General features: G+C 62.5%; 5 protein-coding genes across 5 annotated transcripts; 2 read left to right on the top strand and 3 right to left on the bottom strand.

The window, feature by feature from the left end:
• Positions 1 to 289: 289 nt before the first annotated feature.
• COL20A1 (collagen type XX alpha 1 chain) lies at positions 290 to 28,375 on the bottom strand (the record flags this gene model as incomplete). The annotated part of the gene is made up of 36 exons (XM_079719124.1): positions 290 to 569; positions 774 to 945; positions 1,688 to 1,834; positions 2,021 to 2,087; positions 2,193 to 2,228; positions 2,636 to 2,707; positions 3,482 to 3,535; positions 3,832 to 3,885; positions 4,011 to 4,064; positions 6,384 to 6,437; positions 7,137 to 7,223; positions 7,760 to 7,837; positions 7,927 to 8,085; positions 8,529 to 8,638; positions 8,815 to 8,957; positions 10,164 to 10,302; positions 10,920 to 10,955; positions 11,989 to 12,118; positions 12,300 to 12,442; positions 12,757 to 12,889; positions 13,017 to 13,159; positions 13,354 to 13,483; positions 13,963 to 14,102; positions 14,263 to 14,386; positions 15,679 to 15,824; positions 16,530 to 16,659; positions 16,897 to 17,066; positions 17,248 to 17,412; positions 18,044 to 18,208; positions 18,780 to 18,899; positions 19,231 to 19,389; positions 20,759 to 20,902; positions 21,160 to 21,303; positions 25,972 to 26,088; positions 28,050 to 28,141; positions 28,257 to 28,375. 36 exons carry the CDS (start codon positions 28,373 to 28,375, stop codon positions 290 to 292), a joined length of 4,356 nt encoding a protein of 1,451 aa, XP_079575250.1.
• Positions 28,376 to 33,233: 4,858 nt separating this feature from the next.
• On the bottom strand, positions 33,234 to 42,116 carry ARFGAP1 (ARF GTPase activating protein 1; the record flags this gene model as incomplete). The annotated part of the gene is made up of 13 exons (XM_079719123.1): positions 33,234 to 33,826; positions 34,815 to 34,891; positions 35,446 to 35,505; positions 36,003 to 36,059; positions 36,761 to 36,790; positions 37,495 to 37,527; positions 38,633 to 38,689; positions 39,523 to 39,619; positions 40,092 to 40,178; positions 40,940 to 41,040; positions 41,439 to 41,610; positions 41,794 to 41,903; positions 42,057 to 42,116. 13 exons carry the CDS (start codon positions 42,114 to 42,116, stop codon positions 33,478 to 33,480), a joined length of 1,290 nt encoding a protein of 429 aa, XP_079575249.1. The 3' UTR covers positions 33,234 to 33,477.
• Positions 42,117 to 56,219: 14,103 nt separating this feature from the next.
• On the top strand, positions 56,220 to 70,283 carry NKAIN4 (sodium/potassium transporting ATPase interacting 4; the record flags this gene model as incomplete). The annotated part of the gene is made up of 7 exons (XM_079719122.1): positions 56,220 to 56,273; positions 61,249 to 61,386; positions 62,347 to 62,427; positions 63,497 to 63,691; positions 67,835 to 67,895; positions 68,985 to 69,069; positions 70,214 to 70,283. 7 exons carry the CDS (start codon positions 56,220 to 56,222, stop codon positions 70,281 to 70,283), a joined length of 684 nt encoding a protein of 227 aa, XP_079575248.1.
• Positions 70,284 to 71,231: 948 nt separating this feature from the next.
• Positions 71,232 to 75,613, bottom strand: BIRC7 (baculoviral IAP repeat containing 7; the record flags this gene model as incomplete). Its single annotated transcript, XM_079719121.1, has 7 exons — positions 71,232 to 71,361; positions 71,965 to 72,214; positions 72,377 to 72,448; positions 73,615 to 73,660; positions 73,768 to 73,849; positions 74,164 to 74,263; positions 75,112 to 75,613. The coding sequence occupies 6 exons, from the start codon at positions 75,611 to 75,613 to the stop codon at positions 71,970 to 71,972; spliced, it is 1,047 nt and encodes a 348-aa protein (XP_079575247.1). The 3' UTR covers positions 71,232 to 71,361; positions 71,965 to 71,969.
• Positions 75,614 to 84,622: 9,009 nt separating this feature from the next.
• Positions 84,623 to 97,637, top strand: YTHDF1 (YTH N6-methyladenosine RNA binding protein F1; the record flags this gene model as incomplete). Its single annotated transcript, XM_079720180.1, has 5 exons — positions 84,623 to 84,649; positions 84,911 to 84,935; positions 85,954 to 86,033; positions 93,083 to 94,603; positions 97,611 to 97,637. 5 exons carry the CDS (start codon positions 84,623 to 84,625, stop codon positions 97,635 to 97,637), a joined length of 1,680 nt encoding a protein of 559 aa, XP_079576306.1.
• Between the last annotated feature and the right edge of the window lie 24,259 nt (positions 97,638 to 121,896).

Raw genomic sequence — 121,896 nt, 5'->3', positions numbered from 1 at the left:
CTGCGGACTCAGAGTGCAGCCAAGGCTGAGACCCCCTGAGAGGGGCCTGAGCTCTGGAGGGGCCGGCCGGGGGCACTGGGGCACCGGGGCCTGGGGGCTGCAGTGGCCTCACAGGAAGTGGGGGCAAGCGCCAGGGTAACAGGGAGACCATGGTGGGGGGTCCTTGAGGCCGAGGATGGATGGCGGCTCCTCTCCGAGAGACGGGGGTGGGGAATCTGGGACTCCACCCGACGGGGCGGACGTGGGGCCCCGCCAATGAGCAGCACCTCCCTTGACAAGCACACGTGGTTTATGTGAACAGGAAGCGCACAGAGGAAAGGTTCCCAGGCCCGGCCTCTGCCTCCTCTCCTTCCACCTCCAGACCCTCTTCTCCAGCTGTGCTCGGTGTCCGGGATCCGGTGGGGGGACGTTCGGGCTCATTCGGGGCAGCAGGGGCACCGTCCTGGCAGGAGGACAGGGTGGGCGGGTCTGGGGGAGGCGGTGGACAGCTGACAGCCGTCAGGAAGCAACGCCCGGCCTGTGCGGCTGCGTCGGCCAGGCCCCCGGGTCCCGGCTGGACCGTGAGCCGTCTGCACAAACCCGTTCCTCAGGACGCTGCTCCCTGGGCCCATGCCCCAGTCAGCCAGGCTGGCCAGGTGTCCACTGTGGTGCTGACCCCCATCAGGGCCTCCCCACTGGGCCAGCCTTGGTCTCCCGCACCCACCTCAGTCCTGCCGGCTCCCCCGAGGCCCCCACATGCCCCACTACGCCCACTCCAGTTGCTTCTCTAGCACCTGCACGACTTTCCCCGCTGCTCCACCACCGCCCCCCCGCACCGCTCCTCCCTGCAGCCCAGGGCTGCCTGTCCGACTGAGGGCTCTAGGCTCAGCCAAGGGGAAGGAGGGATGTGCCGGACCAAGGGGTGCAGGTGGCAGTGCTTTCCTTTCTTGAGGGTCCTATGCTGACCTGGGGAAGGTGGGTCCTGGGGGCAGCGGGTCCAGCCTTCAGGTTGAGGCTGAAAGCTTAGGGTCGGGGGTCCCTGACCTCAAACAGGCACTGATCATTGTCTCAGAGGCCGGGGTTTAGTGTGCGGTGGGGACGCGGGAGGGGGCTGGGGTGGGCATCATGACAGCGCCTGCCAGCTTTGGACGGCAGGTACAAACGGGGGGCACTTACGGCAAAGACAACGTCTGGGGGACTGTGGTGGGTGCAGTCGGGGGAATCCCTTCCCCGCCCATCCCCGTCCCCACCCCGCCCTCGGTGCAGAACTGTCCTCCCAGCCGCCACATCCCACCCCCACCCATCTCCTTCCTCCCCATCGAGGCCACGAGCTCCATCTCCCCTCATCAACTTCTCCATCCATCTCAGCATCTAGCATCTGAGCCATGAACAGCGCCACAGCCCCAGTCAGATGGACGGACTCATTACAATAAGGTCACTGGACCAAGCCTCCCGCTGCAGCAGCCAAGGAGAGGGGGACGGATCAGGGACGGGAGCGAGGGGACCAGAGGGTGGGGAGGGGGCCCTAAGCTCAGGCTTGCTGGGAGGTTGGGGAAGAGGCTGTTTCGAGGGCCCCAGGCAGCCAGGCAGCCCCAGTTCTGTGTGCCTTCAGGGAGCCTGTCTCCCCACCCGTCACCTTGGGGAGGAGGGCCACACAGAGCCACCAGCCCCAGGACTGGGGGAGACCCTTCCCCACGGGGGCCAATACCTCTGTCCTCTGGGCGGGGGCCCCCGTGCCCCCCTTCTCCAGGGAGCCGGGCCTCTCTGCGCGTGCCGAAGGCCCTGGGGGCCTCCAAGATGGGCATGGGGGGCCGGGTGCGCTCGTGGGTGCAGGCGTGGAGCTTCAGCACGTGCGCTGCGGGGGAGGACGGTCAGAGGGGGCAGGGCAGGGAGACCTTCCCTTGCTCCCTGCCTTGCTCCGAGGCACGTGGCCCAGAACGGCCGCAAGGCTGGGTTCGCTAATGACCGGGCGCCGGGCGTCCCTTCCCTCCCGGGTGAAGACAGAGGCTCTGGGGTCCTCACAGGAGGCTGGGCCACTCACTCTGGATGGCAGACTCGCAGGCCTGGCCCACGAGCTGGTAGATGGTGGCCAAGGACTGTGGCTCACCCTGCAATGGAGGACGGGCCACGTGGCCAGCGGATTGAGCAGCCCGAGTCAGTGCCTCCCTGTGCTTCCCCAGGGACGGCCCAGACCCCAGACTCCCCACACTCACCTTCTCTCCTCGCTCCCCCTTGGGCCCCGGCAGCCCCTGAGTGGGAGGAAAAGGAGAAGCATCTGGACCCCGTGGCCGCCCACCCACTGCGCCCCCCAACCAAAGGCTTCGTGCGGGACTCATCCCAGGAGTCCCCAGAGGACAGAGGACCCACCTCTCCCGCTGCGAGAGGGACCTTCCCTGCCCCCCGGGCCCCCCCCAGCCTGCAGGCCCAGGTCTGCCCCTCCCCGGCCCCCAGAGCCCACGTCCCCTCACCTGCCCCCCACCTTGTCTGTGTTGGGCCGGGCAGGGGGCAGCCTGGGCTCTCTCCCCTGCGAGCTTTGTGCCAGCCTCGCTCTACAAACGTGCCGGTCGCAGGGCACCCCGAGCGGTCAGCGGGGACAAGTCTGCACACGTGACCCCTCTTGCTGTCGGGCGGGCGGGCTGGGTAGGGAGGGGCTTACCGTGGGCCCCACAGCCCCCGGGGGTCCTCGCTCCCCGCTGCTGCCTCTGGCCCCCGCTGTGCCCTGGAAGCCCTGCAAAGGCGGTGGTTCCGGTTTGGCTGCAGCTCCCGTGCGGTGGCCCCTCCCTCCGGTCCCGCCTGCCCTGGACCAAGAGCAAGCTAAGACAAGCTAAGGGAACCCTTTAGCTTGTCCCCAGCCCCCTGCAGGCTGTGCCTCCTGCCCACCCCGCGCCCAGGCAGCCTCCCACACGCCCCGCCCATTGTCGCTAATGCTGCACTAACACGTCCCAGCCCGCGTCCCAGTAGTCCAGGTGTGACCGCAGGACGGGCCCCCCGGGGGGGCCTCTTGCAGGAGGGACAGTTCGGCCTTCCAGGAACCCAGCGAGGCCGACCCCCGGGAGACCCTGGCCGGGTCTGGGCTGCCGGCCCCGGACCCCCCACTCAGAGCAGCTCCCAGCCCCTGAGCTCCGCTCTGACCTCCGGGAGCACCAGGCCGGGAGGGCAGGCGCTTCCGAGTGAGCCGCGGTGCCCCCAGCCCTCCAGCAGGGCCGCCGGGTGAGGGCTTCTGGAGGCGGAGAGGGAGAAGGGGGCCCGACCTCGTCCCGCGGCCAGGCCGCCCGGGAGCCCAGGCACCTTCCTGCCGTGTGGAATGGCGGCGTTTCCTACCAACCTGCCTGATGCGGGGAGCGGGGAGGAGGCGGGGGGCGTGGCTGCTGCACCACCGCCGACAAGGCCCCAGCCTGGGGCCCAGAGGCCTCCCCCGTCACCGTTCAGCTCAGGCCCAAGAAACCTGGGGACGGCCGGTGGGTGAGTGGTGGTGGGGGCTCACGGAGGAGGCGATACACACCCTAGGGCCAGGGGGTCCAGGCAGGCCAGCAGTCCCCTCCAGGCCTCTCATTCCCTGAGGGCAAAGGAAGGGGTGGGCGGGGCAGAGGCAGGTGCCCCTCCCACAGTGACCCCCAAAACCCACCGCTGTGGGGGTACGTGCTTGTGCCGGGCTGAGGCTGGTCCATCCCAGGGCCTGCCCCCGCCCCGGGCAGTGGCCACTCATGCCCCAGTCTGTGTGGGCTGATGCTCCCCTCCCACCGGCCAGGCCCCGGCGGGGGCAGGATAGGGGGGGAGGTGGGTGTGAGGCAGAGAAGGAAGCCCCACCACAGCCTCCATCTCCAGACCCTCCCGGCCAGGCTCCTCTCCCACCTTTGGTCCCTGGACGCCAACCTTCCCAGGGGTGCCCTGGAGGCCGGGGTGGCCCTGGAATAGAACAGAGGCAGCCAGCCAGGCTGGGCCGAGGTCCGACCCAGAGGGGGAGGCCCTGTCCCCAGACCCCCGTCCCGAGCACACAGCACTTGTGCTCCGAGTGTGGTCTGACCCACTACCTGCAAGCCGGGGCGTCCATGGTCCCCCTTCTCTCCTTTGACCCCTGGTGGACCCTGGAGGGGGAAAATGGATGGGAGGGAGGGCGAGGGGCGGGGGGAGGGGAGGGAGGGCGAGGGGAGGGGGGCGGGGTGAGGGGAGGGTGAGGGGAGGGGGGCGGGGGGAGGGGAGGGAGGGCGGGGGGGGGGCGGGGGGAGGGGAGGGTGAGGGGAGGGCGAGGGGAGGGGGGCGGGGGGAGGGGAGGGTGAGGGGAGGGGGGCGGGGGATGGGAGGGAGGGCGAGGGGAGGGGGTCGGGGGGAGGGGAGGGAGGGCGAGGGGAGGGGGGCGGGGGGAGGGGAGGGTGAGGGGAGGGGGGCGGGGGATGGGAGGGAGGGCGAGGGGAGGGGGGCGGGGGAGGGGAGGGAGGGCGAGGGGAGGGGGGCGGGGGGAGGGGAGGGAGGGCGAGGGGAGGGGGCGGGGCGATGGGAGGGCGGGCGAGGGGAGGGGGCGGGGCGATGGGAGGGCGGGCGAGGGGAGAGGGGCGGGGGGTGGGTGCTGGGGGGTAGGCAACACCTACCACGGGTCCCTGGATGGTTCGGCCCTGGGTGCCTGGTGACCCCTGCTGACCTCCAGGACCCTCGGGTCCCATCTGTCCGGGTGGCCCGGGCTCTCCCTGGAGACACGGGGGTGTGTGGTGGAGCTGAGAAGACATGTGGCCCGTCCTGCGGCCCCTCCTTCGATCCCACCCTCCTGCCGGCCCATGGTCTCCAGACCCAGGCCCGTCACAGGCATCTTCACCCTCGCAGACCACTCTGGGAGGGAGGGGTCCTGCTATGACCCACCGTATAGCCAGGAGCTGGGCCGACTCTGGACGGGCCAGCACAGAGCCCTGAACCCCAGACACCAGAACATTCTACCAAACCTCTAAGGGACAGATGACACTAACGCCATTTAAACTGCTTGATTTGCAGTTTAAAAACAAAAAGACTGCTTTCAAATAATCATGTGAGTCATGCGTATCAATGCACCAAACTCTAAAGAAAACCACAGGCATTCCCATTTGTGAATATCAATGCGACAATCCTAAATAAAACCTGAGCGCACAGAAGCCTGCAGCCCATTAAATGGGCAGCGAGTGCTCGGTGACCACGCCGGCTTTTAACGGGAGCAGGCGTAGTTCAGAATTTGGGAGAGATTAAATCATTCACCAAACTAATAGCTTCAAGAAGAAAAATGATTTGTTTGCGTCCACAGCAGCTGATGAGGCACTAAATCTTATTTAACGCCCATTCTTGGTTTTTAAAATCTCCTAATAAAATAAGGGTAGGATTTGACTATCACGTGGCAAAATGTATCTGTCTCAGCTCCCAGGCCAGCCCCACACTCAACCGGCAAACACCAGAAGCATTTCTGTGAAGTCAAGATGAGGACATCTTCTATCACCGCGGTTCTCTGACAAACTCTGGAGTGTCACCATACCAGACAAATAAACGAGAAAAATAAAAATAAAAATAAACGAGTGTAATAAAAATCGGAGTCAGTGAAGTGATTTTTCACAGGTGATGTAAATTTAAACCAGGAAATTCCAAGAAAACCATCTGAAAATTAAAAAACTATTGCAAATAAGATAATTGAATAATAAATGGGGCACAAAAGTCATACACAGAGAGGACAGAGGACTGGGGGACCTGAGTGTGGAGCTGGACACCAGGATCCGTGTCGGAGGCAGCCGTTTGGACTCTGGAGTCCGTGGAAACTCGTGATGTGATTAGGCTGCATTTGAAGTTGGCGGGGGCTGGCTACCCAACCCTGGGAGGACCGACGGGGCAGTGGTCTGGGGAGGGAGGAGGAAGCATGTTGTGTGTCGGAAGGTGCTAGAAGCACTAGAAGGGACCGTGAGCAGGTGGGCCCTCTCAAACTGAGGAAAGCCTTCAAACACGGTGCGAAAGTCAGGAGCCGTAGAGACAGACCCACGCAGTCCACTAGACAAAGGCGATTCTAAAATCTGCCTGGAGACACGTACAGTAGACCAGGTCAAAAGACAACAACAGGGTAAACTAGGCACAACTCAGGGCACAGGTGTTTCCGTTAAACCTAGAGCCCCACGAGTGAAGAAGAAGAGATAACTCATCGGAGCGGGGGCTGGAGGCCACGCGTCCAGCAAGAAAATACCAGCAACTTTCAAAGCCGCTGGAGCCACTGGGGAGAGAAACACACTTGAGGGCAGAAGACACACGTCCTGGCCAGACGCCCAAGACTGCCCGTCACGCGGTCCCTAGGCTGGGGCCCCGCAGGGAGGGCACCGTAGCCCGGCTGGGGGGCCCCGCTCCCGCCTGGGATTGGGCTGCGGGGGGCTCAGTCCTGCACCACCCCCCCAGGATGCCTCACAACTCACCCTGGGCCCTGGGAAGCCCTGCTCTCCTGGGCTTCCGTCCCTCCCGGGGTGGCCCTGCAGAGGCACAAGCAAGGCTGAGGCCGGGCTGCACGCTGGCCTCCCCAGCAGTGCCCTGGGCTCCAGTCCCCACCTTTAGGGGGAGAAGAAGAAGGGGCTCCGGGGGCGAGGGCGGCCTGGCCCACCCTGCCCCCCCACAGCCACCTGGTTACCGCGTTCATGGGCTCAGGCAGGTCTGGGTTCCAGCCCTGGCCCCTCCCTGGTGAGGTCTGTGGACCACCAGCTAGAACGGGTCCTGGAGCCTCAGGGCGGCCAGAGGGTCTGGACCTGCCCACAGCAGGGCCCAGGCCTGGAGCCGCCTCCTTGGAGGCCTGGGGAAAGGCCCCCCAGGGCTACCCTACAGCCCAGAGCGCCCAGGACAGAGGCTGCCTGCGTGGCTGCGACTTGTGGCCAGGGACCAGCGCAGTGCTGCAGACTGCTGGGCCCGGACCCCCACCCCAGCGGGGAAGTGTGGCTCCGACACCAGAGAGGGGCCTGCTCGGGAGAGGGCGGCCATCGGGAGGAAGGGGCTTGCAGGAGGCGACTCGTGGGCCGGGGGGTGGAAGAGGCGGGCAGGACACTCATGACGTCTATCTCATCTGGGTGGTGGGCCTAGGGACGGCTGCTGGGGCATGCGGGGGGCCACCCTCATCACCGCTGGCAGCAAGATGTTGCCAGGAGTCCCTGGCCACCCCAGGGAGGAGCTGCTGGACTCACAGGAGGTCCTTGGGGGCCCGGGGGCCCAGGGGTCTGCGAGGAACATGCACAGGCAGAAGGGAAGGCAGGGCAGGTCTCTCCACCCTTCTGGGAGAAAGGAGACCCCCACCGTTAAATGGACCCTTTCCTCAGTTCTTGTTCGACCCTAGAGCTCAGGGTATCCACGGACCAGGATCCAGGGAATCTCCAAACCCACCCCTGGGAGACTGGGGGGGAGGGGGGAGGACCTGGTCCTGGGTGCCCACCCCCACAGCTGCCTGGCACAAGCCCCCAACAGGACTCCCTCTCTCACTCCCTTGCAGGCCACCAGCATGGCCAAGCCCAGTGTGGGCACCCAGGGGAGTCGGTAAGGACCCCTGCCCACAACTGTGCCCACAGAAAAGGGCAGTGGCCCTGAGTGCATGGAAGCAGCCACTCCTGGGGCTGGGGGCTTCCAGGCCTGCTCCAGCCTGCCTTGCCTCAGGGCCTCCAGGACACACATCCAGCCGCCCTGAGCTCTGGCTCTAGCCCCGGGGGCCACCTCCTCCAGGAAGGCTGTCTGGATTTCTCCCAGAGCGGCAATGACCTGGATGGCCAGTCTACCCCCAGACTCTTTTGCCCTCAGTGGGCACTTGCCCGCCTACCGAAGCCGGGAGCTCGCAGCACCTGTCCTCCTCTGCCCAGGAGTCACTGCACACAATCTGTAGCATCTGGAGCTGGAACTGCAGGTGGCGGGGAGGGGCAGGGTCGGCCAGGCGCAGCTGGGTCGGGTGCGGGAGGGGGTCCGCCAGCCCTGGGTTCTCTGGCTCACCGAGGCTGAGCTGCTCCGGGGGCCCCGGGCCTTGGCCAGTCTCCCCAGCGAGACGAAGCCGGTGGTGGGCAGGCTGCCGGCCTCCCCAGTGGGCTTCTCAGCCACCTTCCGGCAGTCTACATAGAGCCTGACCTTGGAGCGGCCCACGGCTATGTGCACCTGGGGGACACCAGGAGGTCTCCCGCAGCCCCGGGCCAAGAAGGGCTCCCTTCCACGCCCACAGGCCAGGGCCAGAGCGGGGAGGGGCAGGTGACCATCCCCTGGGGCCTGGGGTCAGGATCCTGACTCCACCCCAAGTCTCGTGAGACCCCCCTCACGGGGCCTCAATTTCCCTTCTGTGAAATGGACCAAATGACATCCCGCACAGCCCCTCCCAGGGACTTGTGGGACGCAGGAAAAAGGGCTGGGTGCTCTTTGACCCAAATTAAGGTAAGGACGTCCAGGGTAGCGGGGACCACAGGAGCAGGGGGGAGCCGCGGTGACGGGGGGCGGGCAGCCTGTGTCCTGCAGAGCCCCGTGGGGGGCCTGTCCCAGAACTTGGGAGCCAGGAGGGTCTTAGGGAGGGAGGCACATGCTCTGGTCCTTCCAGGACCTTCCAGGACCTTGTGGAAGCTCCCAAAGAATATCCTCCTCACTTCGGGCAGGTCGAAGGTGACCTCCTGCAAGGTGGCCCTGGGGTCACGGTTGAAGTAGGTCAACGACTTTCTGCTGGCTGGGGGGCAGGGCAGGGAGCACGTGAGACCCGCAGGCGAAAGGCGGGAGGACGCACCCAGAGTGGAACAGCAGGGTGGGGGCCGTGATGGGTGTGCAAAGCCTCAGAGGCCGTGCTGCATCAGGGGCCCCTGCCTCTGAGGAGTGACCTGGGCCCACTGCTCCCCTCCAACTGACCGTCCAGCAGGACCCCCACGACGGGCTGGAAGTCTTCAGCCACCACCTGCCACAGCGCGAAGACCTCGCGAGGCGTCTCGGGGAGCAGGCGCAGGAGGAAGACGACTGTGTGTTCCGTGGGGAGGGTGGCCAGGTGGATGTCGCTGTGGGGACACAGCAGGGGCGACCGCAGGCCTGAGAGGAGGCCGGACCCCCGGGACTGCGGAGTGGTGTCCTCGGGGCCAGGCTGGGCCTCTCTGCCTCGGCTTCCCGTGAGTAACGTGGGGAGTGACGGGCAGGACTCCCGTCCTGGGTCTGTCAGGTTTCAACGGGAACATCTCCCCCAAGGCCCAGCAGGGACCACGGCCAGTGTCCATGATGATCATTCTTCAGGGTCTCTGCATGGGTGGGGAGGGTGCAGGTCGAGGGCTCCCAGCAAAGTCTCTGAGCCTGTCTCCTGGGCCAGGAGCCCACAAGCCCAGAGGCAGCTCTGCCTTTGGGAGCTGCTCAGACTGGGTGGGCAGCTGGGGTCTGTGCTGGTGCCATGCCCACCCTGGTGCTCAGTGGTGGGGAGGGGCAGGGAACAGGGTCTTGAGACACCCAGTAAAATTGCTAACGGTCTGCAGCCTCCCTATTTGCTCTTCCTTTGCTCTCGGGATAAGCAAGGGCCTGGAAGACACAGCCCAGCCTCATTGCTGCAATTCTTTAAGCAAACCAACCCCAGGGCCTTGGCACGTGCTGCTCCTTTTCCTGAGCGCCCTCCCCTCTCCTATTCTCTCCTACTCTCTGCCACCTCCCGGGGAGCCTTCCTGACCCAGGGAGGAGCCCCTTCCATTCTTAGCAGCCCCAGGGTTGCATTTTGTATTTCTCGAATTTCTATTATAAAGTACGTGATCTATCTTTACAATGTAAAACATTTTAACTTAAGAAAAATTATGCTGTGCATGTGGAATTTCCAGTGAGTGATTAAAGACACCTCCTTATATGAAGTGGGGTGACTGTTAGACCTCGGAGGTCATCACAAGCCTTGATCGTGGTGAGTCACAAAGCAGTGGTTTCTTACAGACCCCGGATATTTGCAGAATCAAATTAAAGCACAAAGGAGGCAGGAGTTCTCAGGGAGACAAATCTGGTGGCTGCCGCCCGGAAGTCTGCAGGTTCGGTCAATCCCTGGGCCACAGGGGGAGAAGGACCCCCTCCCACCGTGGCCTCATTGCGCCCACAAGAGATTTATTAATCTGTGGAACTCAGATTCCCGGAGCCCACGTCCCCCCGGGAGTCTCCCTGGCTGGCTCTGGGGTGGAGCCGCTGGGCCTGGGGGACTCCCCCTCCCACGACCCCTCCTGCTCCCAGGCCCACGCCGCCCCGACCTGGCCCGGCGGGTCAGCTGAGCATCCTTGAACAGCGTGAAGGTCCTGAAGGGACCAAAGGCCGAGGGCTCCACGGCCACGCCACGGATGGAGGCGGACTCCTTCTCCACCAGCCCGAAGGCTGCCATCAGGTCAAAGCCTGGGGAGGGGGGGCGCAAGGGACAATCAGAGACAGGAGGGGAGGTGGGGGCAGGAGGCAGAGAAGAAAGCCAGGTGTCAGGTGAGAGGAGGCGGCGGAGGCAGCGAGGGAGACGCAGGCCTCCCCCTGCCCTCCATCCTGACCTGGGGGAGGACACGCAAGCAGCACCGTCCTGCCCCTTCTGTTGCCCACAGCCCTCGCCTCCCTGCGACCCTCAGTGCCCGGACTCCCGCCCATCCCACCCCCATCCCCACTCGCCGGCCCTGCAGCTGGGGCTGAGCAGCTTGCTGGACATCCCGCGGGCCCCCAAGCTGGGCCCCCGCCTGCAGCCCGACCCCACTGCCCCGACCTGGCAGATCTCCCTGACCATGGGGGCCCACGTGTCAGCCTTCCCTCTGGCTGTCCCACAGCAGTAAAGATGCGACGCCAGGGACCCTGGCCCAGCCCCTCACCCGCCCAGTTCCTGGTTAGCAGAGGCTCATGGAGGCCATGCAGGACCCGAGCCTCCGGCACTGCCTGACCCCAGTCCCAGGCCACCCCCAAGACAAGGACCCAGAGGAGGAGGGGCGGCTAGGGGCTGTTGGGGAGCAGCCGCCACACAGGGTGGGGGGACCTACCTGGGAGGGAGCCATCCGGGTGGAGGGCCGGGCAGGCTGCTGAGAGGTGACAGAGGTCAGGGTCAATGGGGAGGGGCCCCTCGTGGCCGGACACCATGCCCTGTGGTCCCCACACCTCAGGGACAGGGATGGGACAGGGACAGTGTCCTGCTGCCTCAGGTTCCACCCCCAGGAAGACAGCATCCAGCTGCGTGCTGCCACTGGGGGCTGCACCCAAGGTGATGTGCCCCAGGTGGCAGGGCCAGGGAGATGCCTGGGTGTGAGGACGTGCCTGGGGCACTGCCATCCTGGGACCCAGCTGTGCAGGCCTGCCCCACTGCCAGGCTCTATGTGGGCGCTCAGGATCACTCACGGGCGAGTGCGTGCAGAAACTGGGACCCTCAGGGCGGGAAGCGGCTCCCCCCTCAAAAAATAGGAAGGGTGCTGAGCCTCAGGTAGTGAGGCCCTCGTCCCCAGAGGTATTCAAGCCAAAACCAGGCAACCCCATGGAGGGGACGCAGAGGGAAGCTGGGGCGGTCGGCTAACTGGCCTCTGAGGGCCTTCTACTCCAAGTGTCTGATTGTCCAAGAAAAGCAGCAAAACAAAAGACTCCTCTCAGCCGGGTCCTGGCCTGCAGGTGGTGGGGCCCCAGGGACAACTGATACCCCAATGGTGGGGCCAGCCCGGCATGGGCCCTGGGCTCAACTGCAGCCACCCCGTCTGTGGTCTGCGTCCGGCTTCCTGCTCCTACAGGCCAGATGTCTGCCCTGAGCCTCCCAGACGCAGATCCAGGAGAACACCGGCTGTTCCCCAGCCTTGGGCACCTGCAGTCCGGGCCACAGCCGCGATCCCCTCCGCGTCAGCCTGATGCGTTCAGCTGGACTGCAGTGGCCTTAACCCTTGGGGTAGCGGTTAGCATCCTACACCGAGGAAGGTCTTGTGTGAAGACCGGATCTCCTTCCGCTAAGGTCTGCAGTGCAGGGTGCCTCCAGGAGTGACAGGGCCCACACGTCCTGGCTCCCAGGGACCTGCCAGGGTCCTGGGTCCGGCTGGGGTCTGCTGGGGCCTGGGGGTCTTAGTGCCCACTCACCCGTCTGGCCCGTGGCAGACACTGCCACACTCTTCCCTGCTCCGTAGACGGCTGAGACCAGGACCCGGTACTTGGTGGCTGCCAGCAGGTCAGGGAGAGTCACATGGCTTCTGGGTCCTGGAACGGAGATCTGGCGGGGGAGGGGAGATGGTCACCTGAGCGTCTTTGCTCATTTGGGTGTCTCAGCTCCCTGTGGGTCCTGCCATGGAAGAGTGGCCCCCTTAACAGGCAGGGTGGGACGTGTCTCCCCCAAGGCCCAGGACCCAGGGGCCCACGAGGGGCGATGGCTTCCCGGCTCCAGGGAGACCCACCGACTTCACAGGTCCCGAGCCTGAGGCCAGTGCGTAGGAGAGCTGGTAGTGGAGAACATGGCCACTTGGGGGCGTCCAGCTGACCCGCAGGCTGTCGGGCGACTCCGAGGCCAGGGCCAGGTTGGAGGGTGGGCTCCGGCTGCCTGCGGGGGAGCAAGGTGCGGGGGGGCCTCAGATGGCAGCACGTCCCCCACTCTGCACCACATCCACCACCCTCCCACTCCACGGCCCCGCCACGCTGCCCAGTGGCCTCGGCCGAGACAGGGCCACCAGGCCAGCTCCAGGACCGTCTTGGGCACTGTGTCACACCAGGTGACTTGGACCCTCGGCCATCCCAGGGATGCCTGCCTGGATGGCTCAGGACCCGAGTGGTCCAGCTGCAGGGTCAGGGACTCGGGGGACTGCCTGTCGGGGGCCCACAGATCGAGGGGTCTGGGGCAGAGCAGGGGTCACCTACGGGGGGTGTAGCGGAGGGACACGGGGTCACTGCGGGCCCCGTCCCTGTAGTAGGCCAGGATGGTGATCTCATACTCCGAGTGCCTCCCCAGGCCGGGCAGGATGGCTGTGCCCAGGTTCCCCGGGACAGAGATCTGCGGAGAGGAGGGACCGGGTGTCCAGCCCGTGGAGTTGTGCCACATGCAGGCCGATGTCCCCAGGGTGCAGCACGGGGGTCTGAAGCCCGGGAGCTGGGCTGGGGCAGGTCTCCTCCCCCCACACCTCATGGGCCTTCCCCTCTCCCAGGGGCGTCCACGTGATCTGGTAGACAAGCACGCCGGACGCCACTGCGGCCGCCCACTCCAGCTGGACTTCGTCCCCAGGCAGCTCGGTCACCGACAGCTGGCTCGGGCTGGGGACTTTCCCTGGAAGAGGGAGACTGAGGCTGTGGTGGCAGAGGGGCCCCCAGTCTTCACGCACAGTGCTCGCAGGGCCCACTGTCACACCTGCCCAGGTACCCGCCGTCACCTGGCTTGGTGCTGCACAGAGCAGACACCGAGCAGCTGTGTTGATCTTAACTGTCCAGGGGCGCAGAGGGAAGCAGCCTGGGGACACTCACGTGTGGTCAGGCGGCCAGTCAGTGTGGAGGAGCTGCCCCCAGGGTGGAGGCAGGTGACGCGGACCGTGTAGGCGGTGGAGGACGAGAGGGGGCCCAGAGTGACCGAGGTGGCGCTCCCAGGAGCCTCCGTCTGCAGGCGGGTGGGGGTGGGGACACGGGCAGCTGCGGAGGGGGCAGCCCCCGCCAGAGGGAGACCCGGGCCTGCCCCGTGACCACCCCCAGACCGGGGAGATGGGGACGGGCTGCAGGATCCACGGCACCGGGGCGGGGTCTTGCCCACCAGCCTGCCCAACAAGCCGGCGTTTTCGCCTCTCGTGACGGCACGCGCCCCCAGCACAGCCCGTCACAGGTGTCACGCACGAGGGTTCTCGTGTATGATTCTTTGCTTCACGTCTGCCGCCCCCAGGGGTCCACAAGGGCCGGGGTGGTATCAGGTGCCCTCCACTCCCCCTGTACCGGCTGAGGCTGTGCCTGGGGAGACCCGGCCACACCCACCGACCCTGAATGCAGGGCGCCCAGTGGGGGAGGCGGAGGGCACTGGGTCCCCGTGGACAACTCATGCCCCTGGGCAGCCCAGGACATTGGGCCCCGGGCAGGGCCTGGCCTCACCTGTCCCGAGTGGCCGCCCTTGCTCGAGACGTAGCTGACCCTGAACAGGCGCACAGGCCTCGCGGTGCCCTCCCAGGACACTCGGGCCGAGTCATGGCTCACGTCCGAGAAGCTCAGGTGTCTGGGGGGTGCCAGGGCGGCTGCAGGGCACACCAAGGCCTCAGGGACCGCCCCACACGTACGGGGGAATGGTGGGCGATGGCCAGGGCTGGTGGGGCTACCAGATGGGGTCGGGGTCCCCCACCCGTGGAAGGTTGCGGGGAGCCAGAGTGGGCAGCAGCCTGCGGGCGGGGCACTCACGGGTCCTGGCGCGGATGCTCTGGGCCTCGCTGGTCTCTGCCCCTCGCAGGCTCCGCACCCACACCTCGTAGTCCTTGCCTGGGGCCAGCCCATCCAGCAGCGCCTCTGGCTGCCCCACCCGCACCTGTGGGAGGCTCACGCTGGCCCTGCCTGCGCTGCCCCCGCCCGTCTGCCAGCCCAGGCTGGCTCCTCCGCCTCCCCTCCCCCTCTGCCCCGCACCTCTCTCCCCTCCCCCTCTGCCCCGCACCTCTCTCCCCTCCGCCCTGCCCCCGCACCTCTCTCCCCTCCCCCCTGCCCCGCACCTCTCTCCCCTCCCCCTCTGCCCCGCACCTCTCTCCCCTCCCCCCTGCCCCGCACCTCTCTCCCCTCCCCCCTGCCCCGCACCTCTCTCCCCTCCCCCCTGCCCCCGCACCTCTCTCCCCTCCCCCTCTGCCCCGCACCTCTCTCCCCTCCGCCCTGCCCCCGCACCTCTCTCCCCTCCCCCCTGCCCCGCACCTCTCTGCCCTCCCCCCTGCCTCCGCACCTCTCTCCCCTCCCCCTCTACCCCGCACCTCTCTCCCCTCCGCCCTGCCCCCGCACCTCTCTCCCCTCCCCCTCTGCCCCGCACCTCTCTCCCCTCCCCCCTGCCCCGCACCTCTCTCCCCTCCCCCCTGCCCCCGCACCTCTCTCCCCTCCCCCTCTGCCCCGCACCTCTCTCCCCTCCCCCTCTGCCCCGCACCTCTCTCCCCTCCGCCCTGCCCCCGCACCTCTCTCCCCTCCCCCCTGCCCCGCACCTCTCTCCCCTCCCCCCTGCCTCCGCACCTCTCTCCCCTCCCCCTCTGCCCCGCACCTCTCTCCCCTCCCCCCTGCCCCCGCACCTCTCTCCCCTCCCCCTCTGCCCCGCACCTCTCTCCCCTCCCCCTCTGCCCCGCACCTCTCTCCCCTCCGCCCTGCCCCCGCACCTCTCTCCCCTCCCCCCTGCCCCGCACCTCTCTCCCCTCCCCCCTGCCCCGCACCTCTCTCCCCTCCCCCCTGCCCCCGCACCTCTCTCCCCTCCCCCCTGCCCCGCACCTCTCTCCCCTCCCCCTCTGCCCCGCACCTCTCTCCCCTCCCCCTCTGCCCCCGCACCTCTCTCCCCTCCGCCCTGCCCCCGCACCTCTCTCCCCTCCCCCCTGCCCCCGCACCTCTCTCCCCTCCCCCTCTGCCCCGCACCTCTCTCCCCTCCCCCTCTGCCCCGCACCTCTCTCCCCTCCCCCCTGCCCCGCACCTCTCTCCCCTCCCCCCCTGCCCCCGCACCTCTCTCCCCTCCCCCCCTGCCCCGCACCTCTCTCCCCTCCCCCTCTGCCCCCGCACCTCTCTCCCCTCCCCCCTGCCCCCGCACCTCTCTCCCCTCCCCCCTGCCCCCGCACCTCTCTCCCCTCCCCCCTGCCCCCGCACCTCTCTCCCCTCCTCCTTGCTCTTGGGGGAGGTGGGTGAGCACTGCACCAGGTACTGGGTGGCCCCTGCCGAGGGCTGCCAGGTGAGGTGGATGGCTCTGGGCATCACTGCGGCCAGGGTCAGCGCCTGGGGTGGGGGCAGGGGCGCTGGGGGAGACGGGGGCAGGCGTGGGGGGGCTTTAGAAACGCAGCTCAGGCAGAATTCAGACCCATAAACTAGCGGGACAAAGGGTCTCAGGCAGCTCAGGCCAGGCGTGTCTTGATGGAGACACAGAGGGGGGAAGACCAGCGCGGGGTGGGGGGGCACAGACAACTGAAGTCCCTGTCCCGACTTCGCCCTGGGCCACCCTGCCGGTTTCGCTTAAGGCCACATGCTGTGTGGTCCCATTTATATGGAGGGTCCAGGAATGGCAAACCCCAGAGCAGATTAGGGGTCCGCAGGGGCCGTGGGGAAGGGGAGGATTGGGGGTGACAGCTAAGGTGTGGGTGCGCGATGCTGGGACAAACGGAAACCACTGACTTGTACACTGTAAATGGGTGAGTCGTAGGGTGTATCTCAATAAAGCTGCTGGGGGGCGGCTCACGCAGGCCCTGGGGGCCTGCAGGCTGGACGGGGCGGGAGCCCCACCAAGAGTGCGAGCAGCAGCAGTACTGGGTCCCAGCCATGACTACCCCGTCATCACTGTGCTCAGAAGAGGACACTGAGGGTCGGAGAGGCCCAGTGACTTGTCTCGGTCACAAGCCGGGGGTGTGCCCCACCCGGGTTAGGACCGCTCCGGTGCCAGGCTCCGAGGGGAGGCTGCGGGCGGGGGCAGCCCTCACAACCCCGAGCCCAGGTGCCCGCTCGCCCACCTGTGGTCACCAGGCCCTGCAGGCCCTCCCCGACGCCGGCCTTGTAGACGGGGAGCACGGAGACCAGGTACTCCGTGCTGGAGGTCAGGTTGTGCAGCTCTGCCGACGAGGTGGGCGCCTCCACCACCACCTGGAACAGGAGCCGCGACAGAGTGGGCGGGGTGGGGGGCAGGGGCGTGGGCCGGGGAGGGCTGGGTTCGCCCTCGCTCCCTGCGCGGCCGCGTCCCTGGCCAGGTCTGGGCCATCTGCGGGGGAAGGGGCTGCGGTTTGGTAGCCCCCCGCCCCTGCCACTCTTCTTCCTCCACGTTGGCTTTGTGTCGTGTGGGCCCGAGTCTAGCCCTGCCTGCGTGAGGGGGGCGCCTCTCACCTCCCTGGGGGCGCCGCCCTTAGAAGGCCGCAACACGATCAGGTACTTGAGGGGTGGCCGTGGGGCTGGGGTCCAGGACAGGTGGATGCTGGAGGAGGTCACCCGGCTCAGGACCAGGCCGGTGGGAGTGGAAAGGGGGTCCAGGGCCGGAGCGGCTGCGGCCGGTGTAGCTGTGGGACGGGAGGGGGCGGCTGGCGACAGTGGCTCTGCCTGCGCCCCTGGGGGCCACTTCCGGGAAGGACAGCGCTCCCCCAGGTATCCTCAGAGCCCTGAGATCCGCGTGGGCGGGCCCTGGTGGGGCTGCGGCCAAGCACGGGCGACCCTGCCCTTGCGCCGCCCCCGCTCGCTCACCTGGGCCCCCACGCAGGCGCCCGCCCTGCACCTTCTGGCAGACGAGGCGGCTGAGCAGGCCGGCCAGCGTGCCAAGCTGGGGGAAGTCCTGCACGCTGTGGACGGTGATGTCCAGAGGCTGGGACGCCAGGAGCCTCAGCTCAGCATCATCGGCGTTCTTCACACCTGCCGCGAGGTGGGGGCGAGCTGTCCGTTGTGCAGCCAGGACCACTGGGCCCCTGCCAGGCATCCAGCCGGCAGAGGCTCCTTCCCAAGCCACAGACCCAAGACTCCACAGGCCTCAGAATGGGGTCACCCGGCCAGGCCCCCGCGAGAGATGGGCTGGTGTGAAGGTGGGGCTAGACACCCGAAGGTCCCTCTCAGGCTGTGCCATGCCTGCCTGGGTCTCTGTGGGGTTTGGGGCCAGGAGGGAGGCCAGTGTGCTTCCCTCGCTAGGGTCAGGCACCGGGGACGGTCTCTGCTCCCAGGAATCCCCGCCCCCAAGTCTGGAGTTTCCTTCCCAAGGAACAGAGTTAATGACTGGGCAGTTAAGGGAGCAGAACAAGGCGTCCGGGCCATGCACAGGGCCATGCAGACAGGAGGGGGCACGGAGCCGTCTACAGACACTTCATCAGAGAGCGGCCTTGCCGCCCACGCCGACGCACGCGGCTGCCTCGGAGCAGGGACTTGTCCTCCCCATTCGCAGACAGCGGGCTGGGGCTCAGAGGCCACAAGACCTGCAGCCCGGGGGGCGGTGGGGGGAGTGTGGGAGCCACCCGCTGTGAAAACTCCCCGTGAGAGCCCGGGGGCTGCTCACCCACGGCAAAGACGTCGACGCCCAGACCCTTGAGCGCGTGGCCAGCAGCGCGGGCGTCGTCCTGGGACTTGCCGTCCGTCACCAGAATCACCAGCTTGGCCGCCTCCGGACGGAGACCCGCCACGGGCTTCAGGTTCTGCTCCAGCACGTGCGTCAGGGCCAGGCCTTGGGTGCAGTGAGAATAAAGTGCTGGCAGCTCCAAGCACCCTCCCAGCCCGCTCGCGATGGCTCCGCCAGCCCTTGGCCCCCTGCTTTGCCCACCAGGCCAGTCCTGGCCCCTTCAGGCTGCGGGGGCCAGGAGGGCAGGGATGCCCCCTCTCCTTCCCTCAAAGGCACCCAGAGACTCAGGGACCGGCACCCCACACCCTGCTGCCTGCTCAAGAGCAGCGAGGCCCCAGGACGGGAAACAGGGAGGGGACTTGCGGTGGGGGGAGGGGTCTGCCGGGGGGAGACCCCCTGACGGGGGCTGCTGCTGGCAGGGCCCCCCCAGGCAACTGGTGGGGCCCTCCCAGGGGCCTCTACCGACCAGAGGAGTCTCCTGGTGTCAGCAGGACTGCCCAGCACACCATGTTCACCATGGATGAACGAGCTAGACTTGTCCTTTGCAAAGGCGTCAATACACAGTTCTCAGGCGGGGCTCAGAGCACACGTTTCCAAGTCTGGGAGGGTGTGAGGGCGGCGGACCTCGGGACAAGACCTGAATGGACCCCGAGGAGGGCGCCGGGGCCAGGCAGACCTGTGAACGTGTTTCCGCCTCTGTAGTGGAGGCCACGCACAGCGGCCAGCACCTCCTCCTTGGTGCCAAAGGCATTCAGGTCCCACTCGGTCTGGGGGTCCCCGCTGTACTGAGTCAGGCCTGGAAGGGGAGGGGTCCCCGCTGTACTGAGTCAGGCTGGGAGGGGTGGGCACACAGCAGGCGGGCAGGACACACACGGCCTCGCCCGGGTCACCAGGGAGGCACATTTGCAAAGCCTCGCTTTCCACACAACGTCCCCCCAGGAGCCAGCTGTCCTCCAGTGCAGGTGGGGACCCCACCCCTGCCTGGCCAGGTGGGAACTTAACCTTAGTTCCCAGAGGCTGCGTGTCTCCTTCCCCAATTCTCCCTCCCTTTTCCAAGCATCGCCTGTGCTGGGGGCTGGCAGGAATTGTGAGGACCACCCCGGGTGGGGCGCAGGGCTGGGACCCACCTACTTGGACTTTGTCTGGCCCGATTTCAAAGGGCTCAATGATGCTGGCCAGGAAGTCTTTGACCTGCTGGAAGTGACTGTGACCAATACTCCAGGACCCATCCACCAGGAAGATCATGTCCACGGGTGTGGGGGACGTGCAGCGGAACTGGGGTCCGGCTGGGGAAGGAGGGGAGGGAGGCGAGGTGCTGGGTGAGACCCGCTGCTGCTGCAGGACCCTGAACTGCCCCGGAGGCGGGCTGCAGCCCCAGCATCTCCTTCCCTGGGGCAGGTAGAGGGTGAGGAGCCACAGGACTCCAGCCTCAAGTGAGGTGGGCAGCTGGGTGTTGGGGGACAGGCACTAGGGTCTCCCCAGACTTAGAAAACCCCACTTGAACCTCAGCCCATCATCCCAGGCCCTCTGAGCTCCCCCAGAGAGGGTTCACAGGACATCCAGCCGCTCTGGCACCTCTGCCCTCCATCAGCCTTGGCGGTGCTGGTCACGGTGCGATTGTCTATGGCGGGGGAAGGGGGGTTCCACCTTCCTCGTCTGGCCAACACGACACCCGGGCCCAGCAGGTAGAGGCTGCCCCACGGGGTGCCAAGCGGGGTCGGGGGTCAGCACCACGGACAGCTCCCAGCAGCCACCCCTCCTGCCAGCTCTGGGCGGAGGCCTCACTGTTTGGTCCAAAGGACCCAAGAGCTCTTTGGAGACAAAGCCACACCCCTCAATCTGGGACTCCCCGAGTTCTGCACAGACAGTGCCTCCAGGCCAAGCCCCAGAGCCAGGGCCAGACCCCACCTGAGGCTCCCGGGCAGGGTTGGTGTGGTGAGACATCCCCCCCAATCGGGGAGGCAGGCCCTGGCCTCAAGGCCCTGCATTGTTGGGGAGACCATCTTGTGAGACCCCAAGTCCACTGGGAGACAGCAGGGGGCCCGGACCCCAGGACCCCACGTGAGGCTAAGGAAGGAGGTACTTTCTTCCATTCCAAGTCTGATGGCAGAAACAAAATCAGAGACATCTCAGGTCTGATGGGGGAGGCACAGCCCTGCCTGCAGGGCCTCGAGGGAAATGCGGCGCTGTGGTGCCATCCCGCTAGCCTGCAGAGGCTGGCACCCTGGCCGTCTTACCTGGCTTCTCTCTCCCTCCAGCCGAGGCCCTGGGGTGGTTCTGCCCTTCCAGGTCTGGGGTGCGCTGAGCAGGGGCCTCCCCATCGGGGCCCCTGGGTGGGGGCTGCTCCTCACCAGGTACTCCTGGGGGGGGGTCACAGCTGTGTCACCTCTCACCAGCCACACTCAGGCTGGGGGACTCCTGAGAGGGCTCAGGGTGGTGGGACCAGGCACTGGGGCCCCAAGGACACCCCCAGCAGATGACCTGGGGACCAGGCACACCCCCAGCAGATGACCTGCCCCAGTGGGTTTAGTGAACCCAGGAGCATGGCAGCCAAGCCTGAGTGAAGCTGGACAGTGTAAGGTCAGACGGAGGAGCCGCGGAAGCTCAAGACCGCTCCTCGTCCCAGGCACTTACCGTCCCCCGGCTCGGACCCACCAAGCGTGGGCAGGTCTTGGCTTGGGGCCAAGGCCACGGGGGGCTCAAGGTCTGGGCTCCCCACGTGGGAGGGAGTGGGATCCAGGGTTGCCCCCAGTGGCCTCCGGCTGCTTCTGCTCGCAGAGCTACTCTTCAAATCTTTGACTGCAGAGAGATGCGAGGGGCTGTCAGGACCACTAGGGAGGGAAGAGAGGCCTGGGGCTGCACACAAACCCTCCCCGCGAGGGTACGTCCGGGCTCCATGAGCCCCAGCCTCCTGGGAGGCAGGCAAGGGCATCAGGTACAAGCAAGGCTCCCGGGCGGCTGCCAGGACTGAAAGCCAGGCCTGGGGCTCCCAGTCGAGGGGCTGCGAGGGCTCAGCTCCAGCCCCCTCTGCACACATGCACCCCGGAGGGACTTACTCACAAACTCCCTCCGAGCCAGCAGGACGTTCCCTGAGCCCGTGAGCTCGAAGATCTGCAAGGTGTACCCTTTGGAGGGGCTCAGGCCCCCCACCGTGGCCTTGGGGGTCTTGGTAGTCAGCATCACCTCCTGCTCCAGGTCCCCTGGGGTGGGGGTGGGGAGAGCTGTCGAGCCCACCGAGGTGGATGATGTGTGCACGCGTGTGTGCACCTGTGCGTGCAGGTGTGCTGCGCCCACTGTGTCCTGCGTGTGCCTGCAGGTGTGTCATGGAGTGGTAAAATCCTCCAGGCGCCTCCTCTTCCCCCTCCCCCAGCTCCTCCCCTTGGGGCGGGGGAGGGAAAAAGGGGAGAGGTCTTTGTTGCTCTCTCCAGGACCTGATGGGAGGGGCCTGCACTCCTGGGTAACAAATGGAGAAAGAACGTATCTCTGCGGCAGCAAAATAATATGCCTTTACAAAGCTTCCCCAGAAGGACTTATCCTCCCCAGAGGGAGGACCCATAAACCCTCCAGATGCCCAGCACAACAGCCCTGTGGACAGCATGAAGGTGTGAAGACGGGGGCTGCACACAGAGAGAGGCCCCACCTGCCCGTGCACAGGGGGCTGGATGGCACACAACAGCGAACCTGCAAACATGTCCCACTGTGACTCTGTGAGTCTGACTAAAAAAAAGAAAATATTCCAAAGGGGACACTGCCAAGCTCTCAGGGCAGGCAGTCGTGGAACCGACTGGAGAGACTGCAGTCAGAGGTCAGGAAACACCTGGCGGTTCTTGGGTCTCAGGTGCTAGAAAGGGGATAAAGGAGGAAGGACCTGCACGCCCGCCCCATCGTCCATCGTCTTGCAGGGCGGACGGCCCTCAGTCTGGGTCCAGCCCCACGTGGGACAGGCCGGGAGGGCGAGGGTGTTGGTGCTTCATATGACTCAAGCTGCGTAATTTTCACAAAACCATCCCCCCGTTCTGTAGGTGGGAAAACCGAGTCACACAGTTACTCAATGGCAGAACCAGGATTTAAAGCCAGGTCTGTTGGGTTCCTGGGCCCGCCTGCACAGGGGAGGGAGGTACAGGCAGGCCCTTTGAGGAAGTGAGTCCTTGGCATGTGACCATGTGCCCCCCCACCAATCTTTGGGTTGAGACCCTGAAGAGCTCCACCCAGGAGCAAAAGGGTTAATGAGGACAGACTGGCTCTTGAAAGAGCTGAAGCCCAACTTCAAATAATCTTAACTTCTAAAATGGAGTGAAGATGACCCCAAACTGCTAGTTCACATCACTGTCTGTCAGAAACAAACATAAATTGTTTCTGAAGGAAAGCAACGTTATCAAAGGCCATAAATTATTTCTATAAGTTGTCACCATGTCTGGTGTGCAGTAAAAAATAACCGGATATGCGAAGGAGCAAGGCAATGTGATTGAATGTTAAGAGAAACATGAGACAACAGAAAGAGAGCCACAGATTTCCCAGATAATGGAGTCATGAGACTTTAAAATAACTATGCTAACTAGTTTGAAAATTTAAAAGACGAGCCTATGAATTCAGATATCAAACCATAAAAAAGTAAAAAAAAGGAATTCTTGAATGCAAAAACCAAACGGAAATTTCCAAATGGAAATTCTAGAATGTAAAAACACAGGGACTTCCCTGGTGGCACAGTGGTTAAGAATCCATCTGCCAACACAGAGGACACAGGTTCGAGCCCTGATCTGGGAAGATGCCACATGCCGCGGAGCAACTGAGCCTGTGTGCCACAACTACTGAGTCTGCACTCTAGAGCCCATGAGCCACAACTACTGAGCCCATGTGCCACAACTATTGAAGCCCATGCACCTAGAGCCCATGCTCTGCAACAAGAGAAGCCACCGCAATGAGAAGCCCACGCACCACAACGAAGAGTAGCCCCCACTGGCCGCAACTAGAGAAAGCCTGCACGCAACAACGAAGACTTAATACAGCCAAGAATAAGTAAATAAATAAATTTTATTTAAAAAAGAAAAAGAAAAGCACAAAACATGATGTTAGAAATTCAAAGAATGATCTAACAGCTTGTTACACACAAATGAAGAGATAAATGGTGAAAGATCAGTCAGAATAAAAAACACAAAGCATGGAGAGATAAAGGGATTGAAAATATAGAAGAAAGAGTAAAAGGCATAAGTACAGAGAGAGAATGGGGCACAAGCAATGTTTGAGAAGATACAGCTAAAGAACTTCCCCAAACTGTAAAACAGTAGACACCGATTTGAGAAGTCCTATGAATCTGAAGCAGGAGAAAAGAGACCCACACCCACAAACATCAGATTAAATGTGCTGAGAATCCAAACAGGAAAAAGTCTTAAAAGCAGCCAGGAAAAAGAAAAAGACATTACGGCAGCAACTGGGTTGATAACTGAATTCTCAAGAAAAACAACAGAAACCGAGAGACGTTCAAAGGAGTCTTCAAAGTGCTGAAGGAAAGTTCCAACTTGAAATTCTATACCCAGCAATAATATGCCTCAAGAATGAAGGCGGAATAAAGACATTTTCAGACAAATAAACAAACCCCCCCCACCAAACACAAGAATGTGTAACCAGCAGACCCTTACTAAAGGAAACATTTTCAGGCAGGACAAAAATACCCGCAGACATGCTGGAAGGAAAAGAGAACAAGGAAAGGGTAAACATGTGAGCTGGTCCAAATTCATGTTGAATTTATACACCATGCAAATGAATATGTTTTATGAGATTTAACATGGATATAGAATTAACATGCATGAAAAAGGGATAAATGTAGTAGTGCTGCTCCTGTGTGGGAAAAGGTAACGTAGCCATCATGGATGCTACACGTTGATAAGTTAAGGATGGCACGGTGGTCTCTGGGCGATCACTGCAGGAGTAAAGGGATACGTAACTACTGAGCAGAGGGGGACATGGGATGATAAACAGTGCTCAGTCGTCCCCCACCTACCCATCAATCCTAACTTCACACACAAAAAAGAGACACTAGACGCTGTGGGCCTCCAGCTGTGGTGCAGCAGGAGTGACACAGAACCACTTACAAAGGATTGTTGTCAACCAAAGATAATCAAGCCTGAATCTGACCAAACCTCTGGGACCTGTCAATCTTCAGGACAGACAGGGGTAGGGGAGCGATAAACGTGGCACCACGGGGATGCCATCAGCAGAACGAAGCACGTTGGAAGTTCTGGCGGACGAACGATCTTCTTTCTTCAACAAATAAGTGTCAAGGAAAAGGGGGAGAGAGGAAGCTGTTCTAGCTGGAACATGACCGGAGACACGGGAACAGCACAGTGTGAGGACTCTGTTGGGACCTCAGTGCAAAGAAGTCAACTGCAAAAGATGTTTATCAGGCAAGCTGGAAGATTTTTAACACAACAAATTATTTACTGATGGTTCTGAAATATTTTTTCTTTTTAGGCATGCCAATGGTACCAGAGTTATTTTTTTTGGTCCTTCCTTTTAGAGAAACATACTGAAATATTTACAGACAGAATTATATAGTGCCTGAGATTTGCTTTAAGATAATACACTATAAGGAAGGGGTTGGAGAGAGAGACGTGGAACAATAGTGGCCGTATGTTGATAATTGCTGAAGCTAAATTCTGGGAACATGAGGCTTCATTACATCACGCTCTCTTCTTTTGCATGTGTTTAAAATTTTCCACAAAAATTCAGTGCCACAAAAAGACAAGAAAGGAGAGGAAAAAATTATAGTGTAACAAAATGAAAAGTAGGAAGATAGTAGATTTAAACCCAAATATATCAGTAACTTCATTAAATGTAGGTGGAAAAATGTTTCAATTAGAAGACAAATATTGTAACATAAAAACAATACAAATTCTATGCTTCTTAAGAAGAAGATGCATCTAAAATGAAAGGCTAAAGAAGAATTGAGTAAATGAATGGGAAAAGGTTTTCAGTGCAAACGCTTCCTGGCGGACCAATACTGATCTCACAAAAAGGAGACTATAAGAAATGACTGCAACCACAGAGATAATGAGAATAGTTCATAATGAAAAAGGTTCAGTCTACTAGGAAGATATGATAATTCTGAATTTGTATGCACCTGATATCAGAGCCTCAATGTATAAAACAAAGATTCGTGAGAAACCACAGAAAGATGTATCTATAGTCATGATGGGGGATTTAAAACACTTCTCTCAGTAACTAATGGGATAAGTAGACGCACACAAAATCAGCAAAGATAAAAAAGATGTGAAAAATAAGGTAAATAAATTTGGCTTAGTTGAGATAGTAGAAAACCACAGCCAGGTCAACAAGGGGGTTCTGCTCGGGAGCAGACGGGGTGGAGACCGGGAGGGGCCTCTCCTCACCCTGGGAATGAGCTCCGGTTTGCCTTTGCATCGTGCGTGTACCAATCCTGCAATCACACACCCACGACTGTGGGCTCGTCTGCGTGTCAAACCTCAGCTTCTGAAAGGCTGTAACCCTCGCAGCCCTCATCCCGTCTGGAGGTTTGTGCCGGGTTGCCAGGCGCCTCTGCCGCCTGCCCTCCTGTGAGACGCGCTCGGATACCGTGAGTCTGCCCTGGCGCTGGGCACTGGCAGAGCCCCGAGAGCTCTAAGCTTGAGGAGGAGCCTTGTTTCTTCCAAGTGAGTGAGCGCCTTCTGCGTGCGCCAGGCGCGGGGATACGGCGGTGGGGACTTCAGGGGCCCCGCTCTCCTGCCACAGCTTCCCCGTGTTAGCGGGGCGGGGCGGGGGGAGGAGGGAGGCAGAGTCGCGAGGAGCCGGGCACGGCGACCGCCCTGCTGACCGCGGTCACCGTCAGTGCGCGCGGAGGGGAGGCGGGGCCCTACCTGCCCGGGGCTGCACCCGCACCAGGTAGCCGAGGCCGAGGCTGCTCCCCTCCGACTCCCTCCACGTCATCTGCAGCCGGTCCTCAGGCAGCACCGCCAGCCTCAGGCGGCCGCTTCCTGCGAAGGCAGGACGGGGGTCAGGGCTGCCCCCTGGCAACCGCCCCAACCAGCTGTGGGGGCCCCAAGGCAGCTGGGGCCCCATCAGGGGTCAGAGGGGGTCAGTCCCACCTGGGGGAACTCGAGAAGAGGCCCCACCCGGGGCTGAAGGAGGACCGGGCCCGCCTGGCAGCTCCTGGGAGGGCAGACTTCTGTCCAGGGAGGCCCCCGCCCCCATAGAGTGAGGCCAGCCTCCCAGAGTGGCCGTAACTGCCCCATCGGAGACTCAGGCACTGAGCCAGCACGGCAGCTGCCAGCCCGCCCGGATGTTCCCGCCAAGTCCCCACAGCGGGAGACGCAGCTGCGCAGCTGCAGACCCCAAGGTCACCACTAGGTTCACACAGCCCCTGAGAGTGGGGTGCCCCGGGGTGGGCCTAGCCATCCTGGGAGGAGGACGGGGTAGCGGAGGCCTCAGCCCTCAGGCACAGCCTGACCTCCCAGCTTCCGGGAGCTCCTTGGCGGAGGCGACTATTTTTGGAAAGTGGGGACAGAGATGGGCTTCTTCTGGCGGCCCCCCTCAGAGCTGGGGCACAGGGGAAGGGCAAGGCTGGGGGGAGCCCACGGCAGACACAATGATCGCCTAAGACCAGAGAGCAGCTGAGCCGGGTCGCCGGATGGGCCCCGCTGACCCCTGGAGCCTAAGCTGAAAGTCAGGAACGCCTCAGGAGCGGGGGCTTTGAAAAGCCACTTGTGAGCAGGAAGCCCAGCTCATGAAGAGCCTGTGTCTCCCTGCGCCCCTGGCATGTTGGGGGCCATCCCCAGCTGCCTTCTGAGTCTGCAGGTCAGGGCCCTGGTGGGGCGCCTGGGAGACAGCAGCCACCCAGGGGCACCCCCCACGGGGCCACCCTCAGGGAAGCACAGCGTGGACGTGGGGCCCCGCCCCACCCCAGCCCTCCCCCGTCTACCCAGGGCCTGCAGGGACCTCGTGCTGTCTGGACTCAAGTGTCTGTGGGGGGCCCTTAGTGACTTGGCCCCCTCGGGGTGATCCTGTCAGAGCCCCAGGGACAGAGGGCCCCAACCACCTGCGTGCAGAAGTATAACCACGAAGATGCACCACCAGTAAGAAGGCGGTTACCAGAGCCGGGGCTCCGGGCTGGGTGGCTGCACGATACGCCCCTGCTGCCCCCCATGAGGCCAGGCCTTGGCGGTCTCCTGCTCCTTCATCACCCGTGGGAGCCGGGTGCACGCCAGGGATGTGGCCGGCGGGGGTGGAGGGGGCTCACTGGGTGACCAGAGCCTCGGACGGCCCCTGGGATGCGGACACCACCTCCCAGTGTCAGTCTACGCAGCCCTCCCCCACGCGTTTGGGGTGTTACAAAGGATACTGCGACCAGCGTTACCCCGAAAGGGACACACTGTGAACGTCCAGTAGGGAGCGGAAGCGTCCCCTCGCTGGATGGGGTGTAGCCGCCCAAGGTGCTACCCACAGCGGGCAGGGGGCTGATGTGATGTGTGCCTTAAAGGAGCTTAAATGAGCAGGGACCTGCTGGAGGCAGCATCTTGGGCTCTCCTGGGGGGTGGGGGTATCACTTTTTACTCTAGATTCTGTTTGAAAATTTCACATTGAAAAGGCATCTGGGGAATGATGGAAAAAACCATTAATATAAGAGGGAATTAAATGCACACCCAGTGTGTTAGTAACTGTTAAAAAAAAGACCAAAAAAAACGGAAAACAAAAAAAGCCCAAATAAATAGAAAGACCGCAAGGCCACATGGTCAAGCCACAGCTGAGGACACTGTGGGCAGAGCTGTCCCCTCTTCCCGTCTCTGCCCCCTGAGCATCTGTCCCCCCAGAATAGCAGCTGCTGGGGGCTCAGGGCCAGAAAGAGGCTGGTCCATCAGAGAACCTGTGCCCTGGGCAGGTACGGCCTGGGGTGGGGGGGCAGACAGGGGCCACAGGAAGCCCACACCCGTGTCCTCACCTTGTCCCTGGCCGAGTCCCAGGGTGACACCCAGCCACAGCCAGAGGCCGACCCCGAGGCGGGGGCACACACGGATGCTCATGGTGCGTGGCCTGCGGGAGGAGGAGAGGCCACTCAGCCATCTGTCCGTCTGTCCCTTTCCCCTCCTGACCTCGAAGCCAGAGCTTCTTTGTCTGCGCCTGTGTGGGCCTGGGGCCGAGCCCATACCTGGAGGCCTCCAGCCACTTGCCCTCCCGTCCCCAGGGGCCAGCGTCCCACAGGCCTGGGGGAGCTTCCTGGATCGGGAGGTCAGCTCCCCTCCGTCTGCCCACCCGCACCCTCTGCATCCCGCCCTCGGGACCTTCTCCACAGGCCAGCTAGGGGCCTGGCCACTGCTCTGGTCACTCACTTGTCATTAGACCAGCCTGGGGTGGCCACTGTCAGGGCCAAGGGGTCTGGGGAGGAAACCATGGCCAGTTGGGGGGCGGCCCTGCCCACAGCCCGGAGCGGCATCAGAGCTGGGAACGGGACCCCTGCTGGAGCAGGGTCCCAGCTGTGCCGCTCCCCCTGCTGGCCCCAGGAGGGGCGTGTCCTGGCTGAGGACCGGCCACCCAGGACAATCAGCCCCCTGGCTCCAGACCTGGCCTCTCAGTGAAGCGGGGGGAGCCCCAAAGGTGGGGTTGGGTCCTGGGGGGCTGTCTCTGGGCCTCTGCTGACAGAGCAGAGGGGAACGCAGTGCAGGATCTCAGGCCTCCGGCCAGCCCCGGCCCAGACACACCCAGGGCAGTGGAGCTCAAGGGGGTCCTCGGGGCTGCAGATGGGCTAGAGGACGATGCACACGTTATCTGGGCACCCCAGGTCCCAAGCCAGGCCCCTCCCCTCCCCTCCCCACGGAATTCAAGGCTGTGAACAGGACTCCGCAGCACCTTCCCTCCTCCACCCGTGACCCTGGGGGGCCAGACCCCCTCCCCAGCCCAACACTGTGCATCCGGTGCTGCTGCGCCCGCCCCCGCAAGGAGCTCAGCTCCCCACCCCCACTCTGTCTGGAAGGACAAGGTCATCCTCAGATCACAGACCTGGGTGCATCCCCTGGTGGCCCCTCCCCGTCCACCTGGCCCTGAGGCGAGTCACCAACCTGCTCCCGTCCGAGCAGCGTCCCTCCGTCCCGCGCGCTCCCGTCTGCCCTGGTCCTGCTGCATCCACAGGGAGGCTGTGGCTTATGAGGCCCCTTTCCTCCGACGTCACTGCCCCGGTCCACCCCCCGCCCACCCCGCGGCTGGCCCCCTCCCCTGGCCCCCCTCCTCAGCTCTCCACTCTTCCCATCTGCTGCCCAGGACGTCTCTCCAAGCGTAGGGGACACAGGTCCCAGTGTAAAGGACCCCATCGCACCACAGAGTGGGATCCAACGCACCAAGGGGCCCAACACCTTTATCCCTCAGTCCACGTGGTCTGTTACAAAGAGGCCCACGAGGCAGGCACCTCAGGGACCAAGGTCACCACGTGTGGTCCTGGGCGCCAAGCTGTGGGTGATGGGCACGGGGATCTCTGGCAGCCTGGAGCAGCACCCCGACCCCAGGGTCACGCCAGCCTCACAACCTCCCCACTTGTCTGGCATCGCACCCCAAGACCCGTGACCCCAAACCCAAGCCACTCCGGGGTCCCCCTCCAGTGCCCCGCCCCCCAAGCCTCCTCCACACCTCTCCCTTCTCCACAACCCTCCGCAGCCCGTGAGGGCCAGCGTAGCACAGCCCCTCCCCCAGCCCTCCCCACCCACCCTGAAGGCCCCACCCCGACCGACCAGGTTCCCCGCAGGCTGGGCCCACTAACCAGGGTTTGCGGGGTGGGGCGCCCAGCCTGGGCCCCAAGCACCCAATCCCTACTGGACCCCAGGACTCACCCCCCAGAACCACCCTACCCCAACCTGGACCGGACTGGCCCCCTCCCCCCAGCTGCTCTGAGGCTGCCAGGGCAGCTCTGGCCCCCCCGCTCTGGGCTCAGCTTCTGGAGGCAGAGGTGCTTTGGGAGAGGTGGGCGCAGCACAGGCCCCTCGGGCTGCTGGCTGGCAGAGGCCAGTCGACATTCGCTGGAGACTGGGAGAGGCCAAAGGTCGGGGGCTGGATGCTGCTGGAGGGGTGGGGCCCTTCCCAACGCCCCTGGAGGCTCCTGTCGCCCTCTCCAACCCCCAGCCACTGGGCAGGTGACCCCCAGCCACTGGGCAGGTGCTGCAGGATCCAGCCAGCTCCCGGCCTTGACCCAGGTCGCTCAGAGCCCCTCCTAGCCTCCAGTCCTGCCCTGCGGTTGGTGCTCCTGCATCTGGGAGGGGCCTGAGGACCCGAGGCGAAGGCAGTTCTGAGACCTGCCGTGGCCTGGGAGCCAGCCACCCATGCCTGCGGACCCATGGCTGGACGCCGGACGCTGCAGTGCTGGTGGATGCCCCGCACTGGATGCTGGCGCTGGGAGCGGGGGGTGGGGGTGGCGGTGGTGCAGGCAGGCCCTGCAGTCCCCAGTGGAGGCCGGCAGAGGGCGCCTGGCCTGGTGGCCGCAGACACACAAACACTGGCACATATGTGTCTGTCCACATCCACGGCTCACAGGCGCTCGGAACATGCATGTGCACGCTCACACAGCCCACCAAGGCGCCGCTTTCCACACTCACAAGCCAGTAGGTCCTGAGCGCTCTTGGCTGGACTCCGTGCAGCCCCCCACCCATGTGCCCACCCAGGAGTCCCTGCACCTGGCAGGTGCTCCACGCCCCTGAGGCCTGTGGCCTTGCAGCCCACCTAGCAGCGTCAGGGCTCAGCCAGGGCACAAGCTGCCCATGGTCACAGTTCAGAAAGGGCAGGACAGAGTCAGGCTGGCCCCTGCTGGGCAAGTCCTGTCGGCCTTCTGGAAGCAGCACAGCCATCACAGCCCTCACTCTAGTGTGCAGGTGGGGACCCCGAGCAAAGGCCCCACTTGCCCCAGCCCCAGCAGTGGGGAGGTGGCCCCAGGAGTCCCAGCCCTGACCGCTTGGGAAGCCGGCCCTCAGTGCTGAGCAGAGTCTCCCCAGCCCCTTGGGGAGGAGGTGCAGAGGACAGGACCCCCACTGCCCAGTAAGCCCCCCAGACGGTGCCCAAGAAGCCCTACTCCCCATCTTCCTGCCAGGACCGGCTCAGGGCGTGGAGTCCCAGGAGAGCTGTCAGTATATGGCGTGCCGCAGGCCTGGGCCCGCTGGGCAGGGCCATCTGCCTGGGAGCGATGGTTGGACTGGGTAGCGCAGGTCACCTGCGAAAGCTCTGGAAAAGGAAGCTAAGCTGGGCAAGGGCTGCCTTTAGGTGTCTGCTGGTCAGTCGCGGTGTCTTGGCCAGGAGATCTGGGGCAAACAGGTGACAGAGGCTGGCCAGGCCTCAGCTGGTGGATTGGCCTGGCCTCCTGGAGCCGGAATCTGGGGAGGACAGCACGCAGCCAGGGGGCCGAGGGCAGTTTCACGGCCGACGGGTATGTTGTCCGGAGAGGCAGAGGCCCCGTGTGCTCAGCACGACCGGGGCTCAGCTGAGAACAGGATCCAGGACCGCCCTACATGGCACCCTGGCTGCCTGACCCGTCTCCCCACCCAGACCCGACTGCCTTCACCCCGGGGCCCCCCTGCCCAAAGTGCTGCCCTGGGACAGGACAGCACAGAACCACCCAGAAGACACAGCTCCAGCCTGGAGCCTCCAGTCGGCCCCGCGTGGCAGCCACAGGTGCCCTCGGGCAGGCAGTTTCAGGATGACGCAGGCTGGCTGACCGCCAGCTGGCAGCCCCAAGTCTACCCAGGGCCAGGGGAGTGCCGGACTGTCCTTACAGAACTGCCCTCCAGGCACACACCCAACTAGGAACTTTTCTTCCCCGGACGAGGGTGCCACGCAGATGCCCCCATGTGTGGCAAGGGAGCTGGATGCTCAGGCCGTCACTGCCAACCCAGCCAGGAGGAGAGGGCCTGGCACTGTCCTGGGCCCAGCGAACAGACCTGCAGAACAGCAGGGGTGCCTGTCCTTTGCCCACGAGGGGTCTCGGGCCACCCACCTAGTGTTCTGACGTGCTGCCTGCGAGCAGAGCACATCTCAGACCAGTCAGCCTCAGGGCCACGCGCTTCAGCACGGGGGGCTCCCGGGCAGAGGGCAACTTACTCCAGCTGAACTCGGCCTCCGGGTCAGGGCCTCGTGGACCAGAATCGACAGGAACGAAGTGCCCCCGAAGCCTTCAGGGCCGGGGCAGGATCCCGGAGTCCCGATCCCAACAGGCTGGGGTTCCAGCATGGAAACAAGGGTGTCAGGACAGACTGCACCCCCTTGTCCAGCCCGGCGCTGACCTGAGGGCTGCCTGCAATGCAGCCCACCAGCCCCGGTGAGGACCCACACCTCACACCTGGCCCTCCTGAGTGCCTCTGCTCTGGGACACTTGGTCCCGGGCTGGCAGACCATGTTTGACCCTGGCTCTTGGGTTGACCTGGGTCTTCTCATCACCCTAAGCCTGATCTCTGACCTCAGATCCGAGCGTGGCAGACTACTGGTTCAGTGACTGAGACGCTCAGGATCAGCCAAAGGCACAGGTGCTGGCCACTGGGCGTCCCATTCCCCATGGGTGTCTTCCTTAGGGAGAACTGTGGGTGGCAGGGCTGCCACTCCCCACTCAGGGCCGTGCCGCAGACCTGCCACATGAGTCTTCACATGCAATCTCGCTGTCCACACGGGGAGGGCCCGTCCCACGGGGCAGGGAGCAGGGACGTCGCACACCAATCACAGAGGAGGCCTGAGGGCCGGCAGAAACAAGTGCGGGGACGGAGGACTGAGCACGACGTTGTGTCACGTGGTCGTCAGCACCGGACCGTAAGAACGGGGTGGCCGGCACACAGCCGTCAAAGTCGAGTGGGCTTGGGCGACAGTGAGATCCAAACCACAGTGCAAGGAGGCTGGAAGAGGGGCTGCGAGGAAGGCCAGGGTGCCAGGGCACCGCTGCACGACCCCCCCGAGCTGATGACGGGCTTTAGGGTGACGGCAAGGCCAGGCAGGCGGTGCTTGGGTCGGGCGGACACGGGCCGGCACTGGTGTAGAGACGCACTGGGGAGCGGAGGGTAGGGGGCAGGTGGCAGCTCTCAAACACCAGGCAGTTTCTTCCAAAGGAAGAAAGAATGAGAGGGACCGGGAAGTGAAAGGTGCTTCAAGGAGACACAGGCCTCAGTCACGGTCACCGGGCAGCCACGGGCGCCGCTGGGGAGGGTGTTTATTACCGAGCGCGCTGGGGGTGGGGGCTGGGTGTGGCCGATCCCGCAGCAGCAGGGAGCCCTTCCTGCGACAGCACCCGGCCCGGGGCCCCAGGAGAGCGGGGACAGGGAGGCACACGGCCCTGGGGTCCCCGCGGAGGCTGTCTTCCCGCGCAGCCGGTGCTTCTTGGGTGGAAAGGAGCGAGGACGCGGCGTGGCCGCTGCACCCTACCAGTCCTGGTTGTCCCAGCCGTCGTCCACGGCGGCCGGCGGTGCCGCCTCCTTGACGGCCCTGGCCCTGGCCCTGCCCTCCGCCCTGCCCCCCCAGGCCTCCCCACCACCCATGTTGTCGCCGTCCCCGTTGCTGGACGCAGACGCGGGGCCCAAGCCCCACGCGTCCCAGCCGTCTGAGCTCCTCTTGTCGCCTGAGGGGTCTGCACACGTCCAGCTGTTGCTGCTCGGGGACCTGTGGGCCCTAGCAGGGTCGGTGCTCCCGAAGGCCTCCCAGAAGTCCTGGTCGGTGGTGCTGTGGGAGCTGTCCCCGCCGCTGTTCGGACAGCTCCGGCCCTCCGGGGCTCTGGGACAGAGAGCGGTCTCTGAGCGACTCCCAGAACCAGAAGGTCCAGAAGGTCGCCGGCGTGGCCCTGAGCCGCCTGGTCTTCCCCAGGCTCCTCCCCAGAGAACGGGGATCAAGGCCGAGTCCAAGCCCCCAGCCAGAGCCCCACCCCCAACCAGGGCGCTCAGCCAGTGCCACTCAGGGTCCCAGAGCCGCTGTTCTCGCTCTAGGGCAGAGGAAACCCAGCCTCAGGGCGGCTCCGCCATGGAGCTGAGGCCGTGGAGCCTGTGGGAGGGACTCGGGCCTCCTGCCACCGGAGCCTCTCCACCAGCCCCACCCAAACGCAGGACGTTTTGAAGGAAAACGTAAAGCGCTGGTTTCCTGCAACGATTAAGGGGAAAAAAAACCCAGACCCTTCTCTGCACCGTGGAGTCCCTCAGTCCCTCAAACCACAGTCACACCACTGAGCACAGCGGACAGCACGCAAAGGGGGAAGCACTGAGGCATTCCTTCCACGAGCATGGGAAACACGCCCAGGCCTCGGGCAGATGGACAGCACGCGCCACGGCCGGAGTGGCCGCTGCTCCGGGCCTGGCCCGAGACCATCCATGCCCGCACCAGATCCCCAGGGTCCCACCTGGGGTCAGAGAAGGAGAAGGCTGACCGGTCTGGGCTCGCAGCAGAAAGGCCCGGGCGGGAGCCCTGAGTGCTCCAGAGTCCTGGGAGGTGGGTCAGAGCCCAGCCGCACCCCCTCTCCTCAGCCTGTCCCAGAGGCGAGGCTGAGACTCTCTCCCTCCCCAGCCCTGGATGGGGGCAGCTCCCACGAGGTCGAAGGCAGGGCTTCAGAGCAAGAGGTCAGGGGGCCGACGTGCCTCTCTGCACCCCCTGGGCTCCAGGGGTTTCTGCACTGTGACCCCTGAGCCCCTGGGGGAGACACACCTGCCTCCCAGAGACCCCAGGGGAGAATGCCACGGAAGGGGGCCCACTTCGGGAAGGGGGGCCAGTATACCTGTCCAACGGGTCCTCCGCTCTCCCAGATAAAAAGGTGGTGACGTCCCTCCATCCCCTGCTACCAACTCCCTGGACCTGGAAGGAGACGTAGGCGCTCAGCCTGGGCTCTGATGCCAAGTGCAGAGTTGAGAGACTTGGGTGAAGTTTAGGAACACGGCGACACCACGGGGCTCGGGCGGTTCGTCCCGGGCAGGCTCTGCCAGGGACGGCAGGATGCCCGCTGTGTGGACACAGAGGCTGTGGCCCCAGGAGCTCAGCGGAGAAACTCCTGGGTGGGAAGCAGGACAAATGCCAACCCGACCCCCGCCCCACCCCCAGCAGCGCTAAGGCAGAGAAGGCGGCCACCCCCAGCGCACTCACCAGGGGAGGTCGGCAGCAGCAAGACAAGGGCAGAAAGAAAAGAAGCAACAGGTTAGTGGCTGTGACGGGTGCCCGTCAAGCTGTTTCCATATTCCTCAGGCTGTCGGCACCGGAGCGTCTACCTGACCCTCCTCACGTCCTACAGGCCCCTTGGGCCAAGAAGCCATATGGGGCATGAAGCGCCCGGCCCTTCCTGCTCGCGGTTCCGGGCTCCTTGGAATATGGAGACGCTTTCAGCCGAGCCCGCCTGTCAGGCGGGGCTTCCCTACCTTGGCCGCCAACTCAGAGAACCCACTGGACACATCATCAAAAATCTTTCCCTCCTTCACCTGGTGGATCGAAACAGCATCGTCATAGCCGAGGCAGATGCCCCGCTGCCCATTACTGACAAAGGACAACGCCCACCGACACCTGTCAGGGGACCTGTCTCCGCGCCGCGTCGCCCCCTCCCCAGAAGTGAAGGCAAGGAGCAAGCCGACCACACCGCAGCCTGGGCCGGTCTCGCTCGGACCCTCCTCCGGTGGTCTCCCGAGCACAGGGTGGCACTGGCCGCAAACCGCACGCCCCCCACCCCCGGGAGCTTCTCTCGCCGCCTTGGCCTCCTCCGGGGTGAGGGGCTGGGCACACACACAGCCACGCGGGAGCAGAGTACAAGGTCAGGCCTTGCAGGGCTGGGGGACGAGAGCCACGGGCACGACGCACGCTTGGGGACACAGGGAGTGAGCACGGGGGTCTGAAGCCCGAACAGTGCCTCCCAGCACCAGGTGCCCCCCGAACGAGGCCCACGGGAGACGCACGCAGCCGAGTACCGGAGTCCCCGCGTTACCTTCTCCTGGGCAGGTTTGAGGACACTCTCGTTCAGACTGTGGCCCAGCTCTGATGCCTGTTGGAAGGACAGATGCGATGAGAAAAAGCCGCGTACGTGGCAGCACGTTCACCTCAGGACTGCGAGCCCCGCCCGCGGAGGGAAGGCTGCAGACGGCGAGCAGCCCACCAGCACCCGATGCTCCAGGCTGTCGCAGAGGCTGGAAACCGCTGCCCCTGCCTATGCGCCCTGGGAAGGGGCTCGGGACAGCAGCCAGCTCTTGGAAGTCCACCCCATCTGGTGGCCACCATCAGGCTCTCCCCGTCGGAGCCCACAGGATCCATCCCAGGAGAACAGCCCCTGGCATCCCCCCGACACAGACGGGTGGATCCCAAGCCCCACCTGCCCTCCAGGCACCCTGCGGGCGTTGGGACAGCAGGGGATGCAGCCGGGGAGCGAGCCCAGGCCAGCAGCTTGGGTGGGGTGCAGGCAGGACGGAGGGGAGGCAACCACGGAGCAGGGCCTTCGCCACTGGCACAGGACTCTCCAGCACCGCTGCAGCAGCAGCCTCAGGTTCCGGATCCCGCACCTCCTGCCTGAGACGTGGACGCCCGAGCACCGTGGACAGGCCACGCGGGAGCCCATCGAGCTGGGGAGCCGCTCTGAGCGTGAGGACAGGGAGCACCGACATGCAGGCCACAGCGTGGGCCCCTCGGAGCAGGGCACGCGCCATACACACGGGGGGGTGGTGGCATGCACGAGCATGGGTGCGGCCTTACCAGCTCTGGCTGCTGCTTGGAACCCCAGAACTTTACCCAGACAGCATGGGGAGACGGGGGGTGGGGGTGGGAGAGAGAGCGAGGCGGTGGGAGTGCTGTTCAGCAACAACCAGGACAGGGTCCCGTGGGCACCGCACGCTCACCAGACCCGGCGCCTCCCACCTGGGACCTTTCCAGCACGGTAGGAGCGAGCGATTAGGGAGTTGAGATGGGGGCTCAGAGAGATCAGCCCTCGGGGCGTGAGGGGGCCCGCGTGGCCCCAGAGGCTTCTTGGACGGCCTGGCACCACGCCGGGACCGCCAGGGCTGCCAGCCAAGGTGTGAGGAAAAGACGAACACCAGGGCCCGAGATGCCGCCCACGAGAAGGGAGGGCGCTAACCAGGGACAGAGGCATGCTGTTGCCACAGGATGCAGAGCCCGGTCCCCTGGGGGGCGCTGGGCCTCCCGTGTGCGGTTGACATGGCACAGAGCCTCCTTCCCCACGAGGCCAAGGGCACAGGGGCCTACGGCTGCCCTCCTACCAGGGACGGGGGAGGATCTAAGCCTCCTCCACCTGCTAACCCACAGGCGCCCAAAGTGACACATGGACATGTGAGCCTGGGAGGCAAATGCATGCACGGGCCTGTCAGCGCCTGAGTTGCCCGCAGAAGTGCCCTTCCCCTGAGCGCAGGGCACGAAGCAGGCGACCAGCCTAGAAACCCTGAGAGCACGAATGCAGAGGCTTCCTTTGTTACCTTTTGACTTGCCTGGGATCCAAACTTTGTTGCCTGAAAGGAAACACAGAGAGAGGGCTTTCTGGTCAGCCGCCTGACACCAGCCACGAGGGCTGCACGTCCTTGGGGCCCAGACACCCGTGCGGGTCTCCTGATGGCCGCGAGGCACTGGTGCTCACCCCACAGCAGCTCTAAGGGGCCCTGCAAAGCTGCCCACCACACCCGCTTCCCCTGGAGGGAGGCCGTCAGGGGAGGGGCGCCCAGGGTGAGGGAGCAGGCTCTGCAATGCAGGGCGCACAGGCTGCCCACAGGCCCACAGGTGGGGCAGGTCCCTCTCTAGCGAGCTCTCCCCCTCGCTGCCGAGTGCGGTCTGGTCACACCTCTCACCTCTGCCCAGCACCCCGGCCGCTCTCATAATAAGTAAAGAGGGAAAGGCCTGGATCCCCACCGCAGCCCCGCAAAGCCCCAGAAAGAATCAGCAGAGGCCACGTGGCAAAGCGCTGGTGCCCCAACGCCAGGCTCCTCCGCGGGCTCTGGCCCTCAGAAACTCCTGTCCTGGCCTCTCCAGGGCCTGTGTGCTCTGCGTCAGCCTGCCAGGCAGCCTCCCGTCCCTGCTCCGGGCGTTCCTGTCCCCACCACGACACGGTCTCCTCGCCAGGCCCGTATCCTCGCGCACGCCTCTGGCCTGTCCCCTCCTGCCTGGCCTCCACCCAGTCACTGCTAGGAGCCGAGCACGTGCCCACGACCCAGCTGCCTGTCCTGACAAAACCCTCAAATCCTGCCTCGCCTCGAGCCCAGGAGCAGGCGAGGGCAAGAGGAAACTCGGGCTGTCTATACCCTGGAGACCCAGCAGCAGCAACTCCAGGCTTTGCTTGCGCCGGGGGAGGGGAGGCAGGGAAACCTGGGTCACCCTGACCCCCCGCCGGCACCCGCCTTCTGGAGCCAGCCCAGCCCCTGCAGGCAGCTCCGCTCTGCCCGGTACACCACCAGCTGTCACAGCAAAGAACGTCCGTGGGGCCTGGAGGATTCGCCAGGGCGAGAGGCCGCTCACCGAAACCCCCTCAGGGCACATGGACGCGTGGCCTGAGCCCCGTCAGGACCCCCTGGTCTCCCAGAGCCACCTGGTCTGCGTGGCCGCATGACGGGACAGGCTACTTACACCCTCCTTAGCTGCTGAGGCAAACCTGCTTGCTCCAGTGGCGAAACTGCTCCAGCCCTGAAAGGAAGTGACACAGAAGCCACACGGTGGCTCCACATGTGGCCATCAAGGGGGGTGCTCCTCAGACACGCGCCGGCCGCCTCGCACCCACGTTCCGTGGGAAGGACGCAGCCAGGGCCCCGGAAGCAGCTCCTGGCCCGGATCCCTGGAGACACGCCTTCCCCCGAAGCGCCCCGCCGCCCCTCCAGACAGACCACGGGGCGCTGGGGGCACTGAAAGCTGTCCTCCTTCCTCTGAGTCCAAGGTTGTTTCCCCTAATCTCCAAGATAGATGAAAGCAATTTGGAAACAGAAATTCTTCATTTAAACCCCAACTCGGCCTGCTCCACCTGAAGGAGCCGCGGAGGGACCCTCGTGACGAACTGAGAAGACAAGTGCGTGGGCCTCTTCCCCGGGGTGGGGCGGGGCGACACGGAGACACACACACTACAGCCTGGGAGGCGCTTCTGGAGAACAGGCTCCCGCACGGCGGGCCAGGGCGACAGCCCCCTTCTTCCCTGGGGCAGCCCTGGTCCCGAACCCACAGGCTTGGGAGGCTCTGCCAGGAGCGGGCGGCCAGGCGGGCTCCGCTCAGAGGAAACGAGCCTTGCTAAATCTGAGGGATGTGTTTTGTAGCCAAAGTAAACAAACGACAAAACACACGTGGGAGCAAAAAAAAAAAAAAAAAAACCACACGTGGGATTAAACACCGTAAGCGGCGCTTTAAGAAGAGGACGTCAGTGAAGGAAAGGGAGGGGAGCCTCTGTGAGACGGGCCAGCGCACGATCCCAGGACAGCCAGGCTCCGGGAGGCCCCTGGGGAGCGGGGAACGGCCAGGACGGGCGTCCTCACCGAGTACAGGGACGACATGGCGCTGTTGAGGAAGTCGTCTTCCCTCTTCGGAGGCGGTACCGTGTTCCCAAACCCCACGTAGCGGTTCTCCTGGGCCCTGGCGGGGACACAAGCAACAGCCCTGCTGCTCCCGACAGCTGGGGGTGCGGAGGTGCCCAGGCCCGGGACGGGCGCCCCGGAGGACGTGCGGCTCCCACACCCCAGTGTGGGGTCAGGCTCTCCTGTTCGTGGGACGAGGCCCTCCTGCTGCACCTGCCAGAGGACCTGGCGAGACCCAAAGCGACAGCCGGTCACTGCAGGGAGTGGGACAGGCTCGACCACAGGTCAGGCAGGTTCCAGGAAGGAAACACGTCCTTTCTGCTCGCAAGCATTCTTAGCAGTGGTTTTCTCTCCACTCAAGCCCCCAACCTGAACCTGGGCTGCCAGGCAGCACCCCAGGAGGCCTGCCGATTCTGCACCCCCTGCACATGCGGGCAGCAGCCTCCCCCAACCCTCGCAGGGACCAAACTCCCGGGGGCCAGGTCTGCCTGGGCCTCCCCCAGCTTCCCCGAGCCCTCCGGAGGCCTTACCCTTGATAGGAGCCAAGGTCATCATTCAGCCAGTCTTCGAAAGCCTTGTCCGCGGAGGTGGTGGAGTTCCGCAGCTGGCCAGAGGCTCTGCAATGGAGGGTCAGAGGTCAGAGAGGCCGACAGGGGGTGGGCACACGCCCACAGGACCACGGGGGTCTCTGGGAGGTGCCGTCACGCCCACCTGCTCACACCTGGCTCCTCCAAAGCTTTGGAGCAGAGGGTGGCTCAGGCTTAGACGCAGCGGCTGAAGCCGGCAAGAAGCAGGGGGAGGCGCTGCAGCCTGGGTGGGGGCGCAGCAGCTCTACGCCTGCCCGTGCCTGCAGGGAGGCCGCAGGGGTCGAGGCCGAAGCAAGCGCTCGGCAGGGATCTGGAGCCCTTCCGACAGGCATCTCGCCACACAAGGGGGAGGAGGAGGGGAGGGCTGCTGGGCACCCCTGGCGTCAACAGGGAGCGCTGAGACCGGTCACCCCGGAACACCAGCCTCCAACCCACGAGAGGACACAGGATGCCCGCCAGGGGGATGGGTCACCCTGGGGACGTGGGCAGCCCTCAGGCAGGACAGGAGACGTAAACAGCAGCAAGACTGGGTCCTACAGAGATGCCGTGTGCTGTGGGCACAGATCTGAGGAACGGGGAATGGTGCTTCTACTTCAGATGTACCTTTACTGGTTGAATTTCTACTAAGAGTTTGAATTGTAACTTAAAAAGTTGTTTTTCCCACTGACTTTCAGAAACGGCTCACAACTGGAGCTGTTACCACAACAGCACAGGGACCCTGAGCCACAGTTAAGGTCAGAGCCAGGCAAACCCGGCCCAGAGCCCGGCCCGTAGGCCAGACAAGTAGCTACCGGTGGACAGAGGATGGCAGCGTCTTGGGCTGAGGTGGGGTCCAGTTCTGGGCGGGCGATGACTCCAGAGACCATTCTCTGCCTTCGGCCAGAGCGGCCACCTGCAGAGGGAGCCAGGGTGTCAGGCAGCGTGGATGCCACCTGCCCCGCACACAGCCCCTCGGGCTCAGCTGCCACGGGCCGGGGCTCTGCGGGCGCCAACATCGAGACTGGCTCTCATGACGGGCAGAGTGAGCGAGCTCTCGGTCGGCGTGGCGCCCGGGCTCCCTCTGCAGCGCTCCCCAGGGGCTGCGAGGAGGGCCCATCCCTCAGCCCTCCTAGTCACAGGCCACCTGCTTCCCCTTGGGTGGGGAGAGCTGGGGCCACGCGTCCTGTCTGTGTGTGGACTGCACGTGGCCTCCGTGTCGTGTCAGAACCCACAGGAGATCTCAGCTCCTGGAACCACTACAGCGGCCGATGGACGGAGCAGCCTGCACACGGCCAGGCGGCCTGTCCTCACCTTGTCCCTGAAGAGGGCGGCGGCCTTGCTGTTGTACTTCTCCTGCAGGGACCAGCAGGGGTCATAGTCCTCTTGACACTCCAGGAACTCCCGGAATTTAGCGTTCCCGCCCGCCTTCATCTTCTCCAGCTCCGCATCCTTCCATTTGTCCATAGTGACGGAACGGACAAAGCTACACACCAGAGGGCCGACCTCGCCACCAGTACCAGCATCCAAGAGCCCACCCCAAACAGGCTGGAATTAGACACGTGCACCTCCTGTGCCGGAGCGCCGGAGCGGGTAGGAGCCAGCCTGTGGGTGGCCCGCACCTTCCCGTCACCCGCCAGGCGGCAGGCCAGGAGCAGAGGGCACTGACCTGAGGTGCACCCCGAGCCCGCGGTGCTTCCCCGAGCACTCCAGGCAGATCCAGATGCCGTAGGTCACGCTCACCCACTGAGGGTTGAAGGCGCCGCACTCAAAACACACCTGCGAAGAGCGCCCAGGCGACTCAGCCGGGGCGGGGCAGGGCCCCCAGAGTGGGCAGAGGGAGGCTGGCTGGGAGGCCAACGGTGACAGGGAGGGAGGACTCTGAGAGGACCCGGAACCTAAGCCGAGGGTCAAGGAAAAGCGGACACTTACGTTGTTTTCATCTTGCACCCGAACTTCCTTAAGAACTTTCCTGGTTCTCGGGCTGGCCATGGCGCTGTGAAAGAGAAAAACAAACTTTTCAACTTCCAAATTGGTCACTTCACAAGAAGATCAACTTTTGGTGCAAACACACTACAAAGTATGACTTCAAGAAATTCCGTGAAGCTGCTTGGAAGCTGCAGGGGAACAGGGCTACTGACTGCAGGAACCTGCTCTCCACGTGCTAAGAAAAGCCGAGATCAGTCTGGACGCTCCCGGGCCAACCACAACGTGATTATTAGGGGCAATGCGCAATTACTGGAGGCCGCTCATCACGTACTATCAAGACCACATGATTTATAAGAACATCTGTTTTCTGGTGAAGTTCACAGCAAGGGGTGGTCTTCACAAAACGTGCTCAGACTGGCTGTTAAATCTCATTTCCCCTTTGCAGGGCGACACACCAGACTTGAGCTGACAGTATCCGAAGCCAGGGAGCCCCACATGCTAGGCCCCCGCAGCCCCTCTACCTTACTACCAGTGCAGGGAGGCTACTGGCCTGGGGCGGAAGCAGTGGCCCCGATTGACACAGGAAGAGGCTGGCCTCCCTGGGACCATCTGAAGGATGGAGGTAACAGACAGCATGGCCACAGCAGGGCAAGGACAGGGGCCTATGGACCAGCAGACCTGCCACCGCGCCTCAGGGGGACACTGCCGGGGAACAGCAGCCACACAGCCTGAGCTGAAGAGAAAACCCATTTACTTCTTTATAGATCTCCTAGCTTCCGCAAAGTTCAAGTTCAAGTTCAAGTGGTGGCCTGGTAAGTTTCAGGCGGGGCATGGGGAGGGAGCTCAGCGTGGTGTCGGCAGTAAAGTAACCCCATGGATGCCCAGCCTGAGTCTCAGGCTGGCCCTTCCCTCGTGACCAGGACCTGCAGGCTGTCCCTCCAGCTCCCCCGGCAGCATGCGTCCTCAGGACACACAGGCCGCTTAAGGGACAGAGCCACACACGTGGGCTGCTGGGGTGTCTCCAGCCTCTGACCCTGCACGCCACTGTCTGTGAGGGACGGCTCCAACCAACTTCCCTGCCAATGCTTTAGCGTGAAAATCCCAGGGGCAGCAGTCACCTTCGGTTACTCCCCAAGGGGACCCTGCCTCTCCCCACACCCAGGCCTCCTGAATCCTGAGCCCCGGGATGCCTAACGCCCACAACGCCCACTTCTGAGCCAGCTGAGGTTAGGAGACAAATGTCTGCTTTCTGTAACTGAGGGAAACAAAGCCAAGGGCTCGCCGGAGGCGCCTTTCTGCTCTGTATTTCTCTGTGCTGTGCATGATGGTCTCGAAGGCAAACACCTGAACCCACAATCCTGCCCAGCACCCAGCACCCAGCCCGACCCATCCAGGTGGGACTCTGTCCTCGCGCTGAGCTCTAGTCACCCACAGAGCGAAGGCAGAAATGGGTGGCCCCTGGGAGCTCTTTCCAGAGAACTGTGCCTGCCCAGAGGATCCCGTTCTGGCCAACAGGACCCAGGCAAACAAAAGTCAGAACTGGGGTGAACCTGCCCTGAATTTCTAACTGCGTAAAAGAAGGCAGAGAGAGTGTCTGCAAGAGTACTGCAAGGAAAATACGTGAAAAGTAAATGACTTGGCTCGGACTGAAAAGGAATTTTTTTGGACGTGAGAATTCTGTACTTCTGTGAAATGCTAACTTTAATACATAAAAAACAAATACTTCCTAACTTTCAAAACTATAGTTTGTCTTGAAAAATAATCCAAGAACTCCTGCATTAATGCTTGAAACCAAACATAGCTCTCTGCAAGTGAACATGGCCTCAGTAAACGGTGAAACAAATAACACTTCTCAGTTTACGGAAGAAGCCACTTGTCAGGAAGAAGCCACTTGTCAGACGGCAGAACGCTGTTCCTTAAGTTGGGACTTCCTGAATGCCTGAGATGAAAAGGGATGACTTAGGGACACCGCTTGGGGCTGTTATACAGGCGACAGGCAGAAATCCTGCTCATCTTTCTCAGAAACCACCTGAGGCCCCCGAAGCACCAACACCGAAGAACAACCGTTTCTCACCTTAAAACACCATTACTACTGAACTTCTGCAGGGTATGGTCCCAGGAAGGGATGCCAAAGCCAACTTAAAACGCTAATTATCCCCTGGGCCATTATCACAGCCCCACAGAGGATGGCGGAACCGTTAGGCCTGCACTAAATGACACAAATAACTCTCACATGGGTGGTCAGCGATGAAGCTGTTTAACAGGGCAGACGAGAAGCACAGTTCTTCTACCTAAACGCACGGACACTGACAGAGAATTCCAAAGTCCCTTCTTAGTTTCCTCTCCCTCCCCCAAGACGATCACCCACGGCCACCAAGGGCGAGGCTTCCATTTCCGATTAGACCGGCCTCTCCAACACCGAGGGGGAGGACCCTTCCCTCTTAGGAGTGGAAGCCCCTTCAGAACTCAGACCCGGCCTGACGGGACCCTGTGTCCAAACCAGCTCCTGGTTCCGAAGGAAGGGACGGGGCGGGGCCGGCTCGCCCCACGGAGGGGGTGTTGGTGGGCAGCGGCCCGTGACAGCCTCAGAGGAAAGAAGACTGGGGGCCGGGAGCGAGCTGCGGGGGGGGGGGGTCCAGGCGGGGGCGGCCAGAGGAGGAGGGACGGCCGGGGGCCCGTGGACTAGCCCCGGGGTGGCTGGGGGAGGGCGGGGTGGGCGCTTCCAGGTCCTGCGGACAGCGGCCTCGGGGCGGGTGGGGGTCTGGGCGGAGGCGGCCGCCGGGAGGGGCCGTGAACCAGCCCGAGGGGAGCCGGGGCCACGGGGCCTCGGCCGCGCGCTTACCGGGCAGAGGGCTCGATCCTGCGCGCCGGGTCGGGCCGGGTAAGGCCGGGGTCAGGGCCGGGGTCCTGGCCGGGGTCGGCCGCGCCGCGAACCACACCGAGGACGAGCGCCGACCACCCACCCCACCGCCACCCGCTTCCGGCTACGTCGCGCCTCGCAACGCCTCACGGGAAGCCGGGGACGGGCCGGCGGGGGCGGGCCTTCCTCCCCGCCTGCTTGGCCGGAAGCGCTGCCTCACCCCGTAGCTATGGGGACGCGTCCTCCTCCGGGCTGCTGTGTCAGAGCTGCTAGTCCAGCGGGGCCCGCGGTAGCCTGGGGACTGACAGCCGTGCTCACCAGCGCTGCGCCGTCAGGATCAGACGGGAAACTGATGTCCTGCTCAAATTAGAACGATTCATGGGCGTTTACTCACAAGGGGGCTGGTTAGGAGGGTATGCGCGGGTTTAGGGCACCGCAGGAATTCTGCGGGAACCCAGGGCTGGAGCAACAGAGCTGTGACGTCAGCAGACTCCAAGGAAAAGGGGGAAGGAGGGGTTCCCGGACTCGGGAAGGGCAGTGTTCTCAGGGCCGCTGCCCAAGAGGAGCTGTCATCTTTTGTTGAGGGCATGACCAGCCCAAGGTGACCTAGTAGAAGAAGCCACAGGAACAAATACCGGCCTCTCTGGCCTCTCACCCTCTGGTCTCCCGATTTTGCCACCCACTGGCCGGGCCCACCGGTGCAGTCTGAGGTGGAGAAGGGTAGGGGGTGGGCACGGAGGACAGCTGGAGACGTTGCAAGCAGGCTGCAAAACAATGTGAATAGTAGAATCCCAAATATGGGAAATATGACTGTGGAAAGAAAACTGTCTAGAGTGATGATCTCTGGGGAGTATAACTGCAAGTGATTTTTGGTTTTGTTTTTACTCTGTGCTCTTATGTGTATTCCACATATTCTTCATTCATCTATGTAACTTTTGGAGTGATCAAGTATGAACATTTTTACTGAGGTATAATTTACATTCAATAATTTACGTTCAATGAGTTTTGAGAAATGCATACTCCAATGTAACCTCCACCATGATCAATTATAGAACATTTCCATCACAGGCAACCACTGTTCTTACTTTTATCCCCATTTCTTAGTTTACCTGTTCTAGGACTTCATATAAATAGAATCATGCAATAAGTACTCTTTTGAATGGCTTCTTTCACTTAGCATAATGTTTTCGAGGTTCATCCATGTTGTAGCATGTCAGCACTTCATTCCTTTTTATTGCTGAATACTATTCTGTTAAATGAATATAACTCTTTGTTTATCCATTTACATATTGGACAGTGGAGTCATTTCTGAGTCTTGGGTATTGTGAATAAAGCTGCCCCGAAATTCACATGGGTATATTTTAACATTTCTTTTGCATAATTACCTAGAAGTTAAGTTGCTGGGTGATCGGGGAGGTGTATGTTGAACTTCATAAGAAATTGTGAAGCAGTCTTCCAAAATGGCTGTACCATCTCACACCCCACCAGCCGTGTGAGAGCTCCAGTGTCTGGCGTGTACGCTGGGTTATCTCATTTGCATTTCCCTCCATTGCTGGTTGAAAGCTGCCCTGGAGGATTATCTTAGCTTCCTGGCCCTTCCAGCCCACCCTGTGCCCAGCTTAGCATGAGCACCTCGTGCAGCTAGGGGAAGCCCTCAGGAAGGAGCCAGCAGGGCTTGCAGTGAGAAGCCACTGGCATCACAGAAACAAGAGGACTGAGGTGATGTGCACGGGGCACCCATAGGGTCTACACAAGGACAATGTAAGACAGTGTAGATTTCGGCACGAGACCCTGGGGCTGGGACTGTGTGGGTTCCACAAGTTCAGAGAGCAAGAGCCACGTGCCGGATTCCTTACGTGGGCTCCCTGGAGGAAGCGGGCTATGAAGGATGTTGAAAGGGAGGAGAGGAAAAGGGAAGGCGGTCCCTGAAAGGGCACAGTGGAAGCCAACATTTGGTGCTGGCTAGTGCAAACAACGAGCAGAGGCTGAACTTTCAGTTTTCTGATCATAAAGCTAAAAGGTCAACCCCTACTCCACCCCGGCTCTGGAGGCCTGGGGCTACGCTCATCCCCAGAGCCAAGAGCAGGGAGGTGGCCACTGCAAGGACAGGGCAAGCCTGCCTCCTCACAGCATCCGTGGTGCCCCTGCCTCTCTCTGCCATCTCAAGGCTGGCTCAGTGACCAAGTAACAGAGGATGAATCTGGGCACTGAAGTGGTGAATGGAGCAGAACATGCAGCTGCAAACTGGAAATTTTTTATTACCCCATCTGAAATATTTAGATAATTTGTTTTTCTTCTAGAACTGCCGCAGTACATTAATTTCCAGTTAGAGTAATGTGCTCATCTTTGTGGTTTCCTCCCCAGGGCTGCTGAAGCTCTCGATATGATATGAATAAAACTGAAGGGAATACGAGGGCAGCAATATGAAAACCTTAGGGTAAATGGCTACACAAGGCTGGGGCTGGCCTGGGCCACACAAGTTCACCTGTGAAGTCACCGTGGGACCCGGGACATATCACTGCTGCCTCCTGGACTCAATTTCCCCGTCTGTGAAAGGAGGACCCCAGTTCCCCTTCCAGGCCAGGGGCCCACGCTTCCTGCCTGCTTGCCAGAAGTCAGGCCCTGGGCTTGTTAAGGAAGATCTTGTGTAAACTGCACAGCCGTGCAGCTCTTTCTGATGTGAACCTGTTGTTCAGGTGAAGAAACAGAGGCGCAGAACAAGTAAGCAATTTGCCCCAGGTCGAAAAGGCAGTAAGTGGAGGAGCCGAGGTTGGTAACCAGCCTGTGTAACATCTTCCTCAGAGTAGAAGGAGGGCATGTGGGGCGAGCGTCCACTGGGGGCGCAGTTGTGTCCTCTGATCTGACCCAGCACCAGTCTCGGAGGTCAGTTTCATTCCAAACATGTGCAAGTGACAGAGAAATTGGGTTGGGCCATGAGCACTGGTCAACCGTGACCCTGTCAGGGTCTCACAGCCGGGTCCCAGGGGTCCAGCCAGCTGCCATCAGGGGTGGCAGAGCCTAAGGAAACAGCTGAGGCTACACAGGACTGGTGAGGACCATGTGTGTACATGTGTGTAAGTGTACACATCTGTGAACATGTTTGGGTTTGCACGTGTGTGCAGTGTGCATGTGACTGGTGTGTGTGGGTATACATGTGTGCATGGTATTGCATGTGTGGTCTGTGCCTTAAGGCTCGTTAGGCTCAAGGTCATTGTAGTGAGTCCCCCACGCACACAGAGACAACAGGTGTGGCTTTGGGGTGTGCCCCAGAAGAGGTGCCGCCCACAGGGCTTCCCAGAGAAGCAGGGACTGCCATACCCGCTTTGCACAGCAGCAGAGGCTGCAGCTTGGAGTCGGAGAGACCGCCCTGGCCCCGGCCAGTGGCAGCAGCACACAGATGCGGGCCCAGGCTACTCAGACCCCAGAGGCACCCCAGCAGCGCTCGTCCGGAGCTCCTGCGCGCGGGGAGAAATGAAGCCAGGGCTGTGTCCGCCTCGCCCCCAGGAGCACTGCTCCGCCCTGCACCCTGGGCATGGCCCACAGGTCTGTGTTCCTGAAACCAGTGTGGGCTGAGGAGGGGCCATGTGGGGCCCCGTGAGGACAAGGCTCCTTCCCTGCCTGGGAGGGTGGCTCTCAGGAAGTCTCGCTGCCTATATTTAAAGATCAGCCATTCTGTGGGCCTCCAGGAGCCTGGGGCATGGCAGGACCTTGGGGGCATCTTGAAATGACTATCTAATCCCATTGACTGGCCAGTGCTCCAGGGCCGCCTGGAGAGGTGGTCGCTGGCCATGGATGTCGCCAGAGCCCTCGGTCTCTCTCTGGACTCTTAACTCCTCTTGAAATCTCTCCCATATTGGGCTCAGCTCGGGGGCAGGGGTGTTTCTCCCAGTGTTTAAGGGGATATGCCTATGCCACCCAGCCCCCACTGGGCTCCAGGGAGCAGTTAGACCCACCTTGAGGCTGACAGGGCCTCAGGTACATGGAAACAGCCCCAGTTTCCCAGAGGGAGGGCTCAAGGTCAGGATCATTCACTCTGTTCCAGCGATGCGGACGGAGCCGACTGTTTGCTGGATGCTGGTAGGAAGAGGACCAGACGGACCCAGGTGGCACTGGAGCATCTGTGATGAAGGGTAGGGCTGACCTTCTGAAGGGAGCAGTGCTGCAGGGCCCAGCATGGGCTCAGGTGCTGCTGAGGCAGACTTTTGAGCCAGATCCGAGGGAGGAATTGTGTCCCTCCTGGGTGCCAGCCCTCACGACGGGCCCTTGGAAGCCCACAGAAATAAAGGGACACGAAATCCTTAGTTCCTGTCACTGACCTCCTGTTTTTCATTCCCCAATAGCGTGTGCCTTTCCTGATGCAGGAAATCAAAGAGATGGAGGGGCCCCTGCCGGTCAGCGTTGGTCCCGATGCCGGGCTCTGGCGCACAGAGGGTGCCGCGATGCCCCCCGGGTCCCCTCCCACAAGGTGCACCCCCCTCAGGTGTGGGCCTGTACGATGCACTCAGAAATGCTCACATGGTGTAGACTCTCAAAGTGGACGTGCTGGGTAAGCTCTGGTGGATTCGACCAGATCGTTCCCAGAGACTTTGTACCAAACGCCCTGATGCGAGTGTGCCCGTTTCTTACGACCCCTCGTGGCTGAGTGTTACTGGCAGCTCGTCTTTGCCACGCCATGAATACACGTGTTGTCACTGCTGCCATGGTTTTCATTGCCTTAATGGTGGTGGAGCTGAGCGCACGCAGGTTGGCCGGTGGACATCCCCCCATGTCTGCGCCCTGTCCGTTTCTGTCCTCTGGTCATCACCTTCCATGGCCAGGGCCTCCCTGAAGTGGCTCCGTCCTGCAGCTGATAGAAGGGCATGGGGCTGGCTCAGGCTGAGGCGGTCACACTCCTGGCCTCTGACTCGGCCCCACACGGAGAAAGGCCTGGTCAGCCTCAGCCCCATCTGACCCCTGTTGCTGCCTCTAAATGATGCACAGGAAGAACTGGGCCCCAGCATGAAGGAAATGGAAGGAATGTCAGAACGTGGTCCTGCTAATCCACGAGGTTGTGCGTCACTATGGAGCCCAACTCCTCCTGAACCAGAGCTGTCGTTCCTCCTAAAACACCCAGGAACTTGCAGCTGTGCTGAACGACACTTGGTCACACAGGCTAACGAGTCACGGCCAGGAATGTATTGAGACAGGGCCAGCTTCTCAGACTGCAGGCCTGAGGGCTCAGATCCAGGGGCTATGACAGGAAGACCCCCACACCCCCTGCCTTAGCCCCTCCCATGCCTATCCAGATTCTAGTTGTTAGAGACAGAAAACCCAACCCCACATGGCTTAAACAGCAAAAGGATGTTATTGGCTCATGCGGTGAAAAGTCCAGTGGTAAGTTAGCATTCAGGTGAGGCTTGATCCAGCAGCTCAACAATATCACTGAGGAGGAGGTTTCTCTCTGTATCTTTGCTCTGCTGTTCCATTTTCATCCGAAGGTCCCAAAATGCAGCTCCTAAGGCAGGCTGTAAGCTCCCTGTTCACATCCCAGCTAAAAGCCCAAGATTCACTAGCTTGGGTCATGTGTCCACTTCTAAACCAATAACAGGCCAAGGGGATGGAATGTGCTGATCTGTGGCATCTAAGCCCCGAGCTCCAGCCCTGGAGCCCCAGAGGGGAGGCAGGTTCCCAGGACTGCAAGGACCCCAAACAGAAGTCTGAAGGTCAGGTGAGCTCTCCTTGTGGCCGAGGTTGAGGTGGGCATTTTGTGGCTCCCCTCTGTGTCCCTGGGGCCCAGCATGAGCCCAGCCAGCGTGGTACGAACACTGGGGATGCCTGGGTGGGGCGCTGCCTGTCTCCTCTTCTCTTCGGGGGAGCTGCTGCTAGAAGGAGGGAGGGAATGAGTGTGGGTGGACAGGCGGATTGTCTCTCCAGAGAGGCAGGAACTTGGCCTGGAGGCAGGAGGGAAGAGGGGTTTCAGGTGGACACAGGACCTGGCGCCACGGGGAGGCTGAGAAGGGCCAGCCAGGGGGTGGGCGGCAACTGGGAACAGCCACTGACACACTGACCCCGAGGCCAACACAACGGTGGGGGGGGAGGGGGGGACCGGGCGGTTGGAAATCAGGCCTTAAAGGACCACAAACGCAGCCAGTCACGTTTTGGGCTGAGAGCGCTCCCGGTCAGTCAGCCAGGAGGCCTGAGAGCCTGTGGCCCCGGGGGAACCACAGCATCCCTCATCCTGCATTCTTACCTCCCAGGCACCTGCCAGCTGCGAAATCACAGGGCAACGGGAGCCACCGAGCTGCGATCCTGCCCCCGGCTCCCTCTGCTGCCCCCCCACAGCCCCTGCCCCTGCGCTCCGTCTCTGGACTTACTCAGACCTGGACCCGATCTCGCCTTGAGCTGCGGGCGCCAGGTCTCTGGACCTGGCGGAGCCTCAGCCTCTGTGAAGCTGTGGAGCGGGATCATCATCGCTCCTCCCCCACGGTGGTCCCGTGACATCAAGGGAGATGAAAGGAGGTGCGGCTTCTGGGCCCGGGAGGGGTCCTGGGCTCCTGGTCACTTCACACCCCACCCCCACCTGCGCGAAGCCAGAAGCAGAGCCTTCGGAGTGACGGAGGGGGTGTCGGCGGGGCTGGAAGAGTCTGTCACCTGCCGTCCCCTTTGCTCCCAAAGCCCAGGAGTCCTTCCTGGGGACTCGGTAAATGTGCGTGGCTTGATGTGGGCGGTCCTCTGCCACTCGGGGATCGTACCCCATGCCAGCCCTCCATCGAGAGAGAGACAGACAGAGACAGAGGGAGAGCGAGAACCCAGAGCCAGGCGGCGGTGGGGGGGCAGCCGCTGACCTCAGCAGGGGACACACACAGGCCTGCAGACCAGCTTCCCTGCTCCTTTGTTTCCAGTCTGCTTAATGAGCCAAATGTTTAAGCAACTCCCCCGCTACCCGGCTTTCCTCTTTAATCCCTGAACCGCTGAGAGTGATGCCGGGGTCCCAGTGAGAGCTGCGGACACGTCCTCTGGTCTCTCCGGGTCTCAGGAGGCCCGGGCCGACGCGCCCGTGGACGGGCCAGAGACGATACCTGGGCCGCGTCTGGGTCACGGCAGCGAGCCGTCTCCTCCCGCCCAGCGCTTCCAGCTCTCAAAGGCCCGCAGGAGGGCTCCTGGATTTAAAGCCTCGTCTGTACCCCAGCCTGACGACGGGCACCCTCGCAGGGCCTGTGGTCCGTCTGGGAGAACCAGTGGGGTGTCTGCACGCGGGGCCTCCACCTGGGCCGAGGGAGTTTGCTCCCGTGTCAGGCGCCCCAGGGAGCCCGAGGCTGCTCTGCGCCCCCTGCAGGCTGCCCAGCTCTGTTGCTCTTTCAAAGGAAGGACAGGATCAACAGTGCCTCCCGCTGGTCTGCCTTTTGTCTGGTCCGGATTAAGGGGTCAGGCCCCGCACCCCATGCAGTTCTGGGGCTCAGCCACTATCTTTCTGGGAGTGTTTGTTGATAGTTAGAAATTTCTCCCAAATTCATCTGAACAGAGATGGCAAGAGGTTTTTTTTTTCACATCTTTATTGGAGTATAATTGCTTCACAATGGTGTGTTAGTTTCTGCTTTATAACAAAGTGAATCAGTTATACATATACATATGTCCCCATATCTCTTCCCTCTTGCGTCTCCCTCCCTCCCACCCTCCCTATCCCTCCCCTCTAGGTGGTCACACAGCTGGTCTCCCTGTGCTATGCGGCTGCTTCCCACTAGCTATCTATTTTACGTTTGGTAGTGTGTATATGTCCATGCCACTGTCTCACTTTGTCACAGCTTACCCTTCCCCCTCCCCGTGTCCTCAAGTCCATTCTCTAGTAGGCAAGAGGTTTTGACAGAGCTGAAATTCCTCTAGCCTCTCTGTGAGCTGACCCCACACAGGCCCCGAGGCCGGCTGTTGTTTCTGCCACAGGGATGGCTGAGCTCTGCAGGGTGGATGGGGGTGGCAGAGGGGTGCAGGGGGCCCCCCAAAACCTCAATCTGGCCTCTCCAAGTGTAGTGCTGAATGGTGGCCTCCGGGGGATACGTCCCTACTGCCTGGAACCTGTGAACAGGACCTTGTTTGGGAAAAGGGTCTCGGCAGGGATTGAGTTAAGGATCTCGCATGAGATTCTCCTGGATTACCTGGGTGAGGCCGCAATGTGTCCTTACAAGAGACAGAAGAGGAGGCACAGACGGAGGAAAAGGCCGTGTGAAGAGGGAGGCAGAGATGTGAGTGATGTGGCCACAAGCCCAGGGACGCCTGGGCCACGAGAGCTGGGCTCAAGGATGGGTCCCGCCCTGGAGCCTCCAGAGGGAACGTGACCCTGCCGACACCTTGAGTTTGGACTTCTGGCCTTCAGAACTGGGAGAGAATAAATTTCTGCTGTTTTAAACTCCACCCCCGCCCCCCACCCCAGCCCCGCCCAGTTTGTAGTAAACTTACAGCTGCCACAGCAAATTGCCTGGAGGCCTTCTCTGGGCGAGATTGCTCTTCCCCTAGGAAGACTCAGTCCCACGCTCAGAGCGCCCAGCTTTCACCCTCTGGAAACCAGGGGCACCTCCCCCGACCGTGCCACCTCAGCCTGCAGACCCCAGGGCAGGCTTTCTTCCAGATTCGCTGTCTGTGCTCAGCTGTGGGCAGTGTGGACGTTCCCGGCCTCACCTTGGTGACCCGGCAGCGTTGCCCAGGTGTCAGGCTGCCGTCTGTCCCCCAGCTCTTCGGATGGCCTGCTGGGGGCCTGGAGATAGCCCACCTCTGTTCTCTGCTCATGACTCACATAGCACTGCAGTCTCCTGCTGCCCCGATCTGGCTCAGGCAAGGGGGCCTCTGATCACTGAGTTCCATCTGGGGGTCTATGTGAAATGCAGAATTGGCAACATTCAGCCTCCAAGAGCCGTAAGCCTCTACCAGGAGGAATATGAAGTGCAGTGTTCTGTAAAATCTCACAGTCCAGAGGGGACCTAGGGAGAGACATAGGCTTGTCATCTGTAAAACAGGTGGTTCTGCGCCCGGGGGTCCCTCCTGGCCACACAGCGTGCATGCCCCAGATGTATGGACGCCATTGACCCTGTGCAGAGCCCCACACATCAGGTCAGTGTCCGAGTGGCTCTGGTTGACCCCCAACCCCTCCGCCAGGACCCGTCCTTCTGGAACGGGTGATGCCCAGGAGGCCTCCAGGAAGTGCCAGCAGGGGAGGCTAGCCCCGTTCCACCCCCACCTGGCGTCAGCTTTGAAGAGGAGTGGCTGGCCTGCGACGACTTATTTCACCCAGCATAATGTTTTCAACGTTCATTCTCTGCACAGCAGGTATAAGTAACTAGATATCTTGTTATATAGCTGGATCAGTAACTAGATACCTTGTTATATAGCTGGATACACTCCACTGTATGGCTGGAGCACATTTTAAAATGTATCCATCCATTCAGGGATGCTTGGGTTGTTTCCACTCTGGGTCCTTATAAACAATGCCGCTGAAACACTTGTGTGGACATTCTGGTTTCTTTGGGGTAAATATCTAGCAGTAGAATTGCTGGGTCCCATGGTAACTTCATATTTAACCTCTGAGGACCTGCCAGACTGTTTTCCACGGCGGCTGCACCGTTTTACACCCCTACCAGCAATGTGTGCAGGTTCTGGTTTCTCTGAGTCTTGGCCAGCACTTGCTGTGTCTGTCTGTGGATTCCAGCCATCCTGGTGGGTGTGAAGTGGTCTCTCGTGGTTCTGAATGGCTTTTCTCTTTTCAGGTGCTTGTCTGACTTCTGTCTGCAGACAGCGCGGTGACAGCCATTGCCCATGCATCCTGGCACAGGTGAGCAAATTCATGCGGGGGAACCAAAATCACGTAGGGGAAAACTCCGGGTAGTTTGTGAACTCACATGAGTGGGGTCAGGAATTGAGGTTGCCATGGGAAATTGGTCTCAGGTCCCTCCTCTGGGAAGGGGGCTGGTGACAATGGGGTGGCCAGAGCTCCAAGGACCCAATGTCCGGCAACCTCTCTGCAAGTGCCCTTGCCTGGAGGTGCTGCTTAGTCACGAGGCGCTCTGTCACCACCGTCACCACGGGGCTGGGACCCTCTGGTTCTGGACTGCTGGAGCCAAGACCCGCGGCCCAAGGCTGAAGTGCCACGTGCTGGGCTGCCCCTCGCTGGCCACTCTGTTTGGGTCCTGCTCCTCCCGGGGTCTGACCAGGGCCACAGCCTGCATCCCAGCACGAGGCTCACTTGACCATGGGTCACCCTGATATAGAACCCAGCGACTGCCTATGACCAGTGGGGTAAAGCCCAAGCCAGCCTGTGCCCACATCTCTGGCCCCCACCTTACCTGCCTCGCTCCCACCATCGGCCCTATATCTTGCTCAGTCACACCTCCACACCTCTGCGCATGGAGGTCTTCAACTAGTCCTCCCTCCACCAAGCACAGGCCCCGTGCCCCAAGGCCGCCTACACCCCAGGGTCTCCCCCTCAGGCCTGACCCTGGCCTGGCCTGCAGGCCCCACCCCCGGCCCCTCCGCAGTGCCTGGGCAGGTGAGCTCCTGGTAGGCTAGCCCGCCCCTCCTCCTCCTCTTGAGTCCTCACCCCCGAAGGGGTACCTCTGAGCTCCTGACCTAGTCCAGGATGCCTCAGGGATGGAGTGCGCCCGGGGCCCCATTAGGAAGGAGGTTGGGTGCGTGGGTCACACGAGAGTCCCGGGGCAAGCGCAGGAGGTGCGGGTGCGGGGGTCGGGGTAGGATATCCTGGGGGTTATCCTGGACTCTATGGGGCAGGTCTGCAGCAGCTCCGGGTCTGTCCTGGGGCCACCGCGCAGCCCCTCCAGCTCCGCACCGCCTGACAAGCTGCGCCATCGCCCCTTTAAGAAGGGTCCCGCGCCCCCTCCCCAGCTGGCACAAGCCCCCAGAGGCTGCGAGTCGGGCTAGAGAGGGAGAGAGACGCTGCGCAGCTGTTATTCGAAGGGGCGGGGCTGGGCTGGGGGACACCGGGCTGCCGAGCAGGGCGGGACAGAGGACTGGCTGGGGCTGCGGGGTGGGAACTGGCCGGCCGCGATCTTGAGTCTGTGGGGCGGGGGCGGGGCTGCAGCGTCGGGGTGGGGGGTGCGGCGGGACAGGGACTTCGGGGAGCTGGGATTGCGGGCCAGGCAGGGCGGAGCCTGGCAATGTGGGGGAGGGACGCTGCAGAGTGGGGCGGGGCCGGGGGCGGGGGCTGGGGGGCGGGAATGGGGGGAAGTGAAGGGCGGGGGCTGCGGGCCCAGGCACCGGGCGTCCCGCGCGCTGGTGGCACCTGGTCCAGACTTGCAGAGGCGGCGCCCGCGGGCCGGGCCGGAACCATGGGCTGCTGCTCCGGCCGCTGCACGCTCATCTTCCTTTGCACTTTCCAGCTGGTGAGCGGCGACCCCTCCTCGGGCCCGGCAGTCCCAGCGCATTGGGGGATCCGGACGCCATCCCCACACTCAGCCCGCTGGGTCCGCGACAGCCCCTGGGGGCTCCCGACTGGGCATGGCTCGGACCCGCACGCTTCTGCGGCCGAAGTTCCCGGCCGTCCGGGTGGGGTGGGAAGCCAGCGTCCTATGTGCGACCCCGACGGCCCCTCCGTGGGCCCCGGCGCGCCCCGCCGTGTGTGCGCGCGCGGAGTCCGGGCTGGGGGCGCGGGGCGGGGCGACCGCGGGGTCCGGAGCGACGCGGCAGGTACTGGGGAGCCGCTGGAAGTGCCTGTCGCGGAACAAAACCCTCCCCGCGGGAGCGCCGGGCCCCGCGATCTCCAAGTCCCTTGCGCGCGGCAGGGAAGGGGCGCCGCTGCGCGCGGTGTCCACACGTGTCGGAAGGTATGTGTGGCCCCGGGTGCGCGCGCAAGGAGCGTTGCGAGGGTGTGTGTGTGTGTGTGTGTGTGTGTGTGTGTGTGCGCGCGCTCCCTTTCCGAAGCCAGCACTAGGCAATGAGTGAGCGGCGAAGTCCAGTTTCTGAGACCTGACAGCCCCTGGCGGCCAGGGTGCTTGTGAATTTGGGAGTGTGTGTCTGTCTGCATGTCTGCCGGTGTGTCTGTGTAAGGGTGTGTGAGCCCTGCCGTGCCCACCCCTGACGCCCCCAAGCTGGAGGAGGAGGCCCCTCCCCTTTGCCCTGGCCTGGCGAGTCCGGGAGCGGAGAAGGGGGTTGAGTCTGTGTGCAGGGCTGTGCTTCCCTGTCTTTTGTGTCCGGACCAGGATGCAGAGCTGGGCCCTCTGGATGCAGAGCTTTGTTGGAGGTCTTGGGCATCCCTCTGCCAAGTTTCAGTTATGCCTTTGGAGCTTCAGGAGCTCCTGCTGCCTAGGGGCTGGGGGCTAAACAAAGGTGGAGGCCCCTGGGCTGGGGAGGAGATGCTGGTGAGCCCCTGGGTTCCTGGTCTTAAAAGGGAAATGCTGCTTTGTCCAAGATCCCTGGGTGTGCTCCTAACTCAGCTGGCAGTGCTTTCTCTGGAGCTAGAGGGCCACGGAGGAGGAAGGGGCTTGCTTCAAAGAGGCTGTGAGTAGGAGGTCCTCCTGCACCCACGGCTGTGCATGGATGCGGGTCCTGTCCTCTGCCTGGGGGCAGGGCTTCTGTCCAGGCTGGCAGGGGGCAGAGGTACACAGGCCCAGCTGGAGGAAGGAAGGAGCTGCTGGAGCTTCCCTGTGGAGCAGGCTCAGTGCTGTGGAAGCGAGGGGCAGGGGTGGTGGGCAGTGAGGAGGGAGGTGGGCGGTCTGGGGGGTTTTGCTGGACAGATAAGGCTGAGAGAGAGCCCGGGCCTGCAGAGGGCATGAGGGCCCAGGGGCTGTTGCACCGGCAATAGGGAGCTATTGCCGGGCCTTGGAGCAGCGGTGTCACTCACTGTCTTTTGGTGGACGGTACACAGATGGGCCCGCCACAGGCCTCTGGAGATCTGGCTGCAGCTGTGGGGGAAGGGCTATCTAGGCTTGAGGCAGCAGGGTTTCCCTGGATGGGGGCTTCCTGCAGACTCTTTAGCCTCAGCCAGGCGAGCCCTAGGGCCGGGACGGAGCTGTGTCCCCATGCGGCCAGTGGCCACAGCTAAGGGCAGCGGACAGCTGCTACAGGCCTTCTGTCCGGGTGCAGGGGGCAGCGGAGGAGGAAGAGGTTCGACGCCGCCCACTGCTCTGGTCACTATGGGGGGCGGGGCGGGGGAGCTGAGGGGGAAGCCGTGTGGGGAGTTCTCTGCTTTCTTTTCTCTTTTTGACAAGCGTGAGAGTTTTCTTGTCCCAGCTATGGGACAAAGGCCTGAACATCTCAGAGCCTTCTCCCTGAAGAATAGCGTGACCTTTGTCCGCTCTGAGCCAGCTGCAGCACCCTGAGGCCCTTTCCCAGGCTGGGCCCTGGCTCTGATGGGAGCCAGGGCCCAGCGAGGGGTTTGGGACCAGTGAGCAGGCCACTGGGGCACTGCAGAGAGCTGAGCCTTCCGGTACCTTGGCTTAGAAACGAAAAAGACACCCCCACCAGCCCCACCCATGCCAGCCACTCTGCCAGCTGCAGGGTCTCTCTGGCAAGCAGACCCTGGGGGCCGCCCCTCAGACTTAGAGAGACTTCAGCAGGGATGCACAGCCAGGCTGGCCCTGAGTCGGGGCCTCACAGGACAGTGCCGGCGGCCGGTGATGGGTCGGGGTCGGGTAGGAAGGGGATCTGGGGCACCCTCACTCCGCCTCCCCGCCCCGTGCATGGCACCCCGGGCGAGTTCAAGCAGGGCAGGCGTCCCTGCCCATTGGTCAGGGGCTTCTGGGCACCAAGGGGAGGCCTGGGGCTAAGATTGAAATTTCATTCTGTGTCTAGAACAGCTGCTGTTGGCCAGCTCTGCCCCGAGGGCTGTGTGCGTACACGTGTGTGCTCGTGTGTGCGTATGAGTGTGCACGTGTGTTCACGTGTGTGCTCGTGTGTGCGTGTGGGTGTGCGTCTCTTCTTCCCTGCCCCACGGAGCTTCCCACCACAGTGTAGGCCATTCACGCAGGGCCCCTCCCTTTCCTTTCGCACCACCTCGGACCTTGGCCCACCCACCCTCCCTGCCCTCATCTGCGGCCAAGGGTCCCCGTGGCTGTCCTCCGTCTAGACTGCCAGCGTGGGGTCGAGTCCACCAGCTCACGGCTGCCCAGTCAGGCGGGGCCGGGCTCTCGTGAGGCAGCAGAGGCAGGCCCTCTGCCCTCAGATGCCCGTCTCCTTGCCCCAAGTCTGTAATCGAGGAGCTTCAACGTGCAGGCCTCCTCTGGGCACCAGGGACCATGCCGAGATGGGGCCGCTGAGCCCTGATGGGCGAGGAGGCTCGTTCGGGGCTAGGCAGTGGCCTAGCCCAGGCGACATCTGTAGACAGACGGACAGACAGACCGTCCTGCTGCTCCGGGTCAGCACTGCTGACATTGGCACGGAGTGGACTGAGTCGCAGGCATGTGAGAATGCGAGGCGGGAAATGCGTGTGGTGGGCCTCCCGCAGAGACAGCTGCACACGGAGGACCCAGGTGAGGCAGGAGTGTGGCTCCGGGAGTCGAGAGATGCAGGGTCTCGGGGACGCAGCAGTGAGGGTCTGTTTGGGGGTGGAGGGGCGGATGGCAGGGTCTGAGCCCACGGGGGGAGCTCAGACTTTGTCTAAAGGGCACGGGCATCCCTGAAGTAGGGTGTCCCCAAAGGCCAGGGTGGGGGGCTGCTGGCGCCCCCCCGCCGGGGAACAGGCTTCCCTGGACACTGTCCAGCGGACTGGGGAGGGGGCTTAATGACCGCTCGTCCTCGTGCCCTGAAGCTGGCCCAGTTCACGGCCAAGGTCTCCACTCTGTGCCGTGACTCTGTACCTACTGTGTGCTTCCTCCTGTCGGGGAAGAGCATTCTGGCGCCTCTCCCTGGGGGTCCTGTCTGGCCACCCTGCTGCGGGACGCCGTCAGTTGGAAATTGCCTGATGTGATGCCCCGTTGTGGGTCTGCTCCCGCCTCCCCACTCCCCACTCCAGCTGTCTTCTAGGGCAGACCCCAGCCCCCCGCAGGACATGCTTGGAATGCCGCCTCCCCGAGACCTCTTGGAAATAGCTATTACCTGGTCCGGGCCGACCACAGTGGCTGGACAGTGCCCGGGACGCACCACAGCAGCTGTTTCCTGGGGGCTGGCGGGGGTCCCGTGAAGGCTCCAGGACACAGGCCTGGAGCAGCGGAGAGGAGGGTGGTCGGGGGAGGGCTGAGCACCCTGGCTGCAGTAGGGGCTTCTGTGGCCAGCAGGCCTGGTGACCACAGGGCCAGTCCACAAAGGCTCACCTGGCTGGGCTCTGTCCTTCAGTGCCAGGGGCCACGTGGGAGGGAGGCTGCCCCCCGCTGCCCCGGCCCGCCCACTCCCCTCTGTCCCAGTCCTGCTGCTACTGGCCTCAGCCCATCCAGTCCTGAGGAGGGGCATGTGGTGACCTCGCCCGCCCGGCTGGGAGAAGTCTGGCTTCTCCAGTGCCCGCCTGAGGCTGCCTGCTGGGAGGGGCTCCCCTCCCTCCTCCGCCCTACAGAGTCCTCCCCACCCCAGGGCTCAGTGGACGGCCCCCGACCCCACCTGCTCTGGGTCCAGATGGCTCTCTCGCCTCTGCAGCCCTCCCAGTGGCAATGAGTGCTGGACACACAGTGGGCCCACGGGGACCTTGTGGAGCGCAGCCACGGGCCGTGCTGATTTCCGTCCTTTCTCTGCCACCGTCCTTCCGGGATGTGCTGGTCCTCTCTGCCCTTGCTCGCCGCAGCTTCCTTGCCGTGAACACAGCTGGGACGGCATCTGGGGAGCAGTGGCTTCGGTCGTACCTTCTGGTGATGAGCTCGGCCCCACAAACATGATGAGTGAATGAATGTGTGAGGGGATGAATGAATGAATGAGGGAATGCTTTCTGAAGTCACGCCGAGCTCAGACCTGGTCCATCTCCCCCTGCGCATAAAACGGCAGGTTTCTTAGGCATATCTGATCCCCTGGCGTTGGTCCTCTGTTGGCCGAGCCTGCAGGGTTGGCATCCACAGAGCGGGGGGGCGGTGGGAACGTCCTGGAAGGAGAGGCCCCAAAGCGGTGAGGGAGCCCCGCCGACGGGGAGGTGCTGATCTGGGGGCCCAAGGAGCCCAGGGTCCCGCTCGACCTTCCTGCCCCACGTTTGCTCTTTGGCCCTGCAGCCCCCAAAGTTAGAGCAGCCCCCGTGTTCCCGTTCTGCAGGTGAGGAAGCCGAGGGCGGGGGCTTGTTCCAGGAGGGACACCCCAGTGGTGATGCTTCCAGGCCCGTCGACTTGTTTGGAGATTTTTGTTGAATAGCCGAGACCACAGTGGGCACTGGATGATGGTGATGAGGCAGGAGCGGGACCTGGGGCTCCCAGGGGTCCGCCGCCCCTCACACGCCTGCCCTGCTCCTAGGTCACCGCCCTGGAGCGGCAGGTGTTCGACTTCCTGGGCTACCAGTGGGCACCCATCCTGGCCACCTTCACCCACATCGTCGTGGTCATCCTGGGGCTCTTTGGCACCATCCAGTACCGGCCTCGCTACATCGTGGTGGTGAGTCCGCTCTGCTCTGGCCCTTCTCCTGTGGGCAGGGGGGCCGGGATGACCGGCATGGAGGGCTTCAGTGACAGTATTTTCCTGGAAGCCATCAGAAAACCTGGAAAGGCCCGGATTTCAGCCGCACAGACCCCCAGGCTCAGGCCTTCCCACAGCCTGGACATCTGAGTTCTGACCTGGAAATTGTGGCTTCAGGGTTGCTTCTGGGAAACTGAGCTGCAGAGCACCTGCCAGGGGCCCCAGGCGGAACTGGAACCCAGCATGTCTCAGCACCCCCGCCCTGCCCGTGGTCCCATGCCCCCGACCGTCCTGCCTCTGGAGAAGCTCAGACGATGTGCAGAAAGTTTTGCTCCGAGCAGAGTAGCATTTTCGCTCAGTACAGATCAAAATAATTGGTCTGGATCAGGGTTTGCAGCAAACCCTCTTGTAAAGGCCGCACAGCCTCATGGAAGGTACTCAGCCCTGTCATGGCCCAGACACAGCCTGAGCAGTGCTGCACAGTGGGTGGGGCTGCGTCTCAGTAACACTTGACGAAAGCAGGTGCCAGCTGGCAGCCCTCCCCGCTGCAGGCAGCTCTTGGGGGCGACCTTTGGGGTGGGCTTTGGGGGTGCTCTGCCCTTGCTCGTCACTGGTTCACGTGGCACGGGCCACGGGCACCTCTGGGCCAGGACACCAAGCTCGGGAAGTGTGCTGTGTGCTGGCTCCCTCCAGCCCACTGTTCCCCATCTCCTAGGTGTTCCCCGGCCCTGTGGGGGCAGGAGCCTTGTCACCCTTCTGGCACAGTGTGGGACCTCTTCCCGGTGGGCTCAGGGACGCCCTCCGCCAGACAGAGCATCCTGGGCTCCAGACTCAGGGAGGAGAGCCCCCCTCCCGCAGAGGCCTTGTCCTCCAAGGGGGAGGTGCAAGGTCACACTCCCTCCCCCCCACCCCCTCCCCCGCCCCCTCTTGTCTCCACAGTACGCAGTGTGGGCGGCTGCCTGGGTCACCTGGAACGTCTTCATTATCTGCTTCTACTTGGAAGTGGGGGGCCTCTCAAAGGTGAGTTAAGTCATGGGAAACTCATGCAAACGCAGGGGATCTTGGCGAGGGCCCGGGGGCACTGGATGTGTTTGCTTGTGTATCGCGCGGCTCCCCGATGGCGACAGAGGCTGGGTCTCTTCATGGTTCTGTCCCTCGCACCCTGAACAGTCCCGGTCCATAGCAGTGACTCAGTAAAGTTTTGGGGGAAGATCAGTGATCTGATGGATGGATGAGGGGCTGTGGGCATTGGTTGGCAGGTGGTCTCCAGCCGGTAGTAGATGCACCAGGGAAGGCTTCCTGGAGGAGGGGGCCTGGAACCTGGGTAGCACCTGGAAGGAGAGTCAGGGCTGGGGAGCGGGAGCAGAGAGACCAGCCTTTGCAGGAGGGCTCAGGCGGGAACACCGCCGGGCGGCCAGGCAGAGGGCATGCCGTCCTCCTGCCCACCCTCTGGGCTGCTCCTTCAAACACTGATAAAGTCCCCAGGTCCCCCCTGCATGGGAGGGGACACCTCATCCAAGCCATGTTCTGGGATCATCAGTGTGAGCAAAGCCTGTCTATGCAGCTGATTCAGGCACTTCACACAAAGCACTTTATTTCATCTTTGCCCAAAGCTCAGAGGGGAGTCTAAGGGCCAGGAGTGGGGTGGCATGGGTGGGCAGTGGGGCAGATGGCCCCTGCTTCCTGGGACCACACCTGGGCAGCAGTGGGGGAGACAGAGGTTAGTTCAGACACACCTGAAATGGCAGCGTTGGCCTGAGATGCGAAGGAGGGGCCCAGGGCACCGTTAGAGTGTGTCCTGGGGGTCTGTCCTGGGCAGGGAGGCCTTCCTGGAGGACGGGGTGTGAGCCGGGGGCCCATGGCAGGCACAGGGAGGCCTTCCCTGCAAGGGAACGACTGGGAGGGCCTTGGTGCCCCCTGCTCCCGGCGGCTGGAGCCCGCGGGGCCGGGGCAGGGGAGGTGGGAGGGCAGAGTACCCCTTGCCCTTCTCAGGGAGCCCATCTGGGCTGCAGTGGGTGGGGTTTGGCTCTGTCCCTGGTGCTGACCTGGTCCCCCCCCCCCCCCCGATCCCACCCCACCCCTCCCCCAGGACAGCGGGCTCCTGACCTTCAGCCTCTCCCGGCACCACTCCTGGTGGCATGAGCATGGCCCGGGCTGCGTACACAAGGAGCTGGCGGCCAGCCTGGGTCCCCCGGAAAGCCAGGCCCTGGTGCCAGGCATTGGCTGCACCCTGGAGCACGGCTACGTGGAGGCCCTGCACAGCGCCCTGCAGATCCTGGTGGCGGTGAGTGCGGGGGAGGGGAGGTGGGGCGGGGGGGAGGGGCTCACCCTGCTGTGGGCCCAGGTCTCAGCCTTTCCTGTGGAGGCAGAGGGGGTCCTCTGCAGGGGGCGGGGAGGCCCTCTTCACACCATCCCTGCTGAGAGGTTAAGGAACCGCACCCCCACCCCCACCTGTGCGGCCTGGGCCACCCGCTCCGCAAAGTGGGCTCAGAACCAATTCCAACCCCAGGGCCGGCGTGAGGATGAACCGAGGGGACAGAACCTGAAACTTCTGATGATGCAGTGGGGTCGGGCGGGCAGGTAGGACCCTCCGTGAGGGGGATCAAGGTGAAGGCTCCTGCAGCCCCACCCCCCCACCCTGGAGGCAGCGTGACAGGGGAGGAGCCCTGGGAGCTTCTCCACAGCCTCCTCCAAGTCAGAGGGTCTGTTTCCATACCCGACAATCCGACCGTGGGGACCAGGGGCAGGGGAGACCCAGCCTGGCCTGCACGCTGTCCTCTTTCTGCTCCTGCGGCATAGAGAATAGGGGTGTGGATTCCGCGAGTAAAAATACAGGATGCAGGGGGCTTCCCTGGTGGCGCAGTGGTTGAGAGTCCGCCTGCCGATGCAGGGGACACGGGTTCGTGCCCCGGTCCGGGAAGATCCCACGTGCCGCAGAGTGCCTGGGCCCGTGAGCCATGGCCGCTGAGCCTGTGCGTCCGGAGCCTGTGCTCCACAATGGGAGAGGCCACAACAGTGAGAGGCCCGCGTACCGCAAAAAAAAAAAAAAAAAAAAAAAAAAAAATACAGGATGCCCAGTGAAATTTGAATTTCAGATAAACAGCAAGTTTTAGTGTAAGCGTGTTCCATGTCGTGTTTGGGACATACTTATGCTCAAAATGGTTTCATTCTGTATCTGAAATTCAAACTTAGTCGAGCATGGGGTGTTTTGTCTGCAGCTCCAGAGAAGTGGTTAGAGGGGAAGGGCTGGAGCAGCCCCCCTGGGCCAGTGCCTGGCAGCCCCGGCTGACTCCAGGGCCCGGGCAGAACGGGTGCGGCCACTGGAGGGCGCCGGTCAGACCTGGAGGCTCCTGACTGCTTGGGTGCACGCAGGCCAACAGCACCTTGTCGGGGTGGATGCTGGGTTTATAGCACGGATGCTCTGCGCCAACAGCTGACGTTGGAAACTGAATGCCAGGTCTAGGGCCTTCCCTGGCAGAAAAAAACGTGACAGTTCAGGTGCCTCTCGAGCTCCCAGGGCTCCCTCCCCTCCTGCTCTTACAGGACCTGCAGAAATCCAGACTTTGGGGCATCTGGGTGCTGCCGGTCCCTCGGGTGCTGGGACATTCTCTCTCCCACCATAGCTCATTCACTGAGGCAAAAAGAGGGCTCTGGTTTTCCCAAAATACTTGGGAACCTGGGTGCATTCCTTGAAAGGAGAAAGAACCGCTTGCCAAGGATACAGGTCAGAGCTTCTGAAATCACGTACAGAATCTGTGAAAAGGTAACAGGAAGGAAGCTGGAAAAGAACAAAGGAGGATTCATCCTGGGCGTTTCTGACTGCACGTGATGGCAGAGGCAGAGACTCCTCACTTTTATCCTTCATCCCTAGGGATGGGGGTTTCTTTCTTTCTTTTTTTTTTTTTTTTTTTTTTTTTTTGCGGTACGCGGGCCTCTCACTGTTGTGGCCTCTCCCACTGTGGAGCACAGGCTCCGGACGCGCAGGCTCAGCGGCCATGGCTCACGGGCCCAGCCGCTCCGCGGCATGTGGGATCCTCCCGGACCAGGGCACGAACCTGTGTCCTCTGCATCGGCAGGCGGACTCTCAACCACTGCGCCACCAGGGAAGTCCTCTTTTTTTAAATATAATTTTTATTTTATATTGGGGTATATTTGACTTACAACACTGTGTCAGTTTCAGATGTACAGCAAAGTGGTTCAGTTATACGTATACATATATCCATTCTTTTTCCGATTCTTTTCCATATGGGTTATTACGCAACATCGAGTAGAGTTCCCTGTGCTATACAGTAGGTCTTCAGTGAAATGCCGGCTTCTAAATACCAGTCAGTCCTCTGCTGCTTGCTTTTGAGGGTCCAGGAGCAGCAGACCCTTGGCTGCACAGTCGTCCGGTGCTGGGGGGTGGGGCGGGCAGGTCTGAGAGCCTCATGGAGGAGCTGGGCCGGATCCCAAGGGGGCCTGGGAGGGGCGGTGGGCGGGCAGAGGTGTGGCAGGTGGGGCGGCCTCCCCCAGCGCCCCGCCCACCGAGGAGGAGCGGGGCTGCGGAGGAGTTTTCAGCACCTTGGCCAGCTCTCCGGCGTTGGGAGGCGGCTCAGGTTTGCCTTTCAATGGCAAGGAGACAGGCACAGAGGAGGCCCTGACCTGCCGCCTGGAAGGACGGGCTTCTGAGCCCTTCCAGCTCCATCTCCTCCTTCAAGGCATAGGGGGCGTCAAGGGAGGCTGTTGGGCCTGTTCTTTGGTGAAAGTAACCCCCTGAGGTCTTGCCACTGCTGATGGGAGGCCAGTCTCTCCTTCCCGTGGCCCTTTGCCCCTGAAGCGGCACCGCTGGCTGGCTTCCTGTCCCCTGCCCCCTGCCCCGGCTGTGGTTGCCCCACAGACAGACCCCACCACCCTCTCTCAGAAGACCGGCTGCAGCTCCTCCACGGCAGGTACCCCCCATGAAACATCTTTTCTGCTTATTCCCCTGATCAGTCAGGGTCCCAGCAAGACAGTGATGATGCACTCGGCTTAGGTTAATTCCCGGGGGCAGGTGAAGGGGCTGTGCCATGTCGGGGACCCCACGGGATATCCCCCTCCCCTGGGGCTCGTGGCTGAGCTGTTGCCACCCCAGCCTGAAGGGAGGTGGGGAGGAGTTGTGCTGGCAGAGAAGGGGCTGGGGGGTACGAGCCCTTCTCCCCCTCCCTCCAGTTTCCTGCTGGGCTCCCCGTGGGCCAACCCAAGCTGGAGGGTGCCGGTGGACACCGGCCACACCATGCAGGGTGGGGAGTGTGGAGGGAGTGCCTGCAGGGGCAGGTGGGGCACCTCTGACCCACCACTACTGGAACCTCACTCTGTGCTATGTCCTCAGGGTCGAGACCACTGCATGCTAGTGGGGTGACCAAAGACAATAGGTGATGCCCCAGAGGATGCTGGGCTGACCTACAGGGCAGAGAGAGGCCAGAGGGCGTGACTTCGCAGTCCTGGGCCACCTCTCAGGTTTCCAGCTTCTGTGGAAGAAGATCCCTTCCAGGATGAGCTGGGGCGGGGCTGCCCCTCCAGGGGTCCTGCGAGCACACGGGGCTGTGGGCCTTCCACGAGACCCTGTGGCTTCAAGATGCATTTTGCTGCCCACTCCGGGCCGCCCTGTGCATTGTCTGTCAGCCCCAGCAGAGGGTCAGGGCTGGGCCCCTCGCTCCCATCAAAGAGGCTGCAGTAAACACCGTGCGTGGAGTCACTCCCCCTCCCCCATGCTTACTGTCACCGGGCTGTGGGCAGTGCCAGCCTTGCCCCGTCTCAGCTGGAGCCCTTCCTGCTGCAGTGGCCCTGGCGCCCGGGCATCTGTGGGGGTTTAATGCAGGCCTGTCCTCTTTGCCCTGAAGTCCGAGCATCCTCAGAGGAGCCTGGCTAATGAACATCTGCCAGGCCAAGCCCTCAACTCCAGCCAGCCCCGTCCACTGTGCCCAGAACTGCCCGCTGCACCAAGTCCTCGGTCTGTCTCCCCTGCACTGCCATGCAAACCATGAGCTTGGCTGGCTCGAAGCTTCTCTACCATGGCTTCCCAAGGAGGAGAAACCTGACAGTTGTCTGCTTACGGCGAGAGGTGCTGGGGAGGGTGGCTTGGCTGTGACAGGGGTGTCAGCCTGTGGGGGCACGGTCAGCCTGGGGGACCTTCAGGCTGCAGTCATGTGTCTCCCAGGGCTTCTCTCTGCATCTCATCCCCCGGTTCAAGCAAGGGCTTGGTCAGCCCCACTGGGGAGTGGACGCCGCCTGGAACTCCAGAGCGAAGGAGGCTGGCAGATCACTCCCCTCGATCGGTGTTACAGACAAGGACGCCGAGGCCAGGAGGGGCAGTGGCTGCGTGGTTAGGACGCGCTGGGGCCCACGTCCCACGATGATGCCTCGGTGGCTCCCGGGGCCTCACCCTGAGTGACCTCTCCATGTCTTTCAGCTTGTGGGCTTCATCTGTGCCTGCCACGTGGTCAGCGTTGTCACCGAGGAGGAGGACAGCTGTAAGTGTGCGGCCACCGGCCTCCTGCAGAGTGTGTTAGTGACCTGCTGGCCCCATCAGGCAGCGGGGGAGGGAGAGAGAAGCTGAGGGCTGGCCACAGAGGCCTGAGACCTGGCCTCTTAAGTGGGTCCCCGTGCCATGGAGGTCCTGGCCTGAGCAGAGACAGGGGAGGCCTTGGGCTGTGGGCACCAGGGGTCAGTGCATCCCCAGCTCCTCCAGTCTGAGGGCTCCTGTGCTGCGGGGCTGCCCCCCACGATGCCCACAGACGTCGCAGGCGGAAGGCTGAGCTCTGACCTACAGAGGGAAGTCCCCCCGCCCTGTGCCCCCTTGCAGCTGGGAACCGGCCGACCTTCAGGCCCAGTGCCAGCGGAGACGCATCTGAGGGGAGTTCGCACATCCCCCTCCTGTGAGCCCTCTTGACTTTTCCTCCGATTTGCAGCATCAGCACTTGGGTGCCCTCGCCAGCCCTGACCACCCCAGGCTCTGACGGGGTCTCGCCGGGGTGAGCCGGGGCTGGGTGCACCCAGGGGGCCTACAGCTCCTGTGGGCAGAGCCTTCCCTGGGATCTGAATCAGAATTCAGAGCCTCTGTTCCCAGAGGTCAGGTGGCCGTGGGGTAGGCGGTCCACGTGTCCTTCAGAGACCAGACTCAGTCCTGGACCAGCCCCCAGCTACCCTTGGTCCTGGTGCTGGGTGGCCCCAAACCACCACTCAGCCCACAGCCGGCTGGGAGGAAACGGAAGGGGCTTCCTGTATTGGTTACATTAAAACGTTTTAGGACGGGAGCCAGCCCTGGGGTTCAGAAACGTGTTAGCTTTGCCCAGCAAGCCCCGGCCGCCCATGTGCTGTGCAGACACAGCTTTGAGGCGCTGTGATTGGGACAGCCCAGCAGGGCACGGGGCAGCACCCCGCTGAGAAGCACCAGCATCCTTTGAAGCTTTGCACCCAGCGGGAGTTCACCCTCTGCTCTACAGTCTGGGTAGCCCGCGGCCCCTCCCACCTCTGTGTCACCTCCTGAGTGTTTGCACTTGGGAACATTCTCCACTCTGCCGTCCTGTCCATTGTTTGGGTTTGTCTTATTTGGGTCTTGGTTGATTTCATTGGTGGGTTTGACCCATTTCCTCTCTGCCATGTCAGTGAAAAGGCTTCCAGCCTCTCGTTCGAGCAGGCATGCCTGTAAGCACGGCCGCAGAGCCTGCCCCGCTGGCCTGGCCCATCCAGGTAGCATAGCCACCAGGCTCCTCTACTTGGGGAAACCTCACCAGGCATCTGTCTGCCTGTCCATCCATCATCCATCTGTCCATCCCCCACTTTCCCACTTGCTCCTTGCCGGCTCTGGGCCGGGTGTGGGGTACAGAGGCTCTGGGGCTCGGCCCCCGTGCCCAGCAGAGTCTGTGGGAGTCGGGGCTGAGGGGACGCTGAGAGGCCACCACCCAGGAGAGCAATAGAGCGATTTTCCTGGGTCTCATGGTGGCAGGAAATTTGAGGAGTTGGTTTCCTACCTTTGGAGGATCAGACTTCTTCCCTCTTGAAAAGCAGTGTCCACGGCCCTGACCACCCCAGGCCTCAGTGGGGGTGCCTGGGCCACTGGCCCCCCTCCTCCGAAGCGGCCTTGGCCACGGGCCCTGGCCCACATGGATTCCTGAAAAGTCGGGGTCAGCAGAGGTGGCTGTGGTCCTTCTCCTGGTAGAGCTGTGCTTCCTCCGTCTCACCCAGGCCCTCAGAGTCAAGCCTGCCCTTCAGGGCCACATCTGCGGCCATCCCTGGAGACCCTGGCCCTCTTGGTAGCCCCCCAGCCCTTCTACCCTATAAGTGAGGCCCCACGTCAGCTAAGGGCCATCAGAGGTAGCAGGCATCCAGCTCCTGTGATGGGGGAGAGGCCTCGCTCAGACCCCTGAGCCAGGGCAGGGTATATGGGAGTTGATGACCCGGGCACACAGGCTGGGAGAACTGGCCAGGCTGGACACGCCTCTGGGCTTTCCCCCTGGCCGTGGAGCTGGGCGGCCAGAAGGACCTAGGGTGAACCCCTCACTCTGCTCCCAGCCCCCTGGCTCAAACCCCAACGAGATGTCTGCGGCCAGAGTCAGCTCTGCAGGGACAAGGCCCCCAGCTGCCTGCGTGGGGAGCCCCGGTCCTGGCCGGGCCTCGCAGAGGCCCAGCCCCTCCCCGCGCCCTTTTCCAAAGGCCAGGAAGCCCTCCCCTTCTTGGATTTTATCCCATTTTCTCTCCAAGGGACGAGGGCACAGCAGCCCCGCTGACCGCTGACTGCGCCTTCCTTCCGGCTTCTCTGCCCCTGCTCACCCCCCACCTCGCCCCGCAGGCCGGGCGGCGGCGTAGGTGAAGAGCACCCCCCCGCCCCCGCGACCTCCAGCTTCGGTGACCCACGCTGACGGTGAGGAGCCTCCAGGCAGCGGACCTTCCTGCCCCCGTGGCCTTGCAGGCGCCCCCAGGGTCTGATGACTGGACGTGAGCCAGGGCGGCAGGGCCAGCGCCAGGCCGGGACGGCTGCAACTTCTAAAGAGTTTGTTGTTTCCTTTTTCTAAAAAAAAAAAACAACACGAGAAAAAACCTCATCCCTGGCCTCCGGTAGCACTGGGAATGCACTCCATCTACAGCAGGCCTGGGGCTGCTGGCCAAGGAGCCCCGTCCCTCAGATGCCCTTCCCAGGGCAGCCAGACCCCCGGGGGCTGCACACACCCATGCTGGGGTGGGAGGGGGCCGGGCTGGCCAAGGGGCCTGTGAGACGGGGAAAGAGTGACCCCACCACGAGGGTCCAGTGAGCCCATGGTGACCTCCACCTGAGCGCGGTGGGAGTTAGGGTTAGGGTCCCAGGTGCTGCGGCCGGTGGGACCCCCGGGGTGAGGGCTGGGCTTGCCCAGGAGCCCACAAGGCAAGGGCTTCCTGGTGACAAGCAGAGGGCACTGTTTGAGCCCCCGGGATGCAATCGTCCTAGTGCATCCCAAGGTGCCCACAAGTAGAGGATAGAAAAGAACCTGCCCTCCAGACCACCTTCCCTACCATGCAGGACCTTGGTGGACAATTACAAGTTCAGTTTCAGAAGCAGCCCAAGGCTAGTCCATTCTAAAAGTCCTTAAAACGCTGAAAAGATAAGAACAAGGGAAAGGGGGAAGGGTAAGGGGTGGTGGGAATGGCCTGGAATGGGCCTGGCCTCACCTGCCCTACTGGTGAGGTGAGGCGGGGAGGGGGTGGGACAGACGCTTGGGGCAAGGTGGTGGAGAGGGGGCTGGTGGTTCTGGAACAGAGGCTGCTGTGCACCATCCAGGAAAACCCACACTTTATTTTGACTCTTCCAGAGCACCCACACACAGGGCAAATGGCTCCCACCCCGCACGCCAAGCCGCCTGCAGCTCCATCTTCCACGCTGGACTGGTCAGTGCTAGACGCGAGCTCAGCCGTGCTCAGCAAGCCACCGAGTGGGTGCCCACGTGGGGCCGGTGCTCACAGCTCCTGGTGGGGAGGAGGGCCGAAGCAGCAGCTCCAGTTGGCTTCTCCCCCCGGCTGGGGACCCTCAGCCCCCAGGGAGTTCCCTTCCCCGTCACTTCTCCCCCCGGAGGATTCCTGGAGGGACCTTGGGACTCAGAGCCTTTGGGAACCCTGAGAAGGCCACGGCTCCTGCCCCCACACGAGCACTGGAGTGTCACGCACCCCTCCCCCACCCACCATGCGTTTCCATCAGGCCTCAGATCCCAGGCTGAGATCCCCATCGGGGTCTTATGCTCAGGCAGACCCCAGCGCTTTCTCCTAACAAGGGCATCGTGCGTTTCTTCACATGCCTCCAAAGATGTCCTCCCCTTGGCCTGGCTGCTGCCATGTATGCCCAGCTGGACAGGAGGAATTATCCCCCTTGACCACTAGGAAAACCAAGGCAGAGATGCGCTTAAGCAGAGTGGTAGTGGCCCCCCAGGGTGCTGTGCTGAGAAGGATTCAGAGCAAATATCTGAGCATCAAGGGGAGGTATGGGGTTGATTAGCAATGTCTGTCAGGATCGGCCCTGCAACAGGATCGTAGGAGCCGGCGTGCTTGTGGTCACCGTCCAGGCCGAATGCTCACCTGGCCTAGGACAGGAAGGTGCGCACGCAGCTGCGGATGGGGGCCCTGCAGATGGGGCACAGCTGCAGGCTGGGCGCGCACTCGGTGCAGGCCAGGTGGCCGCAGGGCACGAAGACGACGGCCACGGTGCGGTCCAAGCACACCCTGCACGTCCGCTCCTCCTGCAGGCGCTGCAGCTGCTCCTCCACGCCGGTGGCCCGGGCTCCTGGGGCCCCGAGGGCCACCGGCACCCTCTCGGCCTGGGCTCCACCTGGGTCTCCACAGCGGGCACCTGTGACATCGCCCCACACCCTGACCTCCACCCTCTGTACTGGCCGATGGGGAGGCGGGCCAGACCGGGAGTGCCCGCCCCCCACCGCGGGATGCAGGAGGGCCGGCCCCGTCCCCACCCCAGGTGGGCCCTCTCCCTCACCTGCCTCCCTGGCGCCTTCCACCTGGGCCTGTCTGCCGGGCGTGGGTAGCTCGGGCCCTGGGTGGACAGGAGCTGTGGGCAGGTAGAACAGGGGTGAGGCCCAGGTCCTCAGGGGACACGAGGCTGGCCCAGAGACAGCAGGCCACAGGTGAGCCCTAGTACCAGCCCGCTCCCCCACCCACGGTGCGCCAGGATCCCAGAGCCCACTCTCCACCAGGGCGCTCGGCCCATCCAGCCCCTCACGCCGTGGCCCTGGACACTGCGGGCCGGGCCCCTGGGGGCAGCGAGGGAAGGCTGTGCCCAGAGGCAATGAGCAGGGAGAGATGGGCGGTGTCCAGAGAGGTGGAGGTACCTTTGGCCCCTGCTGCCTGGCCCCCGTCCTCTTCCTGGAGCAGGTCGGCCACCAGCTGCGACGTGGATACGCCGGTCGGCACCACTTGGCGGTACTTACGCTGCAGCAGCCCTTGCACCTGGCCCCGCCCGAAGCCCATCCGGAGCACGGCCTGCACTGCTGGGCACTGGCTCCAGGCGGGCCGCTGCTGGCTGCCCCCGACATCTGCAAGGCAGGGCGAGGGGTGCTGGACCGAGGGCAGGCAGGGGCCAGGGCCTCGGGGTCCCGGCAGAGAGGCAGCGGCCTGCCACTGTGGCACATCACCAGGGGCACCTCAACACAGGGGGCCCTGTGGCCATCACAGCCACTCCATCCATGTCCGAGTCAGGGCTGTGTTCCCAGGGCCTGTGTCAGAGGTGCCGCCACACCGGGAAGATGGAAACCTGATCACCAAAGCAGCCATGGACAGAACCCGACTATGTGCCAGGCGCTGCTCCCGGGGCGACACACAGGCCCCTGTTTAATCCCCGTCGAGGCTGGCACCAGCCCTATTTCACAGCTCAGGGCACTGAGGCTCAGAGAGCACAGTCGGGACCTGAACACTGGAGCCCCTCAGACCCCGCCCCCGCCCACCCCCCACCCGGCACCGATGGAGAGCAGAGCTCCGCGCTGCCGGCCCCTCTGTGCTGGGGATGGCGGCCAGCTCAGGGGCAGCAGGGGATGGCTTTGGCCTCTCTGGAGCCCCGGGCACACACGCAGTGCCTGTGTGAAGCCCCCCGAGAAGGCAAGCCCAGGCAGCACCCTTCACTCTCCCTAATGTCCTGTAGGGGGGATACCCAACGGCTGGCCACAGCGCAGGAGGGAGGTGCCCCAGGGAGCCAAGCTCAGGCTGCGTGTCCCGGCTCACCTGAGGGGGTGGCGAGACCTGCATCTTCTGGTTCCTCTGAACGGTCCTGGAAGGAGCCAGAGAATACCTGTGCCCCGAGTAGGCGGAGGAGCAGGGGTTGGGGGGGGGACCCTCACTACCGCCCCCCAGAGCCCTAGGGCAGGCAGCACTCACCCAGGAGCCCGGCTCGTGGCAACAAGATTCCTGGACCCTGCAGACAAAGTCCCTTCCTTTTGTCCGGAGCAGGAACTCACACCTGAGGAAAGCGGGTTCAGAAGTGGGCAGTGGGCTGGGGCTGTCAGAGGACCCCCCGCACTGGCCGGGTCTGGCCCCGTGGACCCCTTGGGCCGGGGTCGTGCCTTCTGTCCCCGCTTCCCCCACCGCCCCTGTGGGGGAAGCTGGGGCTCCGGGGTGGTGGGCGCTTGCTGGGAAGCTGTTTTGGAGACAGACCCTTGAACATCAAGGGAGAAATAGCAGAAGCGCCGTCCCCAGAGAGTCCCCCCAACCCCGGTCCCTGAGACTCGACACCCCCGGGACTGGGGAAGGGAGGCTGGCCCGCGGAGCCCGTACCTGGGGAACCACCTGGCATGCTCGGTCCAGGGGTCGTCGCCTCGCTCCCAGCTCTGCAGACCCCCGTAGCAGAAGAAACACCTCACCTTGTCCTGCTGGCCTGGGATGGAGCCAAGACACTGGTCCTGACCACGCTTGGTCCCTTGCACGGCCTGGCGTGTCCCCCGAGGCCAGGGTTGGGCGCTCCCAGGTGGCCTTTCCTTCTGGGGCAGGGGCTCTCTGGGGTTGCTTGTGAGCCTTGGAGGCTCCCACTGGCCTCTGCCACCCCTTTGCCCAGCATTCTCAGAACTCACGTGTACCCCATTTTCTCGACAGTGGAATAAGGGTAATGATGTCTGGGTACTTGCCAGGTTCGAGGTGCATGTTGGGGAAAGGGATGCAGGGGGCGTCCACAGTATGTATGGAAAGGTGGGGGCAGAGCCCTGGTGCCTCGCCCCCCACACCTCTGCCCCAGGTGCCCCTCCTCAGGATGGAGTCCCAGTGACGGAAAGAAAGGGAACTGTCTGCTGCCAGGCTTGGTTTTAGGGGCTCACGACTCCACTGGGGGATGCGGACCCTCATCTCTCTACCCCCGAGGCCCTCACCCCCTACGATCAACAGATTTGGTGCAGAGACCACAGATCAGGGGCTGCTACAGGTACAGGGACATCCCACTACCAGCCCTCCAAGAGCCTTGTCCCTGGACTCCCGGGAGCCCTGTAGATGCCCCCCATACCCCCCTCTCCTCCGTCCCATCACTGTCCCACCAGCCTAGGGTCCAACTGTTCCGTGCTGGTCTGGCCTCTCCCCAGGTGCGCGTGTAGGTCGGAAGCACAGGAGAGACTGCAGGGCAGGGGGCAGGCAAGGAAGGGCTGTGGGGACCCTCCCTGCCCTGGGGGCGGACGCCGTGGAGAAGGTAGAGCCCAGTCCAGAAGGGTCTGCAGTGGCGCCCAGGCCACTGGGACTCACCGGTGTGGAAGAAGCCAGCAGCGGCCAGCAGCTCCGGCGGCACCACCGTGCTCAGCGGCCAGTCGTAGAAGGAGGCCAACCGCAGCTCCTCGGAGCCCATCCCCGGGAAGGCGGGCCTCGCGGACGGGGCATCCCCGGCCCCATATTCCTCCTCCTCCTCTGCCAGGGGGCGCAGCTGGCCCAGGATCTGCCCGTCCATGTGGTCCCGGCCTCCTGAGGACAGGACACTGTCGGGGCACTGGCCCTGAAGGTGGCCGCACGGAGAGTGGGGCCGGTGGTGTCCCCAAGTGGGGCGGCCGCCAGCTGCACAGCGGCTGGGCTCCAGGCCACAGCACCAGCACTTGGTCCCGTCCTCGGGCCCCATAGAGAAGACACAAGCCGTGACAAGTTCTGTGGCAGGGATGGGTCCCTGGGCAGCCTGTTCTGGAATGTGCTCAGCCAGCCTCCCCAGGGCTCCTGACCCCTGGGCCCTGCCTGGGGACAACGGTGGCTGGGCAGGCATGGTCCTGCCCCCCAGATGCCCCGGGTGGGGGAGCAGCCAGGGGACTGGGGGTGGGGGCCGCTGGGGCCCGCCACTTTCTGAAAGGGGCCAGCGCTGCAGCCTGTGTCACATGCTCGCTGCAGCAGGATTGTCACAGGGCTCCGGGGCCACTATGAGGGCTGCGGCTCTCACTCTGCTCTACAGGGGAAGGTGGGGTCGCTTGGCTCGAGGGGAGGGGCCGGAGCATGGAGACCCACCCAAGGCAGCAGAGGGCTGGTACTGGCTCTGGGACCTTGGTGGGGGGGATGGGAGGGGGAGGGGGGAGGGGTGGGTGATGCTCTCCGTCAGCTCCGAGCTCCTGGGCGGCGTGCCAGGGGGGCCTCTGAAAGCAGAAGGTTCCAGGTGATCTAAACTACACAGTCAGTGCTGCCTGGCGGGGGGAGGGCAGCTCCCTCTAGAGGGATGACGGGTCAGCCGAGGATGCAGGGGCGCGTAGTGAAGGGCTGGGCCTCTGCCCTGGACTGGTTCCCCTGGATGTTCTCGCGCTCCGAACCCTGGAGCTGAAAGGGGCTTCAGTCATCCCTGTGTCCAGCTGGGCGGGGGCAGCAGGCCCTCAGCGGGCCCTGGTGCCCTCCGGCCTTCAAGATTCCGTCCCCTCCGTCGGCCTCAGCGTCCCAGGGGCCCAGAAGGTGGAGCCACATGTGGTGAGGTCGATCTTCCCGCCTGAACTAGACTCCCTGAGGCGCTGTAACCCAGACACCAGGGACGTTTGGGCCACGTCCACAATTCCAGCTCCCTCCCCAGGTCCGGACCCCCTGCCACCCCGTCCTTGCTAGGTGTGCAGCCCAACCAGCCCAGGGTGCCCTGGCTCCTGGTCTGGGGGGCCTGGGGCTGCTCCAGGCCCCAGCCCGAGACCCTGGCCATTTGGGTGCCCCCTTCCCTGGACAGGCTGCCCTCAAGCCTGGTCACAGCCACAGGTCTGCCAATCAGCCCGAGCCCAGGGGCCCCAGCGCCCCCAAACCCAACAGTTAGGGAAGGGGGTGGAAGGCTGTCACCCCAGTGGGCAGAGCGGGGTCCCTAAGACAGAGGGCTCTGGGGTGAAAGCGACGCAGGGGAAGACGGGACGGGGTGGCCTGCCCCCGTCGCCCCTCCCCGGAGTGCACGCCCCCTGCGGCCCCCAAGAGCAGAGCAAAGAACAGGCTCAGTGGGGACCCTGCCAAGAGCGGGGGAGGACGGACCCACCGACCCCAGGGCCGGGCAGGCCCAGTGAGGGCCACAAAGGGGGGTGGGCGGGGGGGGCCCACCCGGGCCGGAACCCCCATGTCCCCCCGGCGGCCCTCCCCCCACCCCCGTGGAGCTGCACGAGCCCGGCACAGAGCGAGGCGCCCGGAGCCCAGGTCCGTGCCCCAGTCCTGGGAGTGGGGTGCACTCTCGCCCCCAGGGAGACCCCTTTGACATCCTGGCTGCACTGGCCCTCAGCCCCACGTGGCCAGGGTCCCATGGAGTCCCTGGAGTCCTCTCCCAGCAGAGGCCTGGAGCCACCTGGTTCCCTGCAGGAAAGCCTGCTAAAGGGTGTGGCCGGACGTCTGTGCCCCTCCCAGGCTCCTGAGCCCGAGCTGCCTGTCCCGGGCTGGGGGGGCCCCTGGGCGAGGGGCGCTCGGGCAACTGGAGGGCCGGGTCTCCCGGGAGAGGGTCCTGGGGGCAGGTAGAGGCGGATGGGCCCCGGCTGGGGCCTCCCAGTGAGCCGCCTTGGGACCCCCGGCCCTTGCCCTCTCTTCTCCCGTTCCCCACCCTGTGCAGAGACACCGTGACCTCTGCCACTCCAACAAACCGCAGGTGTGCCCGTCCTGGGGTGCCTTCCGTAGGTTTCTCCAGGGACGGCCCTCTGCTCCGCCCTATCCGCACCCTTTGGTGGGCGGGGAGGAGGCCAAGGGTCCCCGGGTACTGGGTCTCCAGCCGCTCCTATCTCAGGAGGGAAACCGCAGCCCCCAGGTTTGCTCTGTATCCTCTGGACCTGGGGACTGGCTGGCTCAGAGGACCCTCTGAGGTGGCCCTTGCAGCAGGCGTGGTGTCCCCTGGGGGCACATCTGAGGTCTATTCCCTCGGATCCTGAAATTCGGGGGTGGGGAGGGGAGAAGCAGCCTCCCTCTCTTCTGGAAATTCCAAACACGCATCCTCCAGGCACCACCCCATCCCGTGGTGGAGTCTCCCCATGAAGGAGGGCCAGTGCCTGAGCTGAGGGAGCCCTGCCCCCTGCCCCCCCCCACCTGGAAGCAGGTATTTCTACAGCACATCCAAGCGTGTGGCTGCACATAGGACAGGAATATCCTCAAATTGAGGGCTCTCTCCCCTACCACACCATGATGGGGCCTGGCCCTTGAAGGCAGGACGAGAGTGGTGGGGGGCCGGACCAGCATGATCACAGGTCCTGCCTCCCCCAGAGCCACACCCCCCGGAGAAAATTCTTACACGGAAGCTGTGTGTGCAGCCATTCGAACGAGCTCTGGCTTTCCTTCAGGATGGAGGGGCCAGGGCCACCTGGGCAGCTGGCTAGACCCACTGGACTTATTCCCCTGGAATGAGGCTTCTGAGGCCCAGACCTGAGTCCGCATACAGCGAGGGAGGGGTGCTCGCCAAGCTCTGGTCCGGTCCGGGCCTCAGGTCTCCCCGCGGGCTCTTGAGTTTCCAGGAGGCTCAGTGCTCAGACGCTGGGCCTGCTGCCCAGGCCTGGGGGCACCACAGACTCCTCTGAGACAGGGGAGTAGGGTCCACCTCCCTCCCACACCCCCACCTCTCTTCTGGCTGAGAAGAGAGCTCCACGAGCGCCCCACCCAGGGGTCTGGGAACCTGGCTGGCACAGGGACACCCCGACCTGTGTCCGCAGAGCAAGGACTCCAGGTGGCCACAGGGCGCCAGGTGAGCACAGCAGAGCAGGCACGGGCTGAGGGCCTGGGGAGGGCGGGGCAGAGCAGCTGGGGCTGGGATCCACCCCCAACCCTACCCTCAGCGCCGGCTCCCTGCCCTGTCCACGGAGACATCCCCCTCAGAGCCTCTGCAGACAGACCCTGCCTGGTGGCCTGAGCTCCACCTGGGACCCCACTTGCTGACGATGACGAGGACCCGTCCTTCCAGCCACCAGCGGAAGTCAGACAAAGTACAAGCTGGGTGCAACCAGCACTGCCTTTGGGCTGGGTCACGTGGGTTGGGGGGAGCCATGTCTGCTGCGGTTCTGGGGGTGGGGTCCTTAGAGCCTAGACCGGTGCCTGGGCCAGAGTGTCATAAAGATCTGTGGAAAGGAGAGCGAGGGGGCGGAGGGGGAGGGAAACGATGGCTTTTGAAATTCACCCTCAGAGCAGGATGTTCTGTACTACGCCACCTCCACCCCTGAGGCTGGAGTGGGGCCCCCAGAGCCGACCCTGAAACCGAGACTGGAGGGGAAGAGATGTATTTGCGGGTCACTGCAGGAAACAGCCAGAGGGGGTGGGCAAGGCGCCGATGTTGGGTGTGCTCCTGAGGGTCCTTGCTGTGGGCACCCCTGCTGGGGGCCTTGGAGCCTGCGGACCCCCAGCGGCTGGGCCAGGCTCTGGCTCCGGGCTTGTGAACGGAGCCGAGGGCAGAGCCGCGAGAGGCCAGAAGGGGGCGCGTGGCGAAAGCGAGCACCGGAGCGGCCGGCCCCCTCCTGGGCATCTCCCCAGTGGCTGAGGCTGGACCCGCCTGCGTGCAGTTGTCTGGACCACAGCTTTGGCGCTGCCTTTGCACCCCAGTCTGCATCACCTGGGCTTGTTAGATCAGATGGCTTCCTGGGCATGCGTGGCCCCAGGCCCGGCAGGATGATTGGCTGGTCCCTGAGGAGGACTCAGCACAGCTAGCCTGACTCCTTCCTGCCCCGTCCCCAAGCCCAGGTGCCCCTCGAAGCTGAGCTGGGAGGCTCGGGAGCAGACTGGAATTACGGCCCGGGGAAGGGAAAGGAGGGAAGGCTGAGCGGTGGCCTTCTGGTCTCAGGCCCGCAAAGTCCAGAATGTCCACTGAACGGCCACCGACAGCTCCTGCACTCACAGCTCAGCAGCCCGGGAAGCATCGCATCCCTGGGGACCCAGCTGCTGTCCTGGGCTGGGGCTCACAGGCTCTGAGTGGGCCAGGTGAGGCGCCCACCCCAGCCAGAGTTTAGCGGGACGTGTCACCGGACAGACGGGGATGATGCCGGCATGCAAAGAGACCGCGGGCGAGCCGTGCGGAGAGCCTTGCCCGTCCCAGGACAGTCGCTGCGGGCCCTGGGCTCCCCCCCTCCCATAGGACGGCTGTGCTGTCCGGTGCCCTCTCCAGGGCTGGCCCTGCTGGCCCTCATTCCCGCCCCCCCACCGCCCCTGCCCAGGCGCCTGGCCCGGCCGTCGAGGCCCCTCCCTTGCCAGGCCACGTGCAGCCCTTGATTCGTCTCGCACGGCCCTGTCACACTGGCCGCTCTGCTCCTCCTCCTAGTGCTGCCACGCTGGCTGCTGTGGTCCCCGGTCTTTGTGGACCTCTAGCGGAGAGTCCTTGTGGTGTCCTGGGGCCTCACGGCATTCGACCCGCACTGAGGTGAGCTGGTGCTTGGGGGTTAAAGCTCTGTGGTCACCATCTCGACATTCTTCATACTTCATCTTTGAATGTACGTTTTGTAAAGTACCGTCCAGTGGGACAAAGGGGCACGTGGCAGGGACTTGGGGCCTCCCGATATCCCTTCCCCTAGGACCGATTCTTGGCCGCCTACTTCCCTGTCCCCCAGCCAGTGACCATCACTGACCCTTGCCCCAGCGGGGGTCTAGGGGTGAACACAGAGGAACACCGATTGACAGGGATGGGCCCCAGGTGTCTACGACGGTCTGTGCTCCTATGTGAGAGCCCCCTGACATTAAACAGCAAATGATAACTAATAACTGCCGCCACAGGTCAGAGAGAGATGTGGAGGGCAGGGAGGCAGGGCCTCTTCCTGCTTCTGGAACGAGGCCCCAGGTTTGCACCCTGCACTGTGGCGGCCCCGCTGGGCCGGGAGCTCACCTGCATCCTCTCACTGCCAAGGTCGATGCCCCCTGAGTTGGGCGAAGCTGCAGAGCAGCTCAATCCCTGCTGTTGTATCCACCACCCGGCAGGGTGCGTCCCGCTCCCACCGCCGAGAGACATCCGGGCCCCAAACGACCTGGCACTGTCTCTGGGGACAGATGGTGGTTTGCCGCTGAGGCCGAAGGTGCCCTTGACCAAGTGGAGCTCAGACACCACAAGTGCAGCTCCTGGAAAAGCAGGGTGGGAGCTGACCGGCATGACCGGCACGGGCCGGGGGTGCTGCAGGGCCCCGGGGGAAGTGGCAGGGCCCAGGGGTGCCTCCAGCCGGCCCCAGACTAGCTGTGTGGCCTGGGCAAGCTTCCTCTTCTGGGAGGCTTACCAGCTCCAGGAACCCAGAGCTGCTTCTGTCTCACCAGTTTGCTCTCTACCTGTTAGATGGTCCACCTCCCCTACACCGAGCTGTCTTCCCAGCACCTAGCAGTGGACACAGGCATGGCCCGGGCTGCGGGAGCTCCTCTTCCAGTGGGTGGGCAGTCAGCTCTGCGCCCTGGCTCCCAGGCCTGGCTGGCGAGGGTCTGCCTGTCCTGAGCCTCGGTTCTGGGGTGGGCCCCAGAGGCCTTCCCCAGGTCGGGCCGGCGCCCCTCCCTCTGAGCTCTGGTCCCAGGTGCCCTGCTTACCCCCTCTCTCTCCCCTCTGGGCCGTGGGGCAGCATGAGGCGCATCCTCCGCCCTGGAGCTTTTTTCCCCTCAGTCAACGAGCAAGCAATCAGCATTTTGCAGGCTGTGAAGCAGCCCCCCACCTCAGGGGCTCTGTGGGGCAGAGACCACCTGTACCCCCAGAACCCCACACATGCAGACCACATAGTAGTGCTCAATTAACACTTACGGAATTAGTGACCCAATGAGACACTTACAGAGAGGCAGTTTCAAAACTGTCAAGTGCTGTAAGTTATAGGAGGCACGTCAAGGTTACTCCTGAGCTGGGGAGCAGGAAAGCCCGAGGACATGAGCAGGTTTGTGGCGTATGAAGCAGCTCCAGAGAAAGTGCAGAGAGGGTGGTTTCTGGAAGGAGTCCATGGATTAGGGATGAGCCCTGAGAGTTTAGGTGAGAAAGGGACTGGGGAGTGGCTGACACCAGCACAAGCACCTCTATCACCCCTCGAGTGGCCAGGTGTCTTTGTTTGCAGGCCCCCGGAGGCCAGCTGTTGGGTGAGCCCTGTCCAACCCCCAGGGGGCAGTCTGCTCCAGCCAGGTGGTCACCTGAACTCAGGGCCGGCACCCTTTAGGGCCCACCCCCAGCTCGGCAGAAGATCTCCCTGCTGGTGAATCCAGAGGCTTCTCTTGGGGGTGACCTGCCAGATCTAACATCATGCAGGTGGCCAATGTGCGTGCCCTCTGACCCAGTGATCTGCCTGCAGGAACCTCCCCCTAGGTGTCCCTGCACAGGTGTGCACGTGCATCAGGGCCAGCGAGGCTGGAACAGCCTGGGAAGGACCTTCTGCCTCCCACCTTGTACCTTTCAGTACGTAGATGAGGTGTTCTTGGTTTGTTTGTTTGTTTTTTGGCCATGCCACGTGGCTCCTGGGATCTTAGTTCCCCGACCAGGGATAGAACCCGGGGCCGTGGCAGTGAAAGTGCTGAGTCCCAACCATTGGACTGCTGGGGAAGTCCTAGATGAGGTTTTTCACCACGTGCTTACGTGCCTGTGAAACAAATAGAAAATCAAACCTCTTTAAATCAATGCTGGAAATGTTTAGACAATCCCACCCCAGCTGCATACAGCAGGGAGGGGGTCCCTGAGCGTGGAAGGCCCTGGATGGGGTGGGCTCCCTCTGCCATTGGACACACCTGGCAGGAGACCCCCGAGCTACGTGCCTGCATGGACTCGGCTCCTCCCCAGAGCTGAAGGGTGACCAGGGGTCAGGTGGGGGAGGGCAGGAGCAGAGTGTTCTGGGCAGTGGGGAGTGGCCGTTGGTCCCAGCACAGACCCGGGGTCGGGCAACCCTTGCCTCAGAGGTCCCCGTGCTGTTCCAAAGCCTGAGCTGATCAGTGTCACTTGAGTCCCCCACACCCCCTCCCTGTGCCAGGAGCCGGGACAGTTTCCCCCACTCCCTTCACGGCTGGACCATGGCAGTGACCCTCTGCAGTAACAGGAAGTTCAGCTCCAGACCCCGTGACTCCACCCTTCCTGTGTCCTCAGGCCTGGCAGAGGAAGGGCTTCCCCGGGGCTGGTCTGGGAGCCTCAGCCCCTTGTGCTGGGCCCAGAGTCCCCACCTTGGGCCTCTGGGGTCCTATGCTCCCTGCTCTGAGCGGTCCTCACAGCCCCCCTCCCTGAGATCAGTGAGGACCATTGCCAGATTTCCCAGCTGGCAGGGTGGCAGCCTGGGGTGGGCCCAGGTGGTGGCTATCAGATCCTGCCTGCCCCTTCCCTGGCCAGCAGGCCTGTGTGGCCATACCTCTGCAGGCCTCTGGTTTCCGGGGCTACTCCTTCCACCGCTCGGCCCCTGTAACTCGCCTCCAGATTTTTCACTTGACATTATTTGTGATCCCTGTACTGGTTGAATAGTGTCCCCCCAGATTCCTGTCCAAAGGATACCTGTGAATGTGACCTTATTTGAAAATAGGGTCTCTGTAGATAGCATGAAGTTAAGATGAGGTCATACTTGACTAGGGCGGCCCTAAATCCAATGATGGTGTCCTTATAAGTGGAGGAAGACTCAGAGGCAGACCACAGGGAGAAGGCCATGTGTTGACAGAGGCAGAGAGCCAGCATTCCAGGCCTTCAACCTTCAGCAGATCTGGGCCTTGCGAAGATGTTACACCTGTCAGAGCCAGAAAAGAAGAAAAGAGACCCACCTGGAAGCCATGTTGGGGAGGGGCCGAAGGGGCGCGGGAGCCCCGAGGAGCAGCCAGGCTGGGGGCCTGGTGTGGGGTGGGCTGGGAGTGAGTGGGGAGAGAGAAGTGGTCTCCCTGCAGGAAGGTGGAGCCAGGAAGGGGCTGTCCATCTCTGAGGAGAGACCAAAAGGCCCCTAGCAGGTCCTGGACTAGGGCAAAGTGCAGGGCTGAACTCTTTTCCTCCCTGTGGTCAAGAATCTAACATGCAACTATGATTATAAACTGGGGAGCCCCTTGGAGACCCAAGAGAGTGCTCACACAGCAGCACCCTCGGGGAACCTCGAGTCCAAGGCTCCGCGGGGACGGAGGCTGCAGAAGCCCAGGAGGAGCTGCCCCGAGGACCGCAAAGCTCAGAGCCTGGGCGCCCCTCCAAGGGTTGTTGGAGGGGCGTTTGGGGGCGAGCTGAGGGGTAGAGTGGACTGCAGCCTGGCTATAAGTGGCTTTCGGTGGGTGGCCGCACTCGCTGGCGGGAGCTTCTTCACATCTGACGAACCAGCGCAGGGGTGCCACCAGGCTCACAACCTGCGCCAGTCTGCGGAAGCAGCATCATCGCCCCCGCTGCGGCTGCCGACTCGAGGTCTGACAGATGCACACCTGCGGGGCGGTCCCCGCGGCGCCACTGGACACGCCCATGTGACTGCCCAGGCTCGCCCCGCCCTGCCGCGCGAGACTGGGACCCGGGCGTGAGATACGTCCCGCCAAGCGGCGACGCGCAGGCGCGGCGCGTGGCGGCTCGTCGACCTCCCGGCCTGCCCCGCGATCGCTGACGTCGCGCAGCCTCGTCCCCGCTGCTGCTGCTGCTGCTGCTGCCGCCGCCGCCGCCGCCACCGTAGTCGCCGCTGCTGTCGCCGCCGCTGCAGCTGCCGCCGCCGCCGCTGCCGCTGCCGCCATTGGAGTCTGCGCCTCGTCAGTGCGTCCAGTCCCGCGCCCGCCCGCGAGCGGCCCGCGCGCCCAGCCACCGCCGCCGCCGCCCGGACGGCGCCCGGGGAGGAGGTGGCGGGCCCGGGGCCGCGAGAGCGCGGGTGACAGGCCCGGCCTCGCGGGGAGGCCCGAGCCAGCGGGCGCCCCGGCCCCGCACCGCACCAGCTGTTCATGAAGCATGTCGGCCACCAGCGTGGACCCCCAGGTAGCGGTGGGGCCGGGGTCGCGGGGCCGGGCGCCGGGGTCGCGGGGGCCGCTCGCGGAGCGGGAACTCGGGGTCGCGGGGGCCGGGATCGCGGGGCCCGGGGTCGCGGGGTCGGCGTCGCGGGGCCGGGCCGACGTCGCCCGGGACCGCGGGCCCGTTGGGGCCGTAGCGCGCCGCCCGCCGGGAGGGGTTCTCATGGGTAATTTTGTGTTCTCTTCTCTGGTGCTGTCCGCTCGCGCGTCTGGGCCTGCGGCGAAGCAGAGAACAAAAGGGCAAGATAATAAAGGTGAGCGGAGTCCGGATGGCGGTGCGGGCCGGGAGCGGAGGGGGCGGCGCTCGCCTAGAGGGAGGAGAGGTCTTGGAAGCGGAGTTTTTCTCCTTCCTCTTCGGGGAGATGAAACTTTAGGCTGTGATATTGGGGGAGACGTAACAGGTCGGAAACGGAGTTTTCAAGGAGAAGCAAGCAAATCGGTGGTGAGCGTTAACTCCATCTCTCCCTCCTACGGCAGACTGGTTGATTGGGGTGGGGGAAGGGAAGGAGGCCGGGGGCCGAGCGACCTGCCTGTCTGCGGCTCCAGGTGTGGGGCTGGCCCTGGGGCGGCCGCTGGCCCTTGGCCCTGTACGCTGGCGCCTTACCCCAGTCGTAAAGCCCCTGCCTTTTGAGCCTCTTGGGATACTCTGGCTTGGGGTCCACCCCCAAAACTCCGTCTTGGGAGAACTGGTGACGCTTCATGTTTACTCCAAAGACTGTTTTGAACCAGTGTGTGTGTTACTCGGGTGTAACCAAATACGGTTATCATGTTTTGAGATTGGAGAAGGCCCAGCACTTATTTACCTTTCCCTTCTTTTCCTGGCTGAGCGTGGTGACAGTGGAAAATAAGAGCACAGCCAGATAACAGTTAAGAAGTGTCGTTCAGTTGCAGACTTCCCAGCTTTGCTGCCCGCGTAGCCAGGCTTTGGGAAGCACCGTTCTCTGTCTGGCAGACATAGATCTCAGACCACGTCATCTTTACCAAAACCTGGTTACGAGTTCCTTGCATTATTTTGTCTGCACCTGTATTTTGTCCACATCTACCAAAGTACGATTAATTTTTATCAGAAACGTAACCTAAGTTATTGAGAGTTTTGTATCAGTTTTCTAATTAGTTGTGTAAGTATCAGTTCTGTAACGTCTGTGCTCATTTTTAAGTAAAAGTGGTTTCTAGTAGAAGTTGATGGGTATAAACTTGACTATCTTTAATTTCTGTGATTAAAAATAATTTTAAAAAAATTCAAAGGTAATATTTTGCAACTTCTCATTCTAGTACAAAATGGTTCTTTGCATCAGAAGGATACAGTTCATGACAATGACTTTGAGCCCTACCTTTCTGGACAGTCAAACCAGGTGAGTTTATCTCTTTTTTTTTTTTCTTTTCTTTTAGCATTTTTACATTTATTTTGACTGAGGTTTGTAATAAACCTTTATTAGCGTATTTCTGACTTTATTATCCTAAACAACAGAGAAGCAGACTATAAAGTACTAGAAATAAAGGAAGAGGCTGACAAAGGCTTATATTGAAGAGCAGCTTCACGTTGAAGGTGGGGCATGAGTGCGGGGAAGCTGGTTTTCTCCCTGGAGGAAATGGCATCCCACACGCCTGGCAGGCATGCGGGATTCTCGTAGGCCTTAGCACTGGTGGGTGAGTGATGCATTGCGTTAGACAGAGTGGGGGTGTGCGTAGTTCTCTGAAGTTTTCCGGTGACTTTTTTTAGCTCTGGATGATTGGACTTTTGGTCTAGGAGCAGCTAGAGCAGGACTGTGGAGTGAGACTCCAGCCTTGGGTTCTTCACAGCACTGCTGACTGGGACACTTCTTCGATGGCTTGCCCTCTCTGTGCTTGCTTCCTTTTCTTAGGACAGTTGGAAGAGATGGCTCCTGATAGAGCTGTGGGGAGGGTGAGAGTAGGTGGTGCCCAGAGAGCTCAGGGCGGTACCTGAATGAGTTGTAGCCACCGTTCTCCCAGGTGTTGCAGGCTTTCTCAGCTGTAGCACTAAGGGGATTGTGGACAGAAACACTCTCTGTCTGGGGGGCATCATAGGATGTTTAGCAGCCTCCCTGGCCTTCGTCCGTGAGATGTCATTAGTATTTGCGTAGCACCCTCCGCATAACAACCAAAAATACCTCGGCAAACATCTGCTGGGGGTCTAAATTGTCCTAGTTAAAATCACTGGGCCAGTTGGAGTTGAGGTTTAAGCCAAAGATCTGCCGCTTTTAAAATGCACAGTGTATGTTTGCTTTAGAGCAAAATCAGGCTCCGCCTCTTCCCTGTGGAATGAAGCTAGTCTGCCCTTCTGTAGAACATCTTAGAACTTTTCTCCATTCTTCTCCTCCTGCTGCACTTGGCAAGTCAGCAGCTGAGGAGCCTGAGAGACCCTGTTCAGAGGGGCCCCCTGAGGGCCCACCCCTCTTCTGGGCAGGACAAGGGGCTGCCCGGTGATGGGCTTTCAGCCAGAGGTGATGGCAGGAAGTTAAGTGGACTTATTTATTTCTCTCACATGATTTGTTCTAGCAGTGTTACGTGTTGATTTTCACCAAAAATTCAAGGGAGGGGGTTGCTTCACTTGGAACATTTCTTTATAGGGTAGGCGCTTTTGTTCCTCAGGAGGATGTCCCTAAAACTGGAGTAGGTGACTCTCTGACGTCAGTGGGGTAGTCCCAGCTGGCTCACGCTGGAGAAGCTGCGTGGAAGGACCGTGGTGGGCTGGTGCTACCAGTGGACAGCCTTAAAATATCCTCTTCATCCTGTGTGTTAACATGTGTACTTGTCAGCAAGATGATTCATCAGCACATCACTTGGGAGTGAATTTATTGAGAAGAGTCTTAATTGAGAACAGACCTTCCAGAAATGCCCAGTTGTCGCGGAGTGTAGGAGGCGTGCAGCACGGGAGGGCTCTTAGATCCTAGTTTTCCCGGCCTTTTCGTCGTACGGTTGAGGAGCCTGAAGGCCAGAGAGGCTCTGCTGTGCCTGGTGGCAGAGCCAGGCTGTGGACTGAGGGTCGGTACCTCTCACCCAAGTGTGCAGCGGGGTCCTTTGGTCCTGTGTTTGCCACTCGTTTCTTCACACGGGCTGTGATGCAGTCAAGAGTCCCTTGAGATTGTCACTGCCTCGAGATGTGGACTCTGCCGTGACGTCCAGCCCAGATTGCTAGTGAGGAAGCCGGAGCGGAGATTGGTGTGGCAGGAAGCAGTGAGCGCACACTTCCTGTCCGTCCGCTTGGCCTTTACCGAGGTGTTGCTGACGTGAGATGAACTGCCTGTGTTTGAAGAGGACGGTTTTACACGCGGCCTTGCCCTGGTGCGCGTGCGCGCCTGTGGAGCCGTCCCCGCGGTGGGGGTCGAGGGCGTATCCGTCAGCCCTGGGCTGCTTTCTTACCTTTTCTTAACCCAGCTGTGGTTTGTAGTAGCCAGTTGGAGACACTATGGGGTTCTGATCTGTGAAGCCTTAATGCTGCGGATGACTTGGAAAGTATTTAAAAGCACGCCTTTCAGTTAGTTGACTTGTACCACACTCTAGTATTGCTTTGCTCGGGGTGGGTGCTGCTTCCCTCAGAAAGGCCTGGGGACCCTGCTCTCGGTGTGTGTTTTCTTTCCTAGTGGCACCCCGGGGCATCCTTACGTAGCAGCTCTGGATCCCCTTCTGTGACTTGAAATTCAGTCAGCTTTTTGGACATGACGGGGGAGAGGAAGTATGGGGCGCGGTGGGGGCCTGGGGCGAGGGTGAGGGGCTCTGGGTGGGGCTCTGCTGCTGTTGGATTGTCCTGTCTTCGCCCTCCTAAGGGCCTGCCTGCTTTCTGGTTCTCTGTTTTTTTCTCTGAAAGGTAAGGAAAGACTGCAAGGACCCAGAAAGTTCCTGCTCAGAGTTTTGGAGACAGTGCCTCTGAGTTTGGTGTAGGTGCTGCTGGCCAATTGCCAGGCTGAGCGTGTGGACGGAGGGGTTACTGGGGATTCTGCGTCTACACTCAAGCACTCAGTTGTCGGCAGCCTTGTCAGCGTGCCCGGTCACGTCTGACGTAGACAGAAAGGAGAAAAGTCAACTTTTTCGTTTTTCCTCTTTAATAATTCAGCTGTGTTCTAAGTGTAATGAGAAGCATTCACCTTTTAGGAATGTTGTATAAATTTACTAGTTTCAGGTTCTAGGGCTGATCATTTGTAGTTGGTTTAAGCCATGCTGTTGGTCGAGTCCTCTGATGAGATGTGGGCAGAGCTGCCCGGAGTGCTGGGGGCTGTTCCGCCACTTGAGGGTCCGTGTGGCATCTCTTCGAGACCTTGTGTCCACTGTCTCTCACATGCCGTCCGTCCTACGTGGTCGAGCTGACACGTATGCCTCTCTGCTCTCTTGGCAAGAAGCTCCTGTCTGGCCACCCTGAAGGCTCCTTCCTTGAAAATGGTGCTCAGCTGTCACCCAGGGTTTCTGTCAGGTTTTGGGTGGACTTTTCACCCAGCGGCACAAAGCTGGACGCGTCGATGCCTTCTCGCGGCGCCTGCCCCGTGCGGAGAGCCTGGAGGAGCTCAACCCGTGGCTTCCTGCTGCTCCACAGTGGCCCCGGGGGCCTGGGCGGGGCTCAGGGCGAGCACTTGGGCACGGGCACTGGTTGCCTGTGGCTGCGTCTGGGAGCCGGGGGTGTCGTGCCGCCGAGTGGCATCGGGACACTGCTCACCGCTGTGAAGCTGCTCAGAGCCGCGCACCTCAAGGCGGGAGACAAGCACAGCAATTGTGTGGGTGTCGGAAGCCGTGGTCTCCTCTGACCTGACCTGCAGCCTGAAGCCCAGGAAAAGCGAGTGCACTCCAGGATTTTCCCCAGGAGCTGTGGGCGTGAGGGGCGTGCTCTCAACCCTGGGTCACTTTGTCACTGCTTTCACAATTGCCCTTGGTACTTCCCCTCTTGAAGTTTATTCCAGCCCCCTGCATCCCCCACGTAAATGCTTCTCAACATACGAGGTGTTCCACGTGCCTTGGGCGTCTGAAGCCTTGGGCTTTCTGTTTCTCCCTCCAGTCCCTCTTCTTGGTCACTGTAATGGCTGAGTCACTTTATTGTTTGTGAACCTTAAAGCATTTGAGTAATTTCAGAATTTCTTCTCAGAAAAATGGATATAGGAATCAAATGTTCCAACTTTCAAGTAGGTGGTTTTGGTCATTGAGCATGAGGGTTTTTATAAAACTGGTTAAGTTTTGTTTTAAGTATAAAAAACTTAATTATAGGATAGGTTTATGGGTTTATCGTCTTTTACTGTTTGGTTTTTCAAAGAAAGTCATCTAGGGGTAACTGTCACGACTATTTGAGTTTATTTTGTTTGGAGTGCCCATTTTGTTTATCGCTTTTGACTCGGTCACAAGGAGGCGCCCTAAAAGTCCAGCGCTTGGGGGTGTCTTTTCTACTGTCATTAGACTAATTCTGCCTTGGAGACTTGTCAGCCTCCCTTTCTCGAGTCCCTTAGTTATACAAAGGCTACAGTTAGACGTGTTACACATGAAAGTGGTCTTCGGGGGGCGTGGTTTTACCCGCATCGTCCTTAAAAGAGTTTGTTCTATGCTGCTCCTTTGACTAGCCCCACGATACCTCTGCGCGGAAGTATTGATGCATAAGAGAAAGTGCGCGATTTGTCGTCATCCCTTTGGTTTCTGCACCCACGTCCCTGGCAGGTGAACTTGGGCCTCTTGACCTGGGCTTCACAGCTAACTAAGTAGATGGCGTGTTTGCTGTCTCAGGAGCCCAGCTGGGGAGCGTGGTGTCTGAAGAGCCTGAGGCCGCGGCTGGGCGGGCTTCTGAGGGGCTGGGCATGAGCTCGAGCAGCACCCGAACCCTGCGGCACCACTGGCGGCCTTGTGTCCCAGCTCTCGGGGTGGCACAGTTCAGTTTCGCTGTGACTCGGGGCTGGGACAGTCAGCCCGAGCACTGCGGACAGCGGGCCCGGAGCCCTGGTGGCGGGGGGTGGGGTGGGGTGCGGACTGCAGCAGGGAAGGCCCCACGGGTTCTCCTGCTGTTCCTGGCAACTTTGCCTGTTACTCCACTGCTTCACTCTTGGAGTTTGGAAGGAGACCCGGCAGATGTGGTAGGAGATGGGTTGCCAGTAAGGTGGGGATGAAAATGGATTCAGTTCCCAGCACCGGAGGTCACTGCATGCAGCCTGCCGTGCACCCCGCGGCCTGGTGGGGACAGACGATGTCGGGAGGACTCGGCCAGGGCCAGCTCGGAGCCCTGGGGATGGTGGTACGGGTGGCACGCAGCGTCTTCTTAGTAAACCACAGCTTCTTACCCTGTGAACCTGAAGTGAGGCGTCTTCGTTCCTTTTGTTGTATGAACTTAAGTGTTCAAGGGAGAGCTGCGGTCCAGGTTATTTCACGATTTTCCAGTAAAGAGCTGCAGCCTCACTGGTGTTTTCCTCGTAGTGACCTGCCTGCATTGACCCGTCGCGGGAGGAGGGGTCGGAGTCCTCCCGGGGCCGCCTCCGCCTTGGTCCTGCCTGTGGCTGGGTGACGGATTCAGGTGCCGGCTGGCTCGCTTCCTCTTTCCCTGGACAGTCCTGGCTGGAGGTGGCTGAGAACTGCCCATCTGCACGATGGGGTCTGTGTGACCAGGGCGTTGGGCTTCTCCATTAATAGTGAGATTGGGGTGGACTCGGGGGACGTGCCGTGGGTAACATAGGACGTGTGGTCTCACGTTCTAAATGAGGTCCTGTTGTGCTTAAGGCTGAAGTGCGGGTCAGAAGTGAGGTGCTGGCCCCGTGGGCTCAGTGTTCCGTGGCCGTGCTCCTGTGGCTCCGGTTGGATTTGTGGCTGTGTGGTTTGGATGCCACGCAGCCCCTGGGTCCTCTCTTCTCCCGAGTGCATTCCTTGTGTGCGAGGGGGGACGCGTTGACGTGGACCCGGCACCGAGGTGGGCGCCCAGCTGGTGGGGGCGGAGAGTGCTGACCTCCCAGGGACTGACTCTCCTCAGAGCAGCCCCTCCTGTGGGCACAGGGTGGGTGGAGGCAAGCAGGGAGGTGGGGCTGGGGGGGCTACAATGCGGGGCCAGAGTCACTGAGATCCTTTCAAGGGCAGTGGCTCAGGCGGCTCCCCTGCATTCAGAGCACTGATGACGGCCACTTGTCTGGCTTTTTCTACCCCCTGAGAATCTCAAGGATTCGTGTTAACAGGCAAACAGTTATTACTACATTTTAAAAGCGATTCTGGAATAGTCTGCCGTCAAGTGGAGCAGCCAACAGGAAGGAGACGTGATTCCTGAAGCCCCAAGAATCCTAGGATGGGGCAGGGAGGGAGGAGGTGGCAGTGGAGACCGGCAGAGGGTGCCTGGGTCAGCACCATCACGTGCTGGGCCGGGATGTGCTGAGGAACTGGCCTGTCCTCCACGGGGACTTCTGGGGGTTCCAGAGAGATACTCCCTGTTCTCATTCCAGTGAAGCAGAGCCTCCTCTAGTCACCTGGGACACCAGCCACCCTTTGCCGGCCAGGGCAGCGGGTCCTCTGACTGGGCGACAGGTGCGGGGTGGGGGAGGAGGGCTCCAGCCGCCACTCTACTTGTAGAACTTTCTGGTTACTTGGGAGAACTATGCAGAAATCGGACCAGAGAACTCCACGTTTGCCCCCACTCTTGCTTTCCTTCACAGCCTTTCCGCTCTCGGGCCCGGTTCTGACCAGGACCCCTGGGTGAGTCTCTCTCCAAGGAGACGTCTTCCCAGAACTGCTGACCCCAGGTCTAAACCCGGCCCTGGGCAGCTTTCCTGAGACCCCCCCCACCCCACCCAAGGGGAGGCCCTGCAGCTACTTAAACTCCTCACAGGGGTTCCGGCCATCACACGGAGGCATGTTCTCAGTAAGGGTCTCCCCGCCGTAGCCAGCTCCCCTCTGAGAGCCCCAGGAAACGGTGGGGACTGAGGGGGCCAGACCCCTTTGGGCTCAGGGGTAGGGGTGGGGCGGGAGTCCTGGGGGTCATCCAGGTGAGTCATCAGCAAGCCCGTAGCCCTGAGTTCGTGGCTGCTGTTGGAAGTGTCTGCTGCCTCTTTGAAGCTTTCTCACTTTGCGCTGTGCTGCCCGTGCTGTCAGTATCCTGCATAAGCATTATTGCCAGTGGGACAGAGACCTGTTCCTCAGGCTGAGTTCCTTGAAGTGGGTCCCTCTTCTAGGTGCAGTGGAGGGGTTGCTGAGAAGATTGCTGTCACCTAACTTGAATCCAGATCAGTTGCAAGTGACCCTTTTTGTTTGGAGTGGCCCCTGGATCGTCTGGGCATCGCCCTCTCTGTCCTGGCTGGGCCCCCTGGGAGGGGAGCCGGTGCTGCACAGGCCCGTTCCCCACCAGCCCACGCTGAAGTAGCCTGCGCTGACGTAGGCGCGCTTGCCGTGGCAGCGCCTCCTCCGTGTCGGGATGCGTCTAACTCACCACTGCTTGTTTCCACAGAGTAACAGTTACCCCTCCATGGCCGACCCCTACCTGTCCAGCTATTACCCACCATCCATCGGATTTCCCTATTCCCTCAATGAGGCGCCTTGGTCTACCGGAGGGGATCCTCCAATCCCATACCTCACCACCTACGGACAGCTCAGTAACGGAGACCATCATTTTATGCACGATGCTGTTTTCGGGCAGCCTGGGGGCCTGGGGAACAACATCTATCAGCACAGGTTTAATTTTTTCCCCGAAAACCCCGCCTTCTCGGCCTGGGGGGCGAGTGGGTCTCAGGGGCAGCAGGCTCAAAGTTCAGCTTACGGGAACAGCTACACCTACCCGCCGAGCTCCCTGGGCGGCACGATCGTGGATGGACAGACGGGCTTTCACAGCGACACCCTCAACAAGGCCCCTGGAATGAATAGCCTGGAGCAGGGTATGGTGGGCCTGAAGATCGGGGATGTCACCACCTCTGCAGTCAAGACGGTGGGGTCAGTCGTCAGCAGCGTGGCGATGACGGGCATCCTTTCCGGCAACGGCGGGACGAACGTGACCATGCCTGTGTCGAAGCCGACCTCGTGGGCGGCCATCGCCAGCAAGCCCGCCAAACTGCAGCCGAAGATGAAGGCAAAGAGCGGGCCCGCCGTCGGGGGCGCGCTGCCTCCTCCGCCCATAAAGCATAACATGGACATTGGCACCTGGGACAACAAGGGGCCCGTGCCCAAGGCCCCGGCTCCGCAGCCCCAGCCGGCCCCCCAGGCGGCCCCCCAGCCCCAGCCGGCCGTGCAGCCCCTTCCCACCCAGCCTCCCCCTCCGGCCCCACCACAGCATCCGGGCCCCCAGCAGCCGCCGCAGACCCGCTGGGTCGCCCCTCGCAACAGAAGTATGGTGTTCGGGCAGAGCGGGGGGACTGGCGGCGACAGTAACTCTCCCGGGAGCGCCCATCCCAGCGCCGCCCTGAGCCCGGAGTCCCACCCCGTCCTAGAAAAACTGAAAGCCGCCCACAGCTACAACCCCAAGGAGTTTGACTGGAACCTGAAGAGCGGGCGCGTGTTCATCATCAAGAGCTACTCGGAGGATGACGTGCACCGCTCCATCAAGTACTCCCTGTGGTGCAGCACGGAGCACGGCAACCGGCGCCTGGACAGCGCCTTCCGCGCCCTCGGCAGCAAGGGGCCTGTCTACCTGCTCTTCAGCGTCAACGGCAGCGGCCACTTCTGCGGCGTGGCTGAGATGAAGTCGCCCGTGGACTACGGCACCAGCGCCGGGGTCTGGTCCCAGGACAAGTGGAAGGGCAAGTTCGACGTGCAGTGGGTCTTCGTCAAGGACGTGCCCAACAGCCAGCTGCGGCACATCCGGCTGGAGAACAACGACCACAGGCCGGTCACCAACTCCCGGGACACCCAGGAGGTGCCGCTGGAGAAGGCGAGGCAAGTGCTGAAGATCATCGCGTCGTACAAGCACACCACCTCCATCTTCGACGACTTCTCACACTACGAGAAGCGCCAGGAGGAGGAGGAGGTGGTGCGCAAGGTGAGTCGGGGCCCCGGGGGTGGGTCGCTGGCAGGGTTGGGGACCCGGGGTCCTTTTCCAGTTGTTAAGCAACACGGGCGCACACAGTCTTGTAAAGGACCTGTGGGTAACTTGCTCCTTTCCTCTTTGTGAATTATGATGTTTTCTAGAACAGTGCTTCCTAGTCTCTGTCCAGCCAGGAACACTTAGAAATAATGCTCTGTGGCCCCGGGGTGGACAGGCGAGGCTGCTGGGGCAGATATCCCCACCGAGGGCCTCCCTGGGCGTTGCCCTCCGCAGTGGGGACGCTCTGGTCTAGGGGTCGCTGCTTATTTCTCTCTTGAAAACCCAACATTCCTGCAGTTTTTGGAAACCTGAGTTTGCTCGTCTAGAGAGAGTAGAAGGGCAGGGGAGGGGGAGGTTGGAATGCAGGCAGTTCATAGCTGACGTGTGTGCATCTAGAGTCACAGCGCAAACCCTTGGGTGGGTCTCTGAGTGGGTCCCAGCCTCCTGTGACAGCCCACGGAGTGAGTCTGCTTTGTAGGAGATCAGGGCTCAGAGACCTGTCAGTTGGCCCAGAAATGGGAAAAATAAGGACATTGTGACACACTTAGCAAAGCCACTTTGTTCAAGAAAGTTCGTCCTGAGATTCTTCCTGCTTTTTTGGTGTTAAAATGTTCTTTGTTTCATGAAATGTCAGTTGATAATAGGTGGGTTTTCAACCCCTGTTTAGTCCTCTGTATTACAAAAAAAAAAAGCGTTACCCATCTGGGAAGTTCAGTGCCCTGAGTGTTTTCCGGCAGAAAGGCTTGTAAACGGGACGTACAGAGAACACAGTGCTGGGAGCAGTTTTAAAGTTGTACAAAACTAACAGCTCACAGTTTGCAGAACTTTGAAAGCAGGTCGGTCCCACTCTCACTCTTGGGAGGAAAGGAGAAGGGCTTATTTCCAGTTACTGCGAAATTGGGTATAAAATGAAACACCGAGTCGCTGGATTTGCAGGGACAGGACGGAGATCGTGCTCATGAGACTTGACGTCCCTGGTGACTGGGCGCCGGCTCTGCGTGTGTGGCATCTTAGGTGCTGTGGCTCTGGGTTCTGCTGGTTGTGATGAGCTGAGGGGTAAACTTCTGCCCCGCCCTGGTGGGTGTTTGAAGGTGCTGGTGACCTAGAACTTGCCCCGTGATGGTGCTGGCACGTCAGGAACGGGCGGAGGGAGGAGCAGCCCTCCCTCAGACCCTCGGGGCCCGAGGCTTCCAGGTGTTACTGCGGGCTCGGCCGGGGTGTCCTCTATCGCTCGGCTTCGCTGTGAGGCTTCCCCGGGCTGCTCCTCCCTCCCCCTGGGGCAGCGAATGCTCCAGAAGCAGGTGAGCGCCTGCGAGGAAAGGTGCGCGAGCCAGCTGGGCTGAAAGCCTTTGTCCACAGGGGTCAGTGTTCCATTAACTCATGTTCTGGAAGCCCGACCTCTTGCTGTCCTCCTGGTGGCCTCTCTCGAGCTCGCTGGGCTGTAGAGGAGTGGGGGTGGGTCTCAACTTGGCCCCAGAAACTTCCACCAGGACGCTTGTCTTCAGGGTTCATTCTGGAGTCGGCAGCTGGCACTGCTTTCCATGCAGGAGTTGAGTGTGTCCTTAAGAAAGACGTGTACTGAGGTGAGGTTGGGAGCAGCTCCCTTAAAACCCTGGGCTTGCTGGCGAGGCCACCGTCACCAAGAAGGCCGCCCTGGAGACTCTCAAGAAGTCCTTTTGTCTTTTTGTTTATCAGCTGGAGTTTGACTCCATTGCTTTGAAATGATCATGATGCTCAGAAACACGTTGTGTTGAAAGGTGAGATGTGCTTGCCCTTCTGCAGGAGTGCTGGCTGTCCTGCACCTCAGCCGTCCATCTGAAAGCCAGCTGGCTCCTTAGGGAAGCACCAAGTCTTGTGGTAGCTGGGTCAGACCCAGCCCTGTGAGCCTCTGGGTTTTAAATGTAGAAACAGCCACTCCTTAGGGCGCTTAAAATAGTGCAGGTTTTAAGTGACAGAGTCAAGCTGAAGAGTTCCTCATACGACTGGACTGGCCACGGTCCAGGGTCCGCTCTGCACAGGCACGGCAACTCACTGGAGAACCGGGCAGAGCCAGGGTTAGGAGGGCGCCTCCTCTGTTGGGTTTGCTGTGAGAAGAGGCTGTTCACAGTCTCAGGGGCGGTGGTCCTTGTAATGGCTGAAGGGAGTCGGGGCTTTGGGAGGTGCCCCCCCTCGTCGGCACCACTCCAGCCGCAGCCACTTTGAACTCGAAAGAGAGGCTCGCGTTGCTCTCCAGGAGGGGCGGTAGAGCTCTAACCCTCCCAGTTCGGAGTTCAGGGTGGGGAGGCAGTGTTAATTCTTGGAGCTGCAGCCATCCACCCACCCAGCCCGGCTCACCCACGTGCTCTGGGGCTTTTCAGGACGGTGAGACAGTTTGAAAAGCACTGCAGCTGCCCTGCCCTGGTGACGGCACGGAGGATGTGGGGGAGTCAGCGTCATATGGACCTGAAGACACATGCGGTCCGTTTCTAGCAAAAGAGAGGGTTTTGCTTGCGTTGTACATTACACGTGTGGTGATCCCGAATGTTTGGGAGTTGCGTCATCGACCAGCCCCTGTCCAGCAGTGTCCTTTACCAGCTTCATCCTGCTTGAGGGGGGCAGGAGGAGGGGGACTGTTCCGTGTCTCAGCTGAATCGTAAGGAGAGGCCCAGATGGCTTCCGGCAGACAGGCAGCCGTGGGGAGGGATGGAGCTGCGGGTCACAGGCTTGTCACACACTTTGGGAAAGGTGGTCCTCTTGGTGGGAGGAAATAAACTGGCCGGGGAGCCTTCCCTGCCCAGGTGGCCACCATGTCAGGCGGTTATCAGGCGCCCATTCCGTGTGGCCAGGACCTGAAGCTCGGAACTGTCTTGGGCGGTGGCCCCTGCAGGGAGCAGGGTCCAGATCTGGCCACAGCACCTCGACCTGGAGGGAATTTGCGCGGCACGTTCGCTCACTGTGTTAAGCTTCTTTTCTCTTTTTACAGGAACGGCAGAATCGAAACAAGCCGTGAGGACGAAGCAGGCTCTGTACCGTCAGGCGTGGGGCTGGCGCGGTTGGAGAGTGTGTGCTTGGTGCTGTCTCTTGGCGTCGGCTCTGGCTGGCCTCGTGCAGGGCTCGACTGCTCGCATCTTTACGTTCTTTGTAGTTTATTTTTGCCCAGATGATCTGCATTTGTTTGTATTTTTTCTATGTATTATAGTATTGTAGAACTCACTAATAAAGGACTATGTTTTCGTCAGCTTATCAATTACACTGACCTAATGTGAAATTAAGTATCCTTAAAAACAAAAACCTAATCCATCCCAAAGATTTATTATTATTATTATTATTATTATTTTTGGTGAAAATTATGTTCTTATATTCACAGTCATTTAATATCTCTGTATGAGGCTTCTTGTCCCCCACCCCTTTTGCTTTAATAGCGAGCATAAGAAACCATGAGTCACCTGGCATTTCGTGTGTTCTGTTCAAATGCTTCCCTCCAAGATGCCGAAGTCAACAGGCTGATGATCGCCTTGTCAGCTGCTTTGCCATTTCATCTGTTACCTGTCTGAGATGCTAATCTGCCCATTTGATTTCTACTGGACAGAAGGATACATTTCAGCCCCTCCAGTTGGGTGAACCTGCTGTTTCCTTGGAACACGGGTCTCGCTCGGCCACGCGCTCCCGGCGGCTGCTCCGCCCCCGTTCAGGCGGTGACCACAGGCCCGGGCGTGGAGGCCTTCCTCGTTGTGTGCAGGCCGTTCGCTCCCCCTTTTCTTCACTGGAGAGTCCTAATGCCGTTTCACGTTTGTATGCCAATAATGCTAAGCTTTAAACCTGGGATCTGGTAGTCCAGACGGTGTGATGGATGATGCCACCGATTGTAAATTTCAGCGTGTGTGTCTAGTTTTCTTCCTGTTGAATGGGTACAAAAAAGCAAAAAAACCAGAAAACCTTTTAGAAACTGAATTTGCTGTCGTGTCTTGTGGAACGAGGGGCCTCCGAAGCACTCGCCACGGGAGTTTGAGCATGAAAGCGGTGTGCACGCCTGCCTGGCGCCCCGCACACGAGCCGGGCAGAGGCCTCCCGTGCGGAGCGCAGGTGCTTTCTGAAAACTGTACTCGTCAGGCCCTCCGAGTTACAGTTTAAGCCGTTTTATCTAGACTTGTATTTAGAACGTGTCACTTTCTCTGAACTGTTATTGCCTGTATGGAGTCACAGACGACATCGGATAACTTCCTCTAGGAGAATATACGAGCCTTAATAAACAATACCTATTTAGCAAGTCTGCGGTCACTTCATTCTTCACCCCGTTTTTACCGGTTAATGTTTTACTTGCAGAGCTGGTTAAAAGGGTCACTTCCAGAGGCCCGTTGTGTCTCCCGTGTCTGCCAGCCGTCTCTCACGTGTGCTTGGTCTTCGGGTGGCCTCAAAGAGCAGGTGGCTCTCGGCTTGTCAAGTGGTCAGTGGGCGATGTGCTGACAGCAGTGCTGTGACAGGGTGCCCTGCCTCTACCTGCGAGTCAGCGGCAGAGGCCGTGACAGAATCACCTACCAACTGGCCTGTGCGCCTGTTCTTTAAATGGCACAGGCTCTGAAGGTGACCCCCGACGCTGCCGGCTCGCACCAGCCCTTTATCAGAGGGCAGCCGCCCTGCTGGCTTTGGGGGCACTTGGGCCTGAACGTTCCCGAGGAGGGAAAGCTGCGCAGGTCGTGGTGTGGAAGGGTCAGCGGGGACCTCGCGTCTCATCTCGCTTACAAAGGGCTGCTGCTTGTCTGCCCTCCCCAAAACCCAGCCGGTCAGCCCACCCAGAAGCCCACCTGCGGGGAGTCTTAGCTTTGCGGTGGCTTCTGTCCGCCCAGCGTGCCACACATCTCTCCGGCTCCAGAGGTTTCCTCAGAGGGTCTGACTGCAGACCGCGTCCTCACGGGCTGGCCTGTGGGCGGCTCTTGCGCACCTAGCGTTAAACTGTCCAGTGACGGAGGCCCGGACAGAGGCGGACTTGGCCTGCCGGTGGCCTGTGGCTTCTCCCTCAGTGGGGCCTGTGCCTCGGGTCCCTTGCCATCCAGGAAACATGGGGGGCGGGGGGGCTCATTGGGCACAACAGCCTGAGCCAAGGCCCACAAGCAGGTTCTTGTCAGGGCGCGGGGTCCTCGTGTCCCACCAGCGAACGCCGTGGCCGCCAGCGGAGTCCCTCGCGCGGGCTCCTCAGCCTTGTGTGCAAACCGCTCCTGCCCCCTCCCAGCCTCCCCTGCGCGCCCCCCGCGCTGGCTTCTCCCGCATCCTGGAGTCGCTTTTGAGCTTTGCACGCTCAACTTTTTTCGAAACCAGTGTGTTGTAAAAGGAATTTGAGCAGTTGTCCTGCACCACGTCTTTACTCCAGTGACAGGATGAGTCACCAGGGAACCTTTTTGAGCTGAGCGATCACCCGGTGGACCACGTCTTCCCGTACTGGAAAGGCCCCCAGAGGCGGGTGCAGGGGAAAGGGGACAGGAACAGCCATGCGCCTGGTAGTAACTTGGACCCCTCCTCGCCAGGCAGCGGGTCCAGGGTAGGTGCCGCCCGGACGCAGCCTCAGCACCCACCCGGGGGCCCTGGCTTCACCCCTGACGGCAGCCGTCCTGAGGGTTGGTGGTGACACAGGGCGAGGCTCCCGGCGGGTGCAGAGCCAGGAGGCGCAGGAATACCCCTCCAGGTGCAGGGCGGCTCTGGGCTCTTGCAGGCTGGCAGTGCGGGTGGTGGTTTCTCATGTGACCAGGCTGCCCTGTGCCCCGCTAGAGTCTGGGAGGGGAAGAGAGATGAGGGGCTGGTGGCCGACTCCTGCTTGACATGGTGACAGGGTGAGGTGACATGGGGAGGGACGTGTCACCTCAGCCCTGCTTAACTGGCTCGGAAATTAGGGGCTTCCATAGGTTGAGGGGGAGGGGCTCTCCCCGGCAGAAGCCCAGCCAGGCCGGGGACCCAGGGCACCGTGCTCTGGACGAGAAGTGGCCGGAGGCGGCGTCTAGCCCCGGAAGCACCCCTCCCACCTCCCAGGTGTCGGTTCTGCCGCCACCTCCATCCGGCAGGAGGAGACCCCGAGCCGTCCCTCTGTCTCGGGACGGTTTGCTTGGGTTGGGTTAGTGGCGGCCTTGGCGTCCCCAGGGCCTGCGGGAAGTGTCGGCAGGGTGGCCAGCCTCGCCCCTGTCTTGGTGGGAGAGACTGAGGCGGGGAGCAAGTACCATTTCTCAGTCTAGGTCGAGAGGTCAGGAGGGTGGGCTTGATGAGCCCCCAGAACATCTGGGTCCCTGGGTGGAGCTGCTCCATGGGCTGGGGAGGGCCTCACTCCCCTTTGCTATTTTTGGGGGCCTGCCACCCCCTTGGGACAGGGCTTAGGCACCTGGAGATGGGGAGGGTACCGGGTGCCGCGAAAGGGAACCCTGGTCCCGGGTCGGGGAAAGCTGCTCACAGAGGCATATTCCAGGGGGTTAGGATGGGGGTGAGGGCTGGTGAGGAAGCCACATTCTTTGTTTTCAAACTTTTAATTTGGAAATAATGTCAGATTTACAGAAAAGCTGTGAGAAGAGGAATAGAACAGAGAATACCTTTCACCCAGAGTTGCTTGTTGCTAGCATTTTGCCCCATTTCCTTGAGCATTTGCTTGCTGTGTGTGCATGGGCGTGTTGTACATGTGTGTGTAGGTGTGTTCCTGTTTTGTATCTGTATGTATGTGTATATATAGGTGTGTGCATGTGTTATATATGTGTGTATGGAGGGTTGTGTGTGTGTCTACGTATATAAGTATGTATTGTATATGTGTGTACATAGGTGTGTGTTGTGTGTAGCGTGTGTATGTGTTGTATGTGCATGTAGGGTTGCACGTGTGCCTGTGTGTTGTATATGCGTGCCTGTGTGTTTGTAGGTGTGTGTGTAGGTGTGCGTGCATGTGTGGTTGTGTGTGTGTGTGTACGTGTGTGCAGTATGTGCACGCATCTGTATGTACAGGTGGGTATGTGCTGAGTACACGTGTTGTGTGTGTGCACGTGTTGCGTGCGTGTGCTCTGCCCCGTGTGCAGTCTGTACGGAGCTCTCAGCAGGTGATCACGTGTGTCTGGCTGCAGCACGTCAGGCTCCAGGGAGTGGATGTGGCTGGGCCGTTTGGTAATCAACACAACAGTGTGCTTGAGAGCATCCTGGGGTGGGGGGTGCTGCTTCCTGGCCAAGCCTCCCTGTGGAGGAAGCCTCAAGGTCACTCGGCGACCTGGTGGGGAGGCCCCAGGGTCGATCTTACCCCTCCAGCTCCTTCTGCCGAGGCCCCTGGGTGGCTGGCCCCTCGGTGGCCTCCTCTGGCGATTGCTGTCCAGGACCGGTGCACCGGGAGCACCGGGGCCAGGTGCTTGGTGGCCAGGAAGCTCAGGGCAGTAGCCCAGGGGAGCGGAAGTGGGTTTAGTCCCAGGGCCGCTGCAGGGGGTGGGATGCCCTCCAGCAGAGGCAGGGGCAGGGGTCCAGGGCTGGGCCAGCATGCGTTCAGCAGGGCCTGTCCCGCTGGTGGAATGAACTGCGGTGTCGCCTTGCTCATGTGAGACTGGCTGCGAGCTCTGCGGGAGGCCTGGCATCCGAGTGGTCCTGAGTAACGACTGCCCTCTGTGCCCCACCGCAGTGGCAGGGGCTGGACGGCCTCTCCCCACCCGCAGTGTGAAGACAGCTGCTGGCAAAGGTTCTGACGTGGCCCAGGTAGGGCAGGGTCCATGCTTCATGCCTGAGCCCTGGGACAGTCCCAGTAGAGGACAGTTTCCAGGGAGTGGCCAGGGCCTGTGGTTCGCCCCCTTTCTTTTTTTTGCCGAATGGCACCCTTTGCCCCGGTCACTTCCCCCTGGCGATGTCAGTGTTCCTTCCTGCCCAGATGCAGGCCTGGTGCAGGCACCTGAAGCCCGTCACCGCATGGAGTGGACGTGTCCCTTCGTGCAGGTCCCCAGGGCCTCCCACCGTCCCCAAGCCCTGCAGTCACTGGAACCTGGAACTCGGTCAGCCTCTGGAGCTCTGGTCACTGGCCTCTTTCAAAGGGACAGGCCTTGTTGACACAGTCCCTGCCATGGTGGGCCCCTGGGCCCGCAGGGGGATGAGGCCCCCGGGGGTCACAGAGCACATTCAGAGGGCGAGCAGGCTGCAGAAGGAAGAGGCTGGTGTGGACCAAATGAGGGGTCCCAGCTGCACAGGAGGCGGGGGCGCTGGTGGGTTGCTGGGGGGTAAATGCGGGTGCTGCCAGAAGACACACTGCCCCACCCGGCCTTCCTGCGACAGTCCCCACTGGTGCCTTACTCTTGGGCAGTGTGACGGAAGCGAAGCTCAGGGCTGGCCCGATCCACCCTGTACCTGGTGGCCAGGGGTCCCAGGAGGGGATGGCACGGAGCTGGCTTCGCTCTCGCCTTGGGTCAGTTTTTCTGCCACTGGCTGTGGAGGGGCGTGGCCTGGTGGATGCCAGGATGGGGTGGGGCGTGGCTAGAGAGGAAGGTGGACAGACCTCCGGCAGCCCTGGACCATGGGATGGGTCCTGGTCCCAGCCTCTCTGGCTGCCGGTGAGGGACCCCCAGCTTCAGGGGGTGGGGGGAGTAGGGAAATGACCGCCAGAAGTGCCTGTGCCCTGGGACGCCTGCCCTTGGGGCGGTCGGGTCGGAGCTGAGGCCTGAAGGGCTATTTGGTGGGGGGGCGGTTTTCCAGTTAGAGCAGCTGGGAGTCCAAAAGGCCCTGCTTCTTCCTCTGCACACACACACACACGAGCACACACATGCACAGTAACATACATAAAAACACAGATGTGCGCGTGAGCAAACACACGGCCCGATGGTGTGCACGTATGTAACCCATTACACAGAAACATACATGAACACATACAAATCCACACACCTACACTTACACATGGGCCCCATAACACTGACGGTTAGTTGTAAAGATGATAATGGCTCAAGACGGGCAAGGACCCCTTGGGAGGAATCCTACCTGACCCTCCATCTGGGCGTAGGTGTGCTCTGCATGTGGGGAAAGTGGGCTTTATCTGGGGATGGGCCTTCTGTGGGCTCTTGGGGCGTCATCTCCGAACTTTGTACAACTGGGCTCTGAGAGGGATGGCCGTGGTGCCTTCTAAACCAGGAGGCAGGACTGCGTGCCTCTGGGGGGTCTGTGCTTCTCTGGGTGCAAAGTGGTTGGGCGATGCGATACGGGTGCCAGGACAGGGGTCTCCCCTGACATTTTTTTTTCTTTATTTTTTTGGCTGCATTGGGTCTTAGTTGCAGCATGCGGGCTTCTCTCTAGTTGTGGCATGAGGGGTTTTTTTCTCTCTCTAGTTGTGGCACGCAGGCTCCAGGGCACGTGGGCTCTCTACTTGTGGTGCGCAGGCTTAGTTGCCCCGTGGCTTGTGGGATCTTAGTTCCCTGACCAGGGATCAAACCCGCATCCCCTATGTCAGAAGGCGGATTCTTTACCACTGAGCCATCAGGGAAGTCCCCTTCCCTGACTTTTTGAAGGATGGTGGGGAAAGGACGCTGGAGACTGTCCCAAGGGTCAGCTGGGTCTAGGGCTGACTGGGCAGTGATGGCGGAGGCCTCAATGGCCTGGTGAGAGCTGTTGTATGTGGGGTCGGAGACCTGAGTGTCACACCCAGCTGTCACTGAGAGCCCCACACTTCACCACTCAACTCTCAGCTGTTCGCCTCACCCCATCACCGCCTTTCCTGAGTCCTCAGTATGTGGCCACCCTCCTAGGAGCACATGGGTCTTTTGAGTGGCCTGTGGTGGCCACAGTTTCAGTGGGTCTGCATCCTCTTCATTCTGCTTGCCCACCCCCACTGCTTCAAAGGACTGAAAAGAGGACAAGCCAGAGGGAGTTCAGTGACCTCATCCTGTGATGTAGTGATGGTGATGATGGTGCTGCCATTGCTGCTGCTGATGATGGTGGTGGTGATGGTGATGATGGTGATGATGGTGGTGGTGCTGGTGATGGTGATGATGGTGGTGATGGTGATGATGGTGGTGGTGCTGGTGATGGTGATGATGGTGGTGATGATGATGGTGATGATGGTGGTGGTGATGGTGATGATGATGGTGATGATGGTGGTGGTGGTGATGGTGATGATGGTGATGATGGTGGTGGTGCTGGTGATGGTGATGATGGTGGTGATGATGATGGTGATGGTGGTGGTGGTGATGATGATGGTGGTGATGGTGATGATGATGGTGGTGGTGGTGATGGTGATGGTGGTGATGATGGTGATGATGATGGTGGTGGTGGTGATGGTGATGATGGTGGTGATGATGATGATGGTGGTGGTGGTGATGGTGATGATGGTGGTGATGATGATGATGATGGTGATGGTGGTGGTGATGATGATGATGATGGTGATGGTGGTGGTGATGATGATGATGATGGTGATGATGGTGGTGGTGATGATGGTGATGGTGATGGTGGTGATGATGGTGATGATGGTGGTGGTGGTGATGGTGATGATGATGGTGGTGATGATGATGATGGTGGTGGTGGTGATGGTGATGATGATGGTGATGATGGTGGTGGTGATGATGGTGGTGATGATGATGGTGGTGGTGATGATGGTGATTGTGACGGTGATGATGATGGTGGTGACGATGGTGATGAGGGAGGTGATGTTGATGATGATCACATTTACTGAGTGAATGTTTCTGAGCTCACTCTTCAGCCACAGATGAGGAAACTGAGGCACAGAGAGGTGAAAGAATTGGGTGAGGCCTGAGACTGGTCACGACCGATGGCAGAGGGGGCCCACCTTCCTGCCTGCTGTTTACAAGAGGCTCCTGCTCTGTTCCAGACTCAGTTCCAGCCAGATTCCCTCTGCCCATCAGGGTCCCACCCCAGACCTTGGCGGCACTTGTGGCCTGGTCCCTACAATGGGCTCAGAAATGTCTGTTCAATGAATGAAGAGCATCCAGGTTCCCCCGCCCAGCCGCCCCCAGAGCAGAATCCTGCAGTGGCTCTGAGGTGCCCTCATGTGGTGAGTCCCAGCACCTGCAGGGGGCCAGGAGCAGACCCAGGTCTACACTGGTGTACAAGTGGAGAACTCTGTGTGTGCTTTGTGGAGCAGCACACCTGACCCGCAGAGACAATGCCCACTGTGGACCCTCTGTGCTTTCTGACCCGCAACAGGGCACGGTCTGGGGCTGGGAGTGTCCAAAGCCTGGTCTTGCTGGTCATCATTCCTGTGGGGTGCACACTGCTCACAGGACCAGACTTCCCCGGGGCTGGTCACGGGTCTTGGTCCCAGCTTGGGGCTCTCAACAGGAGGGTCCAGGGTGGTCACACCCCAGGACAGCCCAGGTGCCCTGCCTGAGTATCTGGGGCTCCTGGCGAGGCTGGAATGCCAAGTCTGCTGGACTCTGGGGCCAGAGTGGTGTCCCACACCAGGTGGTGACCCTGGGGTGGGAAATCAGGGAGCCCACAGGCATTTGGGGGCAGCCTGAAAGGACCTGCCGAATGGGGCTGAGGACCTGAGATGGGGCCTGGAGCCCCTGTAAGCAGAGTCCTGTTATCTGTCAGAGGGGCTGTGCGTTTCCATCTCCCTCAGTTTCCCACCCCTGGGGGATGGGAACAAGGCTCAGCTCTCCTCATACCCATCAGAGTCTCTGCAGAAATGGCTTGTAGAGGGGCCTCATCAGAATCATTTCTGGCTTTTGCTCCCCAGCACAGGGGTGATTCCTGCCCGGCCTTCCTGCTGCAAGCTCCCTGGGTGGTGAGTGTTTGGGGACCATCCGGCCAGCTGGGGTGAGGAGTGGAGTTGGGGAGGGCGGGTGTGTGCCCATCTCTGTGACCATTCTTGTCTGGGCTGCGGGCGCCCATGAGGGAGCCAGGCAGTCTGCGCGTGTCCTGGTGTGGGGACAAGGACGGCTGTAGGAATGTTGGTGGGATGGGAGGTACCTGGCCGTGCTCCCCCCGAAACGTGGCCCCAGCTCTGGGCTGGGGGGTCAGCCGAGCCAAGGTTTCCCCAAGGCTGCCGGTCTCGTTTACCCCTGGGAGATGCGCGTGTTCCCTGTGTGCTCTTCGTGCAGAGACGGGACGTGAAGCTGAGGAGGGAGGTGGGCCGAGTGCAGGGGCTCTGGCTCCCCCATTCCTCAACCTCTGCTTTGCAGCCCCGCGGGGTGTGGAGGGGATGAGGCTAGGGCTGTGCATGAGAAGAACCCACCACCTTCTTAGTCCCACTGGAATGGGGACCCGACACAGAGGCAGACCCCTCACCGTCCCCTCTCCCCACTGGCAAGCTAGGGGAGCCGCACGTTACCACTTCTTGATTTTTACTGCCTCCCAGCTGACATTATCCTGCACCCTACGGTGGAGGGGGCGAAGGTTGGGCTGCCAAGGAGCTGTGCTCTCTGGGTCGCCCGCCACCAGTGTGCGGGCTTATGAGCCGGGCCGGGAGGTGGCTGGGGGGACGCCCGAGAGCCTGGCTCCTCCTCTCCACACTGGTCGGAGGCCTGCTGCGGGCCTAGACCTGAGGGCGCCCTGCCCAAGAGGCAAGGTCATGGGGGGGGGGGACTGTCCTGGCCTGAGCTGACCGCTGCCCGGCCCTGCAGTGCCTCCCTCTTCTGCCGCATCAGATGGATTGGGCAGTGCTGGGGGCTCTGGGGGTGTTTGGAGGAGGTTGTAGGCAGGTGGCACCAGCCTTGCTGTTTATTCGGTTTTACTCAGAGCAGAGAAGTTCTCTCCGCAGGGCTGGATCCTTGGGCAGGCCCGGGGGCGGGGGGTGTCCCTTGCCGTCTGCTGGTGTCCCCCACTCTGGCCCCACACTGGGGGTGCTCCCTGCTGGAGAGCCCTGGGCTGGACCCCAGCTTGATACCCAGCCCCATCTCAGGGCATGTGCTGAGTGCTCACTCGAGCTTGTCGTCCCCAGGATGACTCCCTGGCACCTCCATAGGGAGTGTCCTGTGGGCCAGGACCTGTGGGGGCCCAGCCCTTCCCTGGGAGTGGGGTTGGGGGTCCGTGTGTGGGCATGTGAGGAGGGAGGTCGAGCGCGGACATGCAGGGCTCTGGTGGATGCAGGGTGCAGGTTTGGGCTCAGCCCTGAGGTCTGGACTCTGTCCTGCGGCACGTGGCCCTCCCTGCACTGCGGCTGTCATCCAGCTGTAGCCCAGCCCCGGCGGCGCCAGCCCAGTGGAGACCCTGAGAACCCCGCAGCGCCATGGACCTGCTGGATGGGACTGGGGCTTAGGTGGACTGTGACCTCAGGCCTCCTCTGGGGGAGGGTTCTAGGGGGAAAGAGCCCCCAGCTTCTTCCCAGGGACTCTCCCACCGGAGACGGACCAGCCTGGGAAACGTGCTGAGGGCTGTCCCTCCACCCTAGGTGTCCCCCAACCCCCGCCTTGCTATCCACTTGGAAGGTCCATTCCAGTCAGGAGCCAAGTCCCCAGGAAGGGAAGTGGACAAGCACAGAGCCCAGCCCCATTCCTGGTCCAGAGAGCCAGGGTGCAGAGGCCCCCTGCCCTCGGCGAGAAGGTCCATGCTGCTGGCCCAGCCCCTGGAGAAAGCTCAGATGGGACAAGGGCCACCCTCCTTCCACACCCAGCAGGGACACCCGGACCCAGGGCTGCCCAGAGTGACCCTGGGGCCCGTGCTGGGCTCCTCCTGCCCCCTTGACCAGAGGTGCCCCTGGGGGTGCTGTTTGCATCCCCTCACAGGGGACGGAAGGAGGAGGGGCCAGCCTTGCTGCGCCATGGTCGGGCTGCGGCTCTCTGGCCTTCCCTGTCCTCCAGGGGGCAGGAGATTGGAGGGCTCTGTCCTCGGGCTCTGCAGTGACCCCGATGTGGGGTGGGGTGGCAGATGGAAGCCCTTGGCTTCTGCTTGTGCCTGCAGGCCACGTCTCAGGGAGGGGCTGCAGGGCTGAGCTGAGGGGGAGGGGGAGGCAGGTGCCCTTGCCCTGCAGCTGCAGGAGGGGGTGGGCGTGGAGGGCCCGCGGCCGGAAACCCACGTGGTTCCTTTTGTGCTGACTTTCTGCTCCCTGCCTGGGGCCCGGGGGTTGGGAGAATAAGGGGGACCAAGGCCCCTGCCCAGGCTTGGAGCCTGGCCAGAGGGCCTCATCCTCATCCCAGTTAAGAGGAAAGGATGCAGCTGCAGAGTCAGGGCTGGGGGCTTGCTGGAGGGGAAGCAGGGCACACTGACCTGGTCAGAGAGCCCGACTGCCCCAAGGGTGACCCAAGATGCTGTCGGATGGGGGGCGGATGGAGCATGACGGGTGAGTGGGGGACAGAAGGAGCCCGGGGGAGTGCCGGCCAGGGTGCCAGCAGGTGGCGCTGGCTCGGAGGCCAGAAAAAAAATGCCTGCAGCAAACCTGAGTGGGTGTCACTGCGGCTGCAGATGGTGGGGGAGGGATTTGCCTTCTCCCCCGGGCTGCGGAGCCTCACGTGCCTCAGTCCTGCATAGTCTGGAGGAGAATTGGGGCACGATGTGGTCATCTCCCTGCCCTTGTTTGGACCCTAGCCCTGGGTGTAAACGCGCCCCCCTTCCCCATTTTGACCCTTGTCCTCGAGGCACAGGGGCAGTTCCAGGAGCTCAGAGAGGGCCACCCCCACCCCGCGGCCCAGCGGACTGAGGAAGGACAGACTTTGCAGTGACCTCAGGCCTTACCCCGCCCCCTCCGTCGTAGCCATGGCAACTGCCCAGCGCACCGCGGTTGGGGCGAGTGGCCCTCGGGACATTGTTGGCCCCACGCTCGCGGAGCTCCTGTCCCGTGGGGCCACCCACCGCCAGCACCGCGGACAGCGCTCCAACCTGCCCGCCGGGTGGCCCGACTTCCCTAAACCCAGCTCGCGCGCGGCCAACTCCCCGGCGCAAGGCGTCCCCCACCACCGCCGCCGGCGCCCACCTCCCATTCCGCCGCCCCCCGCGGACCCTCCCTTTGTCTCCCGGTCCCCGCCGCCCTCTGGGCGCTCCGTACTGTGGGCACACGTGGCCGCAGTCTCGTCCGGGCCGCAGGCTTCCCGCGCGGTCGCCCCCACCCGCCCCGCGACGCCCGCGGCGTGCGGGTCCCTTTGTGTCCCGCGGCCAGGTCCCCGGCCCGGCAGCTGGGCCGCCCTCTGGGCGGGCGCATTGTTCGCCGGATTTGTTCGCGGCGCGAGGGGCCGCCGGGGGCCGGCTCGCCTTCATCCCGCGGGAGGGGCACCGCGCCGGCCGGGCTCGCGGGCCATTTCCATGAGAAAGGAGCGGCAGAGGCGTCTCTCTTGGCATTCACCGCGTGCCTTAATTGTATAGACATTAAATCAAGGTCCGCTGTGAACACGCAGAGGGGCCCTCAGGGCTGCGGCAGGCGGCGAGCGGCCGGGCCGGGGTCGGGGCAGCGGCTCCGGCTCGCGTGGGATCCTCGCCCGAAGGGCGCGAACGCTCCGGCGTCTTCGCCACGGGGCGCGCGGGGCGGGGGCGCTGCGCCACGCCGACGGTTTCTCCTCGGACTCCAGCCCGGATCCGCCCCCAACTCTGAAGAGCCCACTCTTCTTCCCCTTCCGCAGCGGGGAGGGGGCCCAAGCAAGCCCCTCGGGCGGAACCTGGCGCACCGAGGAATCGCGGCGAGGAGGCGCTGGAGGCGAGGGGTGAGCGAGCGTGTGCGCGCCCGGCCGCCTGCCGCGGGCCGCCGAGAGGCACGGAGCCCGCTCCGACAGCGCAGCGCGAGCTTCTCCGCAGCTGCCTCCCCCGCTGTACCCTCCTCCCCGGCCCGACCCGCGAGCGCGCTACGAAAGCGGTTAAAAAAAAGAATCTCGATGCTCAGAAATGAAAGCCAGTCTCTTTTTACAGCCCAGCGAGCTCACCCTGCCCACGCGCCGGGAACCGCGAGAGCTGCTGGTGGAGAGAAAGCCGGGGAGACCCGGAGAAGCCGCTCGCGGGACCCGCCCCGGCCCGGCCCCAGCACAGTTACCCGTCCAGGGCGGGAGCTGCAGCCGTCGCCTCCGCCTCCTCCTTGGGCCCCCGCGCGCCGCTGCCCGGGGCGGAGGAGGGCGCGGGGACGCCGCAAAAGGAGCCGAGTAAGTCCCCGAACGCCGCGGGCCGGTTGGGAGCCGACTGTCCGCGGGCTCAGTGCGGCGGGCGCCCAGCTCCTGCTCGCCGGCTCCGGCCCGGGAGCGACTGTCCCCCGCCCGCCGCCGCCGCCGCCGCCGCCGCCGCTGCCGCCTCCGCGCGTATCCGCGCCCGGCTCGGGCACCGGGCGATTATCACTGGGGCGCGCGGTGACGTCACCCGGACACCGGCTCCGCCGCCGCCTCCGCGAGGTGTCCTTGAGAACTGCGGGGGCACGCGCGCCGCGCACACGCGCACACACGCACTGCGTGCCCGGTGCCTCCCGCGGACACTCGCCGCGTCGCGCCCCGCGCGCTCCTCCGCTCACTCGGACGCCGCCCTCGAGCGCCCTCGACCGTCCCTGGCGCCCCAAGGCCACGCGTCTGCCCCCGGGAACGCCTCTCTCTCACACACACACACACGCCAACCCCTCCCGCGCCCCTCCTGCGCCCACGCGAACGCTCCTCCTGCAGCCCACCGGCCGCAGTCCCTCTGAGCGCACCCTGACACCCACCAGCCACGCCTCAGCTGCACGCAGCCTAGTCTCACCCGCAGACGCACCCCCGCACTCGGCCTGCGCCGCAGGTTCGAGCCCGCAGTTCTCTCCCCGTCACACGCTCTGCACCGTCACTCTCCCAGCCCCTCCAGCCCCCAGAGGAAGGAAAGGGACTTGCCGCGGCCCACTGGGCGGTTATCTGGAGGACGGAGGTAGCCACCCCCATCGAAGAGCGCTCTTCTCACTGTGTCCTGACTGAGGTGGGTGTTCTCGATTCTGGCCCACGGCCTGACTCTGAGCTCGGCCCTCTCCTTGGAGTCCTCCTGAGGGCTGAGACTGATTCGTCCCACTAGGGCCAAGGACCAGTGGCTTCCCTAAGCCAGACCACCTCAGGCCTCCCCCGCAGGCCTTTGTTCCCGTGTAGACGGTGAGGGAGCTGCAGGCCCCGGGCCAGGCCAGCAGGCCTCCGTCCCCTCTCCTTTCCTCCAGGCCCACCCAGCCCCTGCGCCATCTGCCCTCAGAGCAGACCCCGCTGACCCTCCCACCTTGCGAATACGGTCCTGTTCCTCCCTCTGGGCCCACTCCAGCACTGCGGGAGCCCTGGGGAAGCAAAGCTGACTGGGAAGGGGGTGGCACTCGGAGAGGCTCTGCCCTCAACCCCCGTGAGTCCTCAACCCACCAGGACCGCCCTCCCTTGGATGCTTCCCAGCTGCAGTTCCTTGCCCTTTGCTGGTGTCAGGAGTGGCCCTTCTCCCTTGCATGGGGTGCGAAAAACCCCTGCTTGTATACAGGGAAGCTGAACTTCACCTCCCCCAGCCCAGCGCCCAGTAAGATCCCAAGCCTGGCGGGTTCACAGCCACAGCCGGGCCCAGGCCTGACGCTGGCTGGTGGGGGGGAGGGCGGGGCAGGAGGGCCAGCTGGCAGTTCGCCCGCAGCCTCTTCTGCGACTGGGGCGGGTCCCCACAGAGGCGGGGGCCGCTGTCCATGGTGTTGAAACCGAACCCTGAACCCCAGTCTCTCTTCTCCCGCCTCGCCTCTGGACTTTTCTGGCCCCACTCCTGTCCTCACCCTCGAAGGGTTGCGGCCCACGCCTGCCCCCCACCCCTGGCTTCGTGGACAGGCCCAGGACGGCTCTGGCTTCCAGCTCTCTGGAGCCTGTCTGCAATCTATGGGGGAGGGCTCTTCAGGTTTACACACCCCAAATCTTTCTTCGGATCCCCTTTCGTACCGGGCTGGTCCCACCCAGGCCCAGGGGAGGATCCCGCCCCTCGCAGGCCTGCTCCCCTCCCCGCTGAGCAGATCTCTCCCCAGGCGGGTCAGGTGGGGGGCTGCCCCCTCACCTTGGATCAGACCGGCTGTTTGCGCATCCCCAGGACAGCCTGCGGCATCTGCTCTTGGGATCCTGAGCCCCCACAGGGCCCGAGGCTCGCCCCTCCCTCCATTCCCAGCGAGCTCCGGCCCTTGGGAGGAAGGGCCTCCCTGGGCATGGGGGTGGGTGCTGGGTGGGAAAGAGAGACCACCTGCAGCCTCTGCCCTGCCCGCCCTTCTGTGCCAGCCCGGTGGGGACCTTCTTGGTGGCCCTGAATCCTTTGAAGTTTCCATAAAAATCCTTTGAAGGTTCCATAAAAAAAACCTCCTGCTGCCAGGTCTCGACTTGGGCGTGTGCTCCCTTCGGCTCCTCGGGCCCCGGCCCAGCCTCACCAAACCCCAGAGCAGTTGCACCCGAACCTTCTCTCCGCCGCTGCCCACGCCGCCGCTCCCACCCAGCACACCGAGAATTTGTGTTTGTGGATTCATTTATTTGCCAGCTCCACGGATGGGGGCAGGGGCTCCCCGGCTCCGAGCGAAGGGCGCAGGGAGGTGGCTCGGCCGTTGGCTCAGGGCTCCGGGTTCTGGGCGGCCGCCTCCGCACGCACGCACGCACAAAGGCCCCGCCAGCCTGGGCCGGCAACTTGGAGATGGGTCAGGTGGCTTCGCGGGGCGGGGGCGGGGAGGAGGGAGGGAGGGATGTGGCCGAGACCCCCTTCCTCCTCCTCTCCCCTCCCCTCCGCCACTGTGAAAGCCTGCGAGTGTCGCGTGGGATTAAGCAGATCCACAGAAACCAGGGAAGAACCCCCGCCCTTTCCGCTCCTGCTTCCTCGTCACACTGCCCGCCCTCCTGGGTGTGAGGCCTGTCATTCCTCTAGAAAAGGGAGGGGCCGCGGCACATCTGGGAACCGCTGGCTCTTGGCCTCTTGACCCTTGACCCTGTCCTCGCTCCAAGGTGGGGGAGGAATGGAGGACGGAGTCTTGGGACCTGAAGGGAGTGGGGAGAGGCCGGAGGCCAGTGGCAGGGGCCTTCAGGGCAGATGTAGCCTGGGAGTGGGGGAGCCGAGAGCTTCAGCGCAAGGGACGGGGAGCAGTTTGCTGGCATGGGCACAGGGCTCCAAGGCAAGCCCTGCTCTGGGCCCCCTGTACCCTCAAAAAGGTCCACAGCTTCCAGGCTCCAGCTTGGGTGGTCCAGGGACCTCAGAGGCCCCCAGGCACAGACATGCTCCTGCAGCGAGGCCCAGGTCCCCCCAGCATCCCCCGAGGAAAGCACCCGGGTCCTGCCCATTCCCTCCATTCCTCCCACAGCTCAGAGGCTGACAGAGCAGGTGCCTGATACCATGGGAGGAGGGGTTCCACCCCACCCAGCTGGGACCCTTCTGGGGCCTCTTCCGCTCCCACGTGCTCCCAGGACACCGACCTATGGCTTCTCCCTGTACGACTGGGTGGAGGGAGGCCGGAGTGCCAACACGGCAAGACCCCCACAAGCGCAGAGGCTCAGGTCTCTGTTCCTGTCTCTTGGCTTAGATTTGGAGGAGTTCCTTCCCTCACCCTTTGAAGTAGGTAGGGGGTTGGGACACCCGCCATGCCTGAGTGCGGAGGATGAGGACGAGGGCCGGAGCAAGGCCACCACAAAGGCTGTGACTGTGAGCTGGCCAGGCGCACAGTGGGCGGGGGCGCGCAGGGGCCCAGCATGGGAATGAGGCTGCAGCCCCTCCCCCAAGTTCCCGCCCCCTCCTCCCCACTCCCTGGCCCCCGCTAGCCCAGCCCCGCACGCAGGACTGGTGGGCGAGGACTCAGCGGGCCCAGCGGCGCAGCTCTCCGGCTGGGGCATCGGGCCTTGGACGCTGCCGGGTCTTCACCAGCAGGCAAGGTGAGGGGTGCACCTGGGCAGTCGGGGAGGCGGAGGCCGGCGCAGAGGCCTAGGCAGGGCCCGGTGTGAGGGGCTCCGCCGGATGCCGGGCCCGTGGCGGGCACAGGCCTTTTGTGCCCCACACACCCCTGCCTCACTTCCCTGAGGCTCCAGGAGCCTCCTCGGCCACCAGTCACCCTCCCCCCAACAGTGGCCCGGCCCCTCCCCTGGGCTGGCTGCCCTCCACGCCCACATCCTGGCAGTGGAGCAGCCCCCGTTGCCCCCAGGCCCAGCCCGGGTCCCAGAGGGCGTGTTGTGGGGAGGGCACCCAGGCTGGCCCCCCACTTGCCCTGCCTAGGGGTCTAGTGCCAGCAGATTACCCCTGGGAAGGAGAAGGCGAGGGCTCGGCCCCGCTGCTGCCCTCCAGAAAGCACAGAGGAGGCGGGGCCCGGGGCAGGCCTGGGGGCCGCTCTCCCTGGAGTTCCTGCGGGGCCTGCAGAGTCCCCCTTAACAGCCCTGAGCCCCTCCTGCCCAGCTGCAGGGGCCCAGCCCACCCAGGCACGCAGGACCCCCTGGGCTAGGATGCCCACTTAGAGGAACTTTCCTCCTGGAACCTGGGCTTTGCAGAGCTGGGGGCGACCCCTTTGCCCCTGGGGTCTCCCTCCATGGGACCCCTGCCACACCTGGCTGTCTCCTCAGCCAGGCAGGGTGAAGGTGGGGTGAGGTCTGCCGGGCCCAGGGCCAAGGCTCCTACCCCACGTCTGCACCGGTGGGGCTCTGCTGCACCCCCGCCTCTTCCGCTTACAGCCGGGGGAGGAGCAGCCCTGCCCCAGGCCCCCCTGTGCGCCCCCTCCTCCCTCGGCTCCGAGAGGCCCCGGCAAGGGGTCCACCCCGGCAGCGCCGGAGCCAGAGCCGGCCCGGACCGGGATTCCAGAAGACTGCAATGGCTTGACTCGGATGGGAGCCGCGGGACCCTCCTCGGCTGGCTGCAGGGCCAGAACTGGGCCTCTGGCAGCCTCGGCCACGGGAGGGACCAGAGCGGCCTCCTGGTGGGCACTTCTGCCTCGGGCCCAGGTCTCTGCCCGCGTCTGTGTCTTTCTGGTCGCTGTACTTGGGCCTCCGGGTGAATTCTTCCCCTTTGGCCCACCGTCTGTGTGTCTCCATCCCTCTCAGCACCGTCTCCCCACCCCGCCCCCCCGTTTCTCTTCCTTCCCTGCCTCCTCCCTCCTGCCCCCACTGCCTCTGCTGCCTGCACCTCCCTCCACCTCTGAGCGCCTCCGGCTCCCTTTTCCTCCCTACCCCGCCCCCCCCCCCCCCCCCCCCCCCCGTCTCCTCCTCCTGAGTGACTCCAGCAGGAAAGGGGGTCCTCGGAGGGGCGCTTCCCTCTGTCCCCTTCAGGGCTGCCTGCCACCTTCGAGGGGCAGTGTCACAGGGAGTGTCCCCTGCTGGAAGAAAGGGACAGGTGGACCCTCCTGCCAGGCCTTGGGAGGGGAGGGGGAGGAGGGACGGGAGGAGGACGAGCCACGGTCCCCAGGAAAATGGACCCTCCTGTCCGACCAGTGCTTACCCTGGGCGGCGGGGTGGGACACGAGAGCCCAGGGTTCACAGGGGTGGGGGAGGTCGGGGGAGGGGGTGTGCTGCAGGGGCTGGGGGACTGCCGCTCTCGGGGAGAATGGGCCCTCCCTGGTACACACCTCAGCTGGCTGGGTTTCTGCCCTCGGAGGTGGCCCTGGCCCGTCCTGCTGACAGGGCAGGGCTAATGTTAATGAAGACAGTCCAAACCACTGCCAGCATGGAGAGCATGAGGGCGCACTGAACTTGCTTTTTCAAAAATATTTTCTTGTAAATCGTTCTTTTTTTTTTTACGTTTATTTATTGTTGGCCACGTTGGGTCTTTGTTGCTGTGCACAGGCTTTTCTCTACTTGTGGTCAGCAGGGGATACTCTTCGTTGCGGTGTGCGGGCTTCTCATTGCGGTGGCTTCTATTGTTGCGGGGCACGGGCTCTAGGCACACAGGCTTCAGTAGTTGTGGCGTGTGGGCTTCAGTAGTAGTGGCTCGTGGGCTCTAGAGCACAGGCTCAGTAGTTGTGGCGCACGGGCTTAGTTGCTCCGTGGCATGTGGGATCTTCCTGGACCAGGGCTCGAACCCGTGTCCCCTGCATTGGCAGGTGGATTCTTAACCACTGCGCCACCAGGGAAGTCCCAACACACACTTCTGAAGGAAGATGGGCTCAGAACCCCGTTTCCTCCCGTTCTGAAGGCCCCACCTCATCTAAGAGCACCTGGTTTCCACTAGGACTGGGCGAGGAGCATGGAGAAAGGAGGCGCCCAAACATGGGCCTGTGGGCGGCCCCAGGATGTGGGCTGTCAGAGGCCTGGCAGCCTCAGGACAGGAGCACCTGGGGGTGAGGGTGCCGCTGCCCTCGGACCCCCAGACATGACCTCCAGGGTGTGGGGGGGTGGCTTTCTTCCCCCGGTCAGGCCCTCCCCAGGGACGCTGGCTTAACCTGGCTCCTCCGTCGGAGATCCCGATGGACCCTCAGGGGCAGGAGGGGAAGCGGGGACCCCCAGAAGGTGCGCCCAGCTCTGGTGGGCAGGGAGCTGTCCGAGGTGCTGCCCAGGTCGCCAGGGAGCTTTCGCCCACCCAACAGCGCCAGGTCTCTTGTGAAGGGGACCCTCCGGTCACCGGCCCACCCTCCTGTGGGAGGAGCAGAAGCACAGCCACAGCCAGCCGTGAGGCGCGGGGACACACGCCAGGGCCTCCAGACCCCAGCCCTGGGCTTGTGAGAGGCGCCTTTCGGGCTTGTCCGAAACGCTGGCCTCACACCCCGTACTCTGGGTAGCGGGAACTCGGGGGATCGTTGGCGAGGGGCAGGTTTCCAGACACCTGGTGAGCCCCCCAGGACTGTAACCCTCACCCACCTCACTCCACAGTGATGGTGTCTGCGGGCTTGGGCGTAGTTCCGGCCCGCTGCCTGCCCTGTGCTCCGGGGAAGTCCCCGCTCTGCTCTGGGCTGCTGGACCCAGGTCTCCTGCCGCCTCCCCACCCCCGCCCCCGGCCCGGGGCTTCTGCTCCTGCAGTGCTGGCCGGGCCGGGGCTCCACATCCCCTGCCCCGCCCCATCGCTGAGCCTGTCCACTCTCCTCTGCAGTGTGACCCCCTAGCAGGCCCACCCCCTGCCACCCTGTGCTGGGGCCCCACCCTCTCAGCCCCCCACCTGCTGGCAGTCAGCTCCCTGTGCTGCCCTCCAGGGTGAGGCCTGCCTGCCCAGCTGGCCCCCGGACTGCAGGACTGGTGCCTGCCCTTGGGCGCCCTCGCGCCCAGTGTTCGAGGCCGGTCTGTGGTTGTGTCTGCCTGCCAGCACCTTCCTCGTCCTCTGCAATGGGCTCCTCAAAAGGGGGCCACCTGAGCCTCATCACCTCGGGGGTCGGGCCCTGTGGGACCAGATGTGGAGGGCTGATTTCCAGGGGGACTCAGAGCTGCACGAGCTGCAACCAGCCCTGGCCTGAGGGTCAAGAGAGGGCAGGGCGTGCGAAGCTGCCCATCGAGGGGCTGAGGTGGAGGAGGCAGGCAGGCAGGGAGGGCTTGGGGCCACCACAGCCCTGCCTCTTGTCCCGCCTGGACCTGGCTGGAGGCCCAGCGGCCAAGGAGCAGAGAAGCGGTCAGCTTCCCGGCTGCAGCAGGACAGCGGATGGGGGAGGGACAAGCAGAGTGCCCAGCTCAGGCAGGGCTCAGGTAGAGCATCTGTGGAGGCCATGCCTGTTTTCTCTGCACCGGCCACAGTAAGGACCACGGTGGAAGGGCCTGTGAGTTCCTCTTGCTGAGAAAACTGAAGCTCAGAGGCTGCAGTGATCCCTCAGGGCCTGTGGCTGGTCTGGGGAGGTCGGGACTCAGGCCCACAGTGAGCCTGAGGTCCTCTCCCTGGTGTGGACAGTCCTGAGAGCCCACAGAGACCTCTTCCTCCATCTTGGTGGCAGGCAGAGGGGGCATTTGGCCTCCCCTCTGGCTTCTCTGGATGCCACCTTTGCCCTTGAGCTGCCCTTTAGCCATTGTGGGTGGGTTCCTGCCCACCTCCGTGCTGAGCACCCACCTCTGCTCTGGCCCAGGTTGGGGCCTGGGCAGGGTGGGAAGGAGCGTGCAGGCTGGTGGGTCACCTCCGTGCTCAAGCCCACGGGGCAGTGGGCAGGACTCAGGGTTCCATATATCTGGTGAGCTCGGGGGGCAGCTTGCCCAGACCCTGGGAGCGGGAGGGCCCTGGCTTCCCCAGTGACCCCAGAGGGCACAAATGAATGCATGGGGTGGGCTCCTGAAGGGTGGACCTGGACCAGAGGGAAAGGGAGACGGGAGGGAACCAGGCACACAGACCCACCCTCCTCTGCCGCCGCTCAAGGGGCAGCTTCTCTTTGCAAACTTTCTGGAGGAGTCCCTGCCCTGTGGGCGTGCAGCTGGGATGCCTGGCAGCACACCCTGAGGGGATGGCCCACAGTCACACACACACCCCCGCCCCGCCCTACAGAGTTCCTCTGTAGTAACCCTTGCCTCAGGCTCTGCTTTCTAGGGACCTGGGCTGAGACAGCAGCTGGGGCTCTGGGAAGTGGCTGGGGTGACACTGGAGAGGCTGGCTAAGGCTGGGGTCCCTGCTCAGTCACTGCCCCAGTCAGGGATCGTGGAGTAAGGGAGGGAGTGGACAGTTGGCCGCGTCCTTTGGGAAGCCCACTGTGCTGTGCTTGGCTCCTGGGTGGGAATTTGAATCCTGTGGGGGGACCAGGTGGCCGACTGTAGGCCCGCTGGGATGCCCTGGGTCAGGGCCAGGTCTGGCAAGAGCAAAGGGGTCTAACCATGTGGACGTCTCCCCGCTGGGTGGCGAGCCCTCGGAGCCTGCCCCAAGGCGGCCAGCGGTGCGTCAGGGAAAAATCCAGCTGCCAAGTGGTTGATTGGCTTTGCATCCATCAGCCCGATGAATATTCATGCGGTGCGCTGTCCTCATCAGGCCCGCGGTCTACTTCAGCCTCGTGCGCCTGTGCACGCGTGCGTGTGTGCGGTGCTTGCCACGCACGCCTCTTCCGCCTGCTGACAGGTGCCAGCCCGCACTGCACCCCAATTGGCCCGGCGGCGGCCTCCGAGCTGCCATGGCAACCCCTGGCTGGTTGCCTGGCAAGTCACCCCTTCTTCCCGTTTTTCCATCAGGCCCAAGCCGGTGATCCCTAAGGTACGGGTGGAAACCTCTCTGTGCCGGGTGTGTGCACACAGGTGTGCAAATATCTGTGAGCGTGCGTGCAAGCAGGGCACTGGAAGCAGCTGTCACCCCCCGCCGCAGCAGACCCCAGACCCGGGCTAGGCCGGCACACGGAACTGCCCTGGGTCGCCTGCCTCAGCCCAGGCTGGGAGTGCCCCTTGCTCGGGGGGACGATGGTGGGACACAGACTGCAGCCCAGCGGGGACATCCTTGGATGCCCGCTGCATCACCCACCAACCAGGATCCCGAAACCCAATGGACCCAAGGGACCAGGGCTTGTCTTCAGCCCCTGGGTTCTTGGTCAGTGAAGCAAATTTGATGTCAATGGCAAGGCTTGTCCAGCGCGGTGATGCTGGGCTTCTGCCACGTTGTGGACTGCCTGGCCAGGCCCATGGCGCTGGGGTGGACCTGTGGTGTGAGGGGTCTGGTGTCACTGCCAGGCTTTGGGGAGCTGAGGCTGTGCCAGCGCCTGGCCAGTCCCCTCCACGGGAAGAAAGTGGTGGGAAGGCCCTCTCTGATTGGTGTCAGTGTTTATTTTTGCTTAAAAAAGACTTAAGGAGGGACTTCCCTGGTGGTCCAGTGGGTAAGACTCCGTGCTCCCAACGCTGGGGACTGGGGTTCGATCCCTGGTTGGGGAACTAGATTCCGCATGCGTGCTACAACTAAGAGTCCACATGCTGCAGCAAAGAGCCCGCGTGCTGCAACTAAGACCCACAGCAGCCAAAATAAATTAATAAATAGTTTTTTAAAAGACTTAAGGAGAATTTCAAACCAGAGAAGTTGGCAGTGGCACCTGGATATGTTTCAGAGTCCAGATCGGAGACCAAGAGGGGTCCTGGGCTTGTCCCCAAAGCTGGCTGTGGTGATGCCCGCCAGCAGCACCGTCTCCCCACCCCAGACGCTGTGTCCCTGGACGAGCGTGTCTTGGCGGGGAGGACCAATGTGGGGGCCTAGCAGGGGTCGTCTGGGATCCGGGGTCCTGTTTGCCCTGCCCCGGACAGGCCGGGAGAGCACGGCTGGAGCGGGCAGCCCAGGGGAACTCAACAGGCCCACTGGCCACAGGGGATGGGGGTGGGAGGCTGGTTCTAATTTCCAAAAAGACGTGGGTGAAGGTCACTATTTTCCTCGTGGGTGGAGGTGGGTAAGAAATTGCAACAAACGTTCTGGAGATTTGTTAAGTCTCCTCTATTTCAGGACATCAAAGAATTTAACTCTTTGCTGTCAGTGTCCTGTCAGGATCAAGAAACCAAAGGCATTGGACCCAAAGCCAATCTCTAACATCTGCTCAGCGTCACCAAGCAGAAGAGTAGAGAAAGCCCCCTACGTGTGCACAGAGCGGACATTTCTGACACCCGTCTCCTCAGGAGTGGCGTGTGTGAGTGCGTGTGCGTGAACACCCATGTGCGCTTCTGGGGTGCACTCGGGGGCCGTGGCCCCAGCTGATACAGACACGCTGTGAGCTGCGGAGGCAGTCGTTTGTGCCCGCGCTGAGCCCCCTCTGGCCTCCACGCAGCAAAGAGCATCTCCGTGAAAAGCTGTGCAGTGACTTGATCTCGACCCATCCGAGGAGGGGAAGCCAAACCCGCTCCCTGGGGCCTGGGCGGCCGGTAGCAGTTGTTCCGGATGTGGGACACGGGCAGGAGATGCACAGGGTACAGCCAGGAGCAGTGGGGAGCGAGGGAGCCCGCCTCCTCTGTGCTGAGAACTAAGTGGAGGTGCGATGAACGTGGGGATCCTCCTGGGGGGAGGAGGCCCCAGGTCAGTGCCCGCTGGGCGCTCGGCCTGGGGATCCCCCCTCCACCCTGCCCCGTGTGTCCTGAGACCCCCGTCCTGGCGGCAGGGGCTGCGCTCTTGTCCAGACCGTGGCCGAGGTCAGCATTTGAGCAGGTCCTGGGATGACGGGCTGTGGGGTTTTCCATCAGCTGGGGATGGTGTCAGCCCAGGTTCCTGGTATTGAGGGGCTTGCCCTGGGGAGGAAGGAGGGCTGGACAGAAGGGGCGTGGGCTCCACTGAAAAGCCTTTGGAGGGCAGCCGCCAGAACCTTCTCAAGAACCTCAGGGGTTGAGGTTGGATCACTGGGAGTGGGCTGGGGACCCGCAGTCGTGGGCGCAGCTGGATTCGGCAGCAGCTGCAAGTGCGGGTGGGCGGGTGTCCCGGAGAGCCCAGGAGATTCGGCGAGGCTGGGGCAGGGTGTCCAGAGAGGGCAGTGTGGGCAGAGGCAGGGAGGAAGGGCCCGGGATTGCTGGAGTCACCAAGAGGACCCCATCGTGCCAGGGGTGCCGGGGGCTGATGTGAAATGCACGTCTCCCTGGGGGGCCCAGGGTCTACCCCCCCCAGGACACCGGGGTGGACGGTCT

This window comes from Hyperoodon ampullatus, assembly GCF_949752795.1.
Source record: "Hyperoodon ampullatus genome assembly, chromosome: 14".
NCBI lineage: Eukaryota > Metazoa > Chordata > Mammalia > Artiodactyla > Ziphiidae > Hyperoodon > Hyperoodon ampullatus.
The sequence above is the reverse complement of the archived record's forward strand: the minus strand, read 5'-3'. Positions and strand labels throughout refer to the sequence as shown.